Source organism: Lepisosteus platostomus, chromosome 10 (assembly GCF_059453375.1).
Source record: "Lepisosteus platostomus isolate fLepPlt1 chromosome 10, fLepPlt1.hap1, whole genome shotgun sequence".
Classification (NCBI taxonomy): Eukaryota; Metazoa; Chordata; class Actinopteri; order Semionotiformes; family Lepisosteidae; genus Lepisosteus; species Lepisosteus platostomus.
The window spans coordinates 52,276,110-52,398,005 of NC_142620.1; the positions used below are offsets into that span (position 1 = coordinate 52,276,110).

Consider the following 121,896-nt stretch of genomic DNA (forward strand, 5'->3'; position numbering starts at 1 on the left):
ACGTCTGATGTATGGCGCTGGGATTTTTTTACAACTGCCAGGACCCGAATTCGTGACCTTTCCCCGGGAGAAGACAGTAACGGACGCACTGGTGGAAAACGGCCAAACTTTTCCCATAAACGGCTCCTTTCTCCCTTCTATCCCGAGGAGGGCAGGGCGCAGGGGGTGAGGCTGGTCCCTGGATGTGATCTGTGGGATCAGAGGCGAGGCTGGGAGACAATGGGTGGTGGTGGGGTGGGAGCTGAGGGCATTAACAGCCATTTCCAGGGACTCATTTTACAAGACGCCTGTGAAAGCACACACTCCCCCAACTTTTACTGGTTCCGTCTCAAGGAGGACTTTTAAAATCACTACACTCTAAGTGCCTTTGGAGCTGATAAATTAAATGTCCAATAAATTGTAAGATTTGTCAGCTAATAATGCTGCTTTATCTGGTTAAGCATATGTCTCTTCTGTTCCTGGAGCATTATTGTAAGTGGCAGAAGAAGATAATGTGCATTTTACAATGTTATGTCTTAAGTGTAATGGATCATTGACCATGAAGAAGTATGTTAATAAATCTCTTAGGCTTTGTTAATTGCACTCAATGAAGTGTCACTGTTAAAACAGAAAAGATGTAATGTAGAAAGCTGAACATAATGTCTTCCAGTTTTACAATTAACAGTTCACTAGGCAAATCGACCAAACAGCTTATAATTTGTTGAAGGCTTATTAACTTGTGTCTTTCTAAGTCAAGGTCATATTGTGAAATGCAAATGGTGCTTCTGTGATTCAACCTCCCCCCTCCCGAACCTGAGTGTACGAGTGCGAGTGTGTGAGTGTGTGAGTGTGTGAGCCGCAGAGCTGCTCTTCTCGGCCAGGGGCTGGGGAAGAGACGCACAGCTCTTCCGGCAGGAGAATCAGTCTCCTCACAGGGGGCGGGGGCTACACTCCCCTTCGCCACAGCGCTTAGCTGGAACAAGGACAGATCGCAGGGAATTCATCCTCTCTCCGTTTTCTCCTCGTTCATACTATCTTGTTATTGCACTCATGATCTGGCAATGTTTTGCTGTTGCTTGTGACCAGTTTCAAAGATCTGCTCCATGAAAAGGACAGGGGAATGGCAGCACGGCCTGTTAAAAAAACATCTTGAGCATGATCACAGCACACAGATCCCTTCGTGCATTTTTGTTTTAAGAGCATGAGGAAGCCAGGACACAAAAGGAGGACATGCCGCCCATCTTGTTCGTTTGGAGATGATTGTTTTTAATTCAGGCAGTTTTGTGGAGCTGCACATCCTCCTCTGTTCTGTCCAGATCACAGCGGAGAGCACATTCTAGATGTTACTGAACTGGCCTAGCAACTGATTCACCTCCTCGGCCGACCGGTCTCACCTCTAGGCTGGCCAGGTAACGTATCTGCGTTTCACAACACAAGCAAGAAGAAACAGAAAGCTAAATCACGCCTGGTGGGGGAAAAAAAAAAGTTTTTTTTTTTAAGTAATGCATCTGAAAGTATGATACGAGCCCCTGAATTCTAAACAGAACGCAGATCCTCACCCCTCGGAGAAATAAATGAACTAACAAGATAATTGGCTGTCTGATTTTATTTCTGGATGTAAATGCTCCGATTTAATTAAATTAAGTAAAACCTAATCCTCTCAAAGGGCGATAACAGGAAGGCAACGGGCTGAGCAGCTGAGTTAAGAAATGTATATGTCGTAATCATTTGTGGTTGTCTAATCTGCACAGGGGCTGCCCTTGTGGAAGCACACCTTGAGGAAATATGGAGGCAAGTGGGGGGCGTGGGTTCCACAGAGACGTGCGCTGGGTCTGGGTGGGGGGGGTGTTACACACCTGTTGTCTGTTTAAACCGCACCTCCATGGCTCATTTCCCACACTGCAGTGCTCCGGGTGCAGCCCAGCCTTGTGCTTCCTTTCAGACCGGACCCTCTTGTGCCGCGGCGAGGCCGACGACAGCAGCACTCTGGAGCGCGGAGGCTGTCTGCGCTCCAGACCCACCCCGGGCTCCTTCCCGACCCGCCGCACGACGGCGGGTGGGGGAGGAGATCGCCTGAGCCGAGCTCGGCCAAGCCGCTCCTACCGATCAGGAAACGGGCAGCTCACCAACCTTGCAAGAGAGATGTGGAGCCACACTCCACGCACACGCAGAACCCAGAAAGAGCACTCGCTGTAGCACGGGGACAGAGGACAGAGCCTGCTGTGAAAACAGCCCGGGCCCTGACTAGGAGGCACCCCAACCAGAACCAGCCGCAGGCGCCAGCGTGCAGGATCAGCGCCTGATTGTCCGTCGAGTCTGACTTCCTCTCCCCTGGCGCCTTGCTTGCAAAGCACCTACACTGTAATCTATTTCAATGATGAGCCACCAAAGAGAAAAAGCAGGAAATATGTACATACACACGCGTGAAAATGTATATGCACTATGGAATAAACATAAGCAATACCGTACACAGGTGGGGTCATGGGGTGCTCTTTACCATGTACAGACAGAGTAGGCACCACCTATACCTATGGAGTTATGCTTTTACACCCTAGGAATACACAGGGCACCCTCTGGTGGGCACTGGTGAAGATAGTGCCCTCTGGTGTATGCTGTTGTTGTTGTCCATGGGAAGGTGTCTCCTTATGGCCCCTGTCGTATGTATAACCAAATCTCATTCGCCCATAGGGCCCAGCGCTCACAATACAGCTGTTCATAATGACCCTGGATTTCTACATGAGCGGATCCAGGGTGGCCAAGAGCCGGGAAGACACCCAGCTAGCAACTGGCAGCAGATTCCCCAGAAGCACCTTGCGAGGGGGCAAGGGGTAGGAGAACAGGCTGATTGCCTTACAGCTGGGGGTGGGGGGGTGTATTACATGCAGGGGGGGGAATAGTGAGGTACGTTGTGATGGGTGAAAAAAGAAGTGGTTGAGAAGTTTTGGGGAGCATCTGTGCGAATTAACAAGCGGGCTGAGATATTTATTTTGGTTTTGTGTGTAGTAGCAAGAGGGAGCAGGAAGCTGATGGGGGGGGGTCGGTGCTGGTGGATATTTGCATTAATGAAAGAGCAGAAGAGGGCTAGAGAGTGCCAGGCAGTGGTGATAAATTGCCTTAATCTGACAGTCGGACCTCCACACACTAACTGCCCTTCTCTTCTGACACGTCGGAAATTTGTGGTATACTCAGCCGAGCGTGCTGCTCGGCAACATTAGTACCAATTTAATTCTCTCCCCGAACCAGCCTATCATTCTGCCAGGGCTGGCTTTCAAAGATAAAATATAGGAGCTCCCACAATAAATTAGGGCGAAGTGAAGCATGCATATATCTATTGTTGGAATCTCTGGGGATTTGCCTGTCGGCAGGAGCGGTTCGTTCTGACAGCCCAAAGGAAGCGAAACAGCAACTCATCTGAAACACATTAAAGAACTAAGAGGCCAAATTACTTTAGTGATCCTAAACTGTAGTTGCAGAAACAAAAGAAATGGGGAAATTGTTAGCAGCTGCTGCTTGCACCGGAAATAAACTGATAAATGAATTAATTGATTAATGAATAAGATCGAGCAACGCCAGGGACACGCTCAAGGAAAGATTAGGATGCACACAGACAGGCGCATCAAAGGTAGCAACAGGGGAATACAGTTCATATGGAGACATGAGCTCTTCCTTCCTGAGGATTAGGGTGGTGTGTCCTCTCTTTGCATTAAGCATGAAGACACTGGAAAAGTTGCAAAGACAAGGAGGGTGTACAGCCCATCTTTCCTAGGTTGATAACATCTAATTATTATCAACAGCAGCAACTTTAGCAATAAGGCAGGTTATTCGGTGCCTTATGTACACCACTCCTTGTGTAAAGATGGGCCTTCTACTTAGGGAGACCATATAATTGTGTTCTCAGGGACACTTTTAACAAAGGGTGTTTTTTAAAACTGCCCTGAAACTGAGAAGATGTTAATGTGCAAGTTCAATGTTACGCCTTAGTTGAGGTGCAAATTGGTTCTTAATACTCGTATGCTTCAGCTTAATGCCATTCGCTTTAAAAGCAGTTTTAAAAACCTGTCCTGTTTTGGAGTGTCCCTTTTGAACACTGGAGTCTTACAGTCACTCTCCGCCTGTTTGAAGGTCAAATGCGCAGGCTCTTATCTTTGCCTGTACTTGCCTTATTGTTGATCCTGTTTTGTCGTTTCAGAATCTGAGGATTTTGAATACTTCAAACAGGCAGAGAGGGAAGGCAATAAAAACAAAATGCTATAACATACAGTTAAAAAACAGAATTTAAAGCACGGAGTTCTACGTTACATTGCACCAAGCATTAGAAATACCTTTTTTTAGGATGTTTCTTGCAGTCCTCCTCAAACTGTGACAAAAGAGCTTGACTGAAGCATTAAAAAACCCCCAAACTACTGACAAAATCAACCCAACTGATGACAGGATCAACAGTGAAACATGTTGGACACAAGTGGAAACTGCAGAAAGGCGCATTAAGACTGAGAACAGTACTCATTACGCTACGGGCAGCAGGAGCATGTAACAAGAAGCCAGCCACAATGATGAAGGCTTCATTGAAGATAGAGCTGGTTGAGATCCTTGCATCAATTAGCTACTAGCAACCAAACACGGCATCCACTCGTTTGGAACCTGTCCTGTGTTAATTAATCCCTGTATCCCAGTAGGAGCCTAAATTTCCACTACAGAGCCGTGTTTTCAATTTAAAGAGCTGTAATGCAAATCAGACCCTGGAAAAGGATCAAAGACAGGGACACCTGCGGGGGTCAATGGCCAAAACCCAGGTACTGTGGCTGAAAAATACAGACAGGCCGGGCGAGCCCTCGCGAGGGGGGGTGGACAAAGTGAGGGGGGAGAGATCTTGCTTGCCAAAATTAGATAAACGCTGTTCCCACTTCTGGCTGAGAAAGAAAACATAACCTGTGCCTGCAAGTGTCTGACAAACTCCCTCTGCTGCCCACCTCAGATAAACTGGCAGTGGCAAGCACACCTGGGCCAATTCCAGGAGAAGACAGGCTGCCCCAGTTCTGATGCTGATGGGGATGTTGCTCTTTTTTACCGGGTAGGTCAATTGAAAACAAAGCTGCACTTACACCGACAGCCTAGAGAGCCTTTTTCTATGCAGGAGAGCATTTACTGGAGTTCTCTGAGTGATTGTTCCACAACGCAGCTGAGCAACGGGAGTGGCACTGCCCATCAGGATGTGAGCCCCTGACTTTGCAGAGCGGAGTCTTCCGTGCTGTTCCTGAGCCAAGTCTGCTCTGTGTGAGGCTCTGGCCATCGCAGCGGACAGCACTATTTCTAATCACAAACCAGTCTGGTGTGAAAGCTTCCCGTGTTTTAAAACCAGAGGTTAAAGTCGCGGACCAGTCTGTTATTTTCTACAGGAAGTTGGGCGAGAAACACCACATGCTTCATTACGAGCCTATCTGCCTGCAGGTAGTGTGAGCAGGTTTTTTTGCCCTGCCAACCTATCTTGGAAGTCTAAGTCAATCAAATAAAACATTATACCAGATACTTCAAATGTGATTTTTTAAAAGCCTTCCTTCAACAAGCATTGGTGTGCATGATCTTTTTTCTACCTACTTTATTTACTGAAGAGTCAGTTTTCTTTGTTACCAGTAATAACCGTATATTAGACTAAATGGAAGAGCTCCTGACTTCTACATCCATGCACAGCACTTGTAAAAATTAGGAGGCAGCTCTTCCTATTTTTATCACTTGAATGGGGCACAGGGAGGCAAATTGGACATAAATTCACCGATACCCAGGAGTTACGCAGTATAAGTGGACTGTATAGCTTGAAAAGCATTAAGAAAAATGCATGCACAAACACAGCACTGGCCTGTATTTAATGCCCACTAAGTGCACAGTATTAATCCTCTTTATCTTTCAGGGTGGCAATATTAATTCTAGCAAGGTAAGATTTGAATTTTTTTTCCGCTATGTTGATGCTCTTTTCATGCCCTCACTTTACTCAAGTGCTGGCATGAAATAAAATCTCTGCACAAATGCACACAGCCCTACTCTGAGCTCTCCTAGAGGCTGGAGTTTTCTTTTATTCAGTTATGCACTTATCACATAATTATTGCCTAGGAAGGGAGGGGAAAAACTAACTTGAAATAAGCATAATTGTAAAACATAATAAGGAGGCATTATTGAAAGTGCTGGAACACCTCAAACTCTCAATTTCAAAGGGAACTCGACGTTCAGAGCAGAAACGGTGGGCTAATGAGTTTGAGCTGGTGATTAAATACCCTCAATTTCACATCTGTTTGTTTAGGGTTTCAATTAACCTTTTCTACACCAGCGAGTACCAGCACCAGCAGGAAAACAATTTTTAAAGACACCGAGACGCACGACGAGGGGGCAGGTGTAGTTAAGAGCCTGTTCGAAAAAATATTTTAAAAAAATAATTATTCAATGGCTGAGCCAGACCATGACTGTACTGCAAAAAAAAAAAAGAAAAAGAAAAGACTTTATAGGAAAAAATAGAGTACAGGATTCCCTTCAGGGAATTTTCTCACTGTATTCAACATCAGAGATTTTCTCTACAAGATCACGAGATGCCCAAGAAATGCAGAGACTGTCACCACTGTCAGCAGCTTGCAGCCCTGATCTGCACCGCTGTCTGGTCTTGGCTCTCCTGCTGTACTGAAGACATGGGCAAGCCTTCTGCCTGCAGCGCCGTGGCTCAGAGATTCCAGAGAAGCTCCCCATTTGATTTTAAATCTTCACTAATAGTATGTACTCCCCACACTCTGCAGGTACAACACCTGATGCAAGGACAGTGGACTACACTGAAAGGCTGAAGGAACTGAACCGTTCAAGTCTTTTTAGACTACAAGGGGACTTCATGCAAGTACTGAGATTCTCAAAGGCACTGATTCAGACAAGGATTCAGAATAAACCACGTAACACGAACCACAGGACATAAATAGAAACCTAAGTTTAAGTGCATTTACCATTAAAGAAATGCAGGAACTTCTTTACTCAAAGAGCAGTGGGAGTGTGGAACAAGCTGATACCCTGGTTTCTTTGGTGAAATGGCTGGACGAGATACTTACCTAGAATCAAACAGGCTGGATGGGCTGAATGGCCTGCTCTTATTTGTAACCTTTCCCCGTGTTTGTGTGTAGCTAACATTCATTCACCAATCGGTCACAAGAGTTAACAACCTTCCATCACCAATGTATCTGCTGTATTCCCCTGCCATGCCGGTTCTTGACACCCTTTTCAAAACCTTTTTGTACATTTCAAAACCTTTCCACAGCAAGAAAACCGCAAAAAGTTCGTTATCTCTCAGTTTGATCAGATATTGCAGTGTGTCCACTTTGAAAGGCTGGAAGGTGAAATCCACACGTCTATAAACAGAAAAGGAAAAATACCGAGTGATGTCTTCAGGCTCTAGAAGATCTGACAACTCCAATATAAGATTCCGGAATCACTATCTTACTAACAAATGTTTAGATTCTGATTGGCTGAAAGACCTCCTCACATTCATAGCCTTTCTTACCTTCATGACCTGCTTGAGCTTGAACTTTCACAGCGAGGGGTCAGAGTCGTCGCTGGCACCGACAGGACAGAACACCAGGGCCCCCACCCCTCCCAGCACAGCTCCCCGTTACCACCAGGCATCGCTGACCGTGGCTGGGAAAAAAAATAAACAGATCAAACGCAGGCCCGTTTCACTGTGCGCCTCCTGACAGGCTGATGACAGCTCTGCCTTGTTCTCCCGGGAAAACCACAGAGGCACACGTTTCACTTTGATACCCTAGTCCCCTAGTCTGCACGCAAGGGCCTCACCGGGTCTGACTTCCACTCACCCGGACCTCTCAGGAGCACGATGGTGGCAGATAACTAGACATCGACACTTCTACACCTGCTTCTCGGAAACGTCCCCCCTGCATGCCAGCTGAGCCATCCTTCTCGTTTCTGAAGTGCAAATGCTCCTCTTTCGTGGAATCGAACACGGAGGAGTTCGAGGGGCGATCTAATGTGTCTCGCCAGAAGTGCATGCCTGCCGATGTGCCCGTATTGCTTCTTTGGGGTAAACAGTTTGATATCCACATTAACACATCAGGAAAATGTCTCTTTGTCTCCCGGGAGATGCAAACCTTTCTTAGTACAAGTATGAAATTAAAAAAAAAAAGTGAATGTTTTGGTTAAATACATTGATGGATCTAATATCACTCTTACAACCCACTTGAGTGCAATATGTTTTGTGATGTGTTCTAAATGTTATTATGTGTTATACTGTACATGTGCAATAGAATTATGTGCAATTTTTTCTTATTTTTTGTAATAGCATAATGTGCAATGTTTTTCATCTCTTTTTTTTTCTTTTGCATTCTATTTAAATGTACAGAAGTGCTGGGTGTCCATAAATAATTTCCCTCAGGGGACAATAAAATCTTATCTTATTCTCCAATCAAGAGTCAAATCTTCAAATCGAATTCTTGCCTTGCGCTTCAGATGTCTTTCCTTTCTTCCCCAGGCTAGATCTGACCAGTGGACAGCCCTCATCTCCCCCACACGCTTGTCGCTGCCCACACACACGGGTCAAGCCAGTGCCCAGTGTCCAAATGTCCAAAGCCCAGCTGGCCAAAACTGAGGGGGGTCAAGACAAAAAACACCCAGATTCCAGTGCATTTGGTTTGCCAGGGATGGAAAAGATGGATGGATTCCAGATTATAATATGCCGACTAATTTGTGTGTTTCAAGAAAAATAAAGTTCTAAGGCGAAAAAAAACTTCTCCCACTCCCTCACCCCTCCTCCTGCTGTTGCTCATTCTCTGCGCAGTCTCTCACACAGACACGAGCCTTCTGGGGCTGCAGGATTCTCCACTTCCCACAAACTGAATTCCAAGCCCAGAGAAAGGGGCTCCGAGTTCAGAAAATAATAAGGCAGCCCTGAAAGAGCAAACAATAGCAGAAGGGGCTGAAACGTGGTGGTGGTGGTGGGGGGGGGAGTTGTAAATGTGAAAAAGGAAAAGGAAGGAGAACTGAGAGAGGGAAAAACTCCCCTTTTGTTTTCCAGGAGCCTCTGTTGACACTGTCTTCAGTGAGCCCCGTTGGCACTGAGGCAATCCCTCCCTTTGATATGCAAATGGGAAAGTCGGCTTTCATGGTCAGGACCCTGGACTCAGGCCAGTCCAGGGAGACCTGACCCCCCGACAGGCCAAGCCTCCCCCCCCCAGCCTGGCGCGCCCCCCCCCGGGACCTGCACCTTGGCTCGTGCACGAGAGGCGTGTGGAGGCTGCTGGGGGGGCGCTGAATGCTCTCTGCAACTCGTTCCAGCAGGGAAACGGAGCTGAGCTCTCCTTCCCAAAGTGCCCAGAAATAAAAGGTGGCTCAAAGGCTGAAGCAGTGACCTGAGTTTCAATTAGGGTCTCATTTTGTGCTGGCTTTTGTGGAGGGGGCGCTCTGAGTGACAGGGCCTTGGAAGGCAGTGTGGTGAAACAGGGCCAGTTGGCAGGCGCTGCGCTGCAGCTGTTCTGTCGCTCGGCGAGCAGCACATCCTGGCCCTGCTGGAGGAACTGGAGCTCCCGCTGGTCCCCAGCTCACCTGCTCCGTGCCCAGACAGACCGGGCCACAGCAGTCCTCTAGCAGCACCAAGAAGCAATCTGCACATTAAAGACGCTTGAGTCAAACAGCAAGTGCAGGCCGGCCAGGGTCTGGATGTTACAGGACGCATTGCTTCAACATCAATTTTTAACTTCTGCCCTCGACATGAATTCCATGATTTTGCAAACTTGGAATTGACTGAACTCAGTTGCATCACAGGCTACCAAACATATTGAAGGATTCTTTTTGCATATCTTTTATAGAACACAGTGATCATCCCAAAATTAAACACTTGCAACTTTTCTGTGCAACCCAGTGACTTCTTGAGGCACCGATGACCTCGCATCTGTAAAACGTTATTTGCGTTTAAAACGCTTCTTCTGTTAACAGTGTGTCCTTGTAATTCTGGCACAATACGTCGACTGCAGGTTGCTGAGAATTAAGTTTTTGATAACAGAGAGACGAGAAAGGAAAGTCTACCAGCTGCTGAAAGAGGGGGCTGCCAGGAAATGAGAATTTGAGAATTGTAACTTCTGTTATCTGGATATAAAGAGAGCTCTGCCGGGGGGAAAAGGAGAGAAAACCTTTTTTTATCCTCTCATGCTGCTGTATGTTGCCTTCAGCTGAAATAAAGGCCTGACGATCGCTTCACCTATGAGACCTTCCTCAGTCTCCTGAAGAGCCTTCAATTTCAATTTTAACTTCAATTGACCTGTCATGCAAACCCCCCCACACTTCACCTGCACGGCTCCACCCCTGCCCTCGCAGCACAGGACCGAGTGTGAAGTGTGAACATCCAGACCTTCCTCCCCGGCAGCCAGACAAGCAGCTGCAGAGATGCACGTTCTCCGCCTGCTGGTGGAAGCGCATGGGCTTGCAGAGCTGCAATCTCTCACCTCTGGTACCCTCCAGGTACGTCACAGGCCTCCTCCCTTCCTCCAGGACAGAAAGCGCCTCCTGGCCACTGCCTCTTCGCACAACTTCTGCTAAATAAATGTCGACTCCCTCCATTCAATCCCCGTGACACAGTGAATGACAAAACAATGGACCAACGAGGGGTTCAGGGGGACAGAAAGGAAGGTAGGCTTTTTTTTACGAAAAATTATTGCCAATTAGCTGCCGATTCAACAATAGACTTATTCACTGCGGCAGTTGATTAATGTGAAATTTTTCAGTTGGCTACCTTGTACTTGGCCTATTTTTGTGTCCAATTAGTATGCTAATAACAGTAATTATGTTCTATACTGCATGTCTCATCACCTAGAGGGTTTTTAAAATGATAAAATAATGAGAATAAACAAGCTGATGCTGACATTCACTGGGCCAGCGTAATTACTCACTGAGAGCCCACTGGGGATTCAACACTTTAGTAAAGAAGAGCTTCTTGCTTACTTTATTTCAAACTGCTCTGTTATTGGAGAATTAACTCCTTGCCTGGCCTTGTCAGGGGGAAGGATCACTTGCACAAAAGCCCTCTATGCTCCTGCACTTTGTGCAGGAAATGCATTGATACCCGGGCCTCCTGCTTAGGGGCTGCATGGCTGTTTTGTGCTCATTAACCAGGCTATTGTATACCTTGTGCTTGCAACACCATAGGGCAGGAACTGTGTCACTATCAGTTCCTTACAAAAGGAAAAATCACAGGCCAGTTCAGTGCAGACACATGGATGAGTGCATGGACATACAGAAATACAGATTATATTTCTGCTAGATAGACAAATGCCTTGCAGACACTCGTCGCAATGTAAATATTTGTGATGCTTTTTCAAACACATGGATTTCAAAATGCACCGACTCACAGGTTGGTGAGCAGGTTGTTGAAGCCCATGACCTCACTTCTTTCGAGAAAAAAAACAGGTTTGAGATCTGGGGATCAATTAGCTACCAGTGACTGAAAGATGCAGATGAGCTGAAGGGTCTTCTCTCGTGTTTCTCCTTCCTTGGGTTGTTAAGAAAAGAAGTACAGTATATAAAACTTTATTGCTTATAATCTACAGTTTAAACTACACAAGCAATGGAATATATTTAAGCTACACAAGAGCTATACTTTCCTTTAGTGAATTCTGTGCCGTATTCTGGAATCATAGTATTTGATAATAATATCTAATATCCATACCGCTGGGCAGACAGGTATGCAATGAGAAGTTTCACAACCTGCAAGCAAGTGTGCAGAAAGTCCACGGAAAGTAGTTCCGTGAAGTAGTTTTGTTTTTTAACTTGTATGTAATGTAGACAATCATGCCAAGTGAAATCATGGTAAAAGTAATAGTGTTTAAGATTTGCCAGAACAACAGTTTTTGAGGATTCCGCAGCTTCTACATATGCTGTGCAATGGTCTTAAAAATCCCACTGAAAAATCAACCTACCCATCAAGTGATAAGATTATACTTTAATCAGTGGCTTTTCGCAGATCCGTCCGTTCTTTGCCCGTCTCTGGCTGAGCACAGGGCTGACCTTGAGGAGACCAGTGCAAGCAGAGACATGCCTGTGGGCCTACTGTGCGTGCCCACATGCATAAACCATGTCCTGCACCACCCGGTGATTCCTGGTGCAAAGCAAGGCCTGATAAGACATTAGCAAACTGACAGTACAAGTCAGAGAGAGGCCTGGTAAAAGTCACTGGGAAAGAGCAGCCCAGGCGTGGTGGATTGAACAGTGAACTGCTGCACAGCAGAGAGTGCCTTTTCATGTCGACTGCCAAGGGTTCAACTGCAAGCCCTCAGATGCCGGTTAAATCCTCTTTCTACTACCCCGACTAATAGCTCATTATACGGTCACACTTCTTAATAAGTGCCCATTTATAATTAATACCTTTTGATTAAGAGTTTAATAGGAATAAGGGTGGAATGCGTTAGGAATGGAAATGCTCTCGTTGTTCATTCAAATTGAATTCCACAGGCAACACGGCACAAGTTCATGTAGAACAAAACTGGCAATATCTCACTTAATCCACAGTGTGGGTCCAAAGGGATTGGTTGTCTGAGTCAGGAAGGGATAATCAGGGTATTTAACGCTATTTTTAAAAGGAGAAGATCGATAATATTTGAAATATAACATGGTCTGTAATATTCTCCACGGAACACTGCAATGCACCTCACGATATTAGAACTTGCTTCTCCAGGGGGATCGTTGCAGATCGGTGCGGTGAAACACCGTGAGCTAGCATCGCCCTTCGGCAAGCGTCTCAGGACTCCAGGGCCGACGGCGCAAGACGACGAGTCTTCCGTCTGCCCGGCGCACTCAGCAGAGCAGCAGCAGCCAGGGCCCGGTCACGTGCGCGCTCCGCAGGCTAACGAGTTCTGGGAATACGTCAGACGCAGGCGGCGCCAGTATTAAGCGGCTAATTGTCACAACGCGCGTTTGTCACCCGGCTCCGACGCTCTCCGAGGTCCTGAGAGATCCGAAAACCAACATCATTAGAAGAACCAGGGGAAACAAAGCACACTACCAGAACACTGTTTGCCAAAGGTTTTTTTCTTTTTTTCACTTCCAGTTTTTAAACGATTCATTATGAAGGCCAGCCTGAGACTACTCCTTCCCTCCAGAAACTCCTATTGCGTGTGAACACACCCACTGTATCAAGGCACCCACACCCACACCCCCACTCACTAATCCACACAGTTTCGACCATTTTTTTAGTTTCATATTCCAGTTCTTTTTCCACTGGTACTCTGCAACAGTATGGGTGTCTCTTTTCTGCAGTCCTTTAATTCTGCGATTTATTTGCGGGTTATGCTGCTGTGACAACATGGTCGAAACAAGGGTGAATTCTTGGCCTTAAAGGGATGTCTTACTCAGACAGGTTGGGGGGAACTTCATCTCTTTAGTCCCGAGCGCAGAAGAGTACAAGGGGGACTTGACACCTTTATGTAAAATCCCGAAGGACACCGGCGAAGTCAACCCAGGGAACTACTTCAGGACCGAGGAAAACGAGAATCCTGGGACACGCACGGGAACGAAGAGGATTCGCGAGGGCTGCTGGGATATGGGGACAAACTACATCCACCGCGCTGCAGAAGTAGATTCCCTGGATCCTGTCCTTCAGGAAACACCCCGGCAAGGAGCTTGTACCCATAAACCACCAGCAGCCACTCACGGAGCTCATCTGTAAGCTTTCTTGTGCTCTTATCTCTTCCAGGTCAACTTACAGCCGTTGATTCAATCCGGCACCAGATTGTGAATGAAATGAGAAATGACCCACAGAAACCCAGACGTTCTAACCCTGCCTACCTACCTCACTATTAACATCTCAAGATTAGACTGCATTACCAGCATTACCAGCATCACCTCTCCTTTCAGAAAAATGTGCATTGCTGCCCTGGAAGGGCATGCAGACCACAGAACTTTCCTCAACAGAATCTGAGAATTTTCACATTTCAGATCACTTTGACTCATTCACGTTTCGTCAGTTGGCTGTAAAGCAAGCATTCTTACCTGGGGTTTACATTATTTGTTATTCCAGTCATACTGTCCTAATTAACTGTAAACTCTTAATTTATTAGCAATATTAAGGCGTTTGTTTACTGGTAGTATCCACCTTATTAAGACTTAATCAGACGTGTGGAAATAGTTTAGGAGCTGTGATGTGATGGATTGTGTGACATTGGGGACAAATTGAGGAGAAATATGATTTATGGCCAGTAGAACACCGTGCCCAGATCCTTCACATAATGATGTCATTGACATACACCAACTGGAAACAAGCACACTACAAGGGCCTTTATACACACGGCCACTTCTGTGCTCAGATTGTTTCATCTGACTGTGTTCTGGTTTTGTGGCCAATCACTTAAAGGTTCCCAATATGCCATCAATACGATTTTGCCGAATGCCGTCTAGCCTCCTAATCTTGTGCAGGACGTCCAGGCTGTTGCTGCAAGAGCTGTTAATGAGCCAGTAGGTGGGGCTCTCCCCACCAAACCAGAATTTCCAAAGCAACGCGCCCGTATGGTGAGTGGGGACACTGTAAGAGGTGCCCTACCTCGGATACACGAGGTCCTGAATACTTGGTCAATAAAGGTCCCAGGACAATGTGAGAGTAGGGGTGTTAACCCCACTGTCGGGGATAAATTGCCCTCTGGGGCTGCTGAAATCCGGCCTCCTCAACGTTCCCCCTTAACTTACCTGGTGAAGGAATTTCTAACTTCTACACTTGAAGTGCTGTTCAGAGACGACCGCTGTGGACTGGCTACCAAGTGTCAACCAGGTGAATGTACCACTTCAGTAGTGGATGATGTGGATCCCATGCTGTTATTATATTTATTATTTCCAGCCTTTGGTCCAGGAACCCCTAGGGGTCCTTAGACAGAGCCCAGAGTGACCCCACAGAAGCCCCAAACCCAGGACTAGTCAACCTGCATCTGGTTGACTCAAGGTAGGGGACTTGGCTGTTCAGAATCAGAATTCTACAATGCAATGGATTGGAAGGGCTGCAAATTAAGTGTGACTCGTCCATGGGCATGCCTTTGCTAATTCATCATGACAGGGGAGTGCGATTATTTTACTGCAAGTACTATTTTACTGAAAATATTCCAGCAGAATACATCCTAAGGCCCCTACTGAAAGAGGTCTGTTGAAATGGGGTATCCCAGGCGCAGCAGAATAATAACGCAATTAATAGATGCTGCAGTGCAGTACCGTGATTGGACCACGAGAATATTTACATTTAGCCTGTTGGCAACGGAGGATCTCCTCCAGCTGCTTCAACCACACGGCTGGGCAGCTTCTTCCATACTCCCACAACTCTTTGTGTAAAGGAAGGGCGCCAGTGCTTGGTTTTGAATGCCCTTCGGCGTCGTTTCCGCCGTCGCCCTCTGTTCAGTAACGCAGAAAACCGCTGGCTTGGCTTCGTCAGGGCATTTGAGCACTGAATATGTCCATCGGGCTTCCCTTCATAGTCGTCCCTGTTGAAGACTAAAGAGATTCCAGTCCTTCGGCCTGCCAGCGTAGGACCTCCCCTTTAGCCCCAGAATGAAGAATAAACTGCTTCCTCCAAACCTTTGCTGAGCCAAACCTGCAGCGAGTTGGTGAAGCAGTTCCAGCAGGGTTGGAGAAGTCCGCTCAATACAGCCTACTTCAGATCCGTTTCCAGTGCTACTGTTGTGAAAAACACTGTGATTTAAGAACTAACAGGAGTGCGCGTGAGATGCAGGGCAGGGCCCCGGGCACAGGGGCAGGCGGAGAGGGCCGGGGGGGCTCTGCCCCCGGTCGGCGGGGCTGAACCCAGGCTCGGCCTGCTCGGTTGTCTCTCCGACGGCGGCCCTGGAACCCGTCTTCCAGGCGACCCCGGGCGCCTCTCATTCCGTCTCGGCTGATTAGCCCGCGCAGAGACGAGGCCCAATTATAATTAAACAAATATTGCTAGACGAAGTGGGGGGCTTTGATGTGGCGCTTCCCAAAGCGAAGATTCTATCAAAGTCTGGCACTTTCATGCAGATGCTTAGCATGTAGAGCGCTCCTTTGGCTGCTCCGCACAAGTGTTGCGATTTATCTTCCGGCTCGTAGATTACAGCACCGCTAATTTGCCTCAGAAGGAAACAGCCCCTGTACTCTGGCACTCGGCAGTGTTTATTGTTGTTCCACTGGAAGACAAAGAAAGAGCACCGTCCCTGTTTGCTGCAGATTTATTATTGGTAATATTGCGGTTTTATTGCCGCTGTTCAAATTTATGTTTCGGGTCCATAATTACAGAACAGAAACAAAAAATTCAAAGGAGGAGCTCATGCTCCATGCTCTACAATTACATCAGCAGAGAGTCACTGCTTAAAGAAGGAAGAAAACGAACATAAAACAGCAGGTAAGGGGCACAAGGCAGGATACACCCTGGAGGGGACGCCAGTCCATCACAGGCCACACACACCCATATAAACACGAAACTATTTTTGGCTTCTGTAACAGAAGGACGTCCATGTGTTTTGGCCAAGAGCAAGAGCAGGGCAGCGGGATTAATTCTGTGGGGTGCGTACCGTACCTCGGACAAGGGGGTGGTTAGGTCAGGAGATCAGCGTCTGCTGTAAACAAACACACGTCACGTCGGGGGTTACCTGAGAGAGGCCAGAGCGCGGACAGTCCGGAAACGAGCTCTGGACACCTCCCCGCCGTTTGAGCTGGCCCGTGACGGACAGCCCTTCCCGGACTCACCTGCGCGAATGCGTCAGGACACAAACGGACACCACGCACCACGCACGCTGCAAATGTCCTTCTCTCCTGCCTCGGCTGCTCGTCGCGGTGAAGCGAGCCTCCCGCTTGAGGAAGGTCGAGTTAAACATTTTAGAGAAAAGGGCTACGCAAGAAGGTCTGAGGTCGATCTCCGCGAACCGAGCCTGTCGGGCAAGTTCATTCCGTCTCAGCACAGGGGAGCGCGGCGTGACCACAGCGTCACTCCCTGGAGTGGCGGTTGAAGTTTACCGTGGGGGGGGAGAGAGGGTGTAAAAACAAAAAAGTGCACATCTGACGGTAACCAGGTCGCAGCGGCAAGAGTAGACAGAAGCCGATAATGGAGTAATTGAATTTGGGCTAAAAACAACATGCTCATTAAATTACTGTAATACGCGGCTTTAGATAAAGACGTTTTTTTTTTTCCCTTATTATTGCGGCTTGCATGATGTGGTTCAGTGTCGCACCCCCCCCTCTCCCGCCCCTCCTAGTCCGTCTTCTGGGGCTTTAAAACTCAGCCGCTAGAGGGGGGATTATCGGGGCGAGATGAATGGGCCTTTGTGCTGCTGTGCGCGCCGCGGAGAGAGGGAGTGCAGCGCGCTGGCCGGCCCGAACGCCCGCGGTGGGGGCTGGGCGTGGGCGTGGGAGTGGGGGGTCGGTGCGTGAGTGAGTAGGATACGGCGGACCCCCGCCTTTGTCCCCGCACCGCTGTCTGCGGGCGAGCACCGTGCATAGGGCTGAAAACACCCTCGCTGGTCTCGGCTTCATTCACAGGGGGAGGAGGGTGCCTTAGATTCTCTGCCCCCCGCCCCCAACACATACCGGTGCCGTATCGAACGGGAATAAACAAATTATCAAACGCATCGTTATTATTGTCTGGCTGACGTGCGCTCTTTATCACCTCTGCACTTTGGCTTCCCGCACGTCCGTGCAATAGCGGTGACATTAACAATTAGCGGAAATTAGTTCGTCAATACTGATAATTGGCCCTAATAATAACAGGCATTGTCACTTACTCATTCATCATTCTCTTGCTACCATTGGCCCTTTTCAGCACACATATGACAAATTAACAGATAGTATCGGTGAGGGTCTTTCTCCCAGAACCGCCCGACTCCCGCTGCGCTGCGATTTGATCCATTTCGGGGTTTTCCAGCTGCACTCTTTTCGCATGCATGACACGAGTCGGAAAAGCAAATGCGGACGTTTACAGACATTATTTGCCTTTTAGCTCCAAACCGGCCCAGTGCCCCATTCTTCCAACAAGGCGCTCTGTGGGAACTGCTGTTTGAAATGCCAGATTCTGGGACTCCTTAAACCTGGCCTGTTCTGCGCAGGGCCAGGGCCCGGCACAAACCTACAGGGCACAGCGTGCTGGCTGGATACACCCCAACCCCCACAGCCTGCCAGTCTCCACGCGGGAGCCCAGCTGCAGCCACTCTGGCATCAGCGGTCAACAAGGCCGTGCTGTCCAGTCTGCTGTCCATGCTGGTGAGGGGCTGTAGAATCAGCGCACATTAATAAGCCTCACAGCCATGCTAGCAGGCCCTGAGTCGCACCAGGGAAAAAAGCCCATTACTAAAGGTTAACAGTGTACATTGTGTGATTAGGCAACACTATTAATGCCAGTAAAAACTATGAAATTGGTACTTCATTAATGCTAGCTGCATGCAAGTCCGCTCATTAATAATTTATTAAGAGACTCGCCTGTTTCAGCCACTACACAGATTCTCCTATTTCAGACACTGCTCTCCGGTTCAACCCACTGCTCCAGGCTGTCACGTTTACATTTTCCCCTCTCTTATCTTTTCCGGGACTGTCTGGTGTGCCCACAAAACCAGGGTTGGTGTCACGAGTGTGACTTCACAGGAGCGGCCTGTCGTTTAATCTGGGGAACCTTCCGCCCGTCCGCGCCCCCCCAACTCCCACTGCAGTTCCCAGCTGCAAGACACTGGCTTCCGTTAGAGAGGGCGATACTTTTCCATTACCGGAGCTTTAGGACTGAGGATATGAAGGTATTGTGTGTGCGTTCCTTCTTCTTTTTTTATTTTATCCTGAGTATTTGGCGTCTGTCCAGCAGAAGAGGAATAAAAAAAAAAAAGAGAGAGTCCAGAGCCTTAAGATCCCATTTCAAAGAAGGGAAAACATTCCTAGCGGCCCATCCCAGGGGATTAGGTAGGGGGTGGGGGCTGCTGTGGCCTCGTTCGTGCCGGATCGTGATGAACTGGAGTGAACCCTGGCAGGTCGGTGCGCCACGCTTTGTCCACCAGTCTATCCGCTCGGTAAATATTTTCTGGGGCTGACCTAATATCGTGCACGGCGCGGGCTCCCGGTCGGATTCGTTTGCATAAGCCAGACAAAGAGATCCATATGTGCCCCCCCCCCCCCACCCCCTGCTCCCGGCCCTCCATCCCGGATGAGGCAGCCGGCACGCCGCTGCCTTCTCCGCAATGTGGCTCTCGTTACCTCGGCTCGGGACGCGGGCAGCACGCGGCGTCACGCGGGCACAGGTCGCCGCTGCTCCCCGGCACGGACAGCGACACCCGGTGGATCTGTTTGTCACTGCGGGACACTGATTCCGACAGGCACTGGGAAGATCCGCCCGCAAGACGGACAGGTGGAATCATCCCTCGGGAGGCCTCCGAAAACGTCTGTCTCGCACTTCCGTGAACATGTAAGGAGGAAAAAAAACACCTTAGTGGACCTTTAAAGTCTGTTTGTTTTGACAGCTCGGTGATGGCAAACGTTGTCATCTCTTCCCAGTCAGAAGTTGTGTTTTGAAAACGAGTTGCTTACCGTTCCTTGCAAATTGACATGCTTGGGAATTCTGGTTGTGCATAGCTAAGTGGAGCGGGAAAAGTGATTGGCCAGGCCGGTCCCAGGAGTCATTGTTAGAAATATTCCACTCTTTTCCATTTTCAGAATCTTAAGTTTAAATATAGTCATAGATGAATAAATATCCTGCCCCCCACCTCCAAAAAAATAACATAAGGTCCCCCTGTTGAGTTCCAGCACTGTGAATATTGAGTTCCTCAAAGGAATGGATTGTGTACCTACAGAAAACACCAGTGATTATGCAAGCACTGTTCGTAGAGTACAGTGGACCTGTAGCCTAGAGATTAATATTGTGTTTTCACTACAAGGCAGTGCTTTAAAAATGTATTAGCAATCCTTGATAAAACGCCGAAACAGATTCGATCTGAATGGTATGTGCAGGAGGGAGGAAACTCCCGATGTGACATGAGCTACAGCTCAGAACACAAGCGCAGCTGCAAACTAATAAGGAGCCTCTATGCCTATTGACAGTCATCCTGGCTACTGTAAGCGGTCCTCTGCTGGATCAAAAAGGACATGAAAGAAATTGCAACCTGATATTGGTATTAAGGAAAAAATGTGCCAACCTCAGATGAATCTATCAATCTATCAATCGAATTGCTGAACGTGAGCCATGTCGACGTTCAGTTTGATGCAGTCGTGCAGAGTTGTTTGGCAGCGAGCAGGTTAATGCTGCCCTGAATCTCCCTCCTTAAGAGACCCTGCTTCATTTAACAAGCCTCCTCTGCCCCCCCAGCCCTCTGCCCTGGCTGACAGTAATCCCCCCGCTGTAGGGCTCTCTCTCCACCCAGGCAGGAGGACGGTGAATTAAACTGTTGCCGAATCTTTGTCCAGGTCTAATGATGCAGAAACCCTCCTGAATGGAAACAGACCCTTGAATACCGAGAGAATAAGCTGCAGGAATACAAGGGAGGCTTTGGAAACGGCACCGAGGCTTTATCATTTTGTGTGAAAAAAAAAGCCAGGTCCACTTCCCCCCCCCTGTGCTTCTGCCGCACAGCCAGCGCCTTCACGTGTGGGAGGTGCTGTCACACTCATCCCCGGGCGAGAAAAGCGAAGGCCACTCCGCTGTGCCTCCCGACTGAGACGCAGCTCGTCCTCCTGGAGCCCAGAACGGGGACGGCGTGGCGGCCGGGGGGGGTGGGGGTCCTGAGCTGACCTCCTGCCCTCTCCAACGTCCCACAGGGGGAGAAGGAGCACCCACCAACTGCACCAAAAGGAGCTGCATTCTTAGGCCCAGAATGCACAAGACCAGTTTCAGTGACAGCTGCATTACGTAACTGCAGCACCACTATCGACTCAGTAGCGTGATTTTCGGGCGATTCATGGCTGCTGAGCAAGGAATACGTAGCACGTTTCGATTGTGACTGCAGGCTGGAAAACCTCTTCGTATTTGTTGTCTTGCTAATGACTTTTTGATGCAAATTTCAGATTTTGTTCCCTCTAACTACTGTATGTAAGAAACTGCGGCGTGGTAGCAGGGCGGTTTGGAGCGCGTGTGTTGGTGGTTGGTGGTGGGCGGTTATGCTGCTACAGTGAAGAGATGCACCATCTTGCAATGCCAGCCTGTGCGTGTGTGGCTGTGCTGGGCACAATGGGAGCAGTGTTGCAGCTCTGGGCTACCCATGGTACTTAGGACACATCGAGGGTCACTCCCCCACGAGTGCAGTGCACCCGGAGGTGGTGAGAGGGAGCACACAAGCACACTGGCCACTCTGATTGGAAGCCAATTGAAAACACATTTGGATAACCATTTCTATCAACGATAGTGCTTCCAAAATTATTTAATCCGGTTATTGTGCTTGTGAACACACTTGTTATTGCCACACAAGGAAGGGAAATGAGATCCTCTTTTTGCCCACTAAATAGAAGGGGAAGTTATTGCCAAAGGGCTCGATTTTTTGGTCTCTTGCACCGTTTCCTTCAAATATCAGTCAGAGTCTTCGGCCGCAGACGGGCGGCAGGCTTCCTGGTTGGGTCTAAGTATGATTTTTTTCTGTCTGCGTGCACTCAATTAGAGACGCGTTTGAACTGATCCGGAGAAGATGCTGAGCCGTGACTGGGAGGGAAGCAATGACAGTAACTGCCAGGGAGAGGACGAGGATGAATAAAAAGGCATGCCTATATCAGATTAAGTAAAGAGAAAGCAGAGGAGTGTTTAGCTCTCTGTGCTGAGAGCTGCTGTGCTTCCCGAGTCTGCCATTTCCTTCTGATCGCTGCACAAGTTAATTACAGCCTGCGTTCTTTCGCAGAGGACTCCTGAAGCAGAGATGTTTGAAATCAGACGTTTCCAGGGGGAGAGGGGTTAATGAGACTGGGTCTTAGTTACCGTGCCTCCGTTACACCGAACACACTTCAAAAAAACAGAAAGCTGATTGAGCTTTTAGATGTGGTTGGCTAGCTTATTCATTAATATTCTGTTCCGTTACTCCGAGATGCTGGGTAAACCTTCTGAAAAGATTTAAAACTCTGTGTTGTGTTTTTGTTTCCTTTTTTTTTCCGGATAAACCCCTACAGCTGGAGGCCAGAGGTTCTCAGCAGGGACTTCCCAGCTCACATCCCAAGATAGCGTATCTCCGTATTTCATTGTCAGTACATTATCTGCTTCCCATTTAATTAGTGATTAACATGGAAACAGCCTATATTTATTGGCATTCCAGTAAAATTTTACAACTGACAAGAGCAGCATATAAATACTGAAGAATACAGAATGCAATTTGGGGAATTAGCGATTAATGCCTTTCCTGCAATACCTTAAAAGTTGCAAATGGCTAAACCGATGTTATACTCCAACGACTTCTCAGTCTGGAGCCTAGGAAGATGCACTTAAACATCATTAGACGTTATTTCATGCTATGGGCACGGGCCCCCAACTGTGCACAAAAACGATGGCGAAAACAAAAGCAGAGAAAAATTGAAATTAAAGTCAGTCCATGACTGAAGCACGTAGCACTTAGCAAGACCTTCAGCACCCCAAGACTGTTGGGTTTTAGACACGCTCCTGTCCTTTTCAATGGGGTGCTGAGCACATGTTGATGGGGCTTTATCTGCTGTGAATAGGGAATTACTGTAAGGGCAACAAGAAGGCGGGGTGCTACACATCCTGATGCTGGTGGATTGCATGCACTCACCGTAGAAAATCCATTAGATCACACTGTCTGCACTACGACAATGCTGTAGGGCTATCTCTTAACCCAGCTCCCCTTGAGTTCCCTTTCCTGCAATCACAGCAGCATGATCCCCCAGCATGCATCTCTGGCCCTCATCAGCTCTGGGGCTTCGCTGAGGCCCACACACTCAGCTCAAATCCCCCATCACGGCTAAAAAGCTGCAAGAGGGCTTTGCCCCCCTATACAAAATCCAGTAATGATAAACGTAGATCAAATCACAAAGCATTGCAGCAACACATTTTATCAACTCGAGTACGCTGAGAAGACCACGCGGAGGCACGGTCGTATTTAACGCTGATGAACGCGGTTTGTTGATTCGAAACCGTCGACGAGCTCTGCGCGGCACAGCGAATAAAGGCTTTGTCTTTTATGACACCAGCCCTGCCAGCTCCTGCCGAATGCACGTCCTGAAGATATTCTCAGAACCCATTTTTGTGCAGCCGAAGATTTCGCCATTGCTGTAGATGCAATAGATCCCTGTGGGTATCAATACAGAGATCACTCTGCGGCATGCACACAGAGGAGAAAAGAGAAAAAAAATCGCCATAGAAAGAAATTACGGGCAGCATCAGGTGATCCATAATGCTGCCGAAATAAGGCGAGGACATATTACAAAATTACTCAGAAATACATAATGACAGCAGTAGATTTCTAATGTCACTGCTTACCACACACCTGCAACCTGCAGAGATACATGCCGTGCTGTAATATTTCTCTGCACATCTTCGCCAGTCCAGAGCCACACCCTTGCATTAAGCACAGTGAGCTGATGCAGATGAGAGGAAGCCTGCCCTAGACTCCTTCACCCAGAGCGCACAGAGCCTGTGTCGCACCGCCTTATTAAACAGCGTGGTCGGGGGCCCACAGAGCAGGCCGCTCACGTGCACGCCCACACGTGCACGCCCACACACGTGCCGCGGGGTGACGCCAGCGGAGCGCCAACGGGCTGGGGTGCCCCCAGATCCCAGCCAGGGGAGGGGGCAGGACAGGGACCGTGCGGATTTTAACTCCACCGGAACGCTCAAGAAGGCAATATTGATGTTGTTGCTAAAAAAAAAAGAAGGCGAGTTGCTTAATGGCACTGGTGTAAGAGTGCAGACCCTACAGATGTGTTCCTGTTATGGGCGCAGCAACAGATTGACAATTTTCCTTGACTCTCATCAGTTCTGCTTGGCTGCTGCACGCTGCATGAGTCAAGGCCTTGGTTTTATGCCACAGACGCTCAATTCAAGCACCAGCAAGACCACGTTTTTAAAGCCACCCTGTCCCACTTCATCGCTGCAGATGTCCTTTACATCTGGTAAGGGCTGTTTTTCAGCGAGTCAGCAATAATTCAGCTTCACAGCTGTCTCCTTTGACAAGTTTAGTGTCACACTCCAGAATGACGTGTTGACAGATATTTTTTCTATTTCTTCCCCCTTTCACTTTTTTTTTTGGAAAAAAAAAAAACCCCGCACAAGATTGACGCTTTCCAGCTTAACCCGTTTCTGGCTGAATTGTCTGACCGTGGCAAGTGATGTTTAAAAACAAAACATTATCCATCAGATTTATTATAAAATAAAAACAGAGCGTATTGAACAGGCCAGGGGGGCAATGGCTAAAAAACAAAATCTTAACCTTTCCTGTTTTTTTTTAACCTAAATCCCGAGGACATTACACCTCCACAAGAGAGACAGCCGGCTGTCAGGATGAATAAAATGTAGAACACAGGCTCTATTAGTGGAGACCCAGTGTACGAATCTTTTACGCTGATACCCAGATGCTTTTTGTGAGCCTGCAGCACTGCTTGTGCAAGCAGAAGGAAGAAAGCCTCTCTCTCTCCTTCACAAAGCCATTCATCGCTGAGGAACAGTTAAGCAGGGAGGGCTGTGCTCCCTTTACTTTCCTGGTACGGCCTTGTATTGATCTAGCCAGTTTCTTCCTCATTAACCCCTGCTGTGCACTGCAGCCTGCTACCTGCTGCAGGAGTGAACCCAGAGGCATTCACTTGGCCAAGGTCAAAGGGCGCCGTGCCAAGCAAATGGCAGCAAGTGAGGTACTGTGCCATACAAGGGGATTGCTGGCACATTTCCTTTCGTTCTGCTTTGTTACATACCCCTGAGGGTCTAGTTCAGCAGGAGAAACGGTGAAAGAAAATCGCAAGGGTGAAAGGGCACCACAGCAAAAGTTAAGTCTGGCTGCACGTCACTAAAACACTCCTCAATGTTTTTTTACACATTTCTCCTTGAAAAAATATCCGACGTCAACAGGCGTCACTTTAAAGTCCTGCTTAACGAAGCAGTGTCAATAACCGCAGTAAAGCACAGAGAGTGCCGCACACTGCATTCATACTCAGTGTGCTGAAAAAGTATGCGGCCTGGGTTGGCCTGCTGGAACAGCATCAGGCTTTTACAGTATTTGCCTAAAAAAAAACACATCTTGAAGCTCAGGCAAAATCGCGCGTGCCTGCTCAGGAGCCGAGTGAATCATTCATATGCGTGACGGTCCGAGTCAACGAACGAATGTTTGCCTCAGAGAACACAGTTCAGGATGAAGGTTCACCGGTCGGCCCCTGCCTCTCCCTGCAAGTAAGCTGGGATCTCTTGGTGCGTGAAGGGGCCGTGCAGAGCAAGTCACTGCCGCCGATATCTCAGCCAGCCAGGCCTACAGAGACTGTCTCAGTCAGACAGAGGCAGAACTGGTGTGGACGTTTCCTTTGCTCACTGTCAAAAGCAGGCATGCAAGAGCAGCAAGTGGCCACCAGCTGGCGCCAGGCGCTCTGCGAAAACCAAAGAAAAAAATGGAGGCAAAAAATAACACCTTATAAGGGTAATCCGTGATTTTTACCGTCAGGCGTCGAAAGAAATGCACTCTTTTTCTGAACATTACTCATTTTTTTTTTAGAGACTCTCCTTTTCCAAGCGCAGCAGGGGGGACCGGTCTCCAAAATCAGCAGGCAGCTTCAGAAATAGAGCAGACGAGACGAAGCAGGGGCCTTGGTCCCGTAATCGGTCTTACTTTCTCAACGGCAGCACCCTCAGCCCACAGCCAGGGGCAGCAGGGGCACCTGGGGCAGCCTCAACGACCAGGGTCCAGGACAGCACGGCCTCTTTCACTTTGCTCTAAAATCAACACGTTTCCATTGTAAGCCGATATTTTTGAGGACGTTCTGTCAGCCACTGGAGCTCCGAGACGGTATTCCAGACTGCGCTGGTCTGAGCGGACTGCTGCCCCCGGATCGGGCAGCGCTGTGGGAACCCAGCTGGTCCCCTGGCTCTGTCCTGGAAGCGGGCCTTCCCCTGGCCTGCTGGGCTCCACCACAAAGAGCCGGAGAGCACCGGGACATGGGGGAGCAGGCAGGGGGGGCGGGGGGTTTTCAAAGGACTTCCTCCGGCCAGGAGGCGCGACGGACTGCTGTTTGTTTTCTCTGCTCCTCCAGCCTCTCGCCCCTGCACTGACCCGGCGGCCCCGCGCGGAGAGGAAGTGGCCGCCGCAGCTCGTCTCCGCAGCTTTCGTTACTGGTAAAATATTGTTGCATTGATTCTAGCCAGTGGGGTTCAGCTCTCCTCAGTCCCAGAGCCGGATTTCTCTCTCTCGAACCCAAGCAGGAAACAGAACAAGAGGCAGATCGGTTTCAGACGCCTTGCTCCCATTTAAAAATGCCCTTCAGTGAACACACAACACTAGCACACTGTAGGACACACAGATACACATCACTAACACACTCTCAACTGTAGGACACACAGATACACGCCATTAACACGGGCTCAACTGTAGGACACACGGATACACGCCATTAACATACGCTCAACTGTAGGTTACACGCAACTAACTTTTAATTCACTAGCAGTATGGCAGACATACAGTACTGTATCTTCCTAAGGGGCTGTAAATTCTAGAACAAAGGAAAAATGTGTCCCACGACAGTTCTTAGCAATTGTGACACTCTACCCGTATGTTGTCTTTTTTTCTTTTCAATGTTTGAAAGAAAAACTATGAGGTTATTGTTTAAGGGTGTTTAAGGGAAAAAAAATAATAATTTGCATAACTTCACCAGATTCAGCAGCCACCATGAAAAGCTGACGATACCCTGCCTCTCCTGCTTGTTTTTTTTTAAATCAGACATGCTTTATGAAGCCAGCTCCTTCCCTCAGAAAATGCCGTGAAATCGCCATTATTTTTTCATGGTACAGACTTCATAATATGTTTACGTCTGGTTTTGTTTATATTGCGCGTGCATTAATCTGCAGGCCTGAAGCCAGCAGACAATAGCGAAAGCCCCACAAATCCTCCACGATCAGTCCCACTTCCTGCTACGACGTGCATCCTCAGCCAACCAGGAACACAGGAGGTTCATTCAGGCTCCTTCCTCTTTGATTCGGGGCAGGTATTGTACCGGAGGCTTTCTGATCAGCAACTCGAAAAAGGGATTAAAGGGAAGCAGGCGGCTTTAAATTAAGCCCATCAGCCATGTACTGTGTACGTGCACAAAAGGAGGAGATCTGGGACAATGGATCAAGTAAAAAATGACAAGGGGTTGAAACGGCACAGTGTATATTTATTTGCCCTGTGCTTTTGGCCATAGTGTAAGGTTTGTTGTGCCTGAAGCGAAAGACCTGACAATGATTTGCTACAGTCTGGCACAATTCCAGCGGCACCCATAAGCCCTGCTCAGCTGTGGCCTAGGAATTGCTCCGCACTTGTGCAACCATAGGACCATTTTTGCTGCACCCTTGCCTTTGTCCCCAATATCGCACTGCTTTCAGGTCCCCGTCAGAAAAAGGTACAAACACTGCCATGCTTCCAGTGGCACAAAACAGCCCAGAGCCTCCAGCACCTACTATGTGATTATGGATAACTAGAGGAGCATGAAAAGCTGTTTAAATATCAGGAATAAAACCTAGACCCAGAAGTTGCCCAGCTCAGTCATAAGACGTGTGCTGTGCATCTACAGCTTCTCTTGCACTGAGAGACAAAGGATTTTTCCCGGGACCCAGCAGCTTCTGTGCAAGGGATTATGTCCTGCGCAGCCTTGCGAATAAAGTTCCAGCTAATGAGAGCAGGTAGTGGCAATGTTAGCTTGGAAAGCGCAATTATTTAATCATCTCCAATTTAGGTAATTTATTTTCTTTAAAATCACTCTGACATTAACTCGTGTTACATGCATTGACAACATCATCAATCATCTTCATATTAGATTTTAAATATTTTTCCCCCTTCGTGCTTTAATTGCTCCAGCATGTGGGAGCCCAGGGAGGTGGTGAGTGGTGATTCAGTGGTGACCGCGTCCTGCTGCCCTCCGTGTTGATGTTCCCTGGCCTGAAACTAAACATGCCGAGTCAAATGATGTCATACCTTCACAGGATCCTCGAGAAGTGAAGTAGCACCACTACAGAACGGGCATCCTTTATTTTTCTAGGTATAATGGAAGAAAATGGAAGAGCTGTATATTTAGAAGCTCAATAACCAAAACTGGTCAGAGAATGTTTTTATTTTGCTCAGGGTTAAAGTGCAGGAGTCATTTAAGTAAGATTACAAGGCACGTTTCAGCACATTCTCAAATAATTAGCTCAAGAGACGAACAGGATTTAATTGAAAATGAAGGCTTTCGTTTCACTGAACGTTAAATTCTGCATGTACAGGTCTGGAAAACAAAAGCCAGTATCAAAAGGAACAAGAGATGTTATTCATTGGGTATCAGTACAGATAAGGGGTGAATGCTCAAATTGGGGTGTTTTGATTAGAGGAGTACCACAGGGATCTGTACTAGGACCGCTAGTCTACATTGTACAATATCTACTACCTCAGTTCTGATACAGTGAGTAAACTAGTCAAAACAGGAGGAGTAGTGAAACTGCAAGGCATCTGCAGAAAGATTTAATTATCAGTACCGGGGCCAACACTTGAGAGATCATATTTACATGTAGACGAGTTCAGAGTATCGCATGTGGGTAGCAAACACAAAAACTACAAATCTAAAGTGGAAAACACTGTGCTTGAAGTAGCTGATTAAGAAAAAGGCCTAGGTGTTTATGTGTTGTGTGCATGACCATGTGGGCAAGGTAAGGACAGAGTCGGCAAGAACTGTTGTGTCACCGACACCCCCACGAGCTGAGATCTGCTGTTTGATCGTGGTGGTGAGTACACGCCTGTCAGACTAGCGATGGCTAGTTTTCCCTTAAACCAAACAAGGTGCACAAACATGTTGTGTTTTTGTCCTTGATAGAGCGGAGCGCGACCTCTACAGGCACGAACCCTGAGTCCAGCACCGTCCACTCAAATGTGTGGATTTACTGCAGCAGTGCCTGAAAGGGGGCTGAATACCATAGGCCAAGTCTGCAACTTGAATATTAGAGACTAATAGGTCTGACTTCTATAATGTATACGTTTATGGAAACTATTATTACAACTAGAGAATCACCTATATGAAATAATATTGTAGGGAATAGTCAGGGAATAAAATATGAATACTGAAATTGCAAATAGAGAATTAGTTCAATAGAAAATAGAGTAAGGATAAGAAGTGAGCACTGAAATTAGGGTGATGGGGTTAGGGGAGTACCACAGGGATCTGTACTAGATCTAACACGCACCAGAAGGCAAAAGAGGAAACTGCACAGAAGTGCATTTGAGACAGAGAACAACGGGCACTGCTTTACACAAAGGGTGGTGGGGGCGTGGAACAAGCTACCCAAGCCATGTTGCTGAAGCCGATGTCCTGGTTTCTTTCAAGAGATCCCCCAATCTGGACAGGAGGTGTTTCTTCACACAAAGGGGTGCGGGAAGGCAGAACACGCCACTCCGCCATTGTTGAAGCCAATTATCCGGTTCCTTTCAAAGTAACAGCTGGAGGAGAGCCTCGGATCAATTCGCTACGAGCTACCCAACAGGCTGGATGGGCTGCAGGATGAAGAGTCTGGGCAGCGTGACCGCGGAACGGTTTTCCATCGAACCGGAAGCTGCAGGACAGTGTCGCGAACCGCACGCAAGACGTCACCGCATGTCCGCGAGCACTTCTCACCATAGACCGTCACGCACTAATTAATCAATTATCATTCCACACGGTCTTCGCTGTTTATACCCTCTCACTGGACTGGATCTTCGCTTACTACTGAGGTTCTCCTCTCCTGAGCTCAATGTTTGTCTAACCTTCTCTGTTTGGAAAGACACTTTCGTCCATCCCCATCTGCAAACCCAAGTTTTAAAGGTACTCATCCGTTCTCACTGGCTTCCGATCAGCGGTGACCCGGAGCGCTGTTCAGCTGCCCGAAAGGAAACCGCCCGCCGAGACAGAAGAGCGCCGAACCGGACAGCTCTCCTCCGCCTCGGCTGTCCTGTAGCGAGGGGCACTTCTTAAAAACAAATCGCGGGCTTGAGTCCAGCGAGGATCACGTTTTCTGAGTTCCAGGACGATTTTTTAAAAACTTTTAATACACCACCTTCCGTAGAATAAGCACAGAGGGCTGCGTTTTAATTATGGCACCACTATGGTAAAACAATTTTAAAGACGGGACTAGATGTCGCTTATTTGCTAGGACGGTGAACCGAACAAATGGGCATCAGCGATGTCGGTACTTCAAAATAATAGCAACTTTCCGATAATATAACGGGCCTTCGAGGAGAGGAAGTATCGAAAGGAAATGTGATGCTTTTTTACGGCGCTTGAACTTCTGAACAGTATACGGCTCTGTACACTGTACATTTAACCAGCTTCGAAAACGATATAATGCGGTATTGAACAATCTTAAAGATGCAGGGGGACAGCTGAGGATTTGCACCGCGTTACCAGAAACGACCGATGGGCCTTGTTCGCGTTCTTGCCATTCTGCAGACAGACAGGCCGGCTTCGGTACCTGCGTGGCGAGGTGACGTCATAACCCCCCCACACACACCACACCACCACGCGCCGCTTGGCCTCTCCCGCCGGGCGCGACGGCGCTTGTCGCGTGCGAGGCCAGACGCAACCAGGAAGAAGCACGGCAGAAGACTTGTTGTTCGTGAAAGGTGAGGCGTTCTTTAATGAGGCATGATTGATCTGCCTGACGGCTAGTCTTAACAGTGTCAGCATCGGATCGATCCTTTCTTTTTACTGCTGCTCTTGGCGGTCCTGTTGCACCACATCAAAAGCGGGGTGTGGGGTATGCGTTCTTATTTCTCCGTCTTTTGCACTGTCGGTAAGTTCCCATCCGCTCTCCCCTGTTTCTTCACGCTGGCAGCCCGGAAGCCCCCCCCCCCCCTAGCAAGTCCTGTTGTAAGACAGGAGAGTCGCGGTCCTCACACCTTGCGCGCGCTGCTGGGCACGGACAGAGCTCAAGATTCGCCTCGGAGCTGGTCCAGAACCTCCGCCCTGCAATGACGTGCAGGTGCCGGCCTGCGGCGTGACGCATGATTCCTCCGAAACTCTTGAATTGCTGTACGTCTCTCCATCAGCTCTGTGATTCCGGCGCGATTCTTTCCGGCTGAGCGCGGGTGGCCGTGACGAGAAGACAAAAAAAAAAAGGGGGTATTTGTGGAATGGATGTGTTTTTTTTCCCCAGCATGGAATAAACCTTTACTTGTTCCTTTGGTGCTGACGCACCTGCTAACTTGAACTGCTTCAGCCTCAAATATATATGCCAACGTTAGATTCATGGGGAATTACTGTAGGCGTTATCACAATGAAATATAAAACCAGTTGACATTCATACTGGTATATTTTGGGGGAGAATAGAGGAAGGCAGGGCGGATGACTGGTAGAGGCAGCGAGAGTGTTTTTGGTCAGCCAGGCAGTCTGATGTTGAGCAGACAGCAGCTGCAATCCCTTGAGTTTTCCTGAAGCTCAAGAGTGTCGACACCTCTGGCCCAGCAGAACCGCAGTCTGGTAGTAGTCAACAAGTGGAGTTTCTGGGAAAACGCAGCTACTCCTAATCAGGCGGGACAAGGGGTCTGGTTAAGACGTGCAGAGCTCGGCTGAATGCAGTTCTCCAGCAGCCCACTGCCTCCAAAGCCAAGGACTCATTCAGGCATTTAATGCTTACAAGTGCTCTGAGTAAGACAGCACCCACATCTCTGTGCCTTGTGGTGTACTGGTGATCACTCACTAGCGTGTCAAATCGTCTTTCACTGCTGCTCTAGAATCGGGCCAGGTCCCTCCATGAAGCCTATCTACTCAACTGCGCAAATCAGGTTTAAGCCTTGCATCCAGATTAGGGGCTTTTGCTTTGTTGAGGTGATATTTCCCCTGTCACCTCCATCCTCCCTCACCCCCTGATCATCATCCAATTCACAAACAAGTTCTTTTAAAATAAAATGTAAAAAGAGCTGTTCAGTAACACCACTCTGGTAATTTTATACAGCTCTGCACTTTTCAAGAAGAAACTGCAGATCGTGTAAGTTTGCTTGTACTGTATCGGCTGTACTGAAGCGTTCAGGCTTACTCCATAGAATCTAGACACTGCCTGAGAAGAAAAGGGGTTTTAAAACTATTGCAGGTTTGCTTGACCAGCTACTATTTTAGATGATCAGGTATTAAAGGCTTCAGAAGCATCTGTGATATTTCTGTAGCGTTTTTTCATCTGTGTGTTCTGGGATACATCTATAGGAAGGTGCCATTTTCCAAATTTAATAATAATTGCTTACACTTCTATAGCGCTTTTCTGGACACTCCACTCAAAGCGCTTTACAGGTAATGGGGATCCCCTCCACCACCACCAGTGCGCAGCTCCACCTGGATGATATGTTAAAATCAGTTTTTATACAGTATGTTCTTCTGCAGAAAAAAATAAATTAATCATAAGCTTAGTCAGGACCTGAATCACTCAGTAGATGTGGTGCAATAACGTTCAGGGGGAGACATCACTCCATGACATATTTTCCAGTCTTCTCCCAGTTGGCTCGGATCTCGGAATTGTTTACCGTTACAGCCGCTCAGGGGCTTGGCGTCTCCAACACGGGAGGCGAAGGCTCTGTGGGCCGCAGCCACCTTTTCAACAGGGCCCCCCCGGGATGACCAGCCGCCACGGCAGGGATCTGCAGCCAGGCGGTGGCGGACAGCTGTGTGCCCTGGGCAAGAGAAGAAGGAGGATGAGCTGGAAACACTACATGCCAAGCGGAGCGCGTGTGATGAGGTGATGAGGGGTACCCGCGGCAGCACGCTGCCCCATGGTGACGCAGTCCATGAACGCAGCAGGCTGGAGCCCATCTCCTGTTATCTGGCCTATCCAGTACAGCAAGGAGAGCTGGGGGTGGCTTCACTCCAGCGTTGGAGAGCTACGGGGCCTTTTGGTTTTCAGTCCAGCTCTTAATTGCTTAATGAGCTTTTGAGTGCCTAATTGAACCTGTTAAACCATTTTCTCGGGTTTTAAGCTACTAGGAATATGAAGGGGGCTGGAAACCCTGCTGGGCTGTAATTCTAGAGCAGAGCTGGGAGCCTCGACAGACAGACTGGTGCCCCACTCGAGTCCGTCTGGCACAAACTGCACCGCTGCTTGCTTCCAGCGGAGGTGCAGGTCAAACCAAAACTCATCACGCCGTGATCCCGATCACGGCGTCTGCAATCGGACCTCTGTCATTTAATTTGGGATTGGAGGCAGGATATAACGGCACCTTGGGACGCCTGTGTGTCAAGAGTGCAGTAATAGTGCCAAGGGGCACCCAGAGGGGTGGAAAGGGTGTATCTGACCTCTGACCCTTGGCTGGAATAGCCCCCCCCCCCACCTTCCCAGCGGCCTTTTCTCTTTTGCAGTGCTGTTTCCACTTGAATGCAAATGTCTCTCCCGAAGCTCAAACTTGCCGCCAGCTATGCCTGTTGAACCGCACTCCTTTATATCCTTCCCGATCCCACGATTTCGAAATCCGAGAGCACAATTTAAAGGAGTGAATATAAATATATAATATGTATGTGCAATTTCTGGCTACAGTCAAGCGCATTGCAGCTGACTTCCACGTGCCCTTTCAGCTGTCTCTCAGAGCAGAAGTACTGTAGGGAGCCCCTCCAACCAAGCCTCTCTCTCTCATTTACTTTCCAGCAATTGCTTTAAAATTCTATTTCTTATTGCCCTTTACATCCTGACCTTTCCTGCTCCTCTCATTTTTTGTTATTGTTGTTGTTGTTTGCTGTCAGTCTGTGCTCGCGTTCGCCGGCGCGGTACGGAGGCGATCTGGTTCACGGGGATGCAAAGACAAAAAAAGAAAGGAGAATTAAAAAAAATCATCATCACAACCCCGTGCGATTTAAGAGGACGAGATTTCGCCTTTTTTTTTTTTACAAAAAGAAAGAAAGATATTAAAGGGCTTCCGGATAGGAATTGGAAAAAAAAAAGGAAAGCCCATTTCTGAGATCCACTGTGTAAATAATTCAGCACAACGTGTTTGTGCTGTAGATCTGATTTTGTAGGGCCTCTCTCCAAGACCTCATGAACCGCGCGTACCAATGTTAGATTCCAAGCAGTGTAAATAAATTATTAGATGTAATCCGTGCTATTCCGTTTATTATGAACTGCACGCCCCCCACACCCCCCTCCTCTGCATGGGTAACCTGCCTGCCACACAAGCCCAGTGTCTTAGCCTTCCCAGCGAAGCTCTCTCTCTGATAACGCCTCAACATAAATTTTATCCCCTGATTAGTATTCAGCTCAGCTCCTTGGACAGAAACCAATGCTACAGCCAAGAGGTGGTTTAAATCACATAAATCATAGATCAATGACAGCATTCTAAGTACTGGATAGATTACAAAAGTTAGCTTTATTTAAAAATAGATTAACCATTTCCCCGAAGAAAGACAAGTTGGGAAGACGCATTTATTTTACTGCAGCAAGAGAAGGATTGTTTTGGTGTTGTTGGCTCTGTTTCGTGCCTCTGTGTGACTGCCTGTTTTTTATTTCGTGTGTGTGTGTGTGTTATATTAACGTATGAGGGTGCTCTTGGCGGTTGTGTATGCGTGAGTGTGTGTGTGTGCAGTGCTTGCCCTCACTAGGTTTTGTTCCACGCGCAGCTCTGTCCCTGCGCTGGAAAGCCGGGTAGCTGTTGTGCCTTTCTGGAGGCAGGGCCTCCATCGGCCATCGTGCCTGTGAAATCTGCGTCCACGTCAGGCGCCCCCCTGTCCCCCCCCACGCAGAATCGGGGCGAGCTGGGCGGCAGCAGGCAGGGAAGGCCCAGCAGCCACACGCCAGAGTCGCTGGAGCCTGCAGCTGTTCTCACCAGCTGCTTGGCTGGAACACGTTCCCGGACTGCTGGTCCTTGAAAAGCTTTAGGCAACGCTGCGGCCTGCTAGCAGGACCGCGGCTATTGAATGTCCCCTAGTCCTGCGGGGCCAGCAGGGTGAGGCTGTGTGTGGTGAGGGGGGGGACGGGCGCTGGGGATGGGTGCGGTCTGCTCCGTGCCTTGGGAGCTGAAAGGATTAAGCTTTTCCAGTTTAAAAAAAAAATCCACTTAATCACGTAGACCGTGGACACAGCCCAGCGCACAGACCTCCCTTCAGAAACCAGAAAGACCAGTCGGAGTCTGTCCTTCCACCTGCGGGGCTGTCGGGAGCTCTCGGGAACAGAGGAGATGCCCAGGAACAAGGGGGAAGGAAGGACAACCCATGCTGCCAAGAACAAAACTCGACAGAAGGAGTCAACACAAGTCAGACAAGGGGAAAGACACCCAGAGGTTAGGACTGTGCTTTTCGAGCGACAGTACTCTATGTGTGTAGAGTGTGTGAGTGTGTGCGTGCGCGCCCCAGACAACAGTTAATTAGGCCTTTTTCAGGCTCGCATCAGGCACGGAGATCCGATGTGGAATTAGAAGAAATAAAAATGTACAGAGACGTACAAATCCATCTTCTAACACTTGCAGCCCTTCCTATCTGGTGTTGAGCATCTTGATCTCCCAGGACACCTGCAAAACCCCAAGCAACACACTAGCTCAGGATAACCATGTGTACAGGGCTGTACGAATTTCCACTCGAGTCCCTCCCCCACTTCAAAACAGATCCACCCTCATCAAGTGTACAAGTCAAAACCCAGTGAATTCGTCTGAAGAAAATCTTCATTGCATGCTGTACTCCAGCAAAAACATTGAGGGCTCAGGACTCTCTAATCCTGGCCAAATTATTTTTTTTTTTAATGGCACGGTTTTGTCCTGGGCTGAGCACACAGTGTGCTGAGAGTGTTTTTTCCCTTCTCCCTGCATGCACAGGAAGGTAGGCCGCACAAAAGAACCAGTTGAAGGAGGAAGAGAGAGAGAAAAGGTGTGCACGCATTAGGAATGTGGATTTTCTTGTCGGGGAAATGTCCGAGGATTAACAGTGCCATGGGGAGGTGAGGGTGTGAGTTTTTTCAAATCAAGGAGTGACGCCTAGCCTTAAAAAAGGAGAAAAGGAATCTGACCTGAAGAGGAGGGGAGGTGATGCAGAGGGAGCAGGGTGCTGCACCTGGGACATGGGACAAGGACAAGATGCAGGGGGGCACCTGCGGCCATGTCCACCAGTCCCCCTCCCTTTGGCGTCCACCCAACATCCAGAGAGGGGCACCCCCCCCCCTCCCCTCCCCATGCCAGCAGCCCGGCTGCTCCCCGTGTGCTTTCCTGGGAAATTGGTTGAGGGGAAATGACTATTAAAAACCTTGTTTTAGTGCTCCCCCCTGCTGAGCTTCCCGCTGTGTTGTTTTAATAAGGAAAATTACCCATCCAGAAAGGTGGATCCTGTTTTCCATGCTTGACCGTCTCCCAGCAGAGTGGTGCCGGCAGACAGGCCTGCCTCCCTCGTTCACTCTCGCCCCTGCGCCGCAGCGTAGCAGCTGCTCCTGCTGCCTGGCACGGCGGCACTGCGGCCCGCCCTTCATTCCCAGGGTTCGGCGTAAACCCTCGCCGCGCGTTTACAGACAGACGTCAATAACGTGTCCGAGGCGGTGTTGCCTTTCCCAGGGCCAGCGCCTGCCGTTATTCCTTCCCTGCTCCGCGTTTGAAACGTAATGCAGGAGGGAGACGGGGAGACGCACGCTGCCTTCATTGTGAAAACTCTTTGCACATGAAAGCAGTTAACCCAGAAAGCAGGGGCACAAACGCGGAAATGAAGTGGGGGTGCATCACGTTTGAGAAGAGGGTTATCTTTTTAAGATACAGAATTGGGTGCAAGAAGCTTTTGTAATTAATGGTTCCCAGAATTCAAACGAAGATGAAACGTCGTTTGTTTTTTTTGCCAGAGCCTGTCCCGTAAGGAAGAGGCACGAGGCGGGGTACACGCCGGACAGGACACTAATCCATTGCTGGGCACACACAGACACACCAGGGCCAGTCTTCCCAGCAAGCCTGTTTTTTTTTATGCTGGAGGAAACCCATGTAAACACGGGGAGACCGTACAAACCCCACTCAGACAGCACCCCAGGTCCGGAACTGAACCCACTGCGCCACCACTCACATAATACAGTTAACCCACACATGATTTCTCAAGTCTCCCTTCTGTTTTCTGGAGCCTAAATATGATTAATATTCTAATAATCACTCTTGTATCAGCTGGTGTCTCTCACACCCACGGTGCTCCTGCTCAAGCTGACCTCATTTACACTATCCCCTACACTGCGCATGTGGAATTGCCCGGGCTGTGTGTGTGTATGTATCTACGGGCTCCTCCTCAGTTTGATTTGCTCCCCAGTCCAGTGTTCTCCAGCTCCGAGCTCTGGAGCTGCAGTCTGCTGTCAGCACAGACCCACGAGGAGGAGAGCAAGGCAATTAGTGTCCGTTTCCACACTCGAGGCCCGCTGCTCTCGCTGGTCATCGGCGCTGTCTCTGCCTTGACTCTTACAGGAGGAGGCTGGAGGAACTGGGAATCTGAAATTCCCATGCTATTTATTTTAAATAGATAATCCTAGCATGCTGATGATAAGGCAGTTGTGACTCTGCATCAGACGTCCCTTGAGGTCAGCCTTTTACCAGTACACAGTATCTACAGGCTTACCGGTCTATTTGGATCTGTCCTGCAGAACAAGTGCAGCCTGCAGCAGTGTAAAGTAGCATGTTACAGACTCCCACCACCCTTTGTGTAAAGCGTTATGTTCCACACTCCCACCACCCTACGTGTAAAGTAGCATGTTCCACACTCCCACCCCTCTTTGTGTAAAGAAGCACCTCCTGTTCTTGCTTTTAAATGCATGTCTATTCATGTGGAAGTGGCCTGCGAATCTCGGGCTGCCTCCTACAGCTCCTCTTCCTACAGCTCGCCCCTCGCAGGCTGCCTCCCAGCACCTCTCCAAGGGACAGGGGTCTTGAGCATCCAGAATGCACTGCGCCAGAGGTATCAGCACGAAAGTCATTCTCGTTTGCACACACACACTTGTCTTTTTTTGCGAATGCCACTAGAACAAACCTGAATCTTTTCTCCCTTTTTAAAGACAGCTTTGAGGTTTTCTTCCAAAAAATGAAGTCATGAACACTGCCAGGGCTCTTAACGTTTTGGTGCAGACAGCTCTTCTATTTGACAGCGCTGTTAGAAAACCTCCCTGGGTTCGCATTAGCACTCTGTTGTTTCATGTCGTTGTGGTAGAAGAAAAGAAGAATTCTATTACATTCTATTTAACATGGGCTTTTAACAGAGGCTCCTGCCGTGCAGAGACATCAATTGATTCTTTGCATATTTTAAGTTAGGCCTTTTTACTATTTTTAAGCGAAAATACTTTAACAAGTGTCCTTTATCTAATATTTTACAACATTATTATATATCAGGCATTCTCTGGAACTCCAGTCTTTGGACCTATTTCAAAAAATTTTAAACATACTATTATACTATTTACAGCAACTATTATAGTTATTAGTCACTACAAGTGTTTAAATATATCTCAAGCATGTTCTCAGATGGTTTTAAGACACTTCCATATATAAAATCTACATTTATTTGTAATACGTTACCAACATTTGTGACAGTTTCCCAAATTATAGCACAGATATGTGAAGGAATAAAGACACTTGCAATTGCCCTATCATCCTCCATGTTCATAGCACATTTATAACTGTATTCTAGATGAGTTATAATCAGTAATAACAGGTCCTTAATTTAAAGTAGTATCATTTCTCTCCCACACCTTCCAGAGGCCAGGCTACAGTATGTGTGTCTGTGTGCAGAGGCCAGGCTGCAGTACGATTCTGTATACAGAGGCCAGGCTACAGTATGTGTGTCTGTGTGCAGAGGCCAGGGTACAGTATGATTCAGTGTGCAGAGGCCAGGCTACAGTATGATTCTGTGTGCAGAGGCCAGGCTGCAGTATGTGTGTCTGTGTGCAGAGGCCAGGCTGCAGTACGATTCTGTATACAGAGGCCAGGCTACAGTATGTGTGTCTGTGTGCAGAGGCCAGGGTACAGTATGATTCAGTGTGCAGAGGCCAGGCTACAGTATGATTCTGTGTGCAGAGGCCAGGCTGCAGTATGATTCTGTATACAGAGGCCAGGCTACAGTATGATCCTGTATACAGAGGCCAGGCTACAGTATGATCCTGTGTGCAGAGGCCAGGCTATGAAAGGGTGCGATGGGACCAGATGTACTCATGGTGTCTGCTGCTTGTTTTCCTCAGCACCGAGCAGTCAAATAGCCCTGACTTTGGGGCCATGTGTGCACCATACACACGGGCCATCTCCCCCAGCTGGAGAAAGCACGAGCCTGGAGAACTTCCGCACAACCAACACAAAACACCCCGTCACCGACGCAGCTGCTTCTGCTGGCTGACCCAGAAGATCGTCCCAGAACGTAGAGAGAAAACACAATCGATGTGCACTTCGTCCTCCAGTGAAGAGACAGCATGCTGTTGGCAGGGAGCTGGGGAGATGGAGAGAGAGCGTGGGAGTGGGTGGAGTGGGCAGAGTGGGTGGCGAGCTGTATGACCTGTGCGCTCACACCTCTTGCACAAGCGCTCGTGAGCAGTCGTTCACCATCACAGCCGTGTTAATGAGCCACAGATGGGCTGCAGCAGCACAGCGGTCCAGAACACGGACACCTTCCAGGCTTCTACAAGACTCGCCGGCCAGCTTCCACTGCGGCAGTGAGCCAGCAGCTCCACAACATGGGACTGCAAGGCAGATGACTGCAATCCGCTGAAGAAGTCAACACAGTTTAACTTAGTCATCCGTAAAACAATAACCGCGCTCTTACAAGGCAAAATCCTTGAAAATTGAATAAAAGTCCTCTTGCTTCCAAAGCAAGTGTTTTCCCCCTGAAATCACCCTTGCTTTTTAATGAAAAACAATATACTCTAGGTATTTCAGTCCTAGAGTGAGCGAGTGAGCTGACTGGATTTAATAGGGCTCTTTATTGAAATCAGGGATTGCACAAACCGCACAGTTTAAACCTCTGCCCCCGTCCTTTCCTTCGCTGGCTGCTCGTGTGCTTGCTAGTGGGAACGGAGCTTCAGATCGGATTTAATGACGGCTGCGAGACTCCGACCAGTGCGCTGCCCGGGGCTGGCTGCTCAGTTAAAAGTTAACAGCGCGGTAATTACTCGCCTTGCACCTGGAAAAAAAAGGCACCACTGTGATTGCTAACGGCCAGGCAGGACCCTGGCTCGCAGTTTATCTGTCTTGAATGTTTAAATGTACAGAGTCAATTATTAACACCATGGTGACTCATGGATAATGCCCAGATTCCAGTTTTTTTTTTAAATGGGAGTCTATTAATACAGAAAAAAACAGAAAACAAACAGACCTCTCGCACGCCAGCAGCTCTGGGGTTGTCGTGGGTTTTCAGGCTGGTGCAGAGGTTCGGGTTCTGGACCTGCAACTGGAAGGGCATGAGATCGAATCCCTCCTGACCCCCCGAGGTACAGTACTTCCCCTGAACTGCTCCAGCACAGCGCTGCTGTAGAAATGCACACAAACTGCCAGTTGCTTTGGATTAAAGTCAGCCAAATAAATTAGACCAATATAATCAAAATCTCCAGCTACTGTAGCATTGTTTGTGTCCGGCGCAAGCGTGCAACATGTTTCTCCTTCATAATGAGTTCCCAGATCCACCTCACGTCGCCTGTGTTATTCTGGTGAAGGTCACAGATGGTTTAACTAATCTTTTAGAACCAGGAGACTTCTTTATTAATGAATACGGAAAAAATGTCAGAAACCAAAATGGTTTGTACGTACCGGAAATGACAATTGCATTCTCCCCTTATTACTATTGCCTTAACTCCTATCTTCCTGGATAAAGTACAACAGCATTTTGCCATGAACATTGTGAACTCCACACCTCATGAGCTGAGGCATACCTGCCTGCTTCCCTCCAGCTCAGGTTGGGATTGCATACTGTGCCATGTCACTCAGCTCCAACACATTACCGCGACCATAAAAATACATTTAATCAGATGAATTTCACATGAAACAAAGTATAATTTCAAAAAACACTCAGCCTCTCAGCCGATCCCAAGTGAATTTTCTTTTTTGGGCGGGGAGGAGGACAAATAATGCCCTCTAATAATAACCCTGTCTCTTTGGCTCTTGGTTTCATTTTAAGGGTATTTTTTATTGTTCTGCAGACGTGAGTCACACGCATCCACAAAGCAGACTTTGAAAACCCAAACGCTCAGAAAGAAACGCATCTGGCTGCAGCACAGAAATCAGTGCAGACTGGCGGCTGAGGGCGTGGAGCCGGACTTGGGAAGGAGCGCTGGTTTTCAGCTCCTAGTTTTGCATTGTGCTGCATCCATGACAACAGGGTCAAAGGCTGATTTTAATGCTATTATCCTAACATACCCAGAGCAGAATGCTAATGCATCTGTGTGGCTGGAATCAGTGGAAGGATCAGGACGCGGTGAACTATGACCAGTGTGGGTAGAGAGAGGAGCAGCCTGCTCCGGGAGGCAGGAGCCCAGCCTCTGCCAACACAGCTGGCTGGGCTTCACCCACCCAGCTCTCGCCTCCCTGCCCCACCATGCTGGTGCCAGGGAAGAAGTCAGCTCTGCGCTCTTTCCCAGCGGCTTGGTTGCTTCTGTTTGAGTGTCGTCTTTACTCCGCAAATTATTTCTGTAAGTACAAACACTTGTCAGGCCTGCAGCGTGGTCATTTCTGTTGCCAGATTATACCCAAAGACGCTACAGAACAGACACTGCAAATTAAAAGGCCAAAGCCTGAACAAAACCACACAGTTTGACATTGTGCAGGCCGGGGCAATCACTTCTACTTCAGTACAAGTGGCAGACACTTCCCAACAATAACATTTGTCAAAGACTTTGCCTACATTTAAGATGTGTCTTATTCCAGTAGAATAAGAAACAGTTGCTCACTTCTGCTTCTCGGTAACAGGTATTTTAAACATTGCATGTGGACAGAAGTATCCTAAAGCTACACCTTCACATAAGGTGCCTTCCTATAACTAATAGCTAAAGCTGATCTGTCACTGAGTCTACATTTGTCAGCCTGAAAGCCAGAAAATAGCTATGCTTGGTGTAATATATTACAGCACAACCTGATACGCAGTTCAGAGGAATCAGAATTCACGGTAGAGCCTTGCATCTGTATTGTCGATAGGGTGGTGAAGGAGTATTGATAAGATGACGGATGCAGGTGTTTATTCTTTCATGGCCATCAGCAAGACACTATGCAAACCCTAGAAGATAAAAGTACCTTTGCAATCCTCGCGAGTTTTCCACTCTCCTTTGGGAGCCTCTGCCCAATCCTGATCCTGAGAACCCACACCTGCAAATGAGCTCTTTACTTAAATCACTCCTTAATTGAGCCGCACAAGATCCTTGCTTGGCACCTTTGCAAGCTGTTTTTTTTTATAATCAAAAGGTTGGATATTGTAAGTTACTTACAAAACCAATGTTAAAAGGCTACCTCCTCCATGTTAAGGAACTGAAAAAAATTTTGATAGTGAAGGGTGCTCTGGTGGATCAAAACCCAGCAGGCGTGTGGGTGCCCAGAAGCAGGATTGGGCATTAAGGCTACCGTGTGCACTCTTTAAAACTGATGCAGAGGAATGTGCCCCCTAACTGTCAATACTTCTGACATCACCCCCTCTCTCAACAGAGCCCACCGGAGGGCTGTGTTGGGGCTCCCCTAACCAGCGCAGTGTCCTGCAGGGTTTTTTTTTTAACGCCTGTCCTGTGCACGAGTAGTAAACCCACTCGCTTCGCTAATTCAGCCAGCCCGTTCATCCCCCTAACCAGTCGTGTGGAGAATCTGAAGCTGTTGGGCTGAAGCGCAGCAAGATTCACGGTGTCAGACTGTCATCTGGAAAGAGACGGAGGCGTATCGGGGAGAGCCCCAGAAAGGACAGCGTCAGTAGAGAGGGCCCAGTCTGCGTCTCCTGTCGGCTGCGTTCTGTGCATTAGACACGGCGCAGAGGCGGGAGAGAGGGAAAGCAGGCGAGCAGCACACATTCAGCTGGGGTGACTGACAGCCCCTCTCTCTCTCTCTCTCTCTGGAAGCGAGGCGCACCTCGAGCAGCGGCCCGGAGATGGACTGGATCCAGCGGGCCTGGCCGCCCGCCTGCGCGGCTCTGGAGGTGCTGTACCCTCCAGCTGCCGACCCCACCCCACCCCCACCCCGGGAGCGAGCGTGTGCCAGGAAGGCCGGCCTCCCAGCACCAGCCCGGTTTCCTGTACCAGAGGGGCTCAGCCAGCGTGGAAAATGATGTGGGGGTGCGGAACGCCTGCTGTCTGCTCCCCGTCATCTGGCTGGGGCGCCCCTGAAAATAAAGCCTTGGTCTAGGTGGTTCTCTAATAATACAGCAACATCAGACATCAACAACACAGTCACAGGCCAGCCCTGACTTTCCGTTTACACCTGCTCAATCAGTCCGCTTGTATTTTTAATATTTCGAGCCGATCTCTCTCTCCGGGGACTCGGCCAGAGCCTCCTGCACGTGAGGAGTGGAGGACGGGCACAAGGAAGAACAATTACATCAGGAAGAAGAGTCAGAAATGAATGAAGGATGCAGTTCGCACTGCAAATCAAAGAACCTGGGATTCTGTTCAAAGCTGAAGTAATGCGAAGAGGCCTGTAAATGCGCAGGAAGTGAGACATTACTAAGCAAGGTTACGGGGGGGCATGCCAGATGGTTCGCTAAGTAGATAAATCAGACGTGATCAGAGAGAGGCAGCCCTGTGACGACGTGGAGCAGAGACGGTGCTAGCAGGTAGAAGGACAGTTATACAACCCAAGCCCCCCCCCCTCGTACCCTATCAAAAAGTGCTTTCAACCCGCTGGAGAACAAGATAAAAATCCTGATGAGCACCGGGGGACCCCAGACACGACAGGAGGCAAGCCAGAAATCACTTCAAACAAGCCAAGTTTCTAAAGCCCTTTTTTTTCTGCATGCTTATGGAGCAGAGCCAGGGTCTGAAAGGGTTAACATCCACTTTGTCTCTGCGGAAGTAAATTAATCGCAGGTCCTTCCCGGTAGGAAAAGGAGAGTGAGAGAGTGATGAAATGGAACATCAGCACCTTTAACAAAAGGTTGCACAGGGAACACAGCAGTGGCTGCTCAGAGCCCAGTTCCTGGTGACAAAGGCACAATTACAATGTTCAAGACAATAAAAACAAAACCCAGATGGAAGATAAGTTTCAAAGTTAAGGATTAAAGATTAAAAATTCACTCGGAGCAATCAGTGCCATTTCGAGGCTGTTTCCTCTGATTAACCTTCACCCGACCTGGCCCCAGGCAGGCCTGCATCTAATTGTTCAATTACAGCCGCAGATCCTCAGCGCGTGAGCCCCACACCTGACTCCACAACGACAGAGCGCAGAGCGGGCCGGGCCGGGACAGGACCGGGGCCCAGGGGTGTGCAGAGTGAAGGCCAAGCCCTACACTACACTCTCACTCACACTCACTCACACTCTTACACTCACACACACAAACTCACACTCACTCACACACACTACACTCACTCTTACACTCACACACACTCACAAACACACACTCACTCACTTACACTCACTCTCACACACACAAACTCACACTCACACACACATCCACACTCACTCTCACATCCACACTCACTCATACACACACACCCACACACAAACTCACACTCACACACACACACACAAACACCCACACATCCACACTCACTCGCACACAAACTTACACTCACTCATACACACACACTTACACACACACTCACTCACACTCACACACACACTCACTCTCACATCCACACTCACACACAAAACACCCACACATCCACACTCACTCACACACAAACTTACACTCACTCACACACACCCACACAAACTCACACTCACACACACAATTCGTCCCATTTCCAAGCCACTCTCAATCATGATGAAAACTACAAAACCTTGTAGTGTTGAAAATTGGTTTTGCCTAATTTAGCATCTGATTTGATTTTTACTCCCCCCCCCAAGGAAATTGATTTTGTTTTAAACACCGGGAAAAGAGAAGCCATCTAATAATAAGACACTGTATTTACAGTTGATGGATTCGTTCGCACGCGTGCTCTAAAACAACGCTACGGCGGAGCTGCCGATCAGCCGCAGTTACACACGGCTGCAGAGTTAACTAGCTGACCACGAAATCCCACACTGCCCTGGCTATCAGAAGCCACTTCCTGCTCAAGGGTTCCACGACCTCCGGGAGACAAATGTGGATCCCCCCCCCTCTTTTACTTTGTCCAAGTCAAACACGATATTTAAAGAAAAAAAGCATTACCCCACATCAGAGGGAGATAAAAGCAATTCAAAACATTTTCAAAGAGTCTTATGTAAACTTATTATGCTGTATTAAATGTTTCCCATATTTATTATTTCTTAAGATTACCTCCAGATGGAGATACTATTATATCTTTTGCTTAACAAAAAACCCTGGGAGGCCACTCATTGTTTTGGCTCCAAATTCCAGTAGCTCTCGTCTCTAACCTCGTTGCTCGGCTCGTTTTGCACTGGCTGGCGATGCTCTTTTAAAGTTCAGAGGAATGTGCAGAGGCATTCTTCCCACTGCAAGGAAAGAGATTTCATATAGTGCGATTATACTTCATCCAGTTCCTGTTGATCTCTGTTGAGTCCCTGCAGATGCCTGGGGCATGACATGGGGCTGGAGAATATGGCAGGCCAGCCCAGGTCCAAGGGTCCTTCCCAATTGAAGTGGACGCCTCTGCACCAACACTGGCGTCTTGTTGCCAGGCACTCGAGCAGATGTTAGCAAGCACCGCCCGGGTAAAGATCCATGGGATGCTTGAAGAAACAGCTGGATGAGCTCCTCTGATCAATCAGCTACTGACAAGCGAAGGAACCTGTTGGGCTGGATGGGCTCTTGTTCTTCGCCCTCTGTGTGTGTGTGTGTGTCTCATTATTACAGGGTGAGAATGGTACTGCATTGCCACAATCCAGCTCTTGTCTGCTCTTCCTGGTGAAGCCCTGTTCTCCATTCCATCACACACACACACACACGCAAGCATGCAGGGCAGAGACAAGAACAGCACAGCCCAACAAAGACTGCACTGTTGGCCTCTCTTCTCTCTCCCCTCCAGATTAATTGTTTTGCAATCAAGTCAGCGTGGCGCTTGTTTACAATTGCAACAAAAACAGTTCACTGCTCCTGGCATGCTGGGTCACACAGCAATCTGTCTGTCGCTTCTGCGGGGGATACCTTGCCAGCGCTGGTGTACAGCGAGATGTGCGTCTTCACAAGCAGGAGCGGGAAGACTGGGGTCTGTGTTCCACTTTAAGTTCAGGAAGATGGTACAGAGCCCGGCACAGTGAGGGGGTGAAAACACAACAGTGACAAAGCGGAAAGCTGTGAAACTTTAGGGAATGGAAGTAGGACAATGCAGGGCAGAGGGAAAAAAAAAAAAGATCACTTTTTTCCTATTAACTGCTTCTCTAAGTAAGTAATGCCAGGGCTCATTTCTCTAAAACAGAAACGATCCCTGGCAGGCTAAAACCAGAAGGACACCCATGCCCCCCCCCCCAAAAAAAAACAAAAACAAATCACAAACAACACCAGGTTTTCCAATGCAGCATCTATATCAGGCCCTGCACAATGCACAAGGCCAGCGTGAATCTGCCCACTTCCAAGCGGGATGCAGATCCGCAGGCAGCCTGGCCCTGCAGGCCGGGAAGCCGGGCAGGCAGGCAGTCAGCCCTCCCTCCCGCACTGCAGTGCCGGCTCTTCCCTGCTCCCCCCTCCGCCAGGTCTACCACAGCCGCCGCGATCAGCCCTCGGTTTATTATTGGGCTCGGTTTTAAAAGGGAATACGCCAAAGTGATCCCTGGACTCCAATCTTTAGGCCTGTTGTCAGGACAAATTAATTTCTGCAAAAACGCACTGCGCCCCTGATACTATCGAGGAAATGTAGGATTAATAGAATCTCTCTATAGCTCCTCTGTTGTGTGTTTGCTGGGGGGGGCGGAAGGGAGGGTGGAGGGGAGGAAAGGGGGGAGGGCTACAGCTAAAAAAAAAAACAACAGAAAACAGAAAATGAAAGGAAAAGAAGAGAAGGCGGTGCGGGGCCCAGAGGAAACATCTCTGACCTCGCTCTGCCTCGCCGTGCCTCCCCAGGCCTCGCCTCGGAGCCCGCTGCCTCCGCGGAGAGGGCCGGGCGGGCAGGAGAGCTCTCGGAGCGAGGCGTGAAAGTGAACCTAGAGCAAACAGCTGCGGCATTGATTTTAGAACAGGAGAGCGCAGGAAGGGGAGCAGGGCTCTCTGCGCTCGCACATAAATATGCATCAGGGTCTGGGCTGCACATGCCGAAACTCCCCCGCAGCCCCGTGGGGACGGACGGGCGAGAGGCGGCTCTGCGCGCGGGTCATCGGAGGCTTCGCCGAGCCCGAGACACATCCGGCGCGCCGCGTTCGCCCTGCCACCCCTGCGTCAGGGTGACGCAGTGGTGATTCTTAACGCCTTTCATGGAAAGAAAAAGAGGGCGCAGAGAAGCAGCGTTCCAGGGCGTCAGGAGAGGAGGAAGAGACGGAGAAGGAGAGCTCTGAGGCACGAGGGATGAGGCTGAGTAGATATCTGTGCAAAGTGGCCCCAGCCACCACCCGCGTCATCACTGCCCACACACACACACCGCGCCGATGACGGAATATCGGAGCGACACAGTACTCAGCTGCACACTCTGACAGCTTCCCATTGATTAAAATCACTAATGACCTTTACCGTTGCCTGCGTTCTTAATTAACGCTGCATGTTTCGCTTGTCTCCGGTTCTGCTGACTGCCTGTCGTTCAGGTGTGCAATGCAGAGACAGAGACGGGTTCACTGCTTCTTCTTCTGGGTCTGGGATAGACCTAGCAGATCCACTGTGGTGCTAGGGACAGCGGAAGTATTGTGTCATTCAGACTTCTCCTTTAATAAGATATTTAGATGGAGATGCATGTTGTGGGTAAAAACACAAATATTTTGTAAAAAGTCAGCAAAGTCAGAAAGCTTTTTCTCTCATTTTCCTCTCAGGGTATGTGGACCGCAGACCAGCCCCCTGCAGGGCAGTGTGACACACAGACCATTTTGTGTCAGCAATCAACACGGCCAGCAGGTCTCTGGGAGCTGGGAAGAAGCTGGATCACCCGGAAAAAACACACACGGACAGGAGAAGAATGAGCGGATTCTACGCAGAAGTGTCCCAGGCCGGAATTGAACCCAGGACTCCGCAAACGCACAAAAAAATGGAGTGTTGATTGACCGTTGGGCTCCAAGGTGCTTGTGTAAATACTCTGGGGCTACTGTCACAGATCCACCGCTACAGAGCGGGACTGCAGGTGATGAGATTGTGACGGTGTTTATTTTTCTCTTTAACGTGCATAGCGCTCCGACTCTCTCCCTTAAACGAAAGGGCAGAGCTTCTTGTTTCAGCGGGAAAAAAACAAAACTTGAGATCCACTAGAACACGACAACTCACTCTCCCTCTCCCTCAAGTTAAAACAACCCGCATGAGAGTCCAGTTTCAGAGCTGTTCCTCACGACTTTAATGGTCAGCTCACACAAACACCTAGGGTTGGATCTCCTCTGCTGTCAGGGCCCCCCCCGGATCGGAGACCCCACTGGTTAACAGCGACGTACCCGTGAATTGGATCTGAAACGCAGCCGGGCAGTGCAGGAGACTCGGACGTGGAGAAAAAAAGACACACAGTACCCCCCTTATAAAACTGCAGGCTGCTTCTCCTCTACCATGGAACAGCAGCCTCCCATAAATTATAATATTCCCAGATTCAAGTGGGTAAGAGATTCTAAATCAAGCCACTGATTGCCACAGATCGTTATCATATATTATTATAGATTTGCTAGTCGTTACCTGAGAGGGCAGGCTAGCAGAGATCAATAAATGGCTAATTGAGCCTACCCAGTTCGCAGTCCACTGGGGCCGTGAACACACTTGCACGCTTCCAGGAGCTGCATGGGAATATGGGGTGAGAGATTATGTGGAGGGTGCTTGTCAGGGATCAATACCGCCGGAGAGAGAGCGGCTTATTTCAGCACATGGCAACAGAAGCCCAAGTGCCGCCTTCGCTCCCTCGTGAAACGGGCTGATGCGCGGCCCGCGGAGGACCGAGGGGCGCCGGTGCACGTGCACGAAGGACCCCCGCAGAGGCTGGCGTCTCACAGGGCCCGCCAACGGGAATCCAGATCTGGGGGCAGCAATAACCCACCCGTCCATCACCTGGAAGCTGCCTGTGCCTGACTGGGACCAGTCCTGGAAGGACAGAGCACGGGGCAGGACTGCGCCCCGGATTGGGCCACCGGGCCATCGCACACGGGGGACAATTCGCCTCGTCCGCGCGACTTCGAAAAATGGATCCGGAGCGCCCAGAGAGTACCCGCATGACCCTGGTGGGGGCGGGGGCACCATTACAATCCACAAGGAAGGCAGCCCTGTCTGGAGTCCAACCCAGGAAATGAAGACCTGTGAGGCAGAAGCTTGTTTAGGCGTTTTTTTATATTTGTTTCTTCAGGTCAGTCCCGAGTACCTGAAACACCCAACTTCATCGGGGTGTCAGGAACTGGTCCAGGGCTGATACTAACTCTACATCCCATTGAACCCTTTTAAGATATGAAAAGACGTTTACAAATACGCCACAGATGGAAAACTGAAGTCAACGATCCTGTGATTAAGAGGGGAGCTAAACCCAGTGGACAGTGATCCTGCAGCACCAGGGCTGGGAGACACTGAACGAGACTTTAGAGAAGACGGCGATACTTGCACCTCTCACCACAGTGAATGTAGCACACTTTCAAAAACAATAATTTCAAAGAGAAAATTAAACTAAATATCATCACTCGTGATTTATCAGTCACAATAAACTATTTGGATCTTGCCAATTAAGAGTCTTAACAAATGAACATGTACGGACTTTGCTTGGAGGTCACTGTTTTTTTAGACAAGCTGCTTTAAACTACTAGTGCTTTGGACCACACGGAAGGCTGACCGATGAATGGATAAGAAAAAGTTGATTGTGATTAAATGCTCCTTAAATGCATTTTCACAGCCCCTTTGACGCCATAGGATCCCACTGTATTTTGCACACATAGTGAGAGACTTGCACCACTGCATGCAGCCCTGACTGGGTGAGACAGACAGACACAGCCATTGTGCTCCAACAGCATTTCCCCACAGCGGATCAGGACGAGTGAGAAACTTCTTCACTGCCTGAGCACACCGAGTGGAACTGAGCCAGGACATCAGGGTTAACGTCCCGGCTTGCAAACCGTGGCAGTGGGCAGTGGTGTGGCGTAGAGCTGAGGGCTCTGGACTCCTCGACTGGAAGGTGGTGGCGGGTTCAAATCCCCAGTGAGGACACAGCTGCCACGGCCTCGAAGCAGGTACTTTACCCAGATTACTCCAGAAAAGAGCCATCTGCTTTGACGGGTGCCCATGTAAAAAAAAAGGTAATTGCAAATGTTCAATTCCTTTGGGTAAAAAGGATCAGCCAAATTAAACAATTAATGCCCTGTTCCTACACTTCTGATCCAGTGGGAAGAGTGCCACCTACTGCTCTGCCAACACTTCTCACAGCAGTAACCTGGTTTAGGCATGCTGACCCCAGAGCCAGCTGCTGAGTTTATACTTTATTTCTTTGTCCCTGCAGAAGAGGAAAAAGCAGAAATCCCCAAACCTCTCTTTTTTTTTTCGTGCACATGCTGGCTCAGAGTAGAAATCTGCTGAAACACAGAGTCTGGAAAGAGGAGGAAAAATCAGCTCCTGGATATCACACGGCATTTTGGAAGATTTAAAATCACATATAACATGTGAATGAGGCCTTGTCAATTAACAGGACAAATGCTGTTTTCATAGTTATTAGCTACCTAAAACGTTTCATTGTGTTACAACCTGCAGCAATTAAACCTCTGACGTGTTAATAGAATACAGTAAAACAGAGTAGGGAAAGAAAGCCCTGTGTCCAGACTCAGCCAGCAGATTCTAAAGCACAGTGCACATTCCTGTAGTGCCTTTATAGAGAAAAGCGCCTCAATGAACTAGGCCTGTCAATGCCAAAGGCTAAGGGAATGGATTAGCAAAAATCTGCACACTAGCGATTCAAAACCCCGACAGTCTAATAACCTCAGACAGTGAATTGAACTGGTATGGAGGGGCTTTGTACTATGGATCTATGCTACCTGCAGGTTTTTTTAGAGAAGAAAAAGGCAGACATTTAGAAGAGTCAAAAGGCTTTCTTATTAAGCAAAAGGCATGCACACAATCAGACAGGAATTGAAGATTGCTACGCCCTGGATTATTTTATAATTAAAAACTTTCTGAATTCTAAACACTCCTTGAGCCTTTATCTTTGGATTTCAATGTCGTAGATGCAAGCATTTTGTTGTTTTTTTTTGAGAAACTGTGCAGCACTAGGCCAATCAAATTTCTTTTCTCTTGAGTTCAAGCTGGAATGGAGTCTTTGAAGTTGGCAAGGAATTAGAAACGAGGACCTGGATTATGTGTGCGTTTGTTTTATTTTTTGTACTTTAGAAAGAGGTCCTTATTTAAACGTAGCAGAACTCTGTTAATTATAATTGGCAGATGTGTCCCTTTTGTGTGGTAAGAGAAGAAGGTTTTAGTTGGGCTCTGGTCCATGCAGAAGCTGGATGTTGACCAGAAGGACATTAATATAGCTTTAGCATTTACAGGGCATAACAGGCCATCAGGTTATATTTCCTTGCATGCAAAAGCCATTTGAAATTGAAATAATTATAATAATAATAATAATAGGCTGAAAATTACTACCACATATTTCTATGGCATTCAACAGCAGTGCAAACAATATCAAGAAAAAAAAACAATATTATTTACTTTTACTGCTGCGAGGCAGAATACTTCTCTTCGAAGGTGAAGTCCTTTAAAACAGCTATTACAAAAAAGATGCTTTAGACAGAACGATACCAAGTTATTTTGCAGCCCTGACACAACACAGGGAGCCCCACGTTCCACAATGTGGGTTAAGGCTTCACTGCAAGCGAAGGGAAAAAAAACAGGAAACTCTTTCCCCGATGAAGAGATGCTGAAACAGAAACTGCCAGACCCGCGCCCTGATCAGCCCAACAGAAATGTACAATGAAAGAGAGACTTAAGGACCAACAATAACCTTTCAGTATAGCTGCAATAACCTGATTAGATATTTCCTATGAGAGGTCAAAGAAGTCCTATCATGTTATATACAGTAGTCCTGCTTCGCTGTTTTAGTTTTTTTTCTTCCAGACGTCTACTGCCTCCTTAGTGACCTTCGACCTGATCTGAATGTAACACTTTAACCTCTATCGACAGCTGTTGACGTCTCCAGGAAGCGAATTATAACATCTACTTTTGACAGCCAGGAAAACGACAAGATTCCCCTAAGAACCCCCTTCTCTTCTGCCCTCCAGGCTCATACTTTCTTTAAAAAAAAACCACATTATTTCTCGACTTAATGAAAAGTACTGTTTGCATTGAGGTTAATTATACCAACACTTCGCAAGCCATTTTTTTGGATGAAATTTAAAAGTAGAATGGTGTGATTATGTATTTGGCAATGTTTCAGTTTAATGATTTATTATTTTGTTTGCCAAGAAAATGCATGTGCACACTCCAGTAGAAGACAATGGGTATACTGCTAATTAATATGTACCACTGTGTACGATCTATATTGTTCCTCGTGTGCAAATGTGATGGGAACAGTAACATTAATGCAGTGACATAGAACATTTAACATATAGCCTATAATTTGCCAACACTTTTACAAGGTGCATCATTTTCTCAGTCGTCACTGGGACCAGAGGGTAGAAATATAAATGAAGTGAGAAAAGGTTGTCTAGTAGTATTATAATATTAACTACATAAAACTCATTTCTTCTCTCATTCTTTTGAGAAGTTGGGCAAGGTAGTATTAAAAAGGAACCTTCTTAGCATTTCCTTGTACACATCCAGAGGATTCTGGTGTGTAGAAAAAAAACAACACTATTTCAGGAAATGAAATGAAATGATCCTGTGTAACAGGCCATTAACGTAATAGAACACCGATCACGAAATGGCAGATATTCCTGAAACTCACTGCTGCAACGCCAGGGTTTTAGACAGGATTGGGTTGCAGGCTGTGGTGCCGGGGGTCCCAGCGGAGGGGGAGACAGGGGTACCTCTTGCCTAGAGCAGAGGAGGACGGGAACAGGAACGTGAACCCCTTCACATCCAACAGGCCACACCGACAACAATTCTCCCATGTGCCGAAGGCCCCCAATATATATTGAACAGCTCGCTAAGGCGCAATGCACTAATAGCTTCAAACGTCCTCGCACGATCAGCGAACGGTGATATATAATCAAAAGAAGTCCGATTCAAACGGTGCACCTCATTCCTCCCTATTCACCCTTCTTCGTCCGGACCTCGCAACCTTGAACGGCGCCATTTATTTTTTTTCCCAAGATGCTTTGGGATGGGAAGTTCGCGGCGAGGCGCGCCAGAGTCCTTGAAGAGCACGGTGGGATTGGGTATACTGCTGCACGTGTGAAATTAAAAGAAGTGCAGCACCGCGATGAGCCTCTCTGCACCGATTCGGGTTTTGGCGTTAATGGCGCGATGGCCAAGGCGCCCCAGTACTTCAGAGCCTGGTACTTATTTTAATGAGAAGCCTTTCCCTCCCCCGGGCGGCGGCCATTTGTTTTCTCTGTGCCTGATTATATGTATAAAAATGTGTCTGCTGCTTCCCCCAGTGATTTACAGGTTCACGCGCTCAGTGCAGGGGAGCAGCAGCAGCACAGCTGAACAGAATGTAATGAAGCTCCGCCGCAGCGCCTGCTTCGGGCCCCCATGAGCGCCGTGCGCCTTCATTTGAATCAGCAATCAAGTGAAAGATTCCACTCGCCCTTCTTAGGGTAGAAAGGAATCGTTAAAAAAATGCAGAAGTATTGAGGCGACAGGCTAAGGCTGCAAGCTCAACGTCATCAGTTCATAGGCTCCAGTCGAACCGCACTGGAAGCACTGCAGGGATAGAGGGGTTGCATTCGGTCTGAACAACACTCACAGCCAGCTAAATGTTCAGCTCAGGTAGGAAGAAAAGACAGACCCAGAGCAATGCAGTGAAGACTGGAACTAGTTTTGCCTAGTGTAGCAAAATCAACACACACGCACGCACGCACGCACGCACACACACACACACCCCCCCAGCAGGCTCAAAAGCAGTCATTGTCAAACACAGATGCCCAGAGCAAGCCATTGTCCATTCTTCTCTTTTATTGGCACAAAAGGAACAAACTCTCAGGCAGTGAACATCATCTGTGAGCGGAAGAGTCGCACATGCTACCTTCGGATATCCACAGCCAGTACCCCGAACCGGTACACCAGCCCAGCAAGCGTGCGGACCCTGGGACCCTGCTCCTCGCGGCGCGCTCCGCTGACAGTGGGCGCGCACAGGCTTCCCGGCCCCCCCCCCCGGGGGCTGCAGGCTTGTTTGTTTTGCCGTCTAATCCGTCCCATGGAGCCGCAGTCACCCCTCCTCCCCCACCCCCTGATTGGCAGGGGCTCTTTATGTCGTCCTCGGGACAGAGAGACTTTTCACAAAGACAGCTGCTTCCATTGAGTGGGCTCAACCGTGCTGGGCCGTGCGCTACAGAACTTCGGACCCGGCTGAGCTTGTACCAGAAAACTGGGATCTCATACACTCTGCGTGTCGGTTACATATACAGTATGTGTGGTTCCTTTATTTGTCATTTTGGTGGCCTTATACAGAAACAAGCAGACCAGATATTTAAAAAACCCAACACCGGTTTCACCTCAGCTCAGTGTAGCCATTTCTGGCCTGGGTTCTTCTTGCCATTTTGTCCTTTCGAAATTGGGAGAGGGGCCGATATTGTTCTCAAGGCTAAGCCTCCCAAGGCGCAGAAACACACTGAAATACCGTGTCCTGCAGGTGTTCAGAAGAACCACCCTGGAACAGGCAGGCCAATGGTGAACTAATCTGTGAGGTAGAGAGTTAAACCCCTGCCCGGAAACATTATTCCATTATTGGCTTGTTGATATGCAGTTTATTTAAAAAAAAATGTTATTTCAGAGACTGCAAACAGGCTTATCGGAAAGATCAACAGGACAAATATATGCCAGTGTCTCCTGCCTGCTGGGCCGCACAGTCCCTGCTTTGCATTGCCCAGAGCCAGAGGAGCTCTCATGAATAACAGGTGCTTTGTAGTTGGCTGGGAGCGCTGTATTATATATCTGCTTTTGAAATGTGGAGAAAGGGAGAAGAAAAAAAAAGACATAACTTGGCAATTCACACGCACTGCTGTCCTTCAGAGAACAAACCAAGACAGCTGCCAATGAAGTGCACGGGGGTATTGACCCAAGGGCCGAGCCTAAACGGTCTTTTAGAAATCCATTTCCTCTCCTCGGGCATGGGGCCTGGCCTCTTCAGGGAGCGCAGCCACAGCGGTGTCACGGTGCTCCGGTTCCCGCCGCCGGGACCGGGCCTCGCCGGAACCAGCCCCGTGCGCTCCGAGGAAACCGCCTGCGAGCACAGCCTCGCCCCCCCCCGGCGTGGAAGTCGGGGAAGGGCAACCCCAGAAGCCATCACGGTATCAAGACCACACTCGCGTCAGCCTGGCGGGACTGAAACCTGCACGGTGCCCTCCTGTCCTCGCGCTGATCTACCCCCTTTTCCCCAGAGCCGTGAACGCAAGGGGCTTCTCCTCCTGGGTCCTTAGTTAAAAAGCGAAGCTGTACGGCCCAGGTAATTCTACCGTGCAACTGGTGCCCAAGCTGGGTTGCAGAACAGCAAGTGCCGGGGTGGGGTGGGGAGAGGGGGGAGGGAGAGATTGACGTTTAACCATTTAGCTGTACATTAACACACCTCGAACCCACATATACACAGCCCTGCAGGGAGAGGTCGAAAAGGGGGAAGGGGGGCACATAAAAAAAACAGGGAACAGTTTTATGAAACCTGGCGAGGGATTTCCCTGGAAAAAAAAAAAAGTCCAAGGTAGAGGTCAATGAATAAGTGTGTGCAGGCTGGATCCCGAATCCTCAAGGGTAACTGTAGGCTAATTAATAATTAATGCCAGAGACAGTGTGTTTGAAATGCAGATGCGATAACTGCAGGCTTGGCAGGGCTGTTCAGAGGAAGCAGATTTGGAAGCTACAGGGAATTGGCACTCCCCAGTTAGCTGGCTGTGGTAGAAGACCTGGGTGCAAAGCAAAGGCCGATGGTTTAGATTAGATTCCCTTCAGCTGCTAATTACCTGAACCTACTTTGAAGTTCCTCCCTCTTCAGAGCTGTAGGAGAAAGAGGCTGGTTCAGCCAGGGGACTTGGGGAGAGGATCAAATGCAGAAGTTGGGGGAGAGCAAGAGGAGGAGGACGGGGGGGGAGAGAAAGAGGGGGGCGATAGTGGGCACACATAAAGAGAAATATATATTTTTTTTTAAACTGGGAATTTGATTTTTTACCTCTTCATCCCCGTACACACCCCCCCCTCCACCCATCACTCTCAGCGAAGCAGCACCTACGCAGGTCCACACGTCTCATTTCCAAAATAAAGGAAACTAAAAACGTGCGCAAGACAGTTCTCTTGAAAGACGCTTGTTCCCCCCCAGAAACAGAGAGGCACAGCAGGGGGGGGGTGATGAACCCCACACACAGACGAGAGCGGGAGAGAGCCCACGAGGTGAGCTGGACAACACAAACACCGACAAACAGCACCGACAGCAGAAACGCTGCTTTGTGCTGATGGTTACAAAACGGTTTTGCTCCCAGGCATTTCTGTCAAGAACCTGGGGTGAGATGGAACTCCCCCACCTGCAGAGGCGCTGCCTTCTGAAGAGGCACACGTGGAGAGTGTGTGTCTACCTGGTGCAGACCGAGCCAAGGAGCGAGTGAGAGCACTCTAACTGCTGGGCTTGTTCCAGGAAAGGTACCAGGCTTGCCGAGGAGGAAAGGATCTCTTCAGGCCCTAAAACTCCACTTTCTTAACGTGAAGTTGAAACTGGAGAGGAGGCCACACATTCAAACTCCCTCTCCCCTCTTGATTCAGCGATTTGATTCCAAACCATTGAAAAAAAAAATGCCAATTAGTGGATTGAGATGTGTTTGGTTTTTTATGCGGGTGTTTGTCGGTGCGTGGAAGAAGCACTTAGTCATGTTGTTGAAGCCGATACTCGGGTTTCATTCAAGTTCAGGCTGGATGAGATCCTGGGATCAATTAGTGACCAAAACTGCCTCGTGCGCCAAATGGCCTCCTCTTGATCACTACCACTCTTGCTTCACAATATGCGAGGTCTGGTCCAGAAGCTGACCACAAACTACATTTCCTGTGTGGGACTTTCAAATCCACATGTCTTACAAGCGATATGAGTAACAGCAATGTGAGCAGTAGGAACGTCTGAATCTGAAGATAACCCAGAACACTGGAGAAAAAAACCAGGATTCCAGTGCATTTGAGCAAAAAACACAGTGCGTCAGAATTAAAACATCCTATTCCGCTCCAGGTGGTTGTCCTCAACCTGATAGGCTCAGGTCCTACAGCGAGAGAAGATGCCTCCACTATAGCATCAGCTGTACTGACATCCACCCACCGCTGGATGAGCAGAGGATGGAAGAGAGGCCATGGGTATGAGCACGGTCCCTAAAGGAAATAAACCTGTCGCGCACGATCCCCTGTAAATAAGAAGGAGCTCACGGCAGAATGGTATTCTTGACATGGGTTCAAAGCTAAGCGCTGTATTAGACCGTCACGTGGCACACGCACACTGCCGGGCCCTCCCCACCCCCGGGTGCAGAGGAAGAGAAACGGGTGCCTTGAAAGAGGGGGTGATAAGAAGGGCAAGATACCTTTCATGGTCCGACTGAAGACGCCCGTCCAGCCTCTCCCTCTCACCTTGCGAGGACGAGACGGGGCCCCCCTCCTTTGTGCCGTCCTGGCCCCCAGCTCCAGACCTGGCTCCCAGGGCTTGTACAGAGTGTTTGGTGGAGAGCTCTTGCGGAGGGGATCCATTACAGGGACCTTTTACTGAGTTCAGCTGTCCATTGTGCATGCAAGGGGAAAAAAAAAGATGAGAGCGTGTTTGATGTTAAAGAGATGGTAATGCGATGTGGCATTATAAAGCAGATCGCAACACAAGCGTTTGGATGATCTCACAGGGGCTACTGCATGTGTCTGTAGGCTGGTGCAGAGGGGCTGCATTTAATATGAACAGCTTGTTTTATAAATACAACAAAGAAATGTGAAAAAGGTGGTAAGGCTGATCTACTGGGGCTTTTTTTCCCCAAGAAAGGGGTGGAGCGGGTTTGGGTGGCAGCAAACTTCACGGGGCGCTCAAGTTTGAACGGTTGAATTCGGAGGTCAGTTTGGGAGAGTGCAGAGAGATGTTTCAATAGATGTTATTCTAACACCAACACGAACAGAACAAAAACTGATCAACTTAAACAAGATCAGTTGGGATCAATTGTTGAGTATCAGAATTTAAGAGATTCACCAGGGCATTGTGCAAAGAAAAATTTTTTGATTTAGAAAATACTGGTATCGTTGGAAAAATATTTACAATATAGGAGTCATCTTTTCCTTCCAAGGGACCCTATAAATTCACTATTTAGGTTACAGCACTAAACATGAAAAAAGGTAAAAAACGCGTTTCATACATGACCAAACATTTCAATGCATGTTTAGCTTCACTTTTTCCCCCCAAATCATCGGCTAACTATATAAATTTCAAATGCTGCACTTAAGTAATTTAAAGCTTTGTTGGAAATAAATCTTCTGGGTGCTTAAAAAGCCATTGGGCTTCTTTATCTCACCATATAATTGAAGCCCGCGTTGATTTTTTTTTTTATTTACAGGATAATCCCCGATATGCCTGGAGACTCATCAAATCCAAAATTAATCCCACTAAAGACACCAAACCGCGTTCGGCAACGCGAAATCCCGGAAGCATATTGAGGTGGCGGCGCGCGCTAACTGGCAGCGTGTCTGCCAGCAACAAGTCCCGAGCCGCCGCGCGCGGAGTGCGCCGTCCCCTCCCGCTCGCTCGGGCCTTTTCCACATAGTGCGGCCTTGTGTTCAAGGTTTTTTTTTTTGCAACAACAACAAAAAAAAAACTTTTACAGAGCGTATCTAATTTCATTACATGCGTTGTATTTAAATCTTTTTAATAAGAGAAAGAAGTTTTTATAACGTTAGAAGCGCCAACGAAAACTGCATAAATAACCAATGGAGTAGTGAGCATTGCAATGGAAGCATACTCCCAAATAAAAAGACACTACAGAGCCAGGAAACCAACTTCGGGTGCCGCAGGGTTGTAGTAGATCACCGTACAGGACCGACCGTCTCGGAAAACCAGCCACTTCGCCCTCTCTGTTAAACCACATTAACACAACCTGTACAATCCCCCACTTAGCCAAAACACGTGATATTAAAACAAATTTAATTCATGTAATTTCGTTACGGAATAATGCATAACGCGTTTAAAGTCCGTCTAAAGAACTACATGTTGGTTCATTCGGTCACTTACTGTAACAATATGCGGACCATTTCAGTGGGTAAACACAACTGAGTGCTGTTATCTTATTTTAGGGCATTAAACGTGAAGATAGAAAGTACTAATTACCGGCCCAGAAACGAAGACAAACTTTAAAATGTATTTTCATGCATTAAGATACGACACTAAAAATTAAACTCCACATATCATTCCGTGCCATTATTTAAAAATTTAAGCTTCGTATTATTAATATTGATGAAAAATAGCCCACCGCTGAATTTAACAACATTCGGACGCAGTAGTTGGAGAGTAATGTAAATATTTTAACATTAAGGTTACAGCCTGTTTTCGCAAACTTGATTACTGCAACGCGCAGAAATTTCACAAGACTTGCTCAAGCCCCTCAGGGCGCTGCATGTATTATTTACGTCTTTTACATATTTCTGCCAGACATCTCTTCAGTTCAGACCCCGGACTGCAAACGCTCGGTTTAGTTCATACAGACACGAATCCCAAAATTATCAACACAACTCGTGCACTATGTCCAATGCCGACATGCTGGTACAGTATTTGAATCCTCTAATACAGGGGGAGTCCTCTTTTCGTTTATTCATTAAAAAGGCATTTTCAAAAAGTTAAAGGAAAAATAAGGTCCTTTTATTCTACACCTGTTTCCGATCATTTCTGATCTTACATCAGCCGGACATAACTTTCTTTTTTTAAAAAAAAAAATGATGTTCTTTTTGGTGTGATTACTGCTACTACAATTATCCCCCCCGACTGGAATGCCCAAGACATGAAAATGTCATGAGTCAATTTCACGAGTCAAAATCTGGGCTGATCTTTGGATCTGCCACTGTCCGGCCGTCGGATCCCGCGGTACTTTGTTCGACAAGGCGCTGTTTGCTCCCGGCTGCTTCATTCGTCCCGCCAGGTACGAAGGAGAGCCTGGAGTACAGTAGAATACCTGCTTGTCACTCCCCGCGGCCCCACACCTGCGGGGAGACGCGGAAAACATCACCTGGTCCACACCTATCGACACGCGCTTCACAGCCCGGCGCCCGGTGCTGGTTCGGGTAGTTCTGCTCTTTACTTCCAGGTTGGGGATGCTGTTAAGGAGGTGCGACCCGCATCGTAAGATGACATTCCTTCCGTTTTTTTTCTTTATTCAAATATTTTTTTTAAAAAAATGACTGTTAATCGATAAGCTTCCCTGCATTCGAAGTCCATAAAAACTCACGTCATTTTCCAATCGAATTATTTTCAACACGTGGTGCGCAGGAAACGATGCTGGCCGCGCAGTTTAACGTTTCTTCTGATGCTTTGTTTTCATTACTATTAATTAATCTATTGACGTAACGTGTGTCGCCTTTTCACGTTGCTGTTCGGAATATGAGCCGCCGAACTGGGTCCTGGGTCTGGAGTTCCCGTGAAAACACAGAACTCGGTCCGGTTCGAAGGAACACACCTCACAGACGTTTCTCACCCACACAACCAAATTACAATGCGTGGGCTGCAGTCACTGTAAACGCATTCTTAAGCGATTTAACTCTCGTCTCTTTGATTTTATAATAATAATAACATCAACAACAACAACAACAACAATAAATAAATTAACTTATTTGTATGCTCTTATTTCGTCTAATTTGAAGGCGAATACTGTAACGCTGCGAAATGTTTCAGACTGCGCTCAAAAAAGCGAGGGGAAGCGTGGAGGCATTTTGGCCGAAGAGCTGCTTTAAAAGTAAGAAGGTAGACTCCCTCTCCCGCTTTTCCATTAATTTCCTGGGATACGGGATGTCAGTAAGCCGGCGCTGCTACCGGCCCGCGCTGCTCAGTTTTGGGGGCGCCGAGGAAGGCAGAGGCTGGGTGTCCTGTCACCGAGAGCGACGAGCCGGGACTCCGCTCAACCAAAGATCCGGACAAACTTTTCGCCCACTTGTTTTTTTAGGTGAAATTATTTTTTTTCGCCCCCGCCCCCAAACGAACATATTTTCCCCTGCACATAATTTAAAAAAATTTAAAAAATAAAATTGAGAGTGGCTGATCTCAAAATATTGTTATAGGACCTATGGAGTGCGTGAATAAAAGCACAGTCTTCCGTACACAGCGACTCAAGCCAGCGCCGACCGTCACTTCTTAAACCTACTGTAGCCCTTCAAACACACGCCCGGAGAGCAGACTGCTGAAGCACCTTTGTACCTGGTTACACTGTTGGCGGTAAAATCCAAATTAAAAGGGACAGTCTTCTGTGAAGGGATTAAAAACAATTGTCACCGACCCTATTGGGACTCTTTCGTTATATCTTACCTAAGGCGTTTCTGTAAAGTGTTTTTACTACTTTTGTACCGTTTTCACCCGACTTTCTCGTCAGCGCAGAAGCGGGAAATCAACGTTTTATCACTCCTATGTGCGTATTACACGACTTGAAGACCGAAAAGATCAATAACGCAGGTGTGCTTTGATTTAGCTCATTTAAAAAAAATAAAATCAAACCGCGGTCTGCGCCGATTTATAACACACCTAAAGAATTAAATGGCGTGAAATCTTTCTCGCGTGGCCATAGGCTACAAACATTAACACTCCCGTGTTCTAAGAAATCACCAGCCATTCAATTAGGCCACTCCGGGGAATGTTCCCCCCCAAATAAACCAATCATTCCACACCGCTCAAGTGAACAGACCCCGGCAGCTGATTATCAACAAGCAGACGACCATGAGACACGTTAACTTCAGACTTCAAAAAAAATAAAATAAAGTCGTTTCGTTAGAGCAAACGAACGGGAGGGGGGGTGGATATTACGCGACAAGGAATAAAAAAAACACAGAATTTAGGAAAATGCCCGAATGCTTACAAGGTACCAAAAGCACGGTCTTAACCCGGACAGCTCTGCTTATTCTATACTCTAAACCCAGGCCTGGGAGCCGTGCGGAGCTGTGATGTAATAGGTTGTGTACACGGCCGGAGAGAGACGTGGGTGGCGGTCGGGAGGCGGAGGGGAGACGATCTGACAATTCAACGGATGATGACAGTTCGTGTATCTTTTTATTAGGCTGAAGACGTGCGCGCTGCACAGCCGCACACTCCCGGACGAGTTCAGCGCAGCCCCGTCAAGAACAGGGCAGAGCAACTTTTCACAACTACCACACCCCAGATATCACCGGCGTCGTCTTCGTCATCGCCACCACCACCACCACCACAGCAACGCGTGCCAAGCAGGCGATAACGCCTGGGAGTCACGATCTGCAAGTCGCTTCATGTGGATGTTAAACTATTTTTATTCTCTGGGGGGGGTGACACGGTCTGAACTGAGAGTGCAGCTCACCGGGCTCACGTAAAATACTCCCAGCGAGGCCAGAAACCAAACCCTCCACCTCCAGCATCCCTGGCGACTCGGGTTGTGGGCTGTGAATGGAGGAACTGGTGTCCCGGCGCGATTTTATTTTTTTCCTTCCTTGGTTGAAATATTTTGGAGTTGCCGGGGGTCGGGAGGGGTTAGGAAATATCTCATTCCGCTCCGAGCCGCGGGGTGTGTGTGTTGCTTGGCTCTGCCCTGTTTGTGCGCTACATTTCCCCCCTGCGTTTCCTCTGCTCGAGCGCGGCTCCCAGCAGCCCCGAGCCCCCGTGCCAAAGCGTCCTCGAGGACCCCCTCACCCCCCCCAGGCGCTGCCGGAGCGGCGCTCGCGCGGGCACCCCCTCGCTCCCAGAGAGCAACATGCTATCAGTCACACACACACACACACGGGGGTAACACTCGTATTTCTTGCAGGGAATTTTAAAATCGTTAACTGTAAAAGGTAGCAAAATTCGTCTTTAGAAACGTCACCGTATTAAAAGTTCGCCCTGTTCATATGAACCCTAAATGCAGGATGTTCGATACGATATCGACAAGACTGAGCGCAGTTCTCACAGATAATGAGACCGACAACTCGAAGCACCAAAACACGAATGTTTATTATTATTACTATTATAAATAATACATAATAAATAATAAATAATAAATAATAACAGTTTTCCATTTCGCATGTTTGGTTGTTGTACTGTTATCCGAAATTTTGGGGGATATAAGAATTGAAGAAAAAAATCAGGCAGAAAATGTCGACATTTACGTCCGAGGTTAGTGTTTGATGAATGTAAATCATAACGAAAGCAGACGGTTTGTGTGCACGTTTCTCCAGCGAGAACAGCAAAAACCGAGGGTCCTGCCACACACAAAAGACACAAACCTACAAATACAACGCTAACAATTTAAAGGCGACAAACAATGCCGAGATAACGACTATTCGCGATCACAACTCGTGAATCATTTGGAGGGAAAAAAAAGTCAAAGAGATCATTTTTTAAAATAATCGAAGCACCACTTGTTTTTTTTTTTAAAAAAAAGCGTTATCATTTTTAGACTCCCAAATTAAGCGTCTTCCTCCGTAAAGCTGTTCAGCCCAGAAAAGAAAGGCGTTACAACCACTAAGAAAGAAAAATAAATAAATTACAGAAAATGCATTAACAAAAAAGTTATCAGTCTTTTTTTAATAAAGCAAGACCTGTTAACCACGCCGCATTTTATGCCTATTTTTTGCGGGTTTTGTACCGTGTTTAACGTGACAGATATATGAATTCTGTTTTAGTAGTAGTAGGAGTAGGAGTTGTTTAAATGAAGTTGCCCCTCTCTCCGGAGTCGCGAGCCGGGCGCGCTGGTCTTTGTGAGAAGGTGCAGGCGCTGCTCGAGAGGTCGTGACACACGAGTGACAGCGGCGGCCGCGAGCTTCACGCCGGATTAAACGCGCGGGGCAGGCCCGTCTTCTAGGTGTCGAGATACGCACAACCGCATCAAATCTGCTGTCACATACCGTACAAAAAAAAAAAACAAACCCTACAACTATAAGATGCACCCTTGTGCAAACGGAAGACTGACGTGAGATGCGAGGATAAAGGAAAGTGCGTGTACCGCAAGAGAGCCTGATCTCTCAAACGCTCAAATGAGACGTTATTGAATAAAAACAGTGAAGCGTTTCGCGATCCGTTCGACAAGAGCTTTGCTTTCCTCTCCTTTGATGAAAAGGGTGGATAAATATGTTTTCGGAATAAGCCGAGTGTCCTGTCATCCGCATTCTGTGACCTTTTTTGTATCTTTTTAATCAAGTTTATCATTTTGTTGCAGCTTTAAAAAAAATCGGTTTGAGCGCAGTGCAAGCGAGACGGATGAATCGTCCGCGTGTACCCTTTATTTACAAGGAGAACACCTGTAAGATTTGTTGTAGCAAAAATAAGTTGTTGTTGTTGTTGTTGTTGTTGTTTTTAAATAATATCAAACACGCGTTCCGTATACGGGATGCCGACATCCACGCGCGCATTCGTATAAAACATTTTTTTTTTCCACCTAAATGAAAACACCAGCCAAACACGAAACTTTTGGGGGTGACCAGAACACGGCGTCACTCGTGTCCTGCAGCACGGGCGCTGTAACCCGTCTCCAGGCGGCACGGCGATTGTAACAGTTTCAGTGACCTCACAGTGAACGTCAACTCTGTTATGCATATCTCCAATTATACCGTGTTATTGATTGATGTGCGCTGGTTGGGGGGAGAGAGGCCGTGTGAATAACTAACTTTAAACATCGTCGTTTAATTCTCCCGTGGCTCCACGGAAACACGTGGCTCCAAGATTAAACGCGAAATAAAATCTTAAACAAGAAGACTTTTTCCACCCACCCCCCCTCCTGTAAGGTTGCACCGTTTGGAGAAGCTACAAAAATCTCAGTTTCTCGTAACAGTAGCTTCGGAGGTTCTTATTTTGCACCGGGTCTAGCAAGGGCCTCTCTTGAATGGGGCTCTTTCATTCGGCTTGGGACGGCCATTCGTGGCCGCGGTTGTCTTTTATTCTGTTCTCTATGGAAACCCGGATCGTGGGGAGAAAAATGCGGGGCTGAATAAAGCAAATCCGCACAAGGAACGGCTTGAGAGCAGCATCTGTTACACTTGGAAACTTAGACTATCGAGAGAGACCCACAGGAACCCCTCCACACAACAGCCCCGCAGTTTAAACCACATTGCCTGATGAACGCGGCTCGGGGAAGTGCGGTCGTGCTCGTCTTGCACTGAAACAAAAAAACAACACCAGCTCTTTACTCTTGTCTCCTGCATCTTCCGATATTAAATTCACTTCTGGAATACCGGTTCCATCTTAGAAATATTGAACATCAACAACACAATCTGTCCGGACGTGCTCGTCATTTCATTTTTAAAAAAATCACTTTATTTACATTTACACTCGCGCTTCAGTCCTTTGCCATTGTGTCTATCCCTAATGTCGCCTACATATGTCAGAAGTATATTTTTTTAGAATAGCCTATGTACGTTTCCACGTGCATTCATATACACGCAACTATTTGAAAGTGCATTTTAGCACCCGCAAAGAAAGGGATGAAAACAGCGCGTTAAGAGGGGAAAAATAAATATTGTCATGTTGGATATCGGTGGAATCCGTTAATTTAAATTCAAGCCTTAATGGTTTCCAAAAACTAAGCGAATTGCGAGCTAAAGGGCAAAAAAATCGTAATATTTTAAATAAAATAAATAGGGGGTTCCGACACTATAGAAAGAAAAAAAGAACCGAGCTTCCTTTCGGTTAAATTAAAAAAAAAATAAAGCTGTGAAGTTTAGCCCCGGGTTTCTTGCTCCTGCGATACAATACAGGCAGCTGCAGTTAAGAACTAAAAGTAAAGATTTCATACAACCACACACAACACACCGAGACCCTCAGCTAAGGTTTGACACGCCGATCAGTGAGCGCTAATTTCACAGAACCCGTTCAACGTATTTTTTTAAAATACCTCCGAAAAATCCTACATCCTCAGTCCATGTTTACTTAATATATTGAATAAATTTATCCCCGTGTCACGCCGTTCCTCGCTCAGACCCGAGCTAGTCGAATCTGTCACTTATAAGCCTTTACAGCGTCAATAAACTACAGTTTCGTATCATCAGTGGTTAGAAAGCTCACCTGTTAGTGTTTGAGCTTCTTTAAAAATGTCTTCTGATCAGTGTCCTTTAGAGAAACCGCAGTCTTTAATGACTTTCTGGTGGCTACTAGCCTTCTTTTATTTCTGCTAAATGTATGAAAATGTATGCAAATTTAAATCAAGCTTAACCTGCGAGCTCTTGCAATATATTTAATGGAATTTCAAACCAATAAGGGGACTCTGATGTAGTCTTCTAATGGCAAATATAATTATGCAGCTAGGTAACCTCTGAAATATGCAGAGGTCTTTTTTCAACTTTCAGCTGTCGAGATTCTTAAGGAAGTGCTCGCCCGTTTGCACAATTTACACAGCAACCACAAAGACGCTTGTTGTCTACAGGCAACACCCGCTTTAAAGAGATGCTCAGTCTGGCGGCTTGAAATCAGCGATGGGCGAACAGGAGGACTCCAACTCTCGTTGATAAAAGGTGTGCGTGTGGGGAGGAATTTGTGCGTTTTGGGGGAAAAAAAATAGGAGGTTTCATGTCTCGGTGTTTTTACACAGTTAGAAACGCGAATTATGTTTTTTTATATATATAATTATGTACTATTAGAAAAAAAATACCAGGAGCTAACCACGTTTTTATTTTTATTTTGGGGGTAATTTAGCTACCTTCTCATGTTTTGAATGGTTGTCTCTCACGGGCGCAATTCCTTTTTTTTCTCTAAAACAGTTGGATTTGGATGACCTTATCGGCGGCGGCGGCACGTTTGAGCTTTTTGCAATTGAAGGAAAATTCTTAAATAATTCATTCGAGAAAATCCACGTGTTCGTAACAGAGGCCGGTTCTTTTTATTCTTTGACCAGATGTCCAGTTTATTTCCATTCCGCCCGTTATTCCCCTCAGCCATATCGCCCGGCTTCCTTCGCGACCGGCTCTAGACTTACCCAGGAAGGGGCAAGAGCGGACTGCCGGGGGGCGCCTCGGCTTTCTGAACTACCTGCCCAGAAGCACCGCGCTTACACACCTCCAGAACCGGATCGTTTCTGCTTTTAATAACGACCGATGCAATTAGGTGGCGAGTCTCCGGCTGTCTACGGGCTGTCTCGGGGAGAGGAAAAAAAAAACCGAACCGCCACCTGACAAGAAGGATTATGTGCGTTTCTTAAAGGAAAAGAAAATAACGCCAGTAGTAATAACCGTGCTTAAATAAGTTAGGAAATAGTTAATAAGATCTGTGAAGCATGGACAGTCAATTACACAGCGGTACCCAATGGAGCCTGCGGACTGACTCACTTCCTGTTTTGTGTCGAGTTAACTCTTCGCTCCCCGGCAGCCCCCCAGTCTGGCGAGGAAGAGCCCGCCTCCTGCGCTGCGATTGGCCGCAGCCGCAACTCCCGTGTCCGGGCGCCGCGGCGATTGGGCGGCCGGGCTGCCAGTTCGGAACGGGTTTCTGATTTGGCTCCCGAGCCTGGTAGATGTCAAAGGCTGAAGCGGTTCCCTTTGCCACATTATAACTAGTAGGGGATCTACAGCAAGCAAGCATGGCCACAGCTGCCTCGAATCCCTACAGCATTATCAGTTCCAACTCTATGGTTCACACAGATGCACCGGTCATGCAGCAAGGCAGTCCTTTCAGGAACCACCAGAAACTTCTCCAAAGTGAATACCTACAGGGGGTCCCCAGCAATGGGCACCCTCTTGGGCACCAGTGGGTGACCAGCTTAACCGAGGGGAGCCCCTGGGCAACGTCGTTAGCCGCCAGCCCTCTGGAGCAGCAGGACGTGAAACCGGGACGGGAGGATCTCCAACTCGGGGCGATCATTCATCACAGGTCTCCTCATGTCGCCCATCACTCGCCTCATACAAATCACCCAGGTGCGTGGGGAGCGACCGCGGCTCATAACTCATCCATAAACACCGGCGGACAACCTATCAACATCTACGCGCAGCCTGGCTTCACGGTCAACGGTATGCTGGAGCATGGCGGGCTGACGCCTCCCCCGGCATCGGGTCAGACCCAGAGCCTGCACCCGGGGCTGCGAGACACCCCGGAGCACGCCGAGATCGGCGCCCACCACTGCCACGACCACTCGGACGAGGAGACGCCGACCTCGGACGAGCTGGAGCAGTTCGCCAAGCAGTTCAAACAAAGGCGGATCAAGCTGGGGTTCACGCAGGCGGACGTGGGGCTGGCGCTGGGGACCCTGTACGGCAACGTCTTCTCCCAGACCACCATCTGCAGGTTTGAAGCCCTGCAGCTCAGCTTCAAGAACATGTGCAAACTGAAGCCCTTGTTGAACAAGTGGCTGGAGGAGGCGGACTCGTCCACGGGCAGCCCCAGCAGCATCGACAAGATCGCGGCGCAGGGGCGGAAAAGGAAGAAACGGACCTCGATCGAGGTGAGCGTGAAGGGAGTGCTGGAGACCCACTTTCTGAAATGCCCCAAGCCCGCCGCCCAGGAGATCTCCTCCTTGGCAGACAGCCTACAGCTGGAGAAAGAGGTGGTTCGCGTCTGGTTTTGTAACAGAAGACAAAAGGAGAAGAGGATGACCCCGCCGGGGGAGCCGCAGCAGCACGAGGTGTACTCGCACAGCGCGAGCACGGACAGCTCCTCGTGCCGCGATCTCTGACCGGCAGCCGGGCGCCGGGACTCACCCCGCGAGACTCTTCCACAGCAATGGGAATCTAGTGGCTTTTTCAATTAGGGGCTCTTCTCCTCCCCTCTTCCCGCTCCCTTGGTGGTACGACGGTAAATGAGTAGGGACACTGCGAAAGAAAATAAAAACAAAACCAAGTTTCCCTTTTATTTTTCCCCCTTTCCTATTCTCCAGCGTTTTTTGGGCAATACACCTTTGCAGACCAATGTTTGTGCGAGTCATGAACGGGACGCCGTTTAGAACAGCAGCAACGACGAAAACGTGTTTATTTTTCAATCGTTTCTACTGCAAGGATTTCGATACAGACGTGTGCCTCTGAATAACCTCCCAGCGCCTTGGTTATCACAACATCAGGTGAATCAGTCACAATTCACAGCCAAATCATTTGATTATTTTAGATCTCTATTTTTTTAATTTTGTCCGTGCGCTGCTCTGCCGTTAGACTCACAGAACTGTTTTTTTCCCTCTATCTACGCGCCTCTCACGGTGTTGAACCCACACGGAAGAATAATAGGGGGGAAAATGGATCATTTTGTGATTCGAATGTTTTTGTTTTCCCTGCACATTGCTGAGAGAATGAATTCCGTGCGCTGGTGGATACAAACCGCTTCCTCCTCACAGCAGTGTAATGTGAGCACGCAAGACACCTTGATACGGTTAGCTGTACTGTACAAACAACTTAGCGAGATTTAGCACCTGGATATTTTTAAATATATATTTTTTAGGTTCTGCGTTTCAGCATTACACGCACAAGAGCTGCGCAGTTGCTTTCTCACCTGAAGCATCGTGATCCTCGGTGTTCTTTTAAGGTTTACTACCCGGTTTAACACAGGAGAAATACAACAGCTCAAGGGTACCTACCAACGAAGCAACTTTTTTAAAAAAAATAAAACAATTATTTAAGAGAGCAATGCACAGGCGTGCAATGTTTTATGGTTCTTCACGGAAAACGAAAAAAGGGATTAGCAGTCCGATAGTATACTCGACCATATTACTGTGTTAAACATTTGGCATTAAAAACAGAACCATAAGATAATTCCCAATACGAAAACGTTGTGTGCCATTATATATTATTTTATTGTACACGCTCAATATCTAAAGTTTTGTAATCTTTAATGTTCCAGCTTTTGATTTGTCTTTAATATTTCTTCCAATATTTCCTATTGTACAGTTTTGTATAATAAACTTTTTTGAAGTTATTAATTTAAACAAAGACCGTTTAGTTTATTCATGCACTTAGTGATGTAAAATAAACGCTATTTTCATTAAAAGTTGAAGTTTTCAGCAATTTTATTCCAAATACTACGGCAGTTCCAGCGATTATTTATTTTCAGTATAAACCTTGTATTATGTTTTGGAAACGAAATGTAAAACCGTTAAAATATGTATGTTGGAATAATAAAAATCGAACTTGTTGTTACATTTTGGGGTGTCCGTTTTTAGTTGAGGGTTTATTGGCAATATATATTTTATTTGTTGTATGAAAAAGGTCAAACCCGTTTAAATAAATGTTTTTTTTTTAAGAAATTAAAACTGTTTGGGGACTTTTCGTATACAGACGATTTAGATAAATATCGAGCTTTATTGTTGAAGTGCTTTAATTATCACGGCACTGAACCTATTTTTATAGGGCAATTTAAGTGGACTTTTAACTGGATTAATATCAATATTCTGCGGCTTCCTCTGTTTTTTTCGGCGTTTTCTTATTAGAGACAGGATTGCTTGTTCCCAAATCGCGGTCGGAGTAACGTGTCATTCTGTATTTTTAAAGGAATCAGGGTAGCGCAGATAAACCTTGAGCAACGTTCTACAGACGATAGATTTGTGCAAATGTATGTTTAAAAGGCTTATATCTAGTGTTTTTATGCCTAAATGAATTTCCTCTACTTATGTACCACAGATGTTATGGTAAAAAGATAATCATCGGATCGTAATGTTTCCCGAGGCTGGTACTGTATGTTGGTGAATTCCTGCGTTATTTTTCTGGGTATATAAGCTATGAAACGCATACACTCACACACCGAAAATGCTGAAAACAACCGTGTTCAAACAAGAACGTTTTAGGTGTTAACAAAATAACATCTGTATGAGGGCAACATAGGGTATTTGATCCTGACAAAATAAACGGCGTTAACCTGAAATAATAGAACAATAACGTTTATATAATTCACGGTAAAAATAAAATAAAATAAAATCTCACACTCGTACAAAACACAATTAAACCGGTCGTTGCTTTTTTTCCCCCTTTTCATTCTGCCGTTTGGAGAATGCAGAGAAAAAAGATTGACACTCCACCAGGAAGGGCGAATTTAACGTTAAAAGCCGCGTCTAGAATTCTCCTTCCGAGGGGCGCACCGGGCCCGACTGTCTGTTATCGGAAACGCCGGTCGAACACATTCCTGAAGCCTTTCCCTCTTCCAGAGCGCACGTTTCAGGCAAAGGGACACCCTGCGACCGCGGCTCACGCAGGCCTGCGTGGGTGGGGGAGAAAATACTTCTGGTGTAGTTTATTACATGAAAGTATGCGAAGAAAGGACATGTCAATGTGAACTAGTACCTCAGCGTTAACGGCTAAATGAAACCGCCAGCGAATGCCTGCGCAGTTTTTGTGCGGCACCTTCTCGGATGCTCGTCTCTACATTCGGTATAAGGGCAGGACTGGGATCGCCAGAGCCCGGCGTTTTTACAGGCTACGCGCGGGTTTTCCACGGAAAATAAGCGCGCTTCTCGTGGCGTCTGTGCAGTCCGAGCGAGGCCAGACGGGGGGCCACCCGGCGCGTGTGCGTCCTTCAGCAGTCTCGCTCACGCGTGGAAAAGGCCTGCACCGCAAGAGGCACGGCAACACAGCCCCGCTTAGCAGTATGCCGATACTCCGGGCTTCTACCGCACAGGGCCGGCGGCGGCTGAACGGTCACTGCGGCCGTCGAGCCCACCGGAGACAGCGGGATGCTCACCCCCAAGGCCGCGGCGTGACAAGGCCCACGCCTGTCCTCTCGCCCAGGCCCGACACTGGCGTCCTGCAGCCGCGCGAACACAAAGCCCGTGGTCCGAAAGTAAATACCGGCCGATACAGTATTTCAACTGCTCGTAAAACACGCGCTTATCCGCCATGCGCATATAAACTAAATGCAGTGCAGTACAGAAACTACAGCAGCTCTCTGCGCGGATCCACGTCTAACCTGAGTCTTTTTACCACAATAGTTACACCCTTTGCGTACTTTGTATCGACTCCCAGTAATTCAATAATAATAACGACTATAAAAACAATTATAACAACAATACTAATAATAATACTAATAATAGCAATGTTCCCCAATTACAGCACTGAGCAGCAAATATTTCCAAAATGAGACATGGAAGGGGAATTGTGTTCTGGGGGTCATAAAGGTGACAGATTACACAGGCCGAAAAGGCGACAAAATAATAGCACCTTAAAACACTGACAGTTTCTGCTCAAGAAGGATACTACTGTACTTGCTATTAAAGTACCTTTTATTCCGCAGCACACGGGTGTACGTGTCTCGGGGTCTGTCGGCCGGCAGGGACCGGGGCAGACAGAGATACAGCGCCTGTCTCGCGTGGTGTGTCGCCTGCGCCCGTCCTCTCGCGCCTTGAAGCCGCAGGAAGCGGCCCCACATCAACACATACAGACTAGTACACTATAAATTATGTATGAGCTTCAGAACTCGGCATCTTGCACAGCTAAAGGTTTCTCAGAACGACTCGCTCACTATATATATAAATGGATATAGGCACTACTCTTTTTTTCAGTTCCGATGCACGCATTGGAAATGTTCAAGCTTTTGAAAATAAGGCACCCCTTATTATTTATTTCACGTGGAGACGGTGTCGGTCAGAGCCGAAGGCGCGCGTGAGCCGGGCCGGGCCGGGCCTGCGGAAAGCAGGGGTCGCCAGGCGGAGCGGAACGCGGAGCGGAAGGGGCTCGGGCCCTGCCTCGAGACCGGGCCCTGACTGGAATACTAATATTCCGGATAATGTATGCACTGGCGCGAGCCGCCGCCGCCGCCGCCGCCGCACAGGCCCGCGCGCGCTCGGCCGCAAGCGGGAGCGAGACGGAGACAGGGGCACCAGGGACCTGACCCGCTTCGAGAACACCTCGAGACTCGCCCCCCCCGTCGCCCGCCTTGCGGTAGCCCCGCGTTCGCCCGGGATGTTTTCTAAAGAATGCACCCGAGTCACAGGGGGCATGAATGGCGAGACTGCGTAGCCGCATCAGAAGCACGGTGACAACCGTAGTTCTATCATGTGAATATGCAAGCTGCTTTTATTGATAAAGACTCCACCTGACCACCCGAGTCCTAGGAGATTTCTTCGCCGTTTAAGGAAAAACCGTGCCCGCGTTAGGCGGGGTCCTATACCCTTCCTCAGCCATGAATCGCAAACTTTCAATCTCCCATCCCTATCGCCACGGCGATGCTGGCTGTAGGGGATAAGGTCTCAGTTTCGGCCCCAAACACCAAGAAAGAGACAACACGCTCGCTACCAATCATCTGGGATAGGCCTGGCTTCATCACCAAATGCAATGGCCTAGGAACCAGATGAGGTTTAGACCCGTTGTCCCCCGGCCCTCCATCCCTCTAACTTATTTTCATCCCTCCTGTACCGGCTCCTGACGCTGTCGTCTGGCAATACAGCAGATTCAGAGTCGCGGGCAAGCCTGCCTATAGCGCCCAGAGGTGTTGTCTCTACAGCAGCGACCACGTGAAGCCTAACAGTCTCCCTTCACTTTTTCACACTCCACCCCAAACTTCTCAACCCACGGTACCATTTCATTCACGCTCTCGGGATCTCTCTTGCTTCTGGAGAAGGGGGGAACTACCCCAGCCGCGCACTTCTCCAGGTTAAATGAGCTCGGTTTCGGCCGCGGCCATAAAATTAATGGTTTCGCAGCCTGCTCACTCGAGGACGTGAGGCCGTTAACATTTCACAGCGCTCCCCCGTCTCCCAGTTCTCCAGCGCCGGTGACATTTTAAGTTAAGAGACCCGCCACTGCAGGATCTACCTTCCAGAAGGTCAACAGGAGGCAATTTAAATAAGGAAGCGGCTCTCGGGCGTCGATTCCTTTCGCGTCTCGGCCGTTTAACCCCTGGCCGTGCAGCCCCCCGTCACAGCCACTAGGTGTCGCCACACACAGCCCTGGTCTCAAGGCGGACACGCTGTGGCGGTGGGCTTTACCAGCCGGTCGCCACATGACTCGTCAATTTCGAGTGCCTGCGTCGCTACGTCCACATGGAGAATTTTCGTTAGTCGCAAATAACAAGAAACCGCACGTATAACCAGCTTGGCAGAAAAAATGTAACTTTTTTTTTTAAAAGAGCGCCAAACATTGTGAAGCGGTACCAATTCGGTATACATAATGCATGGTGGTAATAATTTCTTAATTTAACTCTACATATAAAAAGAAAAGGGCAATGCAGTCCCATTACACGGCCTTCATCCCGGACAGGAAATACTCTTCTACTGAGGGGGAAGAGAGCGCACGGCTGGTGCCGAGGTCTGGGTTGAGAAATCACGTCATATATTTCTCCGATAAATACATGCCAACATAAAAGTTTTCAACGGGGAACTCAAGCGCTTAAAATAAATACCTTAAACTATTTTTAAAAAAAAACCAAAACAGCCCGAAATACTTCTGTAAAGGGTAGCCGATGAGGTCAACAGAGCCAGAATTTCCTGCTCATTTCACACTCACTGATTAGAGGCACTGAAAAGAAGAAAAAAAAAAAACCATGATCGAGCCTGGAGAAAATTACATGTAGCAAAAATCACAAATGACAGGCGAAAACTAATATACTTATACCAACCAACATCTGAACATTTCACATGACGCACCACGTTTTAATACATGTTAAGAAATGTCTAAGAGCTTTGGAGTAGACCTAGAAAACATCACGGTACAGCAAGACAAACCCTAGTGCCTAAACCCACGCGGTGCCCTTTAAAGACCCCTATAGAAATGCCCACAAACACGTGTCTACAGGTGCCTATAACCCGCCTATGGGGGAATTCCTGTAGGGGCTGAGAATGCCCGGGACGCTCACGTGTTTACAGTTTCTGTACACGAAACGCATTGGGTTCATTCAACCTGTGGGTCTGTTCAGCTACACTGCGGCAACGCGAATCTGTGCGACAATGGAAAACGTTCGCTTGTAAAATAAATATTTCCAAAAAGCGGGCGGAGGAGCTGGCCGGGGGATAACCGAGGAGCCGATCGCGCCGATGAGCGCGGAGGACGAACTTCACTTCTTGACGGCCACAGCGGCGGAGCCTCACAATGATGCAAATTAAAAATTACCGCACTGAAAAGCCTGTGGAAAATTGAGCCTTTTGAGTCCCTCCGGTTTGGACATACTGCATTTATCTCCTCGTTAATGTCCATGGTCTCCTCTGTACATAAATATTCATCCTGTGAAATTTACAAAATTATTCATGGATGTTTGGCGACATTGTGTTCGTGTCGAGCAGAATTGCACTTAACGGGAGCATTGACACAACCGCTGAAGAATAAGACAGCACCGCGCAATGTTTTTTTTTTTTAATCTTCTCTTTGAAGAATTCATTGTCTTAAAATTTCACCGGAGGAAAATTCGGATGCAACCATAGAAAATAAATTAATAACATTCTATTTCTTCTTCGGGTATAGAAGATCAACTTCGCATTTTTAATTCTTTGAGCAATCCTACAGGGGATTCACGTCCAGTCTCCCGGTGTCAGTCTGAAATGAAACAACAGACTAACCTACAAAGCACTGAAGTAACTCGACCGTCTAGAAAGCAGCAGCGGGATCGTCCGGTACCCCCGTGCCCGTGGCACAAGTGTCACGCTTTCAGGATGCTCAGCTGAGTAGGGCCCTGCAGGACAAAAAATGGCCAGAACACAACTGTTGCACGCGTGCTCCGTTGTGTGCTTGGTGTTGTGTCAGTGGGAGTTTAATGCAGTTATAAAGGGTTGTAATACTGGGGGATTCATTCAGTTCTAACAGGGTGGTAATACTGGAGCTGTCCGCGTGCAAGCAGAGCCTCCACGAGCTCCCGGACTGCAGTTTTGTAATTTATTAAAACTCTTCATTGGTACCATTAGGCAGGAGCAGCTTGTCTGTTGCCTAATTTGACATGAAAACAACAGATAGAGTCGTTACAGGGACACAAGCGATCTCTGGGGCACCACAAATGATCACAATATTGCTCTGTTGCCTGAGCAGCGGCCACAACCTCTGTACCTTGTTATAAGGTTTCCAACCTCACCCGGTCTGGCTCAGATAAACATAAATATTTTTTCAATTTGTTCCTGCCTCCTGATATAAGCTTTAATATCAAACACATGGGCTGCAGCGCTGCAGAAGGAGCTGTTCCGAGTTCGGAAATACTGGGGACTTAGGCTGACTTACGGCAAGAAAAAAAAAACAGCTTTGCATTACTTGCAAAAAAAAAAAACAGAATCCAATAATCAGATAGTGGGATTGAAGCATGCAATTGACTGGAGGACCTGTGGAGAGGTACCTGCCTCTCTGAAAGAACATCTCTTATAAGGACCCACTGTGGGGGAAGGGGGAGGGGGGGCTGGAGAGAGCAACTCTTGATAAGATTAATTGTGTTACCTAAATCAATTTCACGTTTACGATTCACTTAAGTTCAGGGTAGTACACTCAACAGGCATCTTGCGATCGGAGAAAACTGACTGCTGGCAGGTGGGTGTTGAGCAGGCAGTGTGTCGAGAGAGCAGCTCAGTGTTAAGGGTGTGTTAAGTCTGCCAGGCTGCAGTGTGTCGAGAGAGCAGCTCAGTGTTAACGGTGCGTTAAGGAAGCTGGGCCGTATAGTGTCGAGAGAGCAGCTCAGTGTTAAGGTGTGTTAAAGGCACTGGGCCACAGTGTGTCGAGAGAGCAGCTCAGTGTTAAGGTGTGTTAAAGGCACTGGGCCACAGTGTGTCGAGAGAGCAGCTCAGTGTTAAGGTGTGTTAAAGGCACTGGGCCACAGTGTGTCGAGAGAGCAGCTCAGTGTTAAGGGCACTGGGCCGCAGTGTGTTGAGAGAGCAGCTCAGTGTTAAGGGCACTGGGCCGCAGTGTGTTGAGAGAGCAGCTCAGTTCTAAGGGTGTGTTAAGGGTGCTGGGCCGCAGTGTGTTGAGAGAGCAGCTCAGTGTTAAGGGTGTGTTAAGGGCACTGCACCGCCGTGTTTGCCCATGGTCAGCTGATCACTGTTAGAATTGTTTGCAGGGTGTCAGAGTAGCCCAGCTCACCTCTTGATCCACAGGCTTGCACATGCAGCGAGGCAGCAGGGTAGCTGTCAGCTCGACTTCAGAGCAGCACCTCTTCTGCTGAAAGTAAAAGCATCAGCATTTTAGCCTGCTCACAGTGCCCAGTATTTTTGGACATGGATCAACTGGGATTTTGGTAGCTGCCTCAAGTGATGGCTAGAGAGCTCAGATGAGGCAGCTGCTGAAATCACTATTGCATAAACTAGGGAGCTGGGGAGCTACCCGTAACTTGCCAATGGTATCACTCCCAACAGAAAAGGAGCAGCACCCAACCCACAACAGTTGCACACAAATACCAGTTACGTTACCACACTGGTGCATGCACAACCGCTGGAGTCTGGAGCAGCGCCAGGGAGAAAGCTCGGATCTACAGCGGGGCCAGCAGCACCAATGCCTAAGCCAGAAGAATGTAACCCCCCCCCCCCCCCCCGTTGGAAAAGATGAACTCCAGCTCCAGAGGTCTACCCACCCTACTGGAGCAGCGCAACGTCAACTTCAATCAGTTCCCCACGGTCGCTTTGCAACTGGCACAGCTCGTCATTCGTGGGACTGCCGTTGCAGCAGCAGCAGCAGCAGCTCTGGCCCGCAGTGGTCATTGAGAAATCCTGAACAGTGCAACAACCTGGCCCAGTCACTTTCACAAGCAGCCTGTGCCCTGAGAGCGTGCGCCGTCAAAGACGAGCGGCTCGGATCTTGGGTAAAGTGTCGCAGCAGATCCCCTTTTCCAGAGGGAGAATCTATTACAGTATAGAAAGCTTCTGCCGGCTGCGGTTTTTCCAAGAGGAAAAAGGAGCTCCCCTTAGGCTACAAAAAATGTAGAAGAAAAATACAATAGAAATTAAAAGCAGTATTAAAAGAAAGGTTCAAACTGCATTAATAATGGCTTACACTCAGCCCAGGCATTTACTCTCCACTTAAGCCTCGACAAGCGCTAATATATGAGAGAAAGGAGAATATTTACCGCAAAGGAAGAAATCTTTTTTAACTAAATGACTACCTCAATGATATCTTCATCTGAGACAGTGGGTTGATCAGTCTCTGTCCTATATGTTCCACATTAACTCATTATCTATGCTGCTCAGTCCATTAATTCTGCTAGTTTTATTAGCCAAGTGTTGTGCCTGTTCCTGTACCAGTGACAAGCATTTCGAAAAGCTAATCTGACAGCTAATGACTTCATTAAGTGTGGCGCACTAATTGGCTTACTTCAGGGGCCTGCAGTTAATTGGAATAAATAAATTCACACCTGAGCATGGTTTCACCCCAGTAACAGAGTATCAAATTAGAAGAAAAAAAAAACAGATCTTGAAAAGCATGCTACTTTCAGGAAAACCAAAAACTTAAAAAAAATAATAATTGTGACAGGACACATTGAAGACATTAGAGGTAATTAATGTTCTGAGTACAAAACAAAGAATACTGTGGCAATCTAATTAGTGGTATGTTTACCTCTCTGCGGTGATGTCAGCCTGGCTTTGTGCTCTCTAATTTAATTGAGTTGACAACGAGACAAAAAAATAAACACATGGCTCCCGACGACAACCTGTGCCTTCCTTTCTTCTGTGATATTTACTCTAGCCAGCCCGTGTATGAAGAGGCTGAAAATCAAAACCAAAAAAAAATACACTTTACTACATGCAGCTGGTATAGGAGTTAAACCTCTGTGAAAGGCAACTTCCACCACTTCATCGCTGCCTAAAATCCAGTCCTCCAGGTCTTAAAACCGTCATTTTAGCAGACAGTACTGTAATGTAGTGGTTAGCCCTGCTGCGGCACAGCTCCAGGGTTCACGAGCTTGATTCCAGCTTTGGGTGCCTGTCTGTGTGGAGCTTGCATGTTCTCCTCAGGTTTGTGCCAGGTGACCCCTTATTTTTTTTCTTCTCTCTCACCCATCCAATGACACGCAGCTGAAGTGTGACCGGTTACTGTAAACGGTCCGTGCTGAGAACCTAAACAGATGAGCACAGACCGGACCTGTGTAGGACCTGACCTGACCGCATCCTAAATTTACTCTTCGAAGACAGAGACAAACACCATTATTGAGAAATAACTGAGGGGATAACCTGATCAGAAACAGCCATTATGCCACGTGGAGAAATATTTTAATGCAGGCACGAATGATCACCTCTAAACACCCACTCATGGTAGTAATAGTGACCAGGGCTGTACTCGGACTACAACACACTCCTGAAAATCAGCTTGGATTCAGAGTGCAATGGGGGAGACACCTCGTGTGTCCCTTCTTGGGTGTTCTCCGGGGAAAAAAAGGCCTTTTTATATAGGGAATTAAAATGGATAACGATGGGACAGGACCACAGGGATCCCTGCATGAATGGCTTTAACTTGCTACGTCTTATGGCTGGCAGGAGCCGAGCCGATCACAATGCCCGCTGCTTTAAAGCCAAGCAATCGCTGCTTCCTGCCCATTATAATAATCAATTGTATTTGTATAGTGCTTTTCACCCCCAAGAGATCCCAAAGGCACCAAGAGAGTGATTTACAGGGTCTCGCTTCATCCAGCACTGAAGTACAGTTCCTCTGCAATGTGTAAATATACGGTATAACCCTCACACTTCTATAGCACTTTTCTGGACACTCCACTCAAAGAGATTACAGGTAATGGGGATCCCCTCCACCACCACCAGTGCGCAGCCCCACCTGAGTGATGTGACAGCAGCCAGAGTGCGCCAAAACGCTCACCACACACCAGCTCTCAGTGGGGAGGAGAACAGAGTTCAGAGATGGGGATTAATAGGAGGCCTAACTGGTAAAGATCAGAGGGGAATTTGGCCAGGACACCAGGAATAACCCTCCTACTCTTTTCAAGAAACGCCCTGGGATCATTAATGACCACAGAGAGTCAGGACCTCGGTTTTCTAAAGGACGGTGCATTTTTTTAGTTTAGTGTCCCCATCACTCTACTGGGGCATTAGGACCCACACAGACTGCAGGGTGAGCGCCCCCTACTGGGCCCATTAACACCTCTTCCAGCAGCAACCTTAGCTGTAGAGCTATTATAGGTGCTATATAGAGACGTATAGCCATGATTGACAACAGGATATATCTAACGCCTCAGGGCTCTGTGCTGTGAGGCACCGCCCACTGCTGCTATTTTACCAGTCTCTTCAGTCTTGAAACTGACCAAAGGAATGGAAATAAGCTTGAACTGTATTTTGAACCACTTCAGATTGCACAGCAGAAGAGCCTGCAGGTTCGTATGACAATACTGGGATTTTTCACACTGGTTAACTTGTCTTCCCCCCCAAACATGGGCTGAAAATGAGTTAAAAAAATGAGCTTTTTCTGCTTCCTTGGGTCAGCTGGTAAGACCTTGTTAAAACCCGAACTGCTGTACAGGAAGATCCCTCCACCCGTCCCTGATCCGCCACCTTTGTCGAAGCCCTGTTTTGTGAAGCTTTCTCCTCACATCTCAATGACACTCAAAGTCACAGGCAGCTGTGGTGGGAACAGAGGGCTCCAGCACAGCAGGCAGCAGAGAGCTCGTGGTGCATCAGCCAGGCTGCTGGCAGCACAGCCCTCACGAGCGGCGCAACACTGCCACCTGGAGCCCGAGGGGCTGCAACTGCACAGGACAGCACAGCGCAGGGGAGGCAAGGGCCAGTGTTGTGAACTGTCTGCGAGAGAGAGAGAGAAAATTAACTACGAACAGCATGTTCTTTTAATTAAAACTGTGCTTCAGGCGCTCAAGTGCTTCTGAGCTTCAATCAAGAGGTTTCATGGATGGAGCAGATCCCCAGGAAAGGCTGGAGCATCTGCAGGGTTACAGTGCAGAAATACACACCACAGGGGTATCCGAACTGCCCAGTCCCACCAGAGAAGTTACCTGCAGGCTGAGGCGACTGCAGCGCATAAAGCACATCTCCCCTCACTGGGAGATGGTTTCTTCTACACTGCTGTCGCCCACCTGCACTCACAGCCACTTGACTTCAAAGACATGTACACTGCAAGTCAACTGGAAAGCTCAGCGGAGTACAACAGAGAGGGGGAGACTCCAGACCACCCACTGACTGAAATGGAAAGATACAAGCCCCTCGAAAGAAAATCAGATACGAGATGTTTTGCAAACATTTTACTGCCAAGTGTTCTCATGAAAATAATAAAAATAATAATAAACTTTATTTTATATAGCACCTTTAAAGGTGGCTTCTCAAAGCGCTTTACAGGATGACAACAACAATAAATAAGAATACAACAATAAACAAGAAGAATACACAAGATAAGACACAATTACAATATACAATTACAATAGAGGAGACCAGGGTTGGTGGTACTTAGAAGAGCAGAGGGGTGAAGAATGGAACCAGTGAAGTCAAGGCTTTTCTGAAGAAGAGGGTTTTGAGTCAGGATTTGAAGGAGTTTTGAGAAGGTGACTCTCTGAAATCCTTGGGCAAAGAGTTCCAGAGCTTGGGGGCATAACAGGAGAAGGTCCCGTCACCCATACAATGTAGACGGGCTTGGGGGACAGGAAGGAGGGCAGAATTTGAAGAGCGGAGGTTGCGAGGTGGGGAGTAGGGCGATAATGGTTCAGAATGTTCCCCCACTTGCAAGCAACCACAGATGCACAGTCTGTAAGCAGGCTGATGACACCAGTAACGCAGGACAGCACGGTCTACTTCAGCCCCTTCAGTGCAAAGTGTCTTACTGCAGGGGTGTCCAACCCAGGTCTTGCAAGGTCTGAGTCTGCAGGTTTTCCTTCACACTTGGAGCTTCAGCCGGGCTTTGATGTGGGCTGTCCTCAGAACTCTCCCAGACCAGATGATCCCAAGCCCTGCGCAAATTCCAGTGTTTTTCCCCAAACACATTCTTGCCATTTAATACAGATTTCCATAAGGAATCAAAACGTTGCCATGTTTTCTTTATTATTTACAATTCTCCATGGGCCAAGCCAATTCTCTACTTGTTTTTTCCCCCCAGTGATAAATAACACAACGCAACCACTGAATATACATAAGCTGTAAACACATTTCAGTTTTTTTTTCCCCGATAGCCTTTTTCCTAACCGCCTACATTTTTGTTCCTATATAAATCCCCTCCGTACAACTGAAGTACTTGAAGTAATTGAAAACAAACACATCTTTCCGTGTCGCGGTCATCAAAAACACTTGAACTGCCTTCGCAGTTCCAGAGCAAGCAGGAACATCTTGCGAGTCTGTGGGACACGCGTCCCCTTCCAAACAACAAAACAAATGCAGAATAAAATGCTGTCAGAATCAACTCAAAAATAAAGCTAGTGGGAGAGTAGGCGTCTACAGAGATCTAAAAGCTGCTGGTAAACCTGTACGTGGTTGTCCGTATTTATAGCATTCCAACTTTAAAATGCATTTTTTTCAATCGCGTACCCCCAAAGGGAATTAAGAACTTGGGGTTAAACAGAAGGCCTCACAGTACGTGATCTTACCTGCCGCTGTTCCTCTACGGCCGCTCGCCGTTTCGGGATCAATGGAGATGACTTCCGAGGCGAAGCAAGTCGAACGATTTTTCCACTCAAGCTGCTCCTCATTTAAGTTACCGTCCCCCCCGTTACAGCTTTGTTGAACTTTTCATTGGGACACCAACTTTAAATTTTACTCTCGTCAAAGTCTTTCAGACATACCTGTAGCACATAAAAAACCAACAACAACAAAGAAGCTAATTAACGAATTAAAGACACGACTCTTCCCGCCATTACGGAGAGGGAGGGGAGAGACAAAAGTGTCTTCGGTTATTCGATTGGCTCTTTCCGTCCAGTTCCATATACCTCGCACTATGATTGGATAATACGATTTCCCACTGTCCAATCACCGATCGATTTATTGTTAGTGGGGGCGGGCTACTTGCGCCACCCAACGTTGTTCATGCGGTAATTTTGAACCTCCTTTTTCAAACTAGCTGCGTTATTTTAAGGTTTGTGTGCGATTTTTGAGCACCCCCCTTAAGGCTTGAATAGACAACCCGGTTTCGACAGGCGTGTGTGGGCACGGCTGTCCGTCTTGTCGCGATTTTGCCAAAACCCGAATGGAGAGCACCTGTCTTCCGAGTCAGTGTTTAATTAGGGGAGCGGCTAAATGAACCAGTAATTGGGGGAAAATAGAAACTTTCGACCGTCCAGCACGAAAGACGTTGCTGGTCTCGATTTAACCACAACTTTTTTTTAAGCAACGCTGAATATGTGTGGTGCGTCTGCGGGAACACGGGACTTGGTTGATGTGGGTGACCCCTTCGTTGACTCCAAACCTCCGTGGCCTCGGATTACTCTGAATCGGCAAACACGCTTCTGTCCTTTTACATGTTTATATTGAAGTGCAATCGGTTTGATGTAACTAGAGGGAAATTGATGTTTTAGCGCCCCTCTTCGGCCAGCTTCCGATTTTAATATCCAATTGTGATACGTGTAATGTATTTTGATACGAAAATGACTCCCGGTAGATTCCTGTCGGCGGCAGTATTGAGTCATAATCTACTAAAAATTAAAGTGTTCAATTTCAAGTCCGGAGAGAGTTTTTTTTTTTGCGATAGCACTGTTTCTTTTATTTTTATCTCATTTGTTTTTAACAAGTCCCTTAAGGAGGTTTACCATAATGATTTGCTGCAAATAAAAACAAATGGGCTAGTTCCGAATTGATATATTTGCAAACTTTAAACACACACACAGCTGCTGGGTACCTAATCACGAAACCCCCCACCGATTTCCATCACCACAAGCAAGGTAAAAATAACTAAAAGAACATTAAGTATAGCGTCTTTCACGTCACAGTCCTTTGTCAAGTCGCTTCACAATAAAACGCCCCAGTCCTGGTTCTGGAGGGGCGGCGTGTCGGGTTTCCCATGTCTCGTTACAGCACCAGAAGCCGAAGAGCCGGGAGAAGCTGAGAAATGCGTCTAATTAAGCCAATAACGAGCTTATTCAGGTCACTGCGATCCCGTGGACAAGGACTGGGAGACCCCTGATCTAGTGCTACCCTAAATCCATCTCCTGACCTTCAGGTCAAACGATAAGCCGAGCTCACCGCTTTAAAGAGCGATCACTAACATCGGCATCCTGTGAGCTCTAACGCAGTAACATAGTACGTGCCCAACAAGTCTTTTAAGAAATTGTGCTTGTCGATCTACCGGCGGTCCCGATCAGGTTTTGGAGAAAGAGGCGAGCGAGCTTTCGCTCCATGGCTCGTCTTGAACGAGCTGACAGTGGTCACGACCACGCAAAGGAAAGACACGATTGCCACACTAGAGGAGCTAACAAAATGACAGAAAAAACGCTCCAGGATAAGCGTCATTTTCCCCCCGGGTATCCCAATCGCTCCGTTTTTAATCGGCTCAAGTGAACACTTCGAAAATCTTCAAAGAGGTTTTTCTGTGCGATCTTAAACTGAAACTTTAATTCTTTATATAAGACTAGCAAGGTCTTCTCCTTCTGCATCTGTGTGCCTGCGATCCAGAGATGCAGGATTACTGATTAATACTACCTGTATGACAGTCACGCCGCAAGGATTAATATATACACTAAATAACCATGGTGTGGGCTTAACATATCCCAGGAAGAGTATTGCGCTTAGCTGTTCCAGAAAGTCCTCTTCAGCGGAGACCATAAACACATAAACGGCCAACCCCCGGCCCGCTGGCAAGGGGCCAAGCGAGGGAGAGAAGAGGACGAGAGGGAGAGAGGGGCTCTCCAGTCTCCACGAACACCGGGGCGAGCAGGAGATCGGACAGCCTCCCCGCCACGCACACGCACGCGTACGCGCCGGGACGGCAGCGCCATGGGGCCCCCAAGTCCCAGCGAGGAAGAGGAGGAGAGTTTAGAGCCGACCCGGGACGGCCCGGCCGCCTGCACCTTCGAGCAGATCCTGGACGCCATCGGGCACTTCGGGGCATACCAGAAGCGGGTCTACCTGGCCCTGTGCTCCCTGACCGTGCCCAGCGCCTGGTACACGCTGTCGCAGGTCTTCCTGTGCGCGCTGCCCGACTATCACTGCAAGGTAGGACACAGCGCCGCGGGACGAGCGTGAGCCTGGTATTGGCGTGTCGAGTACTTCTACCGCTACCGCCAGGGCTGGTGAAGTCGCTTCTTAGCTCTCCCCTGGCGTGTGCGGCGCAGCGGGGCTGGGGAGCGCCGCCAGGCGGAAGCTGCAGGCGTGGACGTGGGTCCCTTCCTGTCCGCGGAGCGCGCTGGGCCCACGTGCGAAGAGGAGCACTGCACACGCAAGCCATGGATTTGACTTGTTAATATTAACAACAACAACAACAACAACAACAAGGGCACGTCCACCACCAATTCTGGTTAATAATGAAAAGAAGAGTGTTTAAGAACGCCATGCACAGAGTAATAAACGTAATTCCTAAGAAGCAAAAACAACTTTCTCAGAAGATATTGATATGCCACACTTGACATAACAATCACAAAGGGGGAACGTTTTCTTAGTGATTTGTTTGGCTGGTTTTATTTTAGCACCTGTATCAACTCACTGACAGGCTGTATTTATTGTTTTTAAATCTGGAGTTCACAGTGCCTCCTCAATAAGTCACCAATTCTCTGCCATCAGGCAGTGAGTTCTTCACAATAATAACAAACCTTTGGTCTTCCTGGCACACAAACAGCATTACCCTGCAGCCTGCCCTCGTCACACCTCTGGCAACTGGTTACATTTTACACACCCTAATTCAAACCTTCAAGCCCTTCTCAGCTGGGTCCCAGTCCAGTTAGCGGTACTGGTCAGCTGCGTGTGAAGACGGGGAGCACCTGTATGTCACTAATCAATTCATCATGTAGCCTGTTCAGTGAGGAGAACTCTCCGCCTGGGCTCCTGGGCCTGCAGGTGGAACCAGTCAGATTCCAGGTCCCAAAGAGCTCCGAAACGAGCAAATCACCTGCACTACTGAGCACATTGACATGGCTCTAGATCTCCAGAAGGTGGTTAACGTCTCCACACTAGGAGCTGATTCTGGTCTGTGGTGGAGAGACGCAGGCCTTAATCATACGCAAAATTAAAGTCTTGTTCAAAAGCCTGGTTTTCTTCGGGTGTTGTGTTGAATCAGGGCTGCTGGATCCACAGGTTTTCAGTTCAGCTTAACAGCCCCTCCCAGCTCTCCAGGTGCTGCTGCTTTAAAGAGACCTGGAAAACCCCCAGAGCCACCTGCCCCCAGGATGAGAATGTCACCATCCAGACAAAGGTCCCTAGAGAAGCAGCAGCATGTGATTGTACACCTGTTCAGGTGTCTGCCATCTTACCTCAGGCATGCAGTTGATCCACTGTTGTTGCTTTATTTTGTTAGGAAACATCACATTCCATAGATCAGGCAGACCAGGATGTGAAGGAGGGAGTCTAACTTGACTCCTATAGGTGGCCAGTGATAGGTCAGCACATTGATGTGTAGACGTATTTTACTTGATTATTTTACTTGGCAATCGAAGACACTTTGGCTTTAGAAACCCTACTGTCAAGGTGATCACCAGAAATGCAATAGTGTGCTGAAATTCCCAGGTTGGATTACAACACCCTCGCTGGTTTGAATAAAGTCTGTTGTGCAGAAATGTGTGCAGTGACGTTAATTATTTTCTATCAAGCCAGAAAGATTCAAGACGTGTCTCACGCACAGTGTTCTCAATAGGGATTTCTTGTCTTTAGCGTGAGACACGGTGTTGGGTCCCCCTACTGGAGGAAATCAGAAATGCACCAGGATGACTCGAGAACAGCGTGCTCAGTTATTCCGACCCCAGCAGCCAATCACACAACTGAGCTGATTTTTTCTTTTCACAGGCCTGACTAAATTAAAGATGGAGTTATTTACAGAATATCTCGGAGCCAGTTTAGAAGCACATGCAAAGGAACAGGTAAAGTAGTTCAGGTGGGTAGCTGCATCACCTTGGCCTACTGCCCCATCTTTCTCACACCTGAAGAAGGCTCTACGGCCGAAATGTTGTGTTTTCTTTCTTCTCTTTTCAGCATGGAATAAACCTATTACTTGTTCCGGAACAGGTAAAGGTTTATTCCATGCTGCAAGGGAAAGAAAAGAAAAAAACAACATTTGTGGAGCCTTCCAGCAAGAAACAAAACCTTTACCTGTTTCCTTGCAGCCTACGCGTGCTGATGCAGCTCCCTACTTGAGCGTCTTGCACATATGCAGTTATTTAGACCAATCCAGTGAAACAAAATTCAGACACCGGACACCCCTGCGCTACCAGAAAAGACGGGGCTGGCCCTCTTTGAAGTCGTTGTCCTGATATAAATTGCGCGGCACCGAGCCTCCATTTCCATGGCGGGATAAACCGGTGCCTTCATTGTCCGATGTGTGGTTCCGTCGCTCTAGGTGCAGGCTGACGAGATCTCGTTGTTCCCCGGAATCACAAACATGAGTGAAGAGCGTCTGTGGAACATCACCGTCCCACAAGACTCCTCCCGCCTGGGAAAATACTCCTGGAGCGAGTGTCACCAATACGACATTGCGCAGGTAACCGACCCAAGCCTGGCTCCCTGTCTCCCAGACTGTTTCCCTCTTCATGTGCATCGAGTTTTCTGTGATGTCTTCTCTTCGCACCCCCCTGCATTTACCTTCTCCCGGGTCCTGGAGAGGCTAAGCTGGTGGAAGTGCTCACACAGAGTACAGGGTGATTCCTATGGTCAAGGTGTGGTTGGTTTGAGCCTGGGTTATGTCCAGAGCTGACTGTACCCAGGATTCCCCAGGTAGTCACACACAACTGGCACTGTGATGGTCAACAAGATCAAGAGCTGGCGATTCTAAACTGAGTGGACGTTAAGTTCTATTATTGCGGATTTTTACAGTTTTATACTTATAAGGGTTATGAATCTCCTCCCTTTCCTGTTTTTCTTTCTGAAACGCAGGTCAATTTATCTTTCAGTCCAGAGGAGTGGGCTGATCCGGCCAGCAACAATTATTCCCTGGTGCCCTGTCAGTCTTGGTACTATGACAAGTCAGTGTACTTCAGCACCGTGGCGACTGAGGTAAGGTGCAGTACACCTTCCAGAGGATGCTGACCCTTGCATGTTCCAGGAATAATTAACGGCAGCTATCCGTTTGGTGGACACACAGTGGAATTTCCTAGCCAACCACTCATTAAAACTACTGTAACGACTTGTTAATGATTTTTCTGATGCAAACTGGCCTTTCAGAGCTCTGCTACAGTCGTGTCATGTGCTCTACCCCTGTGCTTTAACTTCCACGTATGTCAGAGGTTCCCCGCCTGGGTCTGAAGACCCCCATGCCTGATGAGTTTCATTCCAGCTGAGCTCTCGGCCACATTGACCCAACAAGAGGGCAGGTTTCCACTCTGGAGCTGGTTCCTGTTCCTGAACCAGTTGGGAGTTGTCCTCTTAACTCACGCTTTGAATGCAACTGTGAAATCTCTAACTTTTGAGCCAGAAAAATAAAACTGTTCCAGTCAAGCAGCTTGCTGGTTCAATTAATGATTCGATTGATTAAAACATTAAAACGCAGCATACGCGGGGGTCTGCAGTCCAGAATGGGGGGGGGACCCCCTGCCTTATGCATTCAGATGCCAGAGCCCTTAACCCTGCTGGAAATAGACTCTGCAGCAGCAGGCATGCTTTGCAAGACGAAAGGGTCTTGTTAGTGTCTATTGGCTTTGTGAGAAAAGGGGAAAAGCGCAAAGAGGAAATCCGCTTCCTGACACCCGTGGGGATGGGGAGAGTTCAGTGCGTCCCTTCTCTCCCGCAGTGGGACCTGGTGTGTGAGCGCAAGTGGATGAGACAGCTGGACACGGCCTTCTTCATGGCCGGGTGTTTGGTGGGAAGCAGTCCGCTGGGGTGGCTGTCCGACAGGTGAGCCGGTGCGTTTCTTCCTGCTCCTGCAGGGACAAATCACAGCCGCGGCTCTGCAGCTCAGGGGGAGAGCAGGCTGCGCAGATGCCGAGCCTAATGGCTCGGCGGGCAGTGTGGTTTCTGTGTAGGGAGCCGGGGGCAGGAAAGCACCCGCGTACGCCAACTGCCCAGACCACGGCAGGGAGAGCGCGGGGTTTTGGGCTGGGCCTGGAATCCTCTCGAGCCCTCGCAGGAGGATCCGATTGGAACTAGTCTTCCACTGGCTCGAGCACCACGCTGGTCTGTAGGCCACGCTAGCCCCAAGTCACACCGCCCGTCGGTTCACAAGTTTGTAGATGTTCGTGTGTGTGTGTGGTTAGCATCCAGTAGCTGTTTTTGTTCAGATTTCAGTCTTGCACCGCACCTTGAACCCCTCAGGCTTTCCCAGACCTGCAGGCTCTGGCGGACAGTATGCTAGTGTTTCACGTGATCACAGAGCAGTCTGCGCCGTTGGGCTCCGAGGGGGTGCACGGGGGCAGGGCTCTGGCTCCGAGGGGGCGTGCGGGGAGCGGGGGGCGGGGCTCTGGCTCCAAGGGGGTGCGCAGGGGGCGGGGCTCTGGCGCCGAGGAGGCATGTGGGGGCGTGGTTATGGCTCTGAAGGGGGCGGGGCTATGGCTCCTAGGGTGGCGTGTGGGGAGTGGGGGGCGGGGCTCTGGCTCCGAGGGGGCGCCGGGCTGTCTCCCTGAGCCCCCAACGCCCGTGTCCCCGCAGGTTCGGCCGGAGGAAGGTGATCCTGCTGGGGTCGCTGCTGCTCAGCCTGCTGACCCTGGGGACGGCGCTCTCGCCAGGGTTCGAGTTCTTCATCGCCACGCGCTTCCTGGTGGGGCTCCTGTCACTGGGCATCTTCAACGTCACCTACACGCTGGGTGAGACGCCGCGGGGGCCGGGGCGCAGGGTCACGAGGGAAGTCCTTTCATGTGCCTCACATCAAGCCAGCAGGGACCCCTCGTTGACGTTCACCTCTGTGTGGGCACAGAACTCTGGGCTGTTACACTTTCTGGGGCAGCGAATGGGCTGTGAATGAGTGTCTCCCAGCAGGATCTTTAACAGACAGAAGGCCCCAGCCGTGCGGTTGAACCGATACCCTGGCTTCTTTCGAGAGACAGCTGGATGAGACCCTGGGATCAATTATCTATTAACTACCAACTACCTCCTCTCGCTTGTAAGATTTTTATGTTCTTAGGGTGTTTCTTCAGCAGCGACAATCAGACAGGTGTGATCCTAGCTGCAGGACACTGTGAGTTTCTGTAGTCTTTCATCCGAAGTTAGGAAAACCACCTCTGAGAACACAGACGGAGAGATTAGTGCGATCACGGCCGTCAGAGGTGAGATGAGAAACAGGGGGCTTGGAGAGATCGTTCTCTGAGATGGCCTGGCCTTCCTTGTCCCTCCTCCTGCAGGGATGGAGTTCGTGGGCCCAACTCAGAAGCGCGTGCCTGGGGTGCTCCTGACCTTGTCCTTCATTCTGGGCCACGTGCTGCTGACGGGGCTGGCCTACTGGGTGAAGGGCTGGAGGATGATTCAGCTGACCATCGCTCTGGTCTCCATGGCTTCTGTGCTGTGCTGCTGGTGCGTGTGGCTCCCTGGCCCCTGGCCGCCACTCTCCTTCCCTTCTGCTCGTCTAGTTCTAAGGCCTCTGAGCAACAGTCGGCCACTTGAAATGTATTGTGCTTCTCAAATCCACCTTCGCTTATCCCTCTCCTAGACGGCTTTACCTCTCATTCCAGTCTGCCATCAGTCGATGGAAACTTTGCTTAAAACAGCAGAAGACGGTGATGGGGCTACCAGTACCCAGGTTCTTCTTGTAGGACCTGCGTTTAACAGTTCTGCTACCTCTCCCTTCTCCCTGAAATCCCCCCGTGGCCCCAGGATCCTGCCGGAGTCTGCTCGCTGGCTCATCCTGCAGGGCCGGGCCGCGGAGGCCACCGCCATCGTGAGAAAGGCGGCCCGAGTCAACAGGGCCGCCCTGCCGGCCGCCATCACCCTGATCGGCAGCCCGAGCCACAAGGTAGGCCAGCCGCCCTGCAGACACATAATCAGGGCACCAGCAATCATGGCAGCACCGAGCAGCCGGGGGAGCAGGGAAGGGCCTCAGCAACATTCCCACTGTTGTACGGCAATACACAGCAAAGCTTCTACTGCTGGTAATGGTGCCCAATAAGGAAACGAAGGCTAGATATTGTAGGTGCATTATTAACTCTTGCAAGCGTACAGTTCAATAGTTTTCAGTATTGAAACAGTTCAGTAGTTTTCGCGGTCCACTCACGCCGCCTGGCCAGTTACAGAGGATGCACCGGCCCAGGCCAGCTGTGGAGAGGATATCGAGGAGCTCTCTGCAGCGCTGGGCTGAGCCAGCGTCTTTGTCTGCGCAGCACCCCAGCTCTGAGGAGCAGAAGCGCACAGCGCTGGACCTGCTGAGAAAACCGAACCTGCGCAGGAACACAGTCGTCCTGTGCATCAACTGGTACGTCCTGGGCCGCCGCGTCGGGTCACTTAGGATCCGCAGTAACCAGGCCAAGAAACAGCCTGGCCTGCATTCTTCAAGAAGGTCCCGCTAAAACATGCAGATAACCTGATTATACATATTACACAAAGACTAAAGACATACTGGAGAGAGAGAGGAGATTTGTGACCCGCAGTATGTAACCTTGGATGAGGAAGTGTACCCAATTTTCAGTATAAAATGCTCCTCCAGGCTCTTGCTTGCTCGACCGCACAGGTTTTCCATCTGCTGCGCCTACTACGGCCTGCTCCTCAACACCCAGAACCTGGCCGGGAACTTGTACATCAACTTCCTGCTGATGGGTCTGTGTGAAGTGCCGGCGCAGGTGGGCCTGGCGCTCCTGTTGGACCGGATCAAGAGGAAGTCCCTCCTGCTGGCCTCCCAGCTGCTGGGCGGCGGCGCGTGCCTGGCCGCTGCCTGCTTCGCCTGGCACGGTGAGCACCCCCCCCGGCTGTCGGCCACTGCACAGCCCACCCGTCTCACGCGGAGCAGAAATCCTGAAGCAACCCTGTAGCAGTGGATGGAGGCGCGACAGTCTTGTGTGGCGGACAGGCGAGCCTGAGTCGTCAGTGTGGCACCTGTGCATCCGTTCTGAATCTGTCCTGAGCTCTGCAGATCAGCGACACTTTAAGCCCCTCTAGTGATGCCAGGTGCCTTCCTGACATGTGAGAGCTTTTCCCAGTGATTGCACCTCTGTACAGTAGACTTCCAGGCTCAGAATTCCAGCCGGCCACAGCAGATGTATTTCTTCCTGATGGTTTTGACCACAAAATAATATGTACTTATAGCCCCCCGATTTCCAAACCCATTTCTTTTTTTAATTCAGTGAGAGGGTTTAAAAGTGCAGGACGTGCTGCGCCCCCCCCCCACCTCCCCTCCAAATAGCTGCCCCCTCTACAGCCATGGAGAGAAGAACCATTTCTCTTCTTGCTTACCTCAGGAAATAAAACACACAGCTGACGATAACTTAAAAAGCTGGGAAGCAGGGCTGTCTTGGTTCTGTGGCCAGCAGGAAAATACAGTATACTGCACACACAGCGCTCCCGCCTTGCGTGTCAGGTTAGTGCTGGGCAGCAATAAAGCACCAGGGCTGCAGGTCCATGGGCTTGAGGTCTAATCTGCTTGACTGCTGTTCTTCCAGAGATGGGCTGGCCAACAGTGGGATCTTGCCTGGCCGGACAGTTCCTGATCTCCTCGTCCTTCACCTGCATCTTGCTCTACACAGTGGAGATCTTGCCGACAGCGGTCAGGTAACAGCGGTCTAAGGCCAGAGCTCCCTGTGAGGAGCGCCCTGGCTCACCTGCCTCACTCAGGTGCACCTGCGCTCCTGGCCAATGGAGTGGGACCAGGTTTCCAAGCTGAGATCCGAGTCCAGCTTATACCGAAGTCGGAGAATTCTTTGAATTTCGTTGTTTCGATATAACTTTTTCTGCTTTGTAGCTCGATGCTCGAGAGCATTATTGAAGGTCTGGTTGATTCTAAAAACATCTATTTAAAAAAAACAGCGAGGGGTTTTGTGGAAGAGCTTTTCAGTACTGAATCTGTTACAGTTCCTCATCGACCAGCACGTCCTCTTGTGTGTTCGGCAGGAGCACAGGGGTGGGGCTGTGCAACACCTTCGGGAGGCTGGGCTGTATCGCTTGCCCCTGGGTCATCTTCATGGCCGACGCCTGGAAGCCCGCCCCCTTTGTCCTGTTCGGCACCATGGCGACGGGGGCGAGCCTCTTGGTACTGCGGCTGCCCGAGACCCTGGGCCGGAAGCTGCCCGAGACCCTGGAGGACGGGGAGAAGCTCTAGGAGGTGGGCGTCCAGTGTCCTGGTCCCCGAAGCGCGCCGCGTCCGCTTCGTCACCAGCCGAGCTCCCGGTCAGTAGCGTTACTGCTCCAGAAGCCCGCGCTGAGCTTCACGGAACCGCTGATGTCACAAGAGTTTTTTTTCCTGCAAGGTCAATGAAGACTGGACAGGGCTAGAGATCATTCCCATTCCAGATGCTGGGTTTCTGAACCCCTTTCACGCAGGAGTAACAGGTTGATTTAATTTGTGGGAAATTTAACTGGCCGAGCCCGTGCTGCAGGACGATTGCCATGTTTGATGTTTGACGCAGTGCATTTCCCACTTTTGCCCAGACATTAATAATTGTTCATCTACAGCTGTTTGCCAGTATTGCAAGAGTTACCACACGAACAACAAGAGTGCTTCTGCAATTATCAGCTGCAGGACAAACTGTTGATCTTACACATTAAAAAGGTTTAATGATTGTTTTGTTAAATATTGTTTTAAGAAAACGCTCCTGCTATGTGACTGGGCTTGGGGGCTCAGAGAGATGGGGAACTGAGAGAAAATATATATTTCTGCCTCTTCAAAACTCAACAAGACCATGATTAGAAGTCAGCCACTGGGATTTGAGGGTTGGGGCTTATAAATTATACCTGAAAATAATTTCAAAATGTAATGTGCAATATTCCAATACCAACGGGCATGGGAGAATAAGAGATAAAGCATACACAAATGATCATTTAACAATTCATCATGTTCAATTGCATTCAATTTGAGAACTGGTGATTGTGTAGTTAAACATACAACTTGCTGAACTGGTGTTTACTAGGAACAGGGCTGGCGACTCCAATCTAGAGCGTAAAAACTATTTTGCAAATTGCAATTTTCATCTTCTCTCGTTAATGACTTTTTAAGTAAAGTCCTGCATTCAGGGCTTTTGTGCTGCACTCAAGCCAAGCAAATGTTTACAATGTCACCTGGCACAATGCACAGCGTGTTCATATACAGGTGCACTCAACAGAAGCACAGAAACAGACGGGAAAACAGCACATCCATAATGATCTTTAATGTCAATATATACAGACCTTGAAAGAAAAATATATTTTAAAAAATTAAATGAAATAAATACAATATGATACAATTTCCACAATGTCTTCGAAGAGAGATTCGCGATGCTGAAGCAGGCAGGTCCTCTGGACTTCCTGCTCTTCGTATTCACACTGAGGATTCCCTGTATCCCATCATCCCCCCGATTTGTTGACCTTTAACCCCGTGGGATAAAACCGTACCTACAGCCACTTCACCGTGTAACAATTCACACTTCTTGACCTGGTTTTGATTTTTTTTTTTAAACACCCACATAAGATAACGACAACCTTTTCAAGGCAAGGAAATAAAAAAAAAAATCTCTATCTCTGAAGCTACAACAAAAATACTCAATACCTCTGTTAAAAAAAAAAAGCAACGCCTCACCTTGTCTGTGTGCAAACCTCAAGACGCAAAAGAAAAGAGTGAGCAACCTTGTAAGTTGTAATAAATAAATATAGATATATCTGGAAAATATTAAACCAAAACTAGGTGCTTCAACATTTTCTGGAAGAAAGAAAAAAAAACATTGCCCTGTATTTATTACATGGGAATCCTCCAAAGCTAAACTGCTTCACTGGGAGCAGCTCCTGCGCTGGGATCTTCCCAATCCCAGGAGCTGCGCACAGCACCAGCTAGGAAGAGACGCACCCTTTTCCCTGTCCGCTCCTGTGGTCTCAGGAACGATGCGGGTTACGGGCAATCCGGATATTTCATACCTTTGTAGCCCAGGCCTTGTGCCCGACTAATAATCCTGAATGACGAATGCAAGCGATTACTTTCTTACTGCCGGATGTGGTTTTTCGCCAAGATGCCGCTCGGGTTTTGGGGATGAACTAGCGAGGGACAGAGAGAGAGAGAGTGGGAACCAGAGCAGAAACAGGTGCCTGCCCATGCTCGCTGCCCACCCCTCCCGTACTGAGCACAGCAGGCCCAGGCCCGGCTGCCCCGATCGCTACCGATCTCTCTCAACGCCACACGCAGTTTGCCGAAGGAGCTCCGAGAGTGGCCAATCACAGTGAATGGAAAGTGAGAGCTGGTGTGTTCCTCGGCAAGGAGACGGTGTTGAAAAGAAAAAAGAAAATGGAGATGTTTTTCCCAGCACTATCACATATGCTTGCTCCTTAAAAAAAAAAAATCAATGCACGGGGATCCCTCTGTGCTGAATGGGAAAGCAGCCTGCCCCGGATCTGATCTCACAGCAGAGGGAGCAGCATGCCCTGCTCGGGAGAGCTCAGACCCCCGGGACGAGCACATGGGCACCAGTTCTGGGTCAGGAGGACAAGTGGGATTTGCAACGGCCGAGTTTAAGGATAGCGGGGTGGGGAAGAAAATAAAGAGATCCGTAACGCCCGCCCATTCTCCCCCCTCCCGCAGAAAAAACAAACACACCCCGGGGTTTTTCACTACAAGTCCGTGGAGGTGAGCTTCTTCATGCTGCGCCGCTGTGCGAGGCTGGAGGCGGCCACAGGCTCCAGCACGGGCTGGCAGGTCTTGTGGTTCAGTGCAGAGTACGTAGCCGCCATGGCGCCCTGCCGGGAGAGGGAGACAACAGCACGGGGTTAGAAAAGGAAAAAAATCCTTACACTTCTATAGCGCTTTTCTGGACCAGCGCTTTACCGGTAATGGGGATCCCCTCCACCACCACCAGTACACTCCCCACACACCAGCTCTCAGTGAGGAGGAGAGCAGAGTGATGAGGCCAGTTCAGAGATGGGGATTATTAGGAGGCCATACTGGTAATGGCCAACGGGAAATTTGGCCAGGAAGCCGGGGGGTAACACCACTACTCTTTTTGAGAAGCGTCCTGGGATTTTAAATGCTCACAGTCAGGACTTTGGTTTTACGGCTCATCTGAAAGACGGCGCCTTTCGGCATATAGTGTCATTAGGACCCACACAGGCAGCAGGGTGAGCGCCCTCTATTGGTCCAACTCACACCTCTTCCAGCAGCAGCCTGAGCTTTCCCATGAGGTCTCTCATCCAGGTACTGGCCAGGCTCACACGTGCTGAGCTTCAGTGGGCCGCCAGTGGTGAGTTGTAGGGTGATGTAGCTGCTGGTTTATTCGTGGGGCTCGTAGGCTCATTGTGAGATATTTTACTGTCCCTCTTCATTCCCATTTCCAACTGCTATCTTCAGAAAGGTGGTCTAGGATGCCTGTGGCCAAGGGAAATGTCTACAAGAAATCCTTTGTTCCCTGTGCCGTCGGTACATTAGACTCAGCTAAGTGACTGTTTCCTGTACGGAGCTCTCGGATTATGTGTAATATGGGCAGAGCAAGATGTGTGTGTGTGTAAACCCACTGCTGCACGGCCGGAGCTACTGGTTTTTCATGTCAGCTGACGTTGCCAAGTTTATTTGTTTTTGTAGCTTTTCATGATGATGCTAAAGACATATCACCCTTCTGGAGGGACAAGGTGTACAACAACAACAACAACAACAACAACCACTGCCACCTCCGTGCACAAATCAGAAGAGCGCCGACGGGAGCCGAGAGGGTGCCGTTCGGTTCCAACTGATCCAAGAACCTCAGCCGGCCCTTACTCTGACGGCTGTATGGGTCCGACACCACCGAGACAAGGACCCCATTAAGGCCCGTTCCCCCCCCCCCCCCCCTGCCGGGCTGGGAGCAGGGCGTGGCAGCTCCTGCCTGTGCTCAGAGGCGGCTGGCGGATGAGGTGTGAACCTACCTTGACCAGGTGCGGGGCGTCGTGCCGTGTGAGCTGGAAGTGGGGCAGCTGGTCCCGGCAGGCAATCCAGGGGTGCTTTAGCACCTGCTCTGCCGTGTACCGCTGGTGTGGATCTACATGAAGCATATGGGACAACAAGTCCTACATTTGAAACAAAATCGTCACAGGTAGGACCAGGGTTAACACTCCGAACCAAGAAGAAACAACGTTATATATATACATACACACACATATCAAAGGAAGAAAAAACAGACTGTAAACATGGCAACATTTCTAACACACTGAGCTCCTGTTCATCTAGAGGGCAAAAACCCTGTTAAAGGCCTTTCAGATTGCATACAAGTATATTTGTATCAGATTTATATGAGGATGGTTTTATCTCAAACATGCATGACCTTCTGTGCTGACGGAGGACAGGCTGTGCGTCACTATTACTGTGCTCAACTACTGCATACGGGACTGCAGCGACATTAAATGCTGAGGCCCAAGCAAACGACCCGGACAAGAGTCTGGTACACCGTACCGCCAGGTCTGAAACACATCAGAGCTAGAACACAGGTAGTCTTCCACCCACCATCACCCTTCCAACTACAGGCATACGCCACCAGTGTCCTGCCACACACAGAGGGTATTTACTAAATACGGGTGTGCTTTCCTCTACATTATCTACATGATCAGTTTCATGCATTGAGGTACTCATTGCAGCACCCTTAAAATGAAAAAGTACCCCAGGGGGGAATTTACTCCAAGTGCTTGGTGCAACCCGTCACCGGACCTGGACTAAGATTCCTCTGCGAGACCCCTTAAGGAATTTCAGAGTCGTGAACTGCAGATCAGACACGACCCCTCCGCGGTGAGAGAAGAGAGGGTGAATCTGTCTCGGTGGTTTTAAATAAATCTGGGCGGAGCACGCCCAACTTCATCACGAGGGCAGCAGGAAGTCTGTGTGTATGGATGTGCTCTGCTACTCTTAATGTGGCGATAACATCTGGGAGCTTGTCCCCAGAGAGGGTGAGGGAACTTCCCACTGATTTTATACAGCTAATGGCACCTTCTTTTACAACATATAAGTGCCAAAAGCAGGGGGCACAGCGTGTTCTTGTGTCCACATGCTAACACATCAGCTACTGTTCCAGTGGTGCATCGGGGGGCGCCAATCCGTACCTTGGAGGTCTCCGAAACAGTGTCCCAGTTGCCTCCACTCAGGGAGAACTTCCCACTGCCGATCCGGAGCAGAATCTCCTCCGGCGTGTCGTTGGGGCCGTTGGCGAAGGGCGTGTACCTGGGCAGGAGACAAGGTGGCAGGACTCAGACACCTGGGCGCAGACCAGTGGGCATCCTCAACCCCCCCCCCCCGCCCCCATCGGCGCCAGGGAAGCTGGTGCTCGGCTGGTTGGCCACAGGCCTTTCCCTTTGCACTTCGTCGTCCTGTTAAATACACCACCCTCGATTCTAGTATTTACTGGCCTTGTGCATCTGCCGAGCATTAACCACCTGCTTCCCACTTCCATCCTTTCTCTTCTCTGCACGTCAACGGCCAGAAGCCAGCTCCACGACCCCCCCCCCCCCACCCCCAGCAAGGACACCAGGGCAACGTCTTGAGAGGACAGCGCGCCCACCCGGGCAGGATCTGGGCAGACTCACCCCGCCAACATGGTGTAGAGCAGCACCCCCAGGCTCCAGATGTCACAGGCAGCGTCATAGCCCTGCCGCATCAACACCTGCCAGGATGACACAGAGGTCAGGGGTCAGATCATCACTGTCCCTATGGTCATGCGGGAGGCTGATCCTAGCTCACAGCACCCGTCTTGTCCTACTTCTTAGCGATTCAGAGAGATTTCTAATCTTCATTATTTACATCAACACCAAGAGATGATGTGGAGGTATCCGTACGACAGAAACGACTTTTTATATCGGGTGAAGGGGTATCTTTTTTTTCCCCCGAAATTAAAAATCTCAAACGGGTCTCAGGATCCTTCTCAGTTTCCTCCTCCTCTTTCGTGAAGCGAGCGGCACGAGGCGCAGGCTGGGATGGGGGGGAGAAAACCGACCTCTGGGGCGACGAAGTTGGCGGTGTAGCAGGGGGTGAGCAGGAGGCCGTTCTCCCCACGCAGCTGCTTGGCAAATCCAAAGTCGCAGATCCGGATGGAGTCGGGATTCCCGGAGTCATCCATGTACAGGATGTTGCTGGGCTTCAGGTCCCGGTGCACCACCTACGTGGAAGAAGGCGGGAGCTGAACACCCACGGAATCGGCATGCGTTACTCCTGAGCTCGGCTCCACCATTCATCCCGACTGCCTTCTGGGAATGTCCCACGAGAGCACAGCCCTGTAAGGACCACATGTCCCAGACTCCTCTGGGGGAGCGAGCTGGAAACAGCAGGAAGCATAGCCATCTCTCATCGCACATCAAGTAACCCCTTACCAGCCGCGGGGGTTACCTTCCCGAAAACCCTCTGGGTACGCAAGGTCCCGTTGGTTAAACTTAAATATGACCAAAGTCGCCCATGAACATTCATTTTTAAACATTCAACTTTTTCCACCTCTAACAAATGAACACAAACAGGCCCATTTAAAATACAAGAGATCTCAACAACAACAAAAAAAAAACATGCCATCAACGTCAAAATCCTAAAAACAAATGGTCAAAATATAGAAAAAATATTTCTTTAAATATTCTTATCGATCAGGCATTCGCTTTCAAATTAACCCAGTTTCGGCAGCACCTGAAAACCTGATCAGCTAAATAAACGATGTCTTCCTCAGCACAGCAGGAACACAGGTATGGCTCTTTCCTCTGCTCGTCCTACCTCCCCTGCTAACTCAACTCAAGCCCATCAACTACCCTACGCTGATGAGAAGCCTTCCAGCCTCCCTCTCCAGAACGATCCTCACAAAAAAAAAAACAGGTAAAGGTTCAATACATGCCAAAATTAAAAGAGACACAACATTTCGGCTGTAGAGCCTTCTTTAAGAGATCAGGCTCCACTGCCGAAAGTCTGCGTCTCTTTTCCTTTCAGCCTGGGATAAACCTCTTTGCAGCCCTCGCATGCTGACACAGCACCCTACTTGATGCTTGTAAGTCTCATCAGCTTGGCCCAGGGAACTGGTTTTAGGAAAGCAAGGAAAAATTCCCCCCTTTAATTTCAAGTTACACACCTTTTAGTGGTGTGGGTGACACACACACACACACACACACACACACACACACACACACACACACACACACACACACACACACACACCCTGGCGACAGGAAGAAGAGAGCTCTTTAAGGACGAAGGCCTGGCAGACACCGCTAAATGTGTCTGCCCCACTGAGCCAACCCCCACCGCCGCCTCACCCCCTGGCAGTGCAGGTAGTCCACGGTCTTAGCGATGGTGTAGAGCACGGCGCTGGCTTCGCGCTCCGAGAAATACTTCTGCCGCAGGATCTTGTCCAGCAGCTCCCCGCCCTTCATGAGCTCCGTCACCAGGTACACGAACCGCCCCTCGTCGTACGCCTGGGGAGAGAGGGCCGAGAAACCTCGTCTTCACGCCTCCCACCACACGTGCGCGCCAGGACCCTAAACACGGCTCTCCTGGAGCAGCTTCGGAGATCTGATCCGGCCTTTCCGCGCAGCGCCTCCCCGTCTCCGCGGAGGTTTAAATTGTACGGCACACACACACACAAAAATCCGATCGGATTTTCCCTTTCACGAATGAGAAAAGGGAGAAGCGCAGAAAAGGGAATAAAGGTTTAACTGAGGAAGCAAATTCTGCTGTAGCTCTAAGGACGTCTGGTATTACAGGCTGCCCGCTTCACAAACACAATGGTGTCAAGAAAAAAAAAAAAGGCAGAGAGAGACGACAGATCAAGCACTTCCAAACACAGAGGTAAGGAGACGATGTGCCACAAAGCGCAGGAATAGAAGCCGGCTGTCCCAGGTTGTCAGGGTTTGCAGAGTGGCGTCTCAATTAAGAGCGACATGAAAGCGATGCCTAGTGAAGGGCTTGTGTTACTGTTGTCGCTTTGTTGTTGGTGTTGTTGGTGGGGTTTTTTTTTTTTGCCGGGGAGAGAGACTGAGGGGAAAGGAAATAAAAAAAATCGGGATATATATATACGCATAATCGGCCCCCGACAGCAGACAAGCGTGTCGACTGAAATGAGACGGCAGCCGCCGGCGCGAGAGAGGGGCACTGGCGACACAGCGGGGGAAGAACAAAGGGGCTCAGCCAGGAGAAAAGGGAGACGCCGACAGCCCGCACGGGCCTGCTCTCCCCACCAGCCGCGCCGGGAGAGGCGGATCGGCGGGGAGGAAAAAACAGCAGGAAAACCAGGGCAGAGCCCACTTACGTCCTTCAGAGTGATGATGTTCGGGTGCTGGCCGTACCGCATTAAAATCTCAATCTCCTCCGAAGGGTCGCGTTTGCTCTTGTCGATTATCTGGGGGGAGGAGCAAAAAAATATTAAACCACCCCTTTGCGAGCACAACAACCTCCATATCCCCGTCATATTAAAACGGGCACAATGGAGACTGTACATACAAGGTAGAGCACTGGCTACGAAAAAGAACAGATCAGAGTGATCCAGCCCGACCCTGGCCAACCACGCAGGGCCTCATGCAGACGCTGAAGCAGGATGTTGATGCAGATACCGAGCTGAGTAGTAGAACTGAACCTTTACTGCCTTGAACAGAGAAGTTGACAAGGAAACCTGACTTCATCGATCAAAAGCCACAGACTAAATCAACCCAGCAGACTTCTTCAGTACCTACAAAACAACATGGACCTCAGAATACAAGTAGCTTATGTGGAACTGCATTTAAAACTGAGAAAACAGGAAGCACGTCTTTACACAAAGGGTTGTGGGTGTCTGGAACAAGCTACTCGGCCATGTTTGTTGAAGCCGATATGCTAAGATGTGCGACAGCCATGTGATTTCTCGGGGGATTCTTGTGTCAGGTCAGGGGGGGTCAAGGTTCAGGGTTCAAAGTTTGGACGGAACCCTAATCTAAGCTAGATCTCAATATCTGATGACCTCATGCGTGGTAGGCATGGTGCTGGGATTTATGAATTAGCAATAAAAACCTTCATAAAGTAAAATATATATAACAGGGAAGGTCCAGGGTGATATTAGTTAATCATTTTTAAATTTGGGATGCTTTATACTGAGCAGAGAGTGAAAAGCCTTTGTGAGACAGCACTGCCCTCTGGTGTTCGTCTTAAAAATCTACAATCAAGTATTCCACAAGGCTGAAGTCACATCACAATAATTATTAAAAATCTCTACATAATTGGTCATTAGTACTTATTATTAAGCATGCCTTTCAGCTTACAACCAACAGCACAATTAACAAAAACATAAGCCCTCACAATGGCGATGGTTATGCGTGTATTTGTGTCGCCACAGCAAAACTGAAGAGAATAAATCAATACTCCTGCATTGGGGAGAATGCCTTCTCCACGCTCATGTGCTCCATTTCACATGACCTACACAGAATCTGAGTTTGAATCACGTTCCCTATGAAAACCTCTGCAGGACTGAGAATGAGGACAGCAGTACTGGAACAGTGGTAAGAGACCTTGGGTGCCTTCAGAGCACACCTACCTTTAATCCTAAATTACTGCCTCTTTCCGAAGCAGGGCTAACTAAGCAATTCTAAATGAATTCAGAGTCACAGAGGTGAGCTGCAGCTGGGAGCGGAGGTCTGCTCCTGGCTGGACTGACAGAACCAAGGCTGCCATCCCTAGATGAGAGGGTCAAGGAGCACCCCTGTTGGGAAACGACACCACAACGACTTGTACCTTGACAGCGAACTCCATGCCAGTGACCCTGTGGACGCAGCGCTTGCAGATGGAGTAGGAGCCCACGCCAATGTCCTCCTTCAGCTCGTACATGTCGGAGAACTGCGCCGTGCCAGCGTGCAGCTGCTGCAAAGACAGAGGGGGAGGATGATCAGCCCTTCGCCCGCAGGGACAGGGGAGACGCCAGGGCCAGCGGCACCGACAACAGCACCTCCCCGTCGGGCGCCCCGGGGCCCCAGCGTCCCGAGCGCTCTGCGCTCCTCCCCTGAACCAATATCGCGCTCTTTCAACACTTTCTGTCCGCAGCACCTGCGGGCTCCAGATTTCACATTAGAAAACGAAACCAAAATTAACGTGAAAATCTACAGCTGCTTCGGTACAGAACACAAGTTAAAGATCTAATTAGCGAAGCAGGCTTTTAATGAATGGCTCAATTAAGGTGCTGAGAGCTCAGAGGGCTTTGGCGTCCTGAGGCTTGCACATCACCTGTAAGCTGGATGCATCATTTTTTCCGAAACCAAAACATGACTGCTGCGTTTCTCTAGCACATTGATTTTTTTCCCCCCATTAGAGGTCTTCCAGACGAACGGAACTGGGCGATGTCTGAGGGCATGTCTTGTTAAAATTGCAACCTAACAGCAGGAGAGTATAAAATGAGGCCAGTGACTGCGAGTGCCTTTACAACTCTACAATCACTTTTTTCAGCTACTGTACTGTACTCATCACAGGACAGGAGTCTTTTCACTGGAAAACAAAGAGCTCTTAATTAAATCATGCTGTCTCGGGACACAGCAGCTCATCCGACCTGAACTAAGAGCTGGATATTTCCCATTTCGGTGCTTTATTCTATGCAATCCCACGCAGACAGACACAGGATTCCTATGCAATCCCCTGCAGCTCCGGCAGGATTCCTAGAGAATCATGCAGCCTGTAAGACCCGAACCGGTTCAGACTGCTCCGCCATGTGGGCGGGCTTCCATTCCTGCAGCGGCACGGAGTTCAGTGTGGAAACCGCAGCAGCACTGGATCAGGAGCTGCTCCCAACGGTATGAGGGATGTTTTCCGAGCTGAGCTGTGGTTATCCGTTTCTGGGCATCGGCTGATTACCTTTCCGAGAGCTACAAAGCGCGGAGCAGAGGGGCAGAGGAGAAGAAAGAGGAAGAGGAAGAATCACCTGGACAATCGGGAGGATGTTAACCAGAGAGGCGTTCTTGCTCTCCTCCAGAGCTGCGGGCGCCACAAAGCTGAAGCCCTTGAAGAGCTGGTGGGCGTTGGCACTGGGGGGCACGCCGGGGGAGTCTGTCACAAAACCAAACACAAGGACGGCTAATCAAACCGGAGCCACCTTCACCCCAGCAAGGCACAATCAATCAACCAACCAACCAGTCGATCGGTTTTACTCCCGCACAGGACCTTTCAATCCAGAGCATTCTTTACATCAATTATCCTTAAAAACACACCAAAAAATAAGTAACAGTAAAGACACGTCTAAACGTAAATGAAAAGAAAGAACTAGCTTATGAACTGAAGGCCACCGGAAAGAAGTCTTGAGATGAGATTTAAAAGCCTCAGACGCTGGCTGTTGAATATGGTCAGGGAGTGTTCCACAGACGAGGGGATGTGGCTGTAAAAGCTCAGTCCCCTGACGTATGACGCGCCGTCTCTTGCCTTAAAAGCTGCAGGGCTCTAACGTTAACGGCACTCGTAAAGCAGAAATGCAAACTGTTGAATATTCAAGGTCACGCTGTGCAACTCTGTCCAAAACGGGCAATGGGTTTGAGTTATTAAGCTCTCAGATTATATCAGACCAGCCCTTATCTCCTGAAAGGGATGCACAGGCCCATAATTTGTTTCTTCTTACGCCGCTGAAGGGCCTCGCTCACCTTTTGGCGTTTTGGCAGTGAACTCTGGGTCGAAGCAGAAAGTGTCATCTGGCTTCCCAGCAGCAGGTTTGAAAGGAGGCTGGATCTCTCTCCGATATAGCTTCTAGAGAGCAGGGGGGGGAGAAGCGAGAGGTTATTGAAAAAACAAGCTCTGTGAAAACACTTACTCATATACCTTGGGTGATCCTGCAGTAAATGCATTATGGGAAGAGCTGGCCATCAGGCGGGGAGAGAGGGAGGGAGGAAGAGATTAACCTCCCGAACTCTGCATGAGCAGCCGGCTTCCCGTTCACGCTCGATAAACTGCCGCGGGTTTCTAAAAGCCGCACGCAGAGACCATTAGCACAGCTCTCCTCTCCACCTGGCCCACTGCCCGAGCTCCAGGACGGGCAAGGTCTTGAAGCCCAGCGAAGGAGAGAGCTGGCACTGTGGCCGTCAGCAGAGGAAAAAACCCTTTTCTGATGCAGACGGAAGAGAGGCAGGTGTGGTCCCCACCAGATATGATCCTTGAGCACGGACAGAAATGGTGCTGCACGGGCATGTGCTCATTTACCTACAGCGTTTAAGGGAGTGTGCAAAACGGTCTAGTCCTACAGCAGGAGCATGGAACTGAAAAAAACGACAACAACAGTCTTGCATTTCCTGGATGGGCAGGACTTACATTCCAGTCTATTGTTGAAAAGAAAGGATGCCTCTTGATTTCTTCCACGCCGTCAGAGCCAGCACCTAGGAGAGACAGAAACGCCATTCAGATCACTGTGGCATGGAAGCCAGACACAGTGCGCTCTCTGGCTCCCCGTCACACTGCAGTTATTATTCCCTGAGACAAGTCCGACTTGTCAGAACACTTCCAGAGTACGCATGATTCTAACTAGGCTTGCAGAACAAATGTGCATCATGTTCCCTTGGCCTGCACGATAAAGACTGAGGCAAACACGAAATCCGCAGAGTAAACAGAAAGGAAAAAAGAGGTTCGAGATGAGAGGAAACAGCTGGTATAGTCCCTCTCTGTCCCTGGCCTTACAAATACTCAACGTCATCTCCAAAGGAGAAGCATCCACCCATCAGCAAAATCCGACCGAACAGGAGAGGGAATCGGTTGTGGTTGGCTGTTGGCGGAATAAAGACGCTACTTACCCAAACGATTTGCAGGGTTCCGTTTGAACAACATTCGCAAAAGACTTTGAGCCTCGAGGCTTAAAAACTGCGGCATGCCCAGCTTTGCCCTGACGGAAGGAAAAAAAAACAACAATTAAGTGCATCCTCACTGTGAAATGACGAGAGGCTAAATTAAATGAAAAGGCAGGTACGTGGACACCAAAGGGCAGTGCCAGGAATGCAAAGCAATACAAAAAGTCTTGAAAAGGAAGACATTTAAAAAACCCAGTCTGCTGAGCTTTGATGTTCTTAAAAAAAACGGACATGGCGCAGTAACGGTACAGTGCTCTTCCGCAGTTTCCAGGGAAAGAGGAGGTTCTGAAGTGACAGGCGGATCAAGACGCACTCGAGCGGCACATTCAAGACTCTTGCAATCACCCCCAGGCCCTGCTCTGCTCTCAGAGCTTCCCTCCCTCCACCCCAAAAACACATGCACCCCGGTTCCCAGTTAAGAGCCCGCGCCAGCCTGGCCTGCAAGCAGGACTCGGCCGGCCGCTGGGAGAGGAGCACTTACTTCAGAATCATGTTCATGGTCTCATTCCTGTCCTTGCCCTGGAAGGGCAGCGTACCGGTGAGCATCTCAAACTGGAGGGGGGGAGAGGAAAAGACATTCCGTTAAACAAACGCCCGGCTGCCGAGCAAGCACATCCCCGCCATTTAAAAAAAGACGCAACAGAAAACTCGCTGGACAGGGAGCTCATCCTATGACGACGCCAAGAGAGACGTCAATACCAACACTTTCAGGATGGTCTTGGCAGGCTCACTTGACAAAGACGAGCGGGACTTTTAAAAACTTCAGTCGAGTCCCCTTCCTTAACTACACAGGCGGATATGAAACGGAGACATGCCTGGACAAAACACCTATCGTAAAACCGAGCAGACACTAACACAGAGGTGTCTGGCTCGCTTTAGCCTGGCGCACCACGCTGTGCCGCAAAGACATCTTCACACAGCAGCAAACAGGAGGCACTGCTGGAAAGAAATGGGCGGAGCAAGTCATTGTGACATACCATTAGAACACCTAGCGACCACCAATCGGCACTTTGGGTGTGTCCTCGCCTGTTGACCACCTCAGGTGCCATGTACTCCACAGTGCCGCAGAAGGAGTATGCTTTCTTATCCTGGTCTACAGACTCTTTACTGAGCCCGAAGTCTGCAAGGGAGGGACACGCGATTAAAGTCGGAGAACAGACACGCCTCCCACCGGGAGGACACAAAGCACGAAATCTGTCGGGCTACATCTTTCAAATGGAAATGAGTTCTTTCACCAATGTATTTCAACATGAAGAAGTCACAGCTTGAATGTAACACCATTATCATCTGCCAGTTCTATCATGACATGATTCGCATTAATTATATTACTTATTAACAAGAAATAAAAAACAAGCACGTGACAGTGGACAAAGTCTTACATCTTTCAACACTAAAATACCATAGAAGAAATAAAAAGTCCAGTGCAAATGAGGTAACTACGTAAGCATGACCAGCTCTTCCATGCAGTTCACTTAAAGAGATTAGACAAAACATTAAGCAAAACTGGAAATTAAATAGAAGAAAGCAACACACATACCTGTTAACTTGATATGTCCTGCTTCATCAAGCAAAATGCTGAAAATTAAAATCACATTCTCCAATACAGGTACACAAATACATTGCACAGAATTACATTCAATGAGAACAACATGTCGAACAGTACTGCCAAGTCACTCGTATCTGCTTGGGTGCCACAAAGAAGATGGCAAGCTCAGGAAAACGACAATGTCTTGTCTTAAAAGAACGGGAGAACGACTTCTACGGCTTACACTGCAGAAATCCAGCTACAAGTCAGAACTTTGCTTCTGGAGATTTGGCAGAACTGCTCGGATTTTATCAACTCAAATTAAAGACGGGATGAAAACCTTTGAAATTCCTCTAATCATAACCTGTATAGCGTATTTACATTATAACATATATGTACAATACATAATCAAGCAAAACTTAGAAATATTGTTCACATTACCCAATGAAATGTATGCACTAAGCAGTGCACAAATTATGCTTTTTTTTTTTTTACAAGTGTTTCAGAAGGCCTATGCTGGGCTTTAAGAGGCTAGCTCTACACCTGTGTCTCAACACAGAGAGAGGAAAGGTTGCAAAGGGAGAGGAATACATTACTTTTCAGGCTTCAGGTCTCTGTAAACAATGCCTAGGTTGTGAAGGTGGTCCAGGGCAAGAGCCAGCTCTGCAAGGTAGAATTTCACATCCTCCTCTGTAAACATAACCTAATAAGAACTGGATAGATTTACCTTCTGTTCTCTGTCTTCATGAAAATCAAAAGTCATGATAAGAAAAAAAAAACACACACAGAACAAGAACACAAGCAATTTCATTTCACAAAGAGGAGCTATGAGACATTATTCAAAAAGCACAGCAAAAACAATAAGTGAAGCGTTAAAGCAGCAAATTCCTCAGTGATTCATTCTGTCACAGAAAGTCAGACAACCCCCTCGCCCTCTTCAGGAACACAACGGGGATGGAAGCTATGTGGGGAATGAAGGTTCGTTATTCAGGGAATAGATTCCTTGGAAACTGTTCAAAAAAAGTCTGTAAGGGCTTCCAAACAAAAATGTCAAGGGGAGGGAGAGGGGACTGGCATCAGACGACCCCACATTTTAAACTGGAATTAGTTTCCTGTATGCTGACATGTGCTTCATATACCCTGCTCATAGAAGCCCAGGCCCAATCGCTTTTGCCACAGTGATTTAAAACAGCGAGCCAGCTGGCATTGCTGACCACACACATCAGCGTGGAGATGAGGGGGGTGGGCAGGCAGGGCTTTCACTCCATCAGTAATGCAGAACTCATTTGGATTCCTCTAAAAAACTACACCCCTTCTGTACTCTGGGCCTCCATGCATCTTGCAGGAAAAACATATCTGGGCGACTTAAATTTGCATTAATTAAATTAATTTTCTTGAAATTTCCCCAACCAGGTAAGCAATTCATACAAACAAGGCTCTGAAAGGCAGAGGCAGCATCTCCCACCACCCCTCAAGTCCCAGCTGGGATTTGAACCCCCAATCTTCCAGTTACAAATCTGGACTACTAAGGGATACTCCCACCTGCTGCCTTAGTCACCCTGAATTGACATGCAGTCTCTTAAGACACTGCAGGTAAAACTCACAAAAAACTCTCGTCTCGCAGTAAGGGAAGAAGACCGGCTTACCTCTTTGGATAAGCGAGTAAACACATCTCCGCCCCTGAGAAAATCCAATATTAAATAGAGTTTCCCTTCTGTCTGAAAGGCTGAGGGGAACAGAGGAGGAAAAGAGGAAGTCAAGGAGGGAGAGAGCTCAGGCCAGGCAGGGATTAGAGCTCTGCAGGGGGCTGGTGTTATCTGCATCTTGAGCACTTGGCAACAATCACAGCTAATCCCTCCCATAACATGAGCTCCAGCGACTCCACAGCCAGCTTCACTTGAAGACAGAGGCACTGACTAATGGCCAGTACAGTGCGTGACAGAGAGGAGAACTAGCTCAGCTGGAGCAGATCCCTGTCCGTTTGCTCAGGAGTGCTTTCTTTAGCCTTTCTCCTGGCGCACTGTGTGGGACTCTTTCAGAAGTGCCTTGCTGGAGTTCCTGGCTAATCAAATTGCTAGCGACCATACGAGCCAGAAGGGCCCAAAACAGCTTCCTTGTGTTCATAACCCTTCTCACATCCCTGGCTTATAGATGCAAGCGTACAGCCCCGTTAGATGTCACGTTACTAATGCACTATTGAGTGGGTGGCTTGGCCAAGGAGATAATAAGGAGCCCTGTGCACAGCACATCAGGACCGATGCATTAGGACGTTTCATCTGTTTTGCAAGTGAGAAAGCACTGCACTGACAACTGTTAAGAGCATTATACGTGGTCATCCATGTTTGCAATGTACTGCAGCCCGTATAGGGCACATAGGTACACACAGAAAGGACAGGAGACTCACCATAGTGCAATTTGACTATAAAAGGATGATTCACTTCCACCAGTATGTCCCGTTCCATTTTCGTGCGAACACGATCCCTCACTGTCAAAACCAAAAGAAAACGGCGAGTTTATACAGAGACGGCGTTCGGAAGGGGGGAAAGGAGTAAGAGAGACGGGACGTTGAACGTCACTGCACAAAAATCACACCTTCGGGGCACACCCCACGCCAGCCCGATAAAAGCTCAATCTCTGGCCCGCGCGCGCCAGCATGATGCCGAAACCTCCGGAAGCGAGACGACCCTGAACGATCCCCGACAGTTTCACAAATCTCTGCCACCTGGAGAGGGAGGCCAGCTCAGAGAGCCCTGCGCCACTCAGGGGGGCACAGCGTCTGCGCCCAGGCCCCCCCACCGCTCTGTGCGTCTCCCACTTCCACTCTTCCGCCTGGCTGCGAGTCACCCCGACGCCGAGCTGCGTGGGCGGGCCAGGCCGGAGGTGGATTCGGGGTCCTGCCGCGTCCCCTGCACAGTTCACTCACCCTTTCACAACCCCACCCGCACTGATGGCCCAGGAGCCCATTTTTGGGGGGTGGGGCTGTAAGAGCCACTTCTCAAATAAGGTGCCCCCGTTGTCACCCACAATGCACCCGGACAGGGCAGCGGCCAACCAGCACGAACAGGTGGCTGCCAGCCGCGTCCCTGGGCACCCCCTTCATCAGCTCTTACAGCCCTTCTGTACTGTATCAGCTGTCCTCACCGACCCATACACCCCGCCCCCCAGGAAGAAAACACAGGTCCGGAGCGTGATCCAACTGCGGGGGTGACTCCGTCCTCCGAACACCTCCGTCTCCCTGCGGAGCCCGACCCCCTCCACAGCCCCCCGCACTGTGGCACTGTGCAGAACCTGACACGCTGTGGAGGGGCCTGCGTCGTTCGGCGCGCCCTACAGCACGGTCTGCCAGTTTTAAAGAAAAAGGAGCGCACACGATTCACTGCGAGTGAAAACCACACGAGTGTACCCATAACCTCGTCTGAGGAAAAAAAACAAAACACTATTCTTTTAGCGCAGACAATCAGCTTAAGGAGGGGGAATGACCCGCAATAACCAGGACTGGCGGTCCCAGTTCTCCCTACACGCTTCCGTTTCTGCCGACCTCGCTCGGAACACGAGGCAGGTGTGGCAGAGGAGCCGGACTCTGGACGACACTCCGGGAGCAGACACTGACACCCGGGGGGCTCGGGGCTGCACTTGCAGGCGGCCGAGCACAAACGCAAAGACGTTGCAGGACCCGCCCCAGAATGCACAGAGAGAACCCTGCCCGCGCTCCAGGCCTCCTGGGCAGAGCTTACCTTTCAAAGACGCTTTCTTCAGCACTTTCATGGCGTAGAGCTGCCCGGTGTCGGGACCCAAAATCTTCCTGACCAGAAACACCTGCCAAGACAAGAGGCCGGGACAGAAGCCCAACGTCAAGGGAAGCAGAAAGCTGTCTGGCTGCTTGACCAGAGGCACACAACGGGAGACCCCGAACCCCCAGACTCACACAGCAATGCTACAGCCCCACCCCAAACACCCCAGCGCCGTGTCCTGTCACGCACAGCCCAAGTAAACCCCCCTACTGCAAAAGGTGGTCCCACTGAATTGCACTGAACAAGGTCACCATAACCAAGAACATATTCAGAATACACTCCTATTGACACGTTAATCAACCCCCTGGCCCCTGACTGGGGACCGGCGCGAGGCCAATGGATCTCTGGAGGAACCTTCAATAACGTCACCGACTTGCTGTGGATCATTTTCAGGACAGGTATCAGGGAGCAGGTCACTAAGGTTCAACACAGGTTGAGGCACATGGTCCTACTGGATATGTCGAACACGTGCCCTAATGATCTAAAGCAGCTGAAACTTCAAGGGGAGACGGAAAACAGCCAAAGCTGCAGACCATCATCGCCGGTAATCCCGCGGTCTCTGGGCGAGACAGGACTGCAGGTGTCCCCACAGTGCGCGCTGCCCCCAGGAGTAAGGGGAACGGCCTTTCAGCGCACCTGCCACAGGTGCTCTCACCTTTCCAAAGGAGCCCTGGCCGAGAACCTTGAGCAGCTCGAACTGAGAGGGGTCCGCCTTCTCACACCCCTCTTTCACGTGATGAGTGATGGGGATCTCCTTAATGGTGCCCTCGTCCTGCAAAGGGGACACGGGCGTCAAAAATAGTTCAAGTGATGGCAACCGTGCGTCGTCACGATGTTACAGCCCTTGTCTCACCAGGCGGGTTCACAAAGCACATGCATGCATGCAAACCAAGCCCCAGCAGCTCTGGGGTCAATATCTCATCCCCATGTACTAACGGGGGCTTGTGATCGCAGATGAGGAATTTCTCTGAAAGATGGAAACTACTTACAGACAAGGTGAGGGACCATGGGACAAATCAGCAGAACTGTAATAGTAACCAAAGGTATCCAAACACTTCTTCCCCCAAGTTAATAGATATATAAAAGTAATTATGTCAAATTAAGACTCGGGTAGGTCACAGCAATATTATCAAGCTCATCTGCATATCTCAGATGTTTTTTGGGGATAGTTTTGTTTGGAATATGATTGAAAAGAAGGGTGATCAATGATATCATTTGCATCATCATACATGAAAATGTACATATATGAGAATTTAATGCGAGATATGTATACGTGCACAAGACTGTTTTAGAAATCTCTGTAACTTGTTTATGTTGGTGGGCTTGCGAATGGAAAGAAAAAAAATAAAAATTAAGTTGCAAAAAGCTGACCCCCGCTACTGTATCTGGTCAGCCCTGTAAAATCATTAAATTCTTTTATCCAGTGCCCCTTTCTGACTTACACCTGCTGGAAAAGGGCTGGAAAGCTGGATATCTTACTGGAGCAGCTCGAGACGCGTGCCTTGCTCAAGAGCACACCAGCGGGGTCCCACGGCCCTCGCCACCAGTTCACTCCGAGGAGCTGCCAAACCGACCTGCAAACTCATTATTGACGAGCACGAGCACAGCCCGTCCTCCGAGGGGACAGAGCCGGCGTGATGCGTTTCAGAGAGCGGGTCTCCGGGGCTGACCGCTGTAATTAACGCGGCACAGCCAGGGAAAAGGAAACAGGAACCGTGCACCAGTGCAGGGGCGTGAAGAGATGCCGTGATCCAGTTGGGCGGCTTTCAGAATTCCTTACACGTGCTCTTAATTGATTCCTTAGTGCGGAAAAGCCTGGAATCGGCCCCAGAGTCCCACAGACAGCTCCTCGGCTCAAGGCCACTCTGAGCCTGCGAGTCGGAGATAAGTTCAGACAGCCGTCGTATCGATGAACCCGGCACGCAGCCGGGCCTTGAACAAGATGTGTTCGGCTAGATACCAGGCAGGGGAAGATAATTCACTGAATAATTAATCACGCTGTGATCCCTGTACAAGACCCACCGCTGCCGAGAGAGGAGAGAGGAGAGAGGGAGGGGGGAATGAAACTTCAAAGACAGGCTAATCAGCTTAGCAGCATGCCAATCTGCTACACGCTGGCCGGGACATTAGCAGGTAAATTATTAAAAACCTGCAGTCAGTCAGTAGAGCATGGATTGGCTTGTACATGATTTAACACCTACTGGAGAGGTTTTCTCTGCGAAAGCAGAGGGGCACCAGAATATCTGGAAATGTTTTCAGCGTGCTTTTATAAAGAAATGATAAAAACAGCCAATTCTTTCCCAAAGACTCGAACAGGCTCAACCTAGATCAAACTGGCTCTTTGAAAACCTTCTAAATCCCCTCTTAAAAAAAAAAGCACTGAAGAGCTGTACAGTGTTTTACCTCAACCCAGTGTTTCCCCAGCTCCTGTCTGAAGAGGCCTGCTAGCAGCTCAGTTCTTTGATCTAGTCAGCATCTCATCTTGTTTTAACACCTCTACTACCACTGCCCTGCACTTGCAACGCAGCAACTCCCTGACAGATCAAAACCTCCGAGAAGGACTTTGTTGGCGTCCTGACATTTGCAACCTTCATCAGCTCCTGTAAATCAACCGTAGAAAAACACTCTTGCACCTGCAGTCTCATCACTGTTCTTCCTCATTTTAATCTGGGAGCAGGGGGGATACAAACAGCATCCCAGGATGCACATGGGGTGTCAAGGACAAAGTCAGAGGCTTTGTACTCACACAGTGGGAGATGGATTCTCCTTCTTCCATCGGCTCATCCATGATCTGATGCCCATTGACCTGAAATGACAACACAACCGTGAACAGAAAGACACGTCGCTGGGGACACTCGGTCACTCTGGGGTCCCCGGACGTCCTCGCTCAGTCCTGGATCTTCACCAGCGAGACAGCTGGGGGGGGGGGGGGTTTGGATTGGCAGACCTTTGCATCAGCTGCAACCATCAATCCAGAGTTTCATTAGCAGATGCAACATCTAACACTCCTCCGACGCCGTGCCCGGACAGAACATACTCGTTTACAAGAGAAACTGCCGTAAACCGAAAAGGAATTTTTCAAATTGATGGGCGAACCGAGACTGGATTCTGATGTGGCCAAGTTTTCACTTTTAATGGGACACTTAATTAATTAAGAGGAAAGAGAAAATAAAGCAGTTTACGCAATGCCATCATATATAATATATATTCTGGAGAAGACCCTTAACGAGCTCTTGCCATTTCGCCACTGTGATTGGGGGGGGTGGGGGTCAAGACCAGTTCCTATAATTCCTAGCGACTGGACTGCATCCTCTGTCAACACAACACAAACAGGAGTGGCGCTCCTTGCAAGACGGACAGATCCGTCACAATTTCTTCAGCGCAGCAACCCGGCCGGCTCGCAGAGGTGTTCCTGCGGGCTAACGAGGATCTTCCACACTGCCCGAGGACTCGGAATCACGAGCCGGGTCACAGTCCAGAGGCGCCCACCCGGCCCACCTAGCTCGTTCAGATCCAAGAATCCCGACCCCCGCTGCTTCTTGAAAGACACCTGGTGCCTGCATGGGCTCGCAAGGCACGGCCGGGGTGGCCTGCGCCACACTCCCACAACCCTTGGTGTAAAGGGTCTGGGGTCTCCCCGTCTGGGGGTTTTAAATGCACTTGCAGGTAACTTCCCTGGCCCCCTCTGGGTGGCCCATGATTGCGTATTCTGAGCTCTGCAAGCAGGGCGTGCAGAGCCCCGTCTTCGAAAGAGGAGGGAGGAAAACCTGTTCGCTTTAAACCCACATCCTGCAGCTCGGAAACTTTCTCCCCGTCTTCAGCAATGAAAACTCCTTCAAGTCCTTCCTGTCGGAGCTGGAAGGCCGGCGCGGTTTTCATCTTCTGCACAAACATCACCCCCACCCCCTCGTCCTTGGCGTCTGGTTACTGTCATTTCGCATCGCCCTCCGGGGTTAAAGCGCCGCCTGCTCACAGGCTTAAAAACCAAAGCGCGACGTCACTCGCGAAATTCCTTTCATGCACGACTCATCTCCGGGCGAGGCGGTTATATAATGAAGGACCTTGCGCACAGTATTATATAACTCCACACAAGCCGTTGCATAAGTCTGCATGCAGCAGGAAGAGATTGAGGTCAAACGCTGCAGCCAGAAGCTCAGGCGGAGACCGGGCATCCTCCACACGGGGCGGCTCCGGCTCCAGAGAGCTTTTCTCGCCCTGGTGCAGACAGCAAACAAAACCAAAACAAGAAAGTCGTCTGTCCCACTTCCCAACGCCCCGCGCACCCCCCACGCCCGTCTGCCCGCAGCCGGCGGTTTCGCCGCGGGGCGTGATCCGGAGCGAAGCTCCTCCAGGGCGGTCAGCGCCACTCCCCGCTGTCCGGCCGCTTCTCTTCCTCCTCTCTGGCCCGCAGCGAGGAAGTCTCCCATCCGGCTCCGCGCTCCACATGGTGGGAGGGGAGGGGGGGTCAAACTCGGTGCGCAAACCACAGCTGCAATGAAACCCGTTTTCTTCACCCACCCACTCCCCCCACCCCGAGTGTGCGCGCTGTGGGTTTTCCCGAGACCTGCAAGTCCACGGGGATCCGCTTCGTACTTCTCTCGGAAGTAACGGCGCAAAAAAAAAGTTGTCGTTTAACGAAGCGCCAGACGCCAGTGCTGGAAACGGGTCAAACCGAAACCGGGTAACTAAAGGGGGGGGGAAGGGTCTCCCTGAGGATCTGAACCTTTTTCCTGGAGCCGCGGAGGAGAGACGCCGCTCCCCCCCACCAACCCCCCGGGTTTGAGAGTCGGACTGAAATGTAAACAAAACCGGAAAAGAGGGCGACAGCGATTACCCGAGCACGCCGCCACAGGGAGGCCCGTATCGTCCTGCAGGCGCAGTATTTATGTCGATGTGTCTGTGCAACACACCCAGAGGAGACAAACAGGCGGCTCGCACCCCCCTGAGCGAGTGAACGATTTGCTCAAACCGGCCAAAGCAACGCGCACAAGCACAATGCCGAACGGCACTCCTCTGCACAGTGTACCGGGCACCCCGAGTCACGAGTCGCGGTGCAGCTGTTGATGTACTGGACAGCTCTAGCAAGCACACATCTGGACACACAGAGACACCAGCACGGGGAGCAAGAATATTCAACGGCGACAACTTTTTAACTGCTTTTACTTCAAGATACACCCCTCACATAAAGAACAAGCTGATAGTGTTAGGTTTTGCCTTCTGTGAAAAAAACACCCGTGTTCATTTTATGAGTGTTTTTCATGCTACAGATAAAAACTGGAAAAAGATGAAGTCGTTAAAAATGAATAATATCCTGCATAAACAAACAGGCTTTGCAGGGTCAGGTTTCCCCAATATTAACTGAAAGGGGGTCCCAAAGTCGAGGTGCACAGACAGCGAAGGCCCCATCACCCCACGACCTTCAGTGAGATCTCGGGGAAACAGCGGAGCTGAAATAAAGGTGCAAGGTTCAGCGATGAGAGGTCAGTACAAGCCAGTCCAACCCTCGAAAAATACTGGACAGCAGCTGGGCACTTTTGTCTGCTACATCAAGCACTAAGCGTAGCCTGCGCACCCCTAACCACCTGTCCCCTAAATCCTCACACAACCTGAAATGCAATCGCGATGCATGCCTTAAACAAACCAGCTACATCCGATATCACTCTCCGCAAGACGGAAGTGGTCCTGGAGTTCTGCTTTGCTTTGAATAAATCAAAGCAGGATGGGTCTGAAAAACCCCACAGCTTGTTAGCCGCCGATGCCACGGGAGATGAGTGGAAGTGGGCGGGCGCGTGGGCTGACGAGCAGCCGCCGAAGTCCCCGATCCACCGCAAGACCGTTTTCGAACCCGGTTGCAGCTGGCGTCCAGGGGCTGTGCTGGAGCACCCAGATATCCGCGGTTGTACTGGGGAGCGCTGTTCAAACAAAACCGCCCTGCCTGCATTCCTGAGGGGGGGGTCCGAATTCCCAGTCTCTTCCTCTCCCACTTAACCCGAGCTGCCAGACTTTAAATCAGAACCCCTCAGCTCCAGGGCAGTAGCTGCTGGGGCAGATGGAAGGCAAGGCCGGCGTGGACTTTAATACGATAAGAACCGAGCTCAGGGGGGCGCAGCTGACGTGCCTCTGCCCCCCCCGGGCCCCGCAGCCCAGGAGAGAACCAAAGACAACAGGAGCTCCTTCGAGGGAAGACGGGCCAACGAGAGTCTCTCCGGGCGAACGAGAACGTCACCAGAGAGACCCCCCTCCTGCCGTGCTGAAGACCGACAAGCTTGCACACGGGGGCACCTGTGTGGCTGAAGGCAGGTTCCGCGATCACGCCCCTGCGAGTTGCTCCGTTAGCCGGTCAGCACTGAGCTCAGCTCCCCGGCGGTCAGCTCGCCTTGCAGTCTTTCCTCAGAGGGTCTCCTCTGCCCCCGGGCAAGGACCGGGAGGGAGATCCCTCGCACAGAAAGCTACCCGCCGAAGGCAGCCGCAATGAAATCAGCAGAACAGGATCAGAGGCACCTCGGCGCGCTCAATCTGCCTGCCTGGCTAGCACAGCAGCCTCAGCTCCGCCCAGACGGCCCCACACGCTCTCCCGTGAAAGTTAAACACTGTCAGGACACCGCGATCGCATCCATCAGGCCAAGGGAACGCAGGCCGGAAATACATCCCGGGCCGCGAGGTGTCTCTTGTTTTTAAGGATGTTAAGGATGTCTCCTCGCCTTTCTGACGGAAACCGAAGGCGAAGGGCTTCTAAACCAAACCACCTCACTGTACAGAACTGTACGCACACAAAGTCCTTCTGGATTAAGTATTGGCCACAAAAAAAAAAAACGTACAAGGATGTTTTATGCTGCTTGCACCTGTTCCACGTTCGGCTGACGTCACCCAGATCTCTTTTAAAAAGTGAGGCTCTGCTCTCCTCCCCAGGTGCCCAGGTGTGTGGGGAGCGTACAGGCGCACCCTGGCTGCCGCTGCATCATCCAGGTGGGGCTGCACACTGGTGGTGGCGGAGGGGATCCCCATTACCTGTACAGCGCTTTGAGTGGAGTGTCCAGAAAAGTGCTCGCTAAGTGTGTGGAATTATTATTTGTATTAGAATGACCTGAAGGACACATAAAGGCACTTATGTATGAGCTGGCGAAGGAGGAAAAGGCTCTGAAGATCAGGCAAGGCGTGAGGAAAAAATACTTTTATCAGACGCTACTGGGGTGCCACCAGTTTACGACAGGGAGACATTCCCGGGCCCGCTTGCCGGCTGGCTGCAACCATTCCGACTCGTGCCACGGATATCTCCCGGAGCCGCGGGGCCCACAAAGACCGGGCTTCACCGCCTTCAGTTCCGCGGAAGTGAAGCCCTTCGACAAGGACGCCGAGGAAAGCAAGAGGCGTGGCTCACAGCTCGCCGAACTCTGTTTCTGCTCCGGCCAGCGCCGAGTCGCGCCCAGACCCGCTGCGACCCGGCGGTACAGAACTCCCCCATTCGAGAACGTCACGGGACAAAGGGGCAGCTGCTGGCTAAAGGTCAGAGAGTGTTTTTTTACCCCCACACACAAATGGGGCTATTGTCGCTCCATCAGCAGCTGTGTCCCGGGTATTAACGCACGCTGGAAGGCACGGGAATCTAAAGGATAATGGAACCGCAGAAACGGAGGTGGCTACCCATTCAGTCACGTTTCTTTCGTTCACTGAGCCCCGCCTGTTTCCTGACCACGATCACCGTTTTTACGACGAAGCCGCACTCCACCCCGTAGCGCGGATCAGCGCTCGCCCGGGCCGGCTCTGGCCCGACTCGCCCAACAGGTTCAACTCATCCCCCTCCCGCCGACCCCAGCTTCAGGATACAAACAGAACGTCTGCAATAGAGGAACTGTGGGGTTGGGGGGTGCAATTTCTTCTTCTTCGGCAAAGTGTGACAAATGCACCTGCGCGCAGCATTTATTTTTGTTTGGGGGGGGGATGGTGATGGTGACTCCCCCCTCCTCGCTTGGGGACAAACGGGTTTGTGTGTCTGTGCTCATCCGTGTTGGGCTCTGCGGGGGATGCAGCGTCCTGAACCTCCGTCACCGTCTCTCGCAGATCCCCGGTGCCAGGCGTCCCACAACACAACTGACCCCCCCCAGCACCCCACAAATCCCTCCCACGCAGATCTTCTTCCCCCAGTCTGGGGGACGCGCGGACGGGTGTCGGGGGGTGCTGTTCGCGAGCGCGCCCCAGTTCTCCCTCGTTCTCCGATCGTTCCAGCAGCAAAAACAACAACTGTGACGTCGACGGCCGGGCGGGGGGGGGGCTGTTGAAATCGCTGGTCAGCACGACACGACTCCCAAAGCGCTCCTCTCCCTTTGCAACCCGCCGCGCAGTTCGGCGCTGTATGCGAACCCACCCCCCGGGTGGAAGAGATTAATGACAACGGGCGAGCCGGGCGGCCGGCAGCTCAGATCCCCCCCAACCCCCAACCCCCTTGTTACAACTCGGGTGTTACCACCGGCAGGGTGGATTAAATCCACGCAGGGATCAATTCAGAGGAAACGTCTTTCTTCGGAGCCGCACCACAACCACGCGTGTGAAGCGCCACTGAATTCTCCACTTACAGTTCAGTTCCTAAGCTCGCCAGAAAAGGCACTCCAAAAAAAAAAAACTAGAAAGCAAAAAAGGTAATACCTTAACGTTTATTTGACAGCAGGAAAGACAGAAGTCTCTCAGTGGCCCCCGACTTCCTACCCAATAGCAGTTAAGGCATGTACAGTACAACCTCAGCCCCACATACACATAGTTTCACATAAATCAGCACCCTCCGATCCACGAGCTCTGAACACCGCAGAGAGAAAGCGGTCAAAAAAACGACCCTGTTTTAAATACGGCACCGTCTGTACAACGCACAATATCTTCAAATAGGCAGATGCGCTGACAGCCACTCGCTAAATCAACCTGAAAAAAAAAACCCCACCAGGAGATTTTCTCGCGTTTAAACGACAGACACAGCCAGGGATTGTGCAAGGGATTCGGCGCTCTCGTCCCACAACCTGCAAAAGTGAACAGGCTGCGCTGTCCCCCCATCTGCAACTACGCCCGCCGGAGGAAAATGGAAAGGATCTGTCGGCTGGGGCTTTCAGCTCCGGCGGTTCTTCTTCGCCACAGCACGTTTACGGCAGGAAATGAAACTGTGCCAGTGGACAGTTTAAGGTCTTCGGGCGGACATCGCAGTCCCGAATCCGAAAGCCAGCTGTGTTATTGGATGACCGAGGCCACCTCAAGTTTAAGCCCCCCTCGTGAAATTTAAATTTCTAATGACGGCAGACGAACCACACAGGCATGGACTCGTCTTAAATCCCCACTTCAGCCGCTTTGCTACGCTCGATACACATGCATACTTGATGTAGTGCGGGTCAGCTTCCTAATGTAAGCGCACACCGCCGGGGTGACAGTCGCAGGGGAAAAGAGAAGCGGTCTGATTTCTGCCCCTTTCGCTCCACGCAGTGCTCTGCGTGGCCCCGGGGCAGTACTGACAAGACACCCCGAGCTGGGGCCACCCCGATGCGCCGGACTCGGGCGACTCATCCCCGTCCGACAGGCGGGCACCCGCGGCGCAGCCCTCGGTCCTCAAAGTTAAAAAGCTCTGTCTTCATGCTTCAGAATTACAGACCGGAGCCCAGTGAACAGAACTGCCCCGCTTTAGGCCTACCGCAGCCGAGCCGACGCTAACGACACCGAGCCCCATCTCACTCAAGTCCGCCCGTGGCAGTCACCGGCGACACGGCCAAGGGGGGTGCTTCGACCACACGATCGCGTCCGATGCAACCACATACCTCGCTACAAACGCTGTGCACCTCCATTTTGTGCCAGGAATCCTGCGGCTGGGCGAAAGGCATCGTAAGTCACCCTAGCGCCGTGTCTCAGAGAGCATTGCTGGCGCTGCCCGCCCGGGTGTATCCCCCTCCTTCTTCGTCGCTGGAGCGAAAAGGACCACTCTCGCCCGCCTTGCAGTCTTCCGCCCGGTGCTCTGGGAGAGGGGGCCAGACGGCAAACCGGCGCCGGCGAAGGGGTCTGTCGGACTGGCTTAATCCCTGCTCGGCTAGAAAGCCCAGCGCTTTTTTTTTTTTCTTCCTAGAGATGCGAATATGGCCGCCACTCTATTACCTGAGTAGCATGGAAACACAGCGCCGCGCTGACGTAGCTCTGACGTCACCGTGCTCAGGATTCCCCCCCATCCCAAACAGCGAACATTCGACAGATGATAACAGGAAACAATAGTGACAGCTGATACCGAAATAACCAGAGCTGTACGGGTTTGACTACTAATGCTAAGCTGCGTCGTCTTCTCTGGTATGAAACAAACAAAAAAAAAATCCCCTCCAGGTTTCCGACGATTTAGGGATTCGGAAATGTTTTGTTGTTGTTTTTTTTTTTTAAAAAAAAGCAGCGTGCGGGGGCTCAGCTTGTATAATTGAGTCAATTTGAA

At 49.3% G+C, this 121,896-nt stretch overlaps 3 protein-coding genes and 2 long non-coding RNA genes across 12 annotated transcripts; 3 read left to right on the plus strand and 2 right to left on the minus strand.

Moving 5' to 3' along the window:
- The first annotated feature begins 29,873 nt into the window (after window positions 1-29,873).
- LOC148653997 (uncharacterized) lies at window positions 29,874-39,349 on the plus strand. Its single transcript, XR_015924907.1, has 4 exons — window positions 29,874-30,695; window positions 32,594-32,797; window positions 35,112-35,321; window positions 39,212-39,349. It is a non-coding gene; the product is annotated as an uncharacterized LOC148653997 (long non-coding RNA).
- A 656-nt stretch (window positions 39,350-40,005) lies between these two features.
- Window positions 40,006-83,128, minus strand: LOC148653998 (uncharacterized). Of its 4 annotated transcripts, XR_015924908.1 has the most exons (6): window positions 82,814-83,128; window positions 78,844-78,992; window positions 77,377-77,454; window positions 57,861-58,048; window positions 40,336-40,410; window positions 40,006-40,143 (listed from the first exon to the last, which is right to left on the minus strand). It is a non-coding gene; the product is annotated as an uncharacterized LOC148653998 (long non-coding RNA). The 4 variants fall into 4 exon arrangements; XR_015924911.1 differs by lacking the exon at window positions 78,844-78,992 and having other exon boundaries at window positions 77,377-77,451; XR_015924909.1 differs by lacking the exon at window positions 78,844-78,992.
- Window positions 66,855-70,542, plus strand: LOC148653999 (POU domain, class 3, transcription factor 4). Its single transcript, XM_088597136.1, has 2 exons — window positions 66,855-66,948; window positions 67,195-70,542. The coding sequence occupies exon 2, from the start codon at window positions 68,007-68,009 to the stop codon at window positions 69,093-69,095; it is 1,089 nt and encodes a 362-aa protein (XP_088453262.1). The 5' UTR covers window positions 66,855-66,948; window positions 67,195-68,006; the 3' UTR covers window positions 69,096-70,542.
- A 1,800-nt stretch (window positions 83,129-84,928) lies between the features above and the next one.
- LOC148654000 (organic cation transporter protein-like) lies at window positions 84,929-93,989 on the plus strand. Of its 2 annotated transcripts, none has more exons than XM_088597142.1 (11): window positions 84,929-85,370; window positions 87,700-87,840; window positions 88,233-88,352; window positions 89,086-89,189; window positions 89,940-90,094; window positions 90,629-90,797; window positions 91,098-91,236; window positions 91,601-91,692; window positions 91,948-92,165; window positions 92,873-92,981; window positions 93,321-93,989. In XM_088597142.1, exons 1-11 carry the CDS (start codon window positions 85,152-85,154, stop codon window positions 93,526-93,528), a joined length of 1,674 nt encoding a protein of 557 aa, XP_088453268.1. In that variant the 5' UTR covers window positions 84,929-85,151; the 3' UTR covers window positions 93,529-93,989. The 2 variants fall into 2 exon arrangements, with proteins under 2 accessions (XP_088453268.1, XP_088453269.1); XM_088597143.1 differs by lacking the exon at window positions 84,929-85,370 and adding an exon at window positions 87,157-87,237.
- Window positions 93,990-94,558: 569 nt separating this feature from the next.
- LOC148654001 (ribosomal protein S6 kinase alpha-6) lies at window positions 94,559-121,613 on the minus strand. Of its 4 annotated transcripts, none has more exons than XR_015924912.1 (22): window positions 121,244-121,613; window positions 114,205-114,264; window positions 112,114-112,230; window positions 111,402-111,483; window positions 110,072-110,152; window positions 109,314-109,393; window positions 108,264-108,370; window positions 107,680-107,717; window positions 107,120-107,262; window positions 106,624-106,694; window positions 106,089-106,177; window positions 105,613-105,677; window positions 104,952-105,054; window positions 104,243-104,367; window positions 103,069-103,194; window positions 101,618-101,707; window positions 100,626-100,784; window positions 99,335-99,496; window positions 98,928-99,004; window positions 98,448-98,565; window positions 97,284-97,396; window positions 94,559-96,125 (listed from the first exon to the last, which is right to left on the minus strand). XR_015924912.1 is itself a non-coding variant. In XM_088597139.1 (22 exons), the coding sequence occupies exons 1-22, from the start codon at window positions 121,304-121,306 to the stop codon at window positions 96,000-96,002; spliced, it is 2,220 nt and encodes a 739-aa protein (XP_088453265.1). In that variant the 5' UTR covers window positions 121,307-121,612; the 3' UTR covers window positions 94,559-95,999. The 4 variants fall into 4 exon arrangements, 3 of the variants coding, with proteins under 3 accessions (XP_088453265.1, XP_088453264.1, XP_088453266.1); XM_088597139.1 differs by having other exon boundaries at window positions 97,284-97,424; window positions 103,069-103,191; window positions 121,244-121,612; XM_088597138.1 differs by having other exon boundaries at window positions 97,284-97,424; window positions 121,244-121,611.
- Window positions 121,614-121,896: the final 283 nt, after the last annotated feature.

What these genes read in the sequence shown, in the direction of transcription:
- LOC148653999 (XM_088597136.1), top strand. Translation starts at nt 68,007, where the DNA reads ATGGCCACAGCTGCCTCGAATCCCTACAGCATTATCAGTTCCAACTCT.
- LOC148654000 (XM_088597142.1), top strand. Translation starts at nt 85,152, where the DNA reads ATGGGGCCCCCAAGTCCCAGCGAGGAAGAGGAGGAGAGTTTAGAGCCG. An exon ending in CTGGGGTGGCTGTCCGACAG is followed by an intron (nt 89,190 to 89,939) that starts GTGAGCCGGTGC and finishes GTGTCCCCGCAG; the next exon opens with GTTCGGCCGGAGGAAGGTGA. An exon ending in GTCGTCCTGTGCATCAACTG is followed by an intron (nt 91,693 to 91,947) that starts GTACGTCCTGGG and finishes TCGACCGCACAG; the next exon opens with GTTTTCCATCTGCTGCGCCT.
- LOC148654001 (XM_088597138.1), bottom strand. Translation starts at nt 121,306, where the DNA reads ATGCCTTTCGCCCAGCCGCAGGATTCCTGGCACAAAATGGAGGTGCAC. An exon ending in TATAGTCAAATTGCACTATG is followed by an intron (nt 109,394 to 110,071) that starts GTGAGTCTCCTG and finishes TGTTCCCCTCAG; the next exon opens with CCTTTCAGACAGAAGGGAAA. An exon ending in AGAGACCTGAAGCCTGAAAA is followed by an intron (nt 107,718 to 108,263) that starts GTAATGTATTCC and finishes TTTAATTTTCAG; the next exon opens with CATTTTGCTTGATGAAGCAG.